The sequence below is a fragment of the Polyodon spathula genome, chromosome 14 (genome assembly GCF_017654505.1).
Source record: "Polyodon spathula isolate WHYD16114869_AA chromosome 14, ASM1765450v1, whole genome shotgun sequence".
Taxonomy (NCBI): domain Eukaryota; kingdom Metazoa; phylum Chordata; class Actinopteri; order Acipenseriformes; family Polyodontidae; genus Polyodon; species Polyodon spathula.
The window spans coordinates 9510914-9655092 of NC_054547.1; the positions used below are offsets into that span (position 1 = coordinate 9510914).

At 36.4% G+C, this 144179-nt stretch overlaps 2 protein-coding genes across 6 annotated transcripts; both read right to left on the reverse strand.

Annotated features, from left to right (window-relative positions):
* Positions 1 to 6777: 6777 nt before the first annotated feature.
* On the reverse strand, positions 6778 to 112966 carry LOC121326504 (netrin-G1-like). Of its 5 annotated transcripts, none has more exons than XM_041269813.1 (8): positions 112114 to 112966; positions 102767 to 103414; positions 65447 to 66090; positions 37387 to 37559; positions 24067 to 24093; positions 16667 to 16834; positions 12433 to 12567; positions 6778 to 7857 (listed from the first exon to the last, which is right to left on the reverse strand). In XM_041269813.1, the coding sequence occupies exons 2-8, from the start codon at positions 103010 to 103012 to the stop codon at positions 7610 to 7612; spliced, it is 1641 nt and encodes a 546-aa protein (XP_041125747.1). In that variant the 5' UTR covers positions 103013 to 103414; positions 112114 to 112966; the 3' UTR covers positions 6778 to 7609. The 5 variants fall into 5 exon arrangements, with proteins under 5 accessions (XP_041125747.1, XP_041125743.1, XP_041125744.1 ...); XM_041269809.1 differs by lacking the exons at positions 12433 to 12567; positions 16667 to 16834 and adding exons at positions 19051 to 19110; positions 21137 to 21184 and having other exon boundaries at positions 112114 to 112963; XM_041269810.1 differs by lacking the exons at positions 12433 to 12567; positions 16667 to 16834 and adding an exon at positions 21137 to 21184 and having other exon boundaries at positions 112114 to 112962.
* An 11486-nt stretch (positions 112967 to 124452) lies between these two features.
* On the reverse strand, positions 124453 to 125679 carry LOC121327296 (protein arginine N-methyltransferase 6-like). The gene has a single exon (XM_041271235.1). It carries the CDS (start codon positions 125535 to 125537, stop codon positions 124581 to 124583), a length of 957 nt encoding a protein of 318 aa, XP_041127169.1. The 5' UTR covers positions 125538 to 125679; the 3' UTR covers positions 124453 to 124580.
* Positions 125680 to 144179: the final 18500 nt, after the last annotated feature.

Consider the following 144179-nt stretch of genomic DNA (forward strand, 5'->3'; position numbering starts at 1 on the left):
ACAGGCTGGCGAGTGGATAGAGGCCCAGAGACAGACTGCAGTTCAAAAAAATAACTGTTTTATTATAAATAAACAAAAATAAAGTGCACAAGGGCAAAATAACAGATACTCAAACACAAATAAAGCAAAAATAATAAAACTCACAAAAATAAATTTCCAGGCTGGGCAATGCCTTCACTGGATTTAGAAAATTCAAAAACCACAAAACAAACACCAACCTGCTTCCTCAGCTCCCTTCTCCCAAATGAGAAGCTGAGGCCTCCTTTTATATCAGGTGGCTGGGCGCTGATTGATCGTTAATCAACCTAATCAACTAATCAACCCCAGCCACCTGAACATAATAAACCCAGGCAGGCAGGGGAAGTTAACCCCATCCCTGCCAATTTAAAAGGGCAGAGCTTTGCTCTGCCACAAGGACATATTCCCAATGCCCCCGCCCCACCACTCTCACACACTTCTAGAACTGATAATTTTTAAAAGTGTGTTGCTCATCAACTGTATAGGTATGCTAACATTATTTATACTGTGGATGACCCACTACTCCAAATATTGTACTTTGCATGATTATAGTGAGTCTTTAAGAAATCATTTATCGTAATTATTTGTAGCCTGTAACAGTATACTAACAAGCACTGTGTGAAACTTATTGCTGCATTCAACAATGTTTAAAAGGGCCAATTAAATTGTGCCAACATTGCAATTTTAGTCCCAATTAAAATATAAATTGCCAGGCACATAACAACTCTCTCAATCATGGGGAAGGAAGTATAATACATTCATGTCGCTATGGAAATTGCTACCAAGTGGTGATCACAGTTTTGAAACCATGTCTTAAATTTAGAGTTTAACAATTGTCTTGCAAATGAGCTTCCTGAATTAGAATAGTTGCATTTGTCAATTGTCTAGGAAGTTTAGTTGTTCTAGAATACAAAGTAAAGCTGGTATAAAACATGTGTTCTTTGGAGTTGTGAGTTCTGAAGAGAAATAGTGAGTAAATACCTTTTTAAAGGCTAGCAAGTATACAGTATCTAGAATTTAGTATACTGCTATATATCTGTGTTGCTAGGCAATGCAGTCTGGAATCCTTCTCTTGTAGGGTAGGTATCACAAGTACATGTAACCCATGTAACATTAGATCCACTTTTTTTGGAAAACAGCTTCTTACAATAACTTGAGGTCCTGCACCCGTGGCTTAAGGTGTTATCTATTGGTATTCAGGCAATAGATAGCTTTCAACACCTCAAAGACTATATACTTTAACCACATCTCTGCCTATAGATATAACTAGTCTCAGTTCATATCTGTGGTAATCATGCTAAATAGATTTAGTCGTATTCTCTTCTTCTTAAATACATAATTTAAATACATTTTTTGGTTTTGTTCTATTTTTAAATACTCCAATCCTCTGAGTTTTAAGAGTTCCTTTATTTCTTTGGTTACCAATGCAAGCATTTTTATTTCTACAGTACAAGGTTCCCCAGTAGTGTTTTTGGCTGTTTTTGGTTGTAAAATATTGCATTTTCAATAATGCCTAATGGTGAAAGGGAATTAATTTAAAAAAGGTCCACTAGTTTAATAAAAAGGAGATGTCACTGTGTTACAGGTACCACACATATGGGATAAATCCAATATAATTTGAAGACTAATTGCAAATAATGTTACAGTGTACGGTAGGGCCACCTTTCTTTAAGAGAATCTGCCCTTAATGATGGGTGGTAAAGTGAGGTTAGGGGTTAACTTGGCCACAGTATAAAGCCATTACTCATACACTGAGATTAGAAATTATTTTATCAAAGTGTTTTAAGACCATCAATACCAATCTGGGGACTGCTGCTGTAAATTATCCATTGACTAAATCGAGTGCAGAGTGCATCTGGTGTAAAGTTCACAAGGTAGCAGTGTTATTATTTTCTGCTTGTTATAGTGTCTGAATTGAGTTACAGACCCATTTTTTCCTTGCGGAAGTGGAGCAGAGGGAGACTGTTATAGGATTTATAAGGTAATTAAAAAATGAATACCTGAAAATCAATTCTGTCTGGCTAACGTCCATTATATTAATGTTTGTTTCTTGTAGAAATGTTTTTAAACTTACATTTTCATCAAATTAGTGACTGGTAAATAAATAATAGTTCACAGTTCAAGACTCAGCACTTAGAAAGTGTCCATTAATTATCAAGTGTATAGTTACAATTCCATAACATGGTCAATTAAAAAGAGGCAATTGTGCCTTTAGCATTGTGTATCTGTGTTGCTAAGCAATTAAAGGAATACATTATTTGAATGAATGGAAGAGTCTTTGTTTCACCACCTAAAATGTGTATGCTTATGCTGCAAAATATCCCGCTCTCATCTGACAAATAAGCTGATGGGCTTTTTCTAAATGAATGCAAACCAACAGAGGGTAGTATCCATAATATTCAGATCACACATATCAAAGAATGATCAGATTTACAAAATTGGCCAGCCAGATGATTCATTATGAATAGATGAATAGATTGTACCACCATTGTGTTCTTGTTATTGATCTTCTGCTGATTATATTATAAGCTACCTGTGATTTCAGAAACCACCAGCATTTGAAATGGCTGGATCGGAACAGCGTGCACAAATGCATGCTGTTAGCCAGAAGAAATGCAAAAGGTATTCGGTGAGTGTGTAATATATTAGCTTCATTCATAATAAAGCATGATTTGTATCATTTGTATTGTTTCCATTTTTAATACAAAAGAAATGCTAACCCAGCTGGGCCCATTGCACCTCATGGTCTGAGCTCAGGTTTGAGGCAGTGCCAATCTTGTATTATCATTTATACTTATTGCTTGCTACCCACACAGTGGAGCTGAAGAAATATTGATCTGTCTTAAATTGCATCTGTTGCTCTGACGAATGATCATTGCACACAATTTGCAATGGCAAAAACAAACAAAAAAAAAAGTGTTGGAAACGTCAAGCTCTAAATTTAGGCATGCAGTGCAATCTACACCTTAGGGTATGCTAGATTTACACCTGCATTCAGCAATTAAAATGTAGCTCATTTAGCCAATATGTCTATTTTTAGCTGGATGCCTTCCTGCTAACTGGCTTTTCCCACAGACGGTGCTAAAAAAAAAAAAAAGAGTATGTCTAAATTGCCTGTTTGTATGTTTTTCAATAACGAGAGAGCAATCAAAGCAATGCTCTAAATCTTCTTCTAATATGAAGAATGTTCTCATAGCTTTGATAGAATAGTCAATGTTATGGAAAGGCACAGTTTGCTGGGAAAGCACAAACCCTGGAAATGACAGGTGAGTGCGTTGGGAAGCATTTCAATGTGTGTTCAAACCATGAAGGACTCCAGAGCAGGCTAGCTGAGTTGGCCCTGTGGCAGAATTCACAACTGTCCAAGAAGAAAGCTATTGTGTTTTATATGCTGAACATGTGTTCTAATTCTGCTGCATTACTAAGAAGATTTCTGCCTGCTCCCTGGCAGTGCATCAAATTCTGCTTTACAAATGGGGATTTAAACAGATTAGAAGGCAAATGAGCCTGTTGATTTGAATTTTAATTTGTATTCATAATATTATGGTAAATAAGCTTTGAAATGCAGCTCATACAGTACACAGTACCATTCTGATTAGAGCATTACAATAATAATAATAATAATAATAATAATAATACAAATAAAAAAAACTGCATAGAAGCAGAGTCTGATTAAATCATATACAACTCTGCACTTTTGCTAAGGCAGGTGTGTGAAGGGCTTAGTAGAACAGGGAAAGCACATGGGTCATGTACTTTTTGATCAGATCCACTCATAGGTTTAGAATAGATACAAATACAAAGGCTATTTTGTGTCTTTTGTTTGAAAATATGTTTAAAACCTTGATAGAGTGCATGCAACATTGGTGATACAACTTTAAGACAAGTTACACTGCTCTTTAAACTGATATAGTCTTGTTAAATTAAAAAAAGAAAATTGACAAAGACATAAATGTGTTATGATTGTAATGTCTTCTAATCTTTCACTCCTGGCTCTGCCTTTGACTAAGCCAGTTTCTACCTAGACAAGTTAATATCTTCTCCAAGGTAATAAAGTAAAAGACAATATCTCTTTCCATTTTATTATTATAAAACAGCTTAATTGCAAGTAATATCTCCTACCATATGCCACCTGTATACTGGCTGTGTTTGTATTCCTGCTCCTCCTGCCTGGGATTTCAATATTATTTTCTACCTCAGTCACAGACGTGCTTTCCCAGCTAGAAAAATAATTCCATTTAGAGCTCACTGGCACAGAGCCAGACCTTAAATAGTAAACCTCATCAGATACCGATTCATTTAGCAGCTCTCATTTACAATAACCCAATTATATTTATATTATTTTATTTATTATAAATCATATATGAGAAACCCGTGAAAGATTTGTCAAACTTCTTGTACATCTTATGTATACATAGTCATCTTTTCAGAACATACAGTACGACATAATTCTACTGGTAAAAAAAAAAAAAAAAAAGAGCACAGCTTTTGTTGTTGTAATGTATATGTCGTGTATAGGGTGTCTTTCATTATCATATAATAACAGAAACCACTGCATATTCTGAGCAGCCAGTCCACAGAATAAGAGACATTCTACATAGGATGTATTAACTTAATAGTTGAATACATGTCCTTTGTTGACTTTTTAACGCTCAATAGAACAGGGCTTCTCAAACTCGGTCCTGGGGACCCCCTGTGGCGGCTGGTTTTCATTCAAACCGAGCTCTCAATTACTTAACTATACACTTAATTGAAGTAATAATTTGCTTCATTAGACTATTTTACTTGTTTTCAGCTCTTAAACGGTTGCAGTTCAAGTTACTTTTAAAATGTTATAGTTAACTTGAAACATGCAACTGTTCAAGAGCTGAAAACAAGTAAAAACATCTAATTAAGTAAATTATCAGTTCAATTAAAGGTCTAGTTAAGTAATTGAGAGCTCGGTTTGAATGAAAACCAGCCGCCACAGGGGGTCCCCAGGACCGAGTTTGAGAAGCCGTGCAATAGAAGATGTTAGCAGCATTGATGGGGGACTGACTCTAACACTGACATAGAGATGAACTTTGCAAGAACAGTGATTCCAAAGCTCATTAAGAGCAGGTTGTGTCTGCAATAATAAGTAATTCCATTCTTGATGAGACTGGAACAATCTAGATCAGAGGTGTCAAACTCCAGTACTTGAGGGCCGCAGGGTCTTCTGGTTTTCATTCCAACTTAAGCTCTCAATTAACTTATTTGATCTAATTATTCATTCAATTGGACATATTTAATATATAGGTCTTTTACAGTTGATGATTTCAAAACTGCACTTGATTCAAGGTACACTACCTGTGAAGCATTTTGAGGCCTGGAAAGAAGTGTTAAATGTGTCCAATTAATCCAATAATTAGACCAATTAAGTAACTCAGCTCTCGAGTGGAATGGAAGCCAGAAGACACAGCTGCTCTCCAGGAGTTCAATAGTGCCCCAGTCAATTTTTCCAGTGACATCAGGGACAGGTTTGAATTGCACAACAAGGATTTCACTTACTTGCCAATTAGATAAATTTTGGGTTCTTTAAGGACCAAGAGATGCATGTGATAGATGTCTCCAAGTAAGGTTATCCTAAACTATATATCTATACAGTACCAGTCAAAAGTTTGAGTACACTTGCTGGAAACTAGGTTTTTTTCAAAATTGACAATGTTTTATGTTGTATACGTTTCTGTAAATACTTGAAAATAAAAAACACGTCACAATATACAAAACAAAACATATCAAAGCAGTGTTCAAGAAAATTGAAAATTGTCTCTAAATCTTGAATTCCTCAAAATAGCCAACCTTTGCCTTTATAACAGCCTCACAAACACAAGGCATTCGGTTGACAAGTTTCAGCAGGAAATCACCCGACATGTCTTCCCAGCTTTTCTGCAGCAATTACCAGAGATGTATGGCACTTGTGGGTAGCTTTGCTTTGACTCTTCTGTCCCGTTCGTCCCATACAAGTTCTATGGGATTGAGGTCTGGAGACTGGGCAGGTCAGGTCACTAGATTGAGTTGTCCTTCACTTTCCTTCTTCGCCAGATAGTTCTTGCACAACTTTGAGGTGTGTTTCTGGTCATTATCTTGCTGAAGAATGAAGGACTGCCCAACTAGCCGTAATCCTGATGGAATGGCATGCCTCTGAAGTATGCTATGATAGCCATGCTGGTTGAGCTTGCCATGGACTTGGTAAAGATCACCAACTCTGTCACCAGCAATGCAACCCCAGACCATGACACTGCCTCCTCCATGCTTGACATTGGCAACCACACATGCAGAACTCATGCCCTCACCCTCTCTTCATCTTCCAAATACTCGACGGTTTGACCCAAATATTTCAAATTTTGACTCATCAGTCCATAAGACCGACTTCCACTCCTCAAACGCCCAGTTTCTGTGTTTAAGTACATGTATCATATAGTGAAATATTAAGTAGACAAGTTTATAGATTTTCAAAATATATTTTAAAAACAAATGACTGAAAACACTTTATGCAGAATTGTTTTTTATTCACTTAACTTTTCCAGTGTTAAAACAACGAGAAAACATTTAGAATGTCCTTTGGTGAAATCTTATTATATTTTATTTATATATATATATATATATATATATATATATATATATATATATATATATATATATATATATATATATATATTATAAAATTCATTATTTACCCAGTTTGATGCCAAGCACATTGGTCGTGTAACAGTTATGACTCTCCTTTCTGATCTGCACAATTAAATAATAATGAATAAAACATCTTTTCTCAGGAATAATTATATTAACATGTTGCCTTTAACACAAAATGGCAATAATACAAAAGAAAAATCTACATATTCATTTTTTTCATGAAAATAACTTCTAATAAATAATTTTATATAAAAGGATAAATATACTGATGTTTCTATAACCACTTTTCTTTTCAGGTGAACACTAAGATCATACTGATCTAATGCTTCTGTAAGATATACAAGGACATGATTGGCTTGACTTTTAGGGGGGCTATTACACATGTGCATCACTAACATCAGACAAAAAAAATCTTTCAACCAACAAGAGTTACAGAGCAACGTTCACAAAAGCAGAGATTATACAGAGTTTTGCGACTGTAGAGGATCCAACATGGCAGTCCAAATGGATTTCCTGATATCCACAATGCACTGACAGCAAAGAATGCCTGTCTGGTTGGTCCACACAAACACACACACTGGACAGTTATATATTGCGCTGCATCAGACTAGCCAATAGCAATCTGTCTCACAATTCTCTGAAGCAACCCAATGTAGCCTATGCAGCTTTGTGATTGCAATAACAAGTGCAGCTGCCATTACCTTGGTGAGGCTGAAGAAAAACAGTCTATGGACTCCAGACCCTCTCCAGGAGAATAGTTATGGCTTACTTCACTGGCCTTCATATTCTTGTCAGCTTTATGAAGCAATTGCTCAGTTTGTTATTTTTGTCACTTCTTGTTTTTTTATTATTTAAATTTTTGCTCTGGCACATTCCTTAACACAGCCTGATCATAAAGCCAGTGGATTGCTTATAAGCTTTTTTTTTTTAATGTTTTTTAAAGTGTCGGGTGACAACTAATCCCTTGTAGCAGGGCAGTCAGGAGCAGTAGCAGCAGCAATAGCACTGGGCAGTTGGAAGCAGATAGAGCTCCCTGGCCAGAGTTTGAGTCGTCACAGCCTCCGTTCTCACATTTCTGCTTCTCGCACAGAATGCCAGTGTATGAGGCAGGGCACTGGCAGCGCTGGTGGTTATGGCACACTCCCCCATTCTGACACCGCAGGAGCTCGTTGTCACACACACGGGCTGCAAAAAATCAAGGGAAAGGTTAGGGACAGAAAAAAGTAAGATGAACTTTTCAAAAGCCCAATACTAATTTGTTCCCAGCTAATTAAAAATAAATATACTGTTGTAAATGCCTCTGTAGTTCTTTTACAGGGCATGCTGTGCATATACTAACACGTTGGCCTTAATCTGGGCTATATTCAATTACTTTGGTTGTATTATATTGTATAGCATTTTCTTTTTTTGTATTTTGAAGTCATTCCTCTGATTTGTGCTGCTAAATCTATTTATATATTTTAATTTGTTAGGGCATGTGCCTGCTCTGTTAGAGGAAGAGGTGGAGGAGGACATATTAATTACATTGTAATTACATGGCAACTACACCTCATGTGTACAGTAATACAACTTAAATAGTTGCAAGAAAGCAAACCACAAAGAATCGTCCTTCTAATGAGTCACTGCTCTCAGGAGCAGTCTAGACATATGTCTCTCGTAGCAAAATAAGTGAACAGAACACAAACGTACTTAAAGATTTAAAGATACAACATGCTTGAAGTTAAGTTTATAATTATTTAAAATGCATATAAAACAGTATATAGGACAAATCCCACTATCAAGAGGATATCACCCTGTCAGAGACATTCGTCTCTTGTTCTATATGACAGTTATTCTCAACCTATTCACTTATGAGGGTGACAGCAGACCTCCTACAGCTTTACTGCACAAGCTAGTTACATAAATAACCCTTCATGACAGGATCAGCACAATAGTCTGTATAATAAAAGACAGAAATGTTCTGACATCTTAGAGCAGATGTATCAAGTTAATTTCATCAGAGCAATTTCCACCTCTTTTTAGGGTCATAAATACAAATATTAAAACCTTGCAACTGTCCAGAAGCGTGAGGTGACGGTGTACTATGTTAATAGGCTCTTACTGTGACCTCTGGTAAAGAATCATTGTTTCATGGTGTCATAGCAACATATGAGGATTTTACCATAGAGAATATCATACAGCTGTGGCAAATATAGCTTTAAAACTATACCATTTTAAATTGACTTAGGGGTGATAAAAAAAAAAAAAAAAAATCCCTGAATCCCTGAAAAAATATATAAATGAGTACTACTGTGTATTATATACTCTTATTATACTTTGTGTCACTGTGTGTTTGGTTGTGAGTCTGTAAGTATTATATTAATACATTGAGATCCTAGTACTGTGCAATACCTAAACTTGACAAAATGACTGTGGGACTTAACTGTCACAACCCTGAAATCTAATATCCTTGGCTATGTGTGCTAATGTCAATGTTTCTATTACAGCTGTATACCATGTATAACATTTATGAAACCATTCAGTTTTTTTGTATTAATTATTGATTATAAGGGCTTGCTGTGACAAAGATATGGACATCCAACCGTCCAGAATGTTGTTAAGGTGGAAGTTTTTTGTCACCCAGAACATTTGACTATAATGCATATCTTCCAGAAATCTAGCTCCAGATTTACACTGTGAAAAATGTGTGGCCTGGATTTGAACATGTACTGTTGTAACGTGGAGTGTTGCAAAAAAAAAATAAATAAAAAAAAGCCTAAAGATTAAGTACCACCATTTAGTGTCAATAATAGGGACACAAATTCCCTCAACTTGTCAGTTCTATGACAACAAATGTAAGTTTAAAAAAAACAAAACAAAATAAAAAACCTGAAAATTAAATTCTTCTTTTAGAAATGGGGGACAATTTCAAGTGTTCAAAGTTTGCAATCGGTTGAAATTTACTAAATTAAATTGTTACTACCTGTACCGTAAATTAAGTGCTTCAAATGCACTTAGAATCCCCCTCTAGTGCCAGCTCGAATTGTTGAAATTGCCCCCTTTATTCCATACATAACTATGAAAAAACTTTGTGTTTAGGGCACAGTTTATAAAAGCTTGTGGTTAATGTAGGAAGCATGTCCTCCAAATAAGCACCCCCTAAAGAAAGAGATATTCCATACCAAGGTATGCATAATGTTGTAAAGTGGTAGTCTATAAGCACAGCAGTCTTAGCAAGCCTGTCAAATTGTAATGGGTCAGTCCTAATCATTTAGGGACCAAGACTGATGCACTGACATGCATTAAGACTATAGTAGTAATACAAATAAGATGTCTGCTGTTATGTATTCACAGAACAGAATTTAGAAATCAGGAACAGAACGTTATTGTTACAACAAATCAGACCCACATGTCTCTCTAAATATCTTATAACTGCCGTCAAAACCCAGCTGCCTCAATTTACGGTAGCTACTGTGACAGTCCATAACGTAATAAAAGTGCTGTACTACTGCCTTTGCTTTTAAACTGAACATAACATCTGCTAGCCCCTGACACCCCCCCCCCCCCCCCCCCCGGAAATTTTTAAAACATTGATAGATCTAATAATATGCATGACAGCACCTGTTCTAAATAATTAAAATGAAATATAATGATCTTCAGGTGTATGCAATAATGTTTTCCCCAGAGCACCTTAAGGCAATTAAAACAGTCAAAACTAGACATCTTCATAGCATCTGCAGTATGTGTTGCGAAAGACGACAGACAAGCCAGACTTCCAGTTCAAGAACTTCCTCAAAAATGGCAAGGAACCAACATTTGTGAAAAAATGGTTCAAACCCTCATATGAGAAGAGGGTGGGCCTTTTTTTGATGGCTGACATGACCTACTTTTACCTCTGTAACTGTACAGCATTTGTACATGTGCTTTTACAGTATACACATATCATTGGTTTTCTATCTATAGTATAATGGTGTAAACAGGGGATGGCCTGGTATTTCATGACCTGGGGGTCAAAGGTCACACTTTTGCCATGACCAACTTAACTCATGAAATGATGGGGTGTGAAGGACACATGCACAGATGGTCGGAGCACATAGTGGGCCGATCCATAGTTTCGATGTTTTAAATACAGAAACGCTACAATAATATATGCATCGTAGGGATTGTGCAATCAAATACACATTGGGTGATGCAGTAGCAACACCAACTCCTCATCACACTGTTAGTTATTTGCAGTTTACAGTTTTCTTTGTTTGATTGATATCCCATGCATGCACAGCTTTGGCAGACTGGAAAGCATGATTTATTACTCAAGGGAAATTTCTTAAGGCCCTCTGTCCTCTATCCAAGACAACACTGTTTGCACAGCTTTTGATGTTTTACGGGCTTTTGTGGTTTGCTGCATCTGGGTTACTGAAGCACAGACCTTATACAAAGTGAGAGAGGCATAAGAAATGTTCTTATGCTGCTTCTCAGGCCCTTAGTTCCTTCTAAAGGAATGATTATAAGAGGCTTATTTCTACAGATACTAATCTTGCATTGAAGCAGAGTTCCTACACAGCAAAGCTCCCAGATCATATCTATCTTTTGTCTTGTTTTATACCACACTTACATGGCATTTTTTTGTTTGTCAGTTTTACAGTGTTATGGTTAAAGTCAAAATGTTTTGACTTGATGTTGTCGTCCCCCCACCCCCGGGAAGAAAAAATGGAGTAAAATAAATTGCTCTAGATTAACTTGCTTCAAGACTAGCACCTCTGTACTGTATTTTAGTGCTGTTTTGGGACAACTGATCCTATGATGCATTTCGAGTTGCCATAGTGCTCATTCATCAATGCCTTTCCATGAAGCATATAAACGAGTGACCAGTGCAAAAAAAAAGATGCATTATCCTTGCAGACAAAAGGGGTGGATAATACACTAGCATACAAGAAAAAAGAAAGATGGTTTAAAAATGCAAATGATCAGAATGGGACATGCAGACTTCAAGTTGCAATGCATACTTTTTAAAAGTTCACTTGCAACCATATTTTCAATAAAATGGACAGTACTTAAATGTATCATTGCACTGCAAATGAAACTGTATTTCAGTGATCCTGTAACTGCAGTAAAAACTGACAGTATGCATTTGGCTTACTCCTGATAATAAGAATTACTGATATGACAATTTTGCCAATCTCTAAAAGTTAATATTAATGAGTTGACTGCATATACACAATGCTCTGTGTGCTTGAAGTTAGAACAAGATTAGTGGTTATATTTTTAGAATATATTTGTAATCTTGAATATAAAATAAGCACACCAGAGAACTGTAAGAAAACATTTGTTTGTTAATCACCTCATTTCTAAAATGATGATGCTCTACGTGAAAACTCATTTTATTTTGGATACAAATGATTCTAAAGTAAATGTAGATTAGAAGAATGCACATTCTTACCAATTCTAAAAAGTCTTATGGAAAAGTGGTTAAAAACCCAGGCCATGCTTTAAGATGCATATCATTTTTTGCTTACCAAACAGAACCAGCATATAAGCGTATTGTTTTTCCGGCTTTACTTTTTAAGAAACTCAGTCATGCTGGCCATTAAAGCTTAAAAAAAGACTTGCAGTCGGGTTCCAGTGAACAAATCCAACATACGATACAGTAGCTTATCAAATCAGAACAAAAAAAAAATAATCATCTTATATCTGCTACTGCTACATATGTAGCTACTCATGCTAGCAATAGAAGCCATGACTGCAAGGTGCAAGAAAAAGGCTGCACTGGCATGTTCTACTTACGTTGGCAGCCATTGTGCCATAAATATCCCGGCAGACAATCATCACATTTAGGCCCTGTTGTTCCTTTCTTACATTCACAAAATCCTGTGCCATTACAGCGAACATTGTCTGAGCCAAAGGGATTACATTTACAGTCTGCAGAAACAAGACAACACACATACATACACACTGGAGACTCGTCCACCGGTTAGTTATTTAACAAGCCAAATAAATAAACTTGCTAAAACTATTATCATTTTTAAAAGGAAGGCCATTTTTTTCTTCTAAAGATCAATGTATCATTTGTTCTCATAACTGCTAACAACTGACACAATGGAATGTGCTATGAAGTGCAAAGAAAAACAGTATAATACTGTATATCACAACATCGATATACATTCCAAATTGCTAAAATTTAAATTGCCTAAAAGGGTTGACCGTTCTTTATTTAGCTATATTTCTATTCCAAATAACCTTCACTTTGTATCGTATTCAAGAATGTTCCACTTGCATAAAATCCTGACCCAGATATATATTTTAAGAAAACAATTGATCATTTACGAGCAGCATCAAAGTTGAGCTAAAAAAAAGAGTTTATGGGAAGATTTTTTTCTTGCTAAAGATTGTTAGCATTTCTGGAAACCAATTTTTCTTTTCTCTAGCTCATCAAAACACAGTCTTGTGTATATATATAATAACAAACTAGAACCCTGGTAAATGCATAGAACTACAAACGTTTGATAGCACGATGTACAATTTATAAAAAAGGGCTCTAAAAGATGTACTTGTTAGATGGCTGTTTTAATAATATTTTGTAGTGGTCTTATTTATTTCAATTATGGTTAGGTTTCTACTTTGCAAAATGTAATAATAAAAATAACAAAATGGGTTAAATAATGCATTTGGGTATCATTTTTTTTTTATCTCAACAAATACACAAAAAAAAGATGTTGGTGTTTTGAAGACCATGAAGAGAAAATTAATCTTAAAACATACTATACTTTGAAGCCATGAATCAGAATTCATGTTTTGTGTGACATTATATTATTAAGAATACTATTGCTTTGATCTGACACCAAATCATATTAGGGTGATAAATAAAATATTTTTCCATCTGCAAATCAACAGGGATTTGTCAAATTGTATTAGTCATTCTAATGGGAACAATTTTTTTTTTTTCTGCCACACAAAAAATGAAAGCCTTTCATTCATTTACACTATGTTGTAAAATGAAGGGGGAAAAAAATGAGCGACTGGTGTACAGTCAATCTCAAATTAACATTCTTTGAGCATTCCTTAAATTATTATTGTCAGAATACTGCTATATGATTTACCTTGAGACATTGTGCAAACATTACTAAGTAAATTAAATTACATTTACTCTGTTATTATTTTTGGCTCTTGGCAAATAATCACAACATCCCATTAGCGTAACAATTTTAAATATTAAAAACAACAGTGAAATACCAATATATTCCTAGGTATAATTGTAGTTTTGCATACAAAACCTGACATGGCAATGGCTTTGTAATAAACCTAGGAAAATGAGCATTGGCAATAGATTTCAGACCCTTTAGTCTACACTTGTAACTCACTGCAGACAATGGTGTGCTTGCAGACATGCAAAAAAAAAAAAACTTGAAAAGTTTCTGCCTTTAAAAAAAGGCAGCATTGTTAAAACCAGGGCCATAAAGCAAATGTATAGCCTACCAGCATTTCCTAATTTCATTTCTGTATCAAGTTGTTAATTAGACATACGTTTCTCAAACTTCTATTTTTTATTCAATAATGATGTATTTGATTGTTGAACTGAACTCACCTTAAAATCCATTATTTCAATCTTAATGCGTTCAGACAATATATTTGCCATACATTAAAATTAAAAATGAGATCAGCATGGATTTCTTATGTATAATGTTAATATTTCCATGCACACAGTATAATCAATATTCCCATAGATATACTTCAACGAGAAAAAAAGTAAAAAAAATGTTTAATGTATCCATTTTTTTTCCCAGAAAAAATAAATGTCAAGATATAGTTATGAATTTATGAGTGGGGCAACATCTATAAGGAAAAATGAAATGTGGAATATTTTCTTTTATAACCAATAAAAAAATAAATAATTTTACAAAAACAGACTGACCTCAATAGTGCCACTATTGTACTTAGTAATGTTAATAAGCAAGTCAAAAAATGACCAATGTACCAGGCTTGTGCCTTGGGATTGTCAGGCACATACTTGCATATGTTCTGGGAGTGCCCCAAAATTGTTACCTTTTGGAAGTTTGTTGCATCTACTATGGGCTCTCCAGTGGGGGTTGTTGTGCCCCTCACTCCTGAGATACTGATGACTCTCAGTTAGCATTGGCATTACAATCTAGGAGGCATTTCCTGGCAGGGATGACGGCAGCCAAGAAAACTATCCTGAAATGTTGGATGGAGTCGTCTATCTCCTTTTCTCCTGTCTGGTTAATCTATTTGCATGACGTCATTCTTTTGGAAAGCTCTATGGCTCGGGTAAACTTAGTCACCACTAATACAATGGCAGCATGGGATACTGCTGCCGATAAAGAGGCACAGTTGTTTGAATACGATCAAGTGCATATTATGGCACTTCCCCCAGGACAACTTTCATTTTAATTAATTAAGGTATATTATTTCCTTGATATTTTGGTTTTAATAGTTTACTATATCTTGTTGTAATATTGTCTTGATGTTAAGTTATATTTCTGTATTGCTTGATATTTTTTTGAGCTGTACTGTCTCCCCCATTTCCTTCTTCCCAAGGGCGGGAGAAAAGAAAATTCAATAAAAATAATTGTTCAGAAAAAAAGAACAATTTGCAGAGAACAGCAGGAGGAATAATATATGAAAAGAAAAAAGAATGACAGTAAGTCACCCTAGTGCAGTTCAGCACTGAAGATTACATTTGTTCTCATTAAACAAACCAGTTTCCTTTATATATATATATATATATATATATATATATATATATATATATATATACACACACACACACACACACACACACACACACACACACACACACATATATATATATATATATATATATATATATATATATATATATATAGAGAGAGAGAGAGAGAGAGAGAGAGAGAGAGAGAGAGAGAGAGAGAGAGAGAGAGAGAGAGAGAGAGAGCTTAAATAAACACTTTCTAAAATATGCCCAAATGTCTACTGTCCTTTAATTCTGATTAAAAAAGAGTTTACAAAGCACCCCTGCAAGATGCCAGTTGGCTGTATAACCACTCTGTATCTAATTAAAACTTGCTAATAGTATTTTAATGGTTTGTTATTTGCTGCATTCAATACAATGAGGACACAATGAGCTATTAAGGGAGGCACAGTATCAGTAAACAGATACAGTTCCTTTTTTAGTAACTGTATGTTTGGCTTCCATTGCATTTGACGCAGTTGCAAAAATACAAAGACAAAGTGAAATTGGGCAGAACTATACGTCAAGGACCACAGCTGGAAAACATTATTGGACCTAACAATTAATATTTAATGGTACAGGAACTACTGTTTCAGATATGATTATGCCTTTGTTTTGGTTTTAATGTTATTAAAAATTATTTTAATATTGACTATAAAGTTATATATACCAGTAATGCATGTCACAGGTATAATGTCAATGTATTCTTGGACAGTAATGTCTGTTATAGCCTGATTTATACTGCACCTGGTCATTAACTGAAATACACCAAGGAATACATTAACTAGATCTGCCTTGTACTCTGTCCATCCCAATACCAGTCATCCAGTGCTGTCACAGTATGCTTCTCTACGCAAAGTTAATCAAAAATGCTAGGCATAAGGTTTAAAACAAGAGTGCTATTTACTAGGATTCTGCTCCTGTGCAAAGTTTGCAAAAAGAAAGAGCAAACTGTAAATTATGACAAAAACTAAAAATTAGAACAAAACCATGAATGTGCTAAATTACCATTAACTTGTTTATTTCTAGTTACACGAAACAGTGCAAACTGTGCAAACTTTTTACTGGAGCAAAATCTGGCCCAAATTGGTAAATTTTCATTATGTCAATTTCCCATTGTCTTCAGTGAGGTGTGATTAACAGATGCCTGCAGAAAAAAGCTATCTGATCTGTTGAAAAAGCTCATTTAAAAAAAAAAAAAAAAAGGCAAATAACTTGTCACACAGATCTGAAAGAATAAGCATTGCTTATAATAAGAATTATTATTATTATTATAATGATGATAAAACTGACCTATGCAAACATTTTCATCGTCCAGCTCTGCTGAGGCATTTCTGTAGTAGCCGAGCCTGCATAACTGACAGTGCTGCCCTCTAGTGTTGTGTTTACAGCTGACGCAAATGACTGTGTTTAGCAGCTCGATGTAACTGCACCGGTTGGAGTGGCCGAAGCATTCGCAGTCTTGCAAGGAAGAATAGAAACGTATACAAAAGTGTATACAGCAGCAGATAGAGAGCAGGTCACATGCTTGAGTAAGATGGAGAATGGGCACAGAGTAATGGCTTTATAGCGGCACAGACACAGACAGCTGGTTTACATGTCTGTTCACCTTATAATGGGTTGCATGTTGTTAGATAGCATTAGCTTCAGGCACATAAAGCAATGGATGGGCAAACCAGAACACAATAACAACAACAACAATAACAACAACAACAGCAACAACACAGGAAGTTACATGAAACTGTAATAAATGGAGGAATTTAAACATATTCAGGGATGTCGGTTTAAATCTTGGCAGGCATGAATATACCATGCAATTTGGAACTATATTTGCAAGACTTTTTTTTTTTTTTTTTAATTCTTTTTTAAATCAAAAGTTTAGGGAAATGAAAAAGGAGCTGGAGCTTTCAGATAGCAGCTTTTCTTTATTTTATTCCGAGCCAGGAAGGCACTGTACTGTACAATGGTATTTGCCATGAACTGGTAATTAAAATGACACTCTGAGATGCACTAACACTGCACCAGAACTGTAAATATGTGTTTCATACACAAACACACACGCAAACATACACACAATATAATATATACACAATGTACATTGCATATCTAAAAGTATCTTTAGTTTTATTCAGAAGTTTGACATTATGGATAGAGGTAAGCACATATACTACAGTTGTTGATTTACAAAATCGAAACTCACTACTTGAGCGGCTGTACTTTAAATTGAATAACTATAACACTACAGATATTGCTTTACAGGTTGTATTATAATCCATTACAAAGCTCCTGAATTATGTTGTGCTTATTTGTTTGAGCCAAACCATCCTACACATTTCCAGTTGGTATTGTATGAAGTGTATCTATAAAATATACTGACATTCAGTTGTAACAGTGAAAGCACCCACTGAAGCAACATTTATAACTACAGTAGACTGTCTTCACAAGTTATTTTATGATAGCAACTGATTCATCACAAGCAATATTTTTCTACTCCTAGTTGTAACTCTTGTGCTTACCTGTCCATCAGCCCCCCCCCCCAACCCCCCAATGTAGTACTGTTCTATTAGAAATAGCCTTTATACACAGATGTTGAAATCTTAAGATATAAATCAAATACTGAAGGTGGCATGGGTTGAAATGTTTGTCTGTTTGTCTAATTCATTTTAAGCGTTTCGAAGTTGTAGAGGATTATTGTTGGCAAGCTATATAAAATTATATTTAAAGACAGTTTTGGTTTTTTTTTTTAAGTCCAATTTTGTGCATAAAATGACTTCCCCTTTAAGGCCTACCTATATTTAGAATGTGATTTTACTTAGTGCTGAATTAATATTGTATTCCACTGGTTTGCTTCAAAGGAATCCAAATTGCGTGCAACTCACTATTTACAACGTATTTTATTAATCACAGTTCTTTACAAAAGTAACCTACAGCACTCATGGACAAAAAAAGCTGAATAATATCACATTTAGGTGTGATTGCAGGATTACAATCTAAATTGTGCAGCAGCAAAAACAAAGTGACTAAAACTACTGCTTACTTTTCTCTCTCATTGGGTTCATAGTAATATCCAGATGACAAGGTGTTTTATTTTAAATTTGCACAATTATATATCTGATTTCCCAAATGTGTAAATAACCTTTATATTGGGTTCCTGTGTATGGACGTGTTATGGAGTATATATATATATATATATATATATTATATATATATATATATATATATATATTATATATATTATATAGGATGAAACAAATGACCCATATTATATCGTTATATATTTAAGTGTTGATTGATCGATAAAATATCGTTTTAGTCATTAAAAACCAATGTAACCACATACTGGGTATTCTATCTCATGCTGTTATTTTTTAGTACTGTTGTATAATACATTACTGTAATATATATATATTGATTCATCTGTATTGAAAGGGAAATATTACCCATCTCATACAGTAATTCACATTTAAAAAGAAATAATCAGTATGTTTGTAATGTGACTATAACGTTATACGCTGTACAAGCATACTATGTATTAGTCTAAAAAGGGGTTAGTCTGGTTGTTTGACGGGTAAGTACCACATACACTTCACGAGTATTCTAGATTCATACAGTGTGCAAGTTCTGACAACACAAACTAACACGGGGCAGGGGCACTGTATGAATCTCAGAATTCCTACCTCTCTTGCTGTTTGCAACTTGAACAGAGGGGGCAGTTGCCAAAGCAATTTGTGGAGCAACTAGATAAGTTTGAAAAAAAAAAAAAAAAAAGATAATGTGATACATTAAACAGAGACAAAAAAACAAAAATAACAAAAAAACAAAACAAAAGCATTACTATGGGTGAATACAAGCAGTAAGTACTGTATTAGATTATTTTTTCCAGTTAAAATCAACTACTGTCTTAAACTTTGAACATATGTCATACTGTATGCTACAGACTAAAATCAACTGAGTAACATTGGTCAAAATAAGATTTCCTGTGAACTACATTCTGAATAATATAACTTGTGCAGGAGTTTTCTCAAACTCAGTAGTGGTTGCTTCAACTGCACACTGTATTTTGAAAACAATGCTATTTATAAAATGTGATAATCAAGGTTACATTTACTGCCACATTTTTTGCTGTGAACTGATTTTTAGACACTGCGTTAATAAAACATCTCAAATACCTGTAGAAAAGTTAGAATAATTGCTTTTCAAATGGCAGGATTAATAATGTGTTATGCTAGGAAGTCCACATACACCTGTGATACTCTGTATGACTTTTTTGGGGACATGTTTCAGATCCCAGTATAAAAGTTAACAATTTCACCTGTAACAAATAGTTTCAAATATTTAAATATGTTCAACATTTGTGTCTGTTTTACCGGAGACAGCACATCAGCACTCTTCAAACAACCGCTATAAAAACACACATGCACTTTCGGACTCTTTATCTACAGGTCATTTTGAAGGGATGTGAACCCATTAAATGCTACCATAAAGGCCATTTAAGCAGAATCCTCTCTCTAAGAAATAGAAATGGGTGTCTGCAAAGTATATCTGTGTATGTTATGTTCGTAGAAATTAGCAGATTATTTACTGGTCAGTAATTTGGACCAGGTGTGGTTTGTAACTCTGGTTCCTGATGTGCAGGGTATTATTGACATTATATATAACTGACGGAACACATGTCATGTTTTTATAAATGTTTTTATTCATAAGATTTGGGGTTTTTATACACCTCGACAAATTCATTTTGCTTACTTTAATTTTTAATTGAAGGGCATGCTATATATCAATATGAAATGCTGATGTTTTATCACATTATTACTGTTCCTAATTAGTACTTTCAATAACAGTGTTTCCCCTCCAAAAGGTTCTAATTCTGTTTTCTACTATACTGTACTTGGTAAGCAGTAAGCCAATTGTGATGAAAAGAGCATCGCTCTTTTTTTTTCTCACAGGGTATTTTTTGTTAAACAGTATTAATAAAAAAATTACCAGGATTACCTGCAGAGATACAGTACAGCATTTTCACCAAAGCAGAAAGGTAATTAATGTGTAATTATAATATTTGTATATACAGCATGCTCATATATTAAAAACACTTGATGTGCCACTGCACTTTTAAGTAAGGTATTTTGTCTGTTCTCAGGTCAGGCACAGAACAGGCAGCCTGTTCTTTAAAGCTCCTCTGTTGCTAATGGACTTGTGGCTATATGACCTAGTAGAACCCCTTTCATCTAAACTAAAACCTGGGAAGAATTTCAGCCAGCATTTTAAAATTCTCAGTGCAAGCTCACTTTGCATGATGTTTGCAAAGTAAAACTACACCAGGGACTAGGCAGAGGTTGTCTTAAATCAACGTACATGAAATCCCTACAGCCTTTTCAGTTGAGGAAAAGAATAATTGCACACTCCGGTTCTAACTTAAAAGGAGCATAATCTAAAGCAACAGAAATTTGTGGAAAATGTTTGTCAAAGAGAGCTGGCTTCCATGGGGAAATTTCCTGACTGTGGAATTCTATTAGTCATTCTTGGGAAGTCACCATGTTTTATGTAGAGATGTGCAAAGCATGTAATATTATGGCTTATGTATGCCTTACATAAAAATTAAATATGAACTTACTGCAACACCTTTTTTTTTTTCCTGGTAATGTAAGTAACTGGAAAATATGTTTACGATTTACAATGCAAGTAAACTACATAACTGTGGTGTTGGGAGTTTCTAAAAAGCAACCTCATTTCAGCTGGAATATTTGTTTTTTGCAGAAATCCTACCTTGCTTTCTGTTGTTAGCAACCTCTAGAGACGAAACACTCGGCCATACTGCATGCATCAGGAGAAATCAGGAGTTGTTAATTGCACCTACTACATAACATTTTGTTACCTGTACAATGCTAAATGGATACAGACAACTATAGACATCGGTTTACTTAATTTGCCCATAAAGCACAACATATGACTGCCAAGGCTGACGAAGATGAGCAATTGATGCACCCCAAAAGAAATCGAACAGACTTGAATATTGTATGCAATTGTGCTGTTTAAAATTGTTTAAAATTAGCTGAATTTAAATAATATAGAATCTGTCATATGAGATTGGTACTAGTTGTGCAATTAGTTGTCTTTTAAATCTAGTTTTTTTTTTAAATTTAAATTTTTTTTTTTTGTAATTTTATCAAAAGACTTAGGGCCAGATTCTCAGTTTTTTTTTTTTTTTTTAATTCCAAATTGCTATTGGAATATTGCAGTTTTTGGTTTGATAACCTTATTCGGGATATTTTCCATTCTGATAAAAAAAAAACTAAAAAAACAAAACAAAACAAAACAAAACAAACTAATGAATATTTGGAGTAGCATTTTGAGAATCTAGTCCTATGTATAAAGTATACAAAAAAAAAAAAAAAAAAAAAAAAATTCAACTTGATTTAAAAAAAAAAAAAGCTTAATTATGATGGTCTTTTAATTTAGTGTATGTTTAAAATAGTCTATTGTGTATGCTCATATAATGTATAACCTCATAATTACATACAATTATTTATTTCTTTTTGTTGAAATAACAGTGCGTAGAGCTGGAAATGGAGAATTCTCAATGTTTTGTGAAGCAGAGACAGCAATAAAGCCTGCTAATGTGCATTATCTCCCAGAAACGGCTCACTTTATGTTGTATCCTCTTTAATTTCTCTTTAACACAATATTTGCTTCTGTCCCTGTGGTCACCTCACTCCAGGGTTATATTTATCTACCTGTCTGACTGTATATCTACAGTGTATGTTTATCTACAATATATATAAGGAGCCAGCTGCCCAGCTGACAGTTGACAGATGTTTATACAATATACAGATATATATATATATATATATATATATATAGTATTACTATCAATATCATTATATATATATATATATATATATATACCCACCTTTTGACCGAGACGGAACGATATTGGGTTATGGAGACAACCCAAATAAGCTCAAAAGGGTAATACACTAGGTACTGTTTGAATTCCTGTAACTATAGCTAAAGTTTAAATAATTTAACATGCCAGTATCTACATTACAGTTATCTGAAAGAACCCTCACCCTCGATTCTTTATCCCAACATTTAATAGCATGTACTAAAACTCAATCTATTTGTTTTATATTATTAACAATTAGTAATAATTTATTTTGGGAGTCATTAATTGCAAACACTTGACTAAGTGTGTGCTTCCTGGTCCTTCGTTCAAGCTCCAATAACAGCCTTTAAAAAAGGTACCTGCTTACTGCCAGCATCATTTAATATTAATATTAATAAGACAGTTGACAGCCTTAATCGGAATCTCAGGTTTTAGGGAGAAAATAAAATTGAGGTGAATAGAAAGGGCATGTTGTTTTTTATATCAGTACATCAAGATTTGTTTTGTAAATAAGCCTTTTACTTACATGGTGCCACACATTCACAATGGCTTTCTGAAATTGTATTGCATTTAATATAATCAAATTTCTTGTCAGGCATTTTCAGGCAGGACTTAAATGTTAAATGGGAAACAATATAACGCTGTTGCTGTTGTCAATAGTCTATCCTGTTGAGATGACGGACACCGTTTGGAACATATGCTGCATTAAAAATGGACAGCATTCCAGTGAGGTAATTCATAAAGTGGATTTGGCTGTTATTTGTTCTTTCCAACCCCTTTAGTTGAGGTTACTATAGAGGCTGGAGGAGATGGTGGATTCGAAAAGTCCTTGAAAACAAATATATTTAGGTCATAAATTCCAATGCTATCTGGCATCATCAACCGCTTTTCAACAATGTGTACTTTCCACTCACCTCGGATACTATACATTCCTTTGAATTTCCCGTTTAAGAATTCAAATGCAAACATCTGCTGACAGAAAGAAGTGCTGAATGTGGTGGATGATGTTTGAATGATGTGAAAAGCATGCAGCATAATTGCAATACAGTTTATGCATGTAACGAAAAAACAATGACAACAACCAGCATAGGCTTTTAAAGTTCCACTTAACCCCTTATCCATTTCTGTGGTAATTTGACTTGTTCCAACATAAATAATTTTTGCAATAAAAAAACAAAACACAAAATAAAACAATTGCTAAAACAAACCTCAGAAAACAAAAGCCTGTTGTTTCTTTAACTTTGCATTACAGACTGAGATTATGCAAGGCTTTAACTGCACTGTGACTTATGCCATGCGTGTGTGGCTCATCTTCTAATCAGTCATTCAGCTTTTATGACTGTACACATTGCCCTGCTCCAGGGAATATTGGCTGGAAAAGATAATGCCTTGCTTTACTGCACTATTTTATATTACTAAGACCTTTCTGGCATTATACTGCCAGACAATCCTAGCTTTGTTATTAAAAAATTGATATTGCTTTCAATGCAGTTTTAAAAATTCACCAAAACCCCAAACTAAATATTCAGCAAGTTTTCCACTGCCAGAGTACGCGTTCTTTCCAAATAGAATTATTAATATAAATTTTAATAAAAAGCCTCTGTCTGTGACACATTGCTGTTCCCAGCAATAGCAAGAAATAATGCTAATCAAATTATGTACAGTTATCATTAAATATGCTTGTAATTCAATTTAATATAACTGCTTAATGTACTATAATGTATCTATGGACGAAATTGGAACTAACACAGAAATGAAAATTGGGCTGCAAGGGTAAAGCAAAGCTTGTTACACATGGATTTTTACTTACTAACTGGACCAGGGTTATTGGGAATACCTAGAATAAAAGACAAATAACATACAGTTTAACAAAACAGTTATGCAGTATGATAAATATGATACCATGAACTGTGCAATGACATTGCAACCTTTTTTTTCTGCAAAGTCCCATTTACCCATACAATTTACCCTGTAAAAAAAAACAGAAACAGCAATAAGGTTCTAGGTTATTATGTAGTAGCGGAGTTATGCTCGCTCTCATTTCTTCATAGCATATTTAAAACCTAATTTTTGTAAGCCTGTCTAAAACTCTTGATTATTAATATCTTGTCAGGGTCTTTCTCTACTTTAGCACATTATTTCCTTTACAAAATGGCTACTGCAAAGTGACAGCTGCCAGCTGAGCCAAGAACAAAGTAAGGGATGTGCAAAACTAATTGATATGTAATATGTTTTTTTTTTTTTTTTCACCTGCCTAACCATGTTTTAAACTAAAACAAAAATATTATTTTTAAAGAGTGTTGACTTGTTCAACTTATTTAAAGTTTCAGCACCTGATAACTTTATTGAAATTGAGTTGAGTGTTTGTTACAAACTAAATGGCTAAAATGACTTACCTGTAACCTTTAAAGTGCTGTATTTGACCATGATTTAGAAATATGTTTTGCACTATTTTTGATCCCTGGACTTCCAATGATTATTGGAGATAGCTGTCGGTCTAACCCAACATACAATAATGAAATATGAGTTCAAAGTCACATTGATGGTACAATTTTTTCACAGATCAATCACAATTACATATTGTAGGTTACAATGTTTTTAAAACAGTATTGGTAGGCAGTTAGAAAACAGATTGCAGGGGTAACACGATGGCGTCTTTAGAAAAGACAAGTGTACTATATGTGCAATTTCAAAACAGAGTGCTTTAGCTGGAGCTCTACCAGCATCTGTGTGATGTCTGCATCAGACGAGCAACCAGGCAGCTGCGTTCTTGGCTTCAAGGATTTTTGATTATTTCCTTTCCTCCTGAAGGGCACTCACTAACATCATCAGAGAGGAAAGCACCCCCTGCTATGTGCAATCGATATCCCAAGAATCAGCCCATCTCTCTTTTTGATCAAGACCTGACAGGCACAGTTAAGATCCAAATTTATGACCTTCTGTAAAATAAAGCAGGTCAAAACACGAGTGTGCTGAGCCATGATGATGGTTACATAAAATAATACAAATATAATACAAAAACAGAAAAAAAAGTGTAGTCATCAAGAATGGAAAGTTACTCTAGTTTTAAATACTGTATATGTTTAAAAATTTGGATCATCTCAATGTCTTTGTTTCTTTTTATATCCATTCAGGTTTCAAATTCACCAAGCCAGATGAAGACGATAGTGGGAATATCAAGGCCAATTTTGCCAGGCCTTCGGTGCATAACTTTTCGATTTTTCAGCTGCAGCAATTCCTAGATTAAGGTCACTGAACATCAAACTGAATGATGAGTGATAGCTTTTGTTCAGTGTGTTGCTAAACAAAATTACCTGTAAGTGTATATTTAAAAATATTGCTACACCTCTAGTTACTCACTAACTTTTGTCTATTCATTTATTTTATCAAGGAAAATGTTTAATTGTTCAATTTATTTTACCTTCCCAGGATGATTTTAAATCACTTGTGTTATGCACAGTAATCAGATATAATATAATATGGAATACTAGCTTTGTACTGTTCATTCAGGTACAAATAAGTACAGGTCTAGCATATACTGTAGTTGCTTGCTATATAGTATTATATCCACATACTGTGGATACATAGTGCTGAATTTTGGTTCTGGCACAGAACAAGCCACAGAAAGCACATGATAAAATAAACATTGCTCTGAGCAAATACAAAGCTGTGTGTTTGAGGCCTCAGCTAATTATTTCTGTATCATATTGTTAACATTAAAAGTCAATTAACCATATGAAAGGTCACCCACATCGGACATTTTGTTTATTTTTTATTCACTGTGTTCCCCATGGTTTGTTCTGTGCCAAAATTCAGAACAACAGTACACCGGGTAGATAAACCACAGCAGGTGCCTATACCCCAAGCAACTTTATGCTAGCTTTCTATATTGAAAAATAATGATATTGCTAAATTTGGGGGGGGGGTTGTGAAAACAGTGAAAACATAAGATTGCAAGTTTCCAGAGAAGTAATCTCTTGTTAAAGAGATTCCTGGTTTATACACTTATTCTATATAAACTGATTAATGGTTTGGATAACTAATCACCATTGGGTTTAAAAAACAAAATTTACAGCAGATCTGTATCTATTCTTTATGTACCAGCAGCAAACCTCTTTTATATAATGGGTTGCATGCAGCTTGGGCCAGCTGTTGAAGATCATATGCCACTTTAATAGATTCATTTTCTATCACTATCCTTTTTATTTCACTGCACCTGACAGTTATCTTCATTACACTCGGTAATACAGATTTAATTGAACAGAATAATATAAGACTGCACTAGGTTGCTCATGTTGATCAGGCACCTCATTGATTTTTCTGCTCCTCAATGCAAAAGTAGTTTGAATCTGACTGGAATTATTATTTTTTTGTATTGTATGGAAGAGGCATATCCATCCACTACAAATAACTGCTTTACCCTTTTACAGGGTCACGGTGAGCTGGAGCCTAACCTGGCAGACACAGGGCGCAAGGCGGGACCACACCCTGGACGGGGCGCCAGTCCATCAAAGGGCACCACACTGAGGGCAATTTAGAGTGATCACGCAACCACAGGGAGAACATGCAAACTCAACACAGATAGACCCTCTAGGCTGGATATGAACCCAGGACCCTGGCGCTGTGAGGCAACAGTGCTAACAACTATGCCACTGCAATCATAGTTCACAAATATATTATATAGTTAACTAATAATTTGGTATTCTCTTAAATACCATCTTTATTTGAGAATGAATCCAGATAATTTAAAAGGAATTTATCTTCAACATTTAAAAATGATTTCCAGTTGTGAAACACAAACTGTATAGCAATTTTGCATCCTCTTATGCTCAGTAAATTCGATCTTTTTGATGGCAAATTATTAATTACCATCAAAAAATTAAAAAAAATAAAAAAGTATGGATAGTGTGCTGACACAGACGTCCAAATTAATAAATGCAAACAAGGTTACTAACAGTATCTACAAGTAGAAAATGTAACAGCTAATTTGCCTCTCATCTTCAAGCTCTGAGTGCCTCATTACTAAAACCACTTCCAGATCAAGATATTCTACAATGTAATACTTTGAGCTTGCACTTTCGTAATCCAGCAGGATCTGGAATTGGGATTTCAATCTGTCCATACTAAAAGCTACAATAACTGAAACCTGGCACCCCAGAAACAAATGAAAAAATCTAAATAAATATCACAGCTGGCTTATTTAGTTTTACATTTGCACTCAATTTTAGCTTTTTATTTTAATTGCGGAATAATGCAATTTTTAATTTTTTTTTTTTTTTTTTAAATCGGAGAAATTTGTAAAACTAGGATCCCTGTTTATCTATTTAATGATTAACTTATCAGACTGTACACACTTCAGTTATGCAAGGTGCACAATATAAAGATATATAAAGCACTCTGTAGAAATTATGTTAGTTTATTGTATTTCCAGACCTTTTCTGTAAATTAAAGTTTGGTACTTTTGTCTGATGTGCATTTATTAATGCCTGTGTAAACTGTAATTATGCAATGGGTTGAATTATGATGGATCAACTTCACTTCTACTGGTTGTGTGTTTATCCCACTCCACTGAATGTAAACAATAGCATTCATCCTAGCCCTGTTGAGTATTATTCAATTAACAGTACAATACAGTTTATCTATAGAAGACCTTTACAATTATGCTAACAAAAATAATCTGTACAAACCAATATACTACTTATGACTTCATCTCTTGATGGTAACATGACACTAAACACATCCACCTAATTGAATATCCACTAGTGACACAGTTATTTAATATAATTTACTATAATATAGATGATAGTACTTAATTATCTCTACCTACAAAGGAATAGAAGCACAGCAACTCAAATAAAACTACCTGGCTAAGTAATACCCTTACCTTTCAAGTCTTGTACTGTCTAAGGACCTGACAGTTGTATTATCTGAGGCAGAAACCAGCTTCCATGTATTGTAAAGTTGGGCTTTAATCATGTAACCATTTTCAATGGAATGGGAGTTCAATGCTGCACATACTAAAGCAGTTCCCCTTGTAATGCACTAGAGGGCACTCTTGCAGAGCTGCAAAGCTACCCGTTTTCCAGGGGGGTGTAAGAGTGGAGCTGTAAACTCAATACAGACCCCCAAGGCACAGGTGTAGCACTGACAAAGCACTGTGGGATTGAGTTGTAGCACTGCCATTCCCCTGGAGGGGGCTTCAGTTTCTAAAACCTGCAGATATTGGGAGGGGTGAGAATAATTGATTTGCAAGCAAAATAATTGATTTGCAAGAAAGAAGCCAGATGGCGACTCAGGCTGTTAAATTGCAGTCACATGTGGGATTTCAGGGATCGGTTTAAGGAAACAATAATATTGGGGGAGTCAATATTTAGAAACTGTAAAAAAAACAAAACAAAACAAAAAAAACAGTGAGGGATGGTTAATGGCAAACATACAAAGACGAGGCAAGCCCACGGGAAATAATAATAAAAAAAAATAACATAATGCAAGAAATGGAAGGTGCAAGCACAGTGTTGGGAAGGGAAGAAAGATGCAAATTAGTGCAGAAAATAGAAAAGCAGTAAAAACAAGCAGCAGGGGGACTTCAGTTGTGTGAAAACACTGCACAGAAAATAATTGTGAAAAAGGAGGAAGAAAAACATCTCTCGCTTCCAAGTTTTTCCTTGTGATTAACCACAAATGCCACCTGGCCCTTAGACAAGAGATATTATGCTCATCTGAACTCACTCCTGAATTTGATTATAAGTCTCAATCAAATAGCTGAGTTAATTGCTGCTGCTAAGGAGAGACATCGAGCCTGATTTTTCGTTGGTTTTTTTTTCCTCATGGGGAAACTTCCACAGGCACTGAAGGCGGGTACTGAAATGTATTACCTTTAGTCTCACATTGATGATTCATAAAGCCCTTGTGGGGAGCTAACTGGAAGATTATTTTAAGTAGAGAAAATATAGCTATGAACCAAAAATAAATCTGAAGGATGTAATGAAAAATGACAGGTTACAGATGTAGCCCCGGTTCCCTGAAAGAGAAGACGACCAACAACTGATTTACTGAGCATTTTATGTCAGAGCTGCCTATAGATCCCTCTGGGGAGTGGCGTCCTCGGTTCCAGCTACCGAGGGATTAAGGTTTTTTGGTTGTCTTCTCTTTCAGGAATACTGTTAGGTATACTTTCAGCACAGAGGGGGATGTCTGCCTCTAGCAGATCTTACAGAAACTGTTAAATAGTTGCTACAGGGCAATAGATGGGATCATAACCTCTGGTCATACACCACTTTTGAAAATACCTCCATTTGTAGGAATACAATGCCCTTGTGGAGGAGGCCCTAGCATTCTGCAGTGAATTGACAGCCTTAGGGTGCTCAGACGGTCCTGTTCAGGGGCCAGACCCACAGCTGTAGTCTGCCCAGTTCTGGGTGCCAGAGGGTGCCTCTCGTCTGACTGAGGAGATACATGTACAGAGGGTTAGGGTATACAGGGTCCTTGGATAAACCTCCTACCAGCGGGGCTCACACCAGGGCTGCTATGGTGCAATCCACCGGTGGGAATTGTGCTAGTCCCAGCGCACCCGCATCTTCCAAGGAGGCCAGCAGGGCTGTATGTTTAGAGGCACTCTGCACCGAGGCTGGATGGCACCAGGAAGATTGTACCTCCTCCAGAAAATCTGGGAACACCAGAAAAGGCTGGTTGGTCGAAGCTTCTGCCGGTCTGAAAATAGCAGCGTTGTTCAGGCGCTGCCTTCCAGCGAACCAGGAGGAAATTGGGAGCTTGCTTCATAAGCACTTGAACTGAGCTCGATGGAGGGGTAAACCTCAGAGCTGGGGCTCGTCTCCTGGGTTAGCCTGGATTGTGTCCTGTTCCTCCCTGTTCATCGCCTCATCTTGGTCTGAGACATCCATGACCGCTGGTGAGGGTGGGGTCAGTATCAGGGCAGGTGCCAGGTGAGGCAGACCACAGGGAAGACCCTGCTGCCTGACCAGGTACTTGAGGATCTGAGCAATATGGCTCTTTAGGTCCGAGATATCCTTGGCTTGCCTACTGTGCCTTGCCCTCTTACTGCTACTCGAAGGAGACAGTGAGTGGCTGCAAGCTTGGTGGGCTGAAGAGGGCTCAGTTGAGCTGGCTGAGGAAACAGCTCCGGTAAACTCTGCGAGCCTCCTGCGTAGGGCCCGAGGCTGGGACGATGCACAGATCAAGCAGAATATCTCATCTGCTAAGGTGTAGGAGGCGTGCTGCATTCCCAAGTACTTGACACACAGGAGGTGTTTGTCCTGTGGGGGAAGCATTCCTCCACAAGATGCACATGGGTGGAACTTTGACATTGCAATGCACGGAACTAGGGGCGCCTAAGCACCGGTTTCTCGAGGTTCGGGGGCACTGAGGGGCCAAAGCACCAAGTCTTTGGGGCACCAAAGCAGGGAGTGTTTGCGCACTGAGGGCGTCAAAGCACTGAAGCATTGAGGCTCTGAGAACCAAAAACTCACACGCACCGAGGCTCAAAGGCATTGAAGCACCAAGGACACCAAAGATATTGATGCAGGGAGCAGTTGAGCATGGAAGGCAACGAAGCACCATGGTGTTGAGTTTCTGGGGCAGGGAAGGTGCCAAAGCACTGAGCTACCAAGGCTCTCAGGCACCGAAGCACAGAGGGCACAGATGGTATTAATGCAGGGAGTGCCCTTGCACTGAAAGTGCCAAACCACAGAGGGGTCGAGGCTCTGGAGCACAGCGGGTGTTGAAGCACTGATGCACCGAGGCTCTGAGGCACCAAAGCTCTGACGGCACAGAGGGTATTGATGCAGGGAGCGCCTGTGCACCAATGTTGGTGAAACACCGAGGTGTTGAGGCTCTGGAGCACCAAGGGTGTCGAAGCACCAATGCACCGAGGGCACCGATACAGGAAGCGTCCAAGCACTGAGGGCATTGAAGCACCAAGGCGCCAAGGCTCTAAGGTACAGATGCACTGAGCACCAGGGGCATAAGCACCAAGGTTACTGAGCCAGGTGTCTAGTCTGGACCGCGTGCAGTCACACAACCGATGTAGCACGCAGCTTGCAGCGGTGCGGAGCACAGTCTGCAGACAGTATACAGAAAAAAGACAAATATATATATATATATATATATATATATATATATATATATATATATATTTTTTTTTTTTGGGACCTATGCACCGGGGTGGGTGGTCAGTGTAAGCAAGTCTACTCTACAGTGGGTTATTCAGACCCAGAGGAGGAAGCACACAACACACACACAATCACACACAGCGGTCAGACCAGAGGCATCGACTCGACTGCGGATGCGGCAGAGCTGGGCCCCGGTGGAGGAAGCATCTCTCTTTTCTCTCTCTGTTATTTTTATTTGTTTATTTTAGCTGCAAAAAGCAGAGGAAAAAACAGAAAGCAGACTACAGTCACCAAGCAATGTAGACTGTTGAAAGTATGAAGATTTTTTTTTTTTTTTTTTTAAGTGGCGCGCAGTTGGGCAGCGTATTAGCTCAGTCCTCAGAAGACGAGTGGAAGTGGCAAGCCGACTTAGCAGAAAAACTCAAAGTGAGAGGTCTTTTACAAAGAATCAATCACGCAACTGGAGAGGTTAGTTATACCTGCCTTACATACCTGATTGTGAGAGGCAAAAAAGAATGTCATCTCCACGGAATGACTACTTATTCCCTCGGTAGCCGGGACTGAGGACGTCACTCCCCGGAGGAGCCTATTGGCAGTTCTGACATAAAATTCTCAGTAAATACCTGACCTGTGGCAGGCATATCCCAGAAGTATTGTTGTTGGCCGTCTTCGAATTGAAAGAGAACAGAAAAACAAAGCAAGAATTGGAAACCAAATGACATGCATGAGGGTCTTTGGTTCTAGTTTTCTGCTATAGATATATGTAACTTATGCTAGATTAGTCAGCGTGTCTTTACAGAAGTAAGAGCTGGCACCATCTAGTTTCCTGATGCGTACTTTGGCTTATCTGACCTTCATTATATATATCTATGGTAGGCAACTGAACTTAACTTAAAAGCAGCATACTAACTTGACCTTATAAAAGCAAGCTCTTGGGAGCTATAGTCTTTATTGCAGTTCAATAATAATAATAATCTTTATTTTTATATAGCGCCTTTCATAGTGGACCACCATCACAAAGCACTTTACAAGATACGAGACCTGGGTGTGTGAACTATACATTAGCTAGACTTACAACAACGTCTCACCCCAAAGACGGAGCACAAGGAGGTTAAGTGACTTGATCAGGGTCACACAGTTAGTGACTGAACTGGGATTTGAATGTCAACTATAAAACACTGTGAAGTTCTTGAAAAAGGTTATGGGGAAAACACATATATAAAATAATTAAAAAAAAAAAAAAAAAAAAAAAGAAAAGTATGGCATGGTCAGGTGCCTGCTGCGTTTAAACAAAATAACTTATGGACAGCTTAGAAAAAGGTATATTAAGCAGTCAGTCAATGCCAGAGTATGTTTTTTTTTGTTTTTTTGTCAGTATGGCTCCACAGCTCCAGACCTGATGATGAATAACAATGTCAGTGCATGGTAGGGCACTTTGGCAGCATTTGTGGTGGTGAATACTAATTAAAAACTAAAACTGATGAGCTCTTGCCAGCAATAAAGGATGCAGTCTTGTTGTTCCTATCAACTACCTAGTTATGATAAATGTCACAACAACACGTTTTTAGGATTGTGCAGTAAATTCAGATTTGCCTCTCTATACTGACCTATATGTCAGGCATTGGTAAGGTTGTAAAATTATTATCAAAAGCAAATTGACAAATTGCCTAAAAAAGAGAAATACGTGTTTAATAATGCATTTCTTAATGAAGTATTATGTAACAAGATAAGATCTGCTGTAAAAGGGAAAAAAGATAAGAAAATAAAACCCTGTAAGCTAATAAATCAGTCAATATTAGTCACACAAAATCCATAGGCTTCTCCAAAGGTGTAGGAAAATGATTAAAAGAAAAATATTAAATCCTGGTGTTCACACCATTGGAAATTAATATAAGTTGTACAGCCCAACCAGCACATAGATATCTTTTTAACTTGTGCCAGACATATTGCATTTATTTCCCTACTGAAGAAATTATTTTAAAATAAAATACTATGCATAGCTGAAATAGAAAATACAAGCTAGAAAAGTTATATAAAAGCTGTGGTGGTGTTAAGATGAGTTTGATTGAACTTTTTACATTTTCCTGGCAGAATAACCTATTCAGATTCACATCTCAGGCATGCTGGAATACTTAACAGTAACAAAAGGCAGCACAAATACATAAAAATAAGATACACTAGAAGTAGTAAAACATATAACTTATGTTTAAAGTCATACAACACTGTGCAAAAGTTTTAGGCAGGTGTGAAATAATGCTGTAAAGTAAGAATGCTTTCAAAAATAGACATGTTAATAGTTTATATTTATCAATTAACAAAATGCAAAGTGAGTGAACAGAAGAAAAATCTACATCAAATCCATATTTGATGTGACCACCCTTTGCCTTCAAAACAGCATCAATTCTTCTAGGTACACTTGCACAAAGTCAGGGATTTTGTAGGCATATAGTCAGGTGTATGATTAAACAATTATATCAAACAGGTGCTAATGATCATCAATTCAATATGTAGGTTGAAACACAATCATGAACTGAAACAGAAACAGCTGTGTAGGAGGAATAAAACTGGGTGAAGAACAGCCAAACTCAGTTAACAAGGTGAGGTTGCTGAAGACAGTATACTGTCAAAAGCCATATACTATGGCAAGACTGAGCACAGCAACAAGACACAAGGTAGTTATACTGCATCAGCAAGGTCTCTCCCAGGCAGAAATTTCAAGGCAGACAGGGGTTTCCAGATGTGCTGTCCAAGCTCTTTTGAAGAAGCACAAAGAAACGAGCAACGTTGAGGAACGTAGACGCAGTGGTCGGCCAAGGAAGCTTACTGCAGCAGATGAAAGACACATCATGCTTACTTCTTTTTGCAATCGGAAGATGTCCAGAAATGCCATCAGCTCAGAATTGGCAGAAAACAGTGGGACCCTGGTACACCCATCTACTGTCCGGAGAAGTCTGGTCAGAAGTGGCCTTCATGGAAGACTTGCAGCCAAAAAGCCATACCTCCGACGTGGAAACAAGGCCAAGCGACTCAACTATGCACAAAAACACAGGAACTGGGGTGCAGAAAAATTGCAGCAGGTGCTCTGGACTGATGAGTCAAAATTTGAAATATTTGGCTGTAGCAGAAGGCAGTTTGTTTGGCGAAGGGCCGTAGAGCGGTACACGAATGAGTGTCTGCAGGCAACAGTGGAGCATGGTGGAGGTTCCTTGCAAGTTTGGGGCAGCATTTCTGCAAATGGAGTTGGGGATTTGGTCAGAATTAATGGTCTCCTCAATGCTGAGATGTACAGGCAGATACTTATCCATCATGCAATACCATCAGGGAGGCATCTGATTGGCCCCAAATTTATTCTGCAGCATGACAACGACCCCAAACATACAGCGAAAGTCATTAAGAACTATCTTCAGCATAAAGAAGAACAAGGAGTCCTGGAAGTGATGGTTTGGCCCCTACAGAGCCCTGATCTCAACATCATCGAGCCTGTCTGGGATTACATGAAGAGAGAGAAGCAACGGAGGCTGCCTAAATCCACAGAAGAACTGTGGTTAGTTCTCCAAGATGTTTGGGTCAGCCTACCTGCCGAGTTCCTTCAAAAACTGTGTGCAAGTGTACGAAGAAAAATTGGTGCTATTTTGAAGGCAAAGGGTGGTCACACCAAATATTGATTTGATGTAGATTTTTCTTCTGTTCACTCACTTTGAATGTGCTATACAAGAAACAGTAAGAGCCGTTGTTAGCGACAGAATATTGTACAATTACAGGTACAATCTACTGCAGCTAATCCCTCTTTTTCAAAAAAAGTTTATTCATTTCTATATAGTCATTTTCTGATGTTGTAATTGTATCCTGATGTATCTGCTTCTGTAACAAAACATAATACAATACATATCACAGCAGTTTACCATATTGTGCGGGGGTCAAGAAGAGCTACTTCCTTGTAGTGATCCTTAGGCAACGTCTCTGATGGCAAAAAGCTCTTCAAATCACACTTACCATGGAATGCTTAAGCAAAGCAATGTTGGGCTTGGTTAGTACTTGGATGGGAGATCACCTGGGAATACTGAGTGCTGTAGGCTGCATGTTAAGCTCATACGAATATATATACCATATTGTGCTTTCAAACAGACACAAACGAAATCATTCCAATGCATATTGTAAGGGTAGAATAACCTTGGGATGGACATTTTATGGAACTAATACATTTTAACATTTTAAACTGTTTGGAATATTTTATTTTTATTTTTATAAACTTGGACATACCATCGGGCAGCACAACAAAAAGCTTCACCAAAAAGCCTGCTGCTGGTCTTTAATATACAGTATGCTGTGAGATTAGTTAAAAAATACTTTATTTTATTTATAAAAAATAATAATTTATTATAGAGCCCATATTCTCAGTCTTGCCTACTAATTGAAACATTATGCATTCCTATACATAATATATAAACACAAATAATCCGTTTGATATGAAAACTGATATGAATGGACAATACAATAGTTGGACTGTAGCTGCCATTCTGACACTCTTCCTATTTAGAACTCACTCTTGGATAACAGATTTTCTAATGCAATATGCAACAGGTGTGCTCACAGTCTCTTCAATGGTGATGGATAACCTGCATAATTATATCAGATTACTAGATATATACAGTAAAAAAGTATTACATACTAATGAAATTTGTATTTGCAACTCATTTGTCTCCATACAGCTACCATATGTTTAATATCTTTTCACTGAAAATGACCCTAATTTGTTTTATAAATCACATTAGCTTTTGCTAAAATGATTTAATTTCACTTTCTTTCTGGGAGAGAACACGGTGCTTGTGTCAATATTTGTATGCAGTTATTAATCCATCTTTTTTTATTTTTCAACAAATTTTGAAATAATTTTGTTTGATTCAGCTTGATCGGCTGTGTACACCTGCAAATGTACTTGTAAATGTTCTGTTGCTAACACTGCTGTAAATTAAATCTCCTGACCTGCATCCAAGCACATTTCACAGTCTCTCACAACGCTGAGCAGAAAACAAGTAATCTCAGGGAATTGTTTACCAAAAGAAAAATGACAGTAGATGATAATGAAACACAATGAAGTCACTTTTTTGAGTATAGACCTTTTCGACACGTCTTTCTCATGTAACATGATTTTTGTAAATAAAATGCTGGGATTAGTTTTTAAGCATAATATACTGTTCAGTTTGCTTGCATTGCAACTGCAAATTGCCCTATAGTATACTACTGAAGAGAGAAACATAATGCATTCAAAAGGAAACAGCAATGGCTTACTTCAGCATGAACAATGTGTTTGGGGGGCAAAGTACCTGTTTTCAACCATCTGGTCTGTACTGTGCTGATTGTGAGAACTCCCTTGTAGCTGCCACTTACATCTGCACTCGATTTAGATTTAGTCTAAGGAGTAAACAGACTAAAACTAAGAATGAAGTGGATAGAGGTGAAGAAATACATCCAGTATTATACGCATTATGTTTACTTATTCACTAGTGTTATTTAACCATGATACACCCTTGAGAGTAATCCACCTTGTTTTCCAAGGTGACCCTGACTCTCGGCCTAGCAATTTAATACAGAACTCATTTTTTACCATCAATATTTAACTGCATTTTATCTACAACATTTTATCAACAGCTAGTATTAGGAATATTGCTGTATGGAAACCATCTTTCCTTTTTTTTATGCCACAGTGGCTAAATTATTTTCCTTCCTTTCAAATAAAACCATGACCCATCCTATAAAAGTGTGTTGACTGGACTATCAAGTAGGTTCACCGTTTTTGTACGCTACTGACTTTTAAGAATATACAGATACATACATACAGAAGATAATGGCGCTTTCTTGTTACGGTCAGACCCCAATGGAATACTTGTTCAACCCTTGGGTTGTTTTCTTGTTCCCCTGTTGTCACTGGAGGTGGATTTACAATGAATTACAAGACAGAGTACCCTGCACTTTAGGTGTCACTCTTTTAAAAAGCTACTCACAGATATTCGCAGTTCCCTTTGGAATTGGCAGGTAAGAGCCAACAGTCCAAGCACGGCCCTGGTAAGTTTTCTTACATCTCCCACAGTCTGGACCTGTGGTGTTGTGCTCACACTCGCAAGACAGTTTTCCGCCGTCAAAAACACAGGTGTTGGCATGAAGGTTACACTTGCACCTGTCAATAAAAAAAGACAGTGTCAACACTTGCAGCTTTTTAGCTGCAAAGTTCAATTAAAAGAAAAAAAAAAACTGAAACCCATTTTCCAGCCTAGTTTGCCCTTGACGCCTTTTTGTTTGTTTATTATGTTTGGCTGAAGGTCTGTATTTCTCTTTCTGATTAAAAGGACGAGTCGGTATCAGGTTCACAAGAGATAAACCACTGTCATAGCTGTGAATTCCAACCTGTTCTCTCATAATCAGCTTGGCTGAAAAGCAACATGTTAATATTTGTTTCTGTTGAGAAGAGCTTATCCTTCCCAGCTAAGTAAAAAAATAAACAAACAGTCATATAATGGCTAAAACACAGAGCTGGAAAAAACAGAAAGCTAAAAGCATTGTTTTGGCTGTCAACCCTCTCTCAAGAAGTAGCCTGTAAAATCAGCAGGGATTTATTGTGGAAAATGAAAGTAGTAAAAAAGCTGCAAGAGAGAGTTGACAGAAATGAGTGGATTGGTAAGAGTGTGGGTGACTGTGTGGGACCTGACAAAGCAACGTTCCCCAGGCTGGGGGATCAATTTGCTGTATTTACATGAACGCTGCTGCAGTTTGGGGTTATTTAGAATGCAACTCTTCCTGCCTTGATGTCAGCTCTATCGTACATTTATAATTTTCATTTTAAACATCTGTGCTAAATCTAAGTGAAGGTTGTGACTAGCCAAAAATGGGACAGGCTGTCCAAGGAAAAACAATGGTTTAGTAGCTCAGTTATAGGCACTTTTCCTTAAAGAGCAAAGATCAACCAGGGAACCAGGTCAACATGGAACAAATTTGATTATTGTGTCACATAATATCAGTGTATACTTTTATTTTGGTTAATCATTTTCTTCAATTTCAAAACCAGCCAAAAGCAGACTAACTATGGGAGCTAAACCAAGCTAACAGTACAATTTGGCAAGTTTGTCATTAATAACCCCATTCATAGTTTCTGTGGGAATAGCATGCATGGCCATTTATGTGTTGCTCTCCACTGCTAATCTGTGTGTATTCTTTCACCAAAGATACTATGTTTTCAGTACTGGAACTGTGTTGCTAATAATAAAACAATGACACTGATTTTGATATATGGCAGCAGAGGTTATATTTGTGCCTCATGATAGTGATCTGAGCCATACGTGAGAAACGGAGAAGAGCTGGCCAAGTATTGGGTGTATCAGTAATAATATGCCCCTCCTGGGAGTTATCTTATATCTGTCTGGGGTTATGAAGGATTTACTGGTCTAAAAGATTCTCATGGCAGAAAATCTCTCTCTGAACAATAGTGCTGCAGTACCTACATCTGCATACAAACCTTCGAAAAAAAAAAAAAAAACACACACACACACATTGTGAACTTGAATACCTAATTAATGTGCTCACAGTTAGGTTTGCAGAAATGTATGCCGACACAAGATATAAGTATGCCAATTTAATTTAAAAAAAAAAAAGAAAAAAAAGACATTTAACCGAATGTCAAGGAAATGTACTCAAATGGGCCAAATTTAAAAGTCAGAAGCCATCATTATAACGCAGCAAGATGTTATTGATGCATATGACTTCTTTCATGCATGTGAATTCACACAGCTAAGATACTTTCAGTTATGAAGATACATCATTATGTAAATCACAAACTTTCTAATAGAGACTAAAACTGCTGGGCTCAAATGCATTAAAACACTATTACAGTCCTGGCTGTGGTTAGGAGTTAATGGATCTCCTTTGTGTAACTTTAGCGGTGCCATTTTGATGTGCTCCCTGGTGTAATATTATCTACAAAAGCACAGGCTATCCTCTACTGGAACAGGTATTATTACGTGAAGGAAAGCTTGAAAATTACAGCCGAAACTGAAAGATATTATTTCATCTGCTGTTACATGGCTAGGAAGTGTGTTAGCTCCGTAAGGCAGTGTTTGTTTTCTTGTAAATAGAAAAGCAGTTCTATTCCATACTTCACTGTATCATCCAGTAATATTAAAACTCTCAGGAGTGCTGAATTGAGAAACTAAATGCCAATAACAAACGTTTCTACTAGTCTTTTTCAATTTCTTCAGACACTGAAACATACTACAGTGCAGTACAGTGGAATCAGACATGTAATGCCTTCAATTGGGAAAGTATAGGAACAGGAGAAAATAAAATAGTTTTATTCAAGCTATGGGATATCTGGTAAATGGTGGAGAAATTGTCTGAGACATAAATATGAATCTGGGAGAAATTATCTGAAACTAACCAAAAGGGAGAATGCATTCATGTTTAAAAATACACAATTTAGAAATAATTTAGAAATAATGCTTCCAATCAAAATGTAATGGAATGTTTTTCCAGTATAACTGTATCTAGAAACAGCTTGTATATTTTAATTATGATAAAGCGATTCATCTATGCAGAAAATTGTATCATGGGTGGACTTGCTCCAAACCCCACTGGCTTTGCCCTTGGCAGAGGATAAAAAAATAAATACAATAAAAATACAAGTCTATAGGCTCTTATTCTGCTCTTATCCTTGGAGGAGATGAAGATTAAATATAACTTCAGATAATTAGTCCACAAAAGTCTGTTTAACAAAGCTTTTATGTCATGTTCCTCTTCGGTTCTTTTGCAATAAAGACTCCTCATTAAATCACCTATTTTTCTGCTTCAACCAGGGATGTGTGCCACATTTAAATTATAATGTCTCTGCAAATTCATGTAGTTGTAAGTATAAATGTTTTGTTTTGTGTGATAATCTTGCTTAAGGCAGTATAGAAAGCGTCAGTAAGAGCCCTGCAGAGATCATTTATACATATTCATTGAGCTCACAGTGTAGCTCCTGTTTCATAGTAACTGGATGGGGAAGATGTTGTTATAAAATAACTTCTTCCACCCGCTTCTTCTGAAAATCAAGCATTTCTTTTAACCTGCTGGAAGGTTAAAAACTTCTGGAATGTACATTTTAAATTACATTTAAAAAAGAAAAGCTATTTCCTTACAGCGTAACTGGAACCACATATGGTAGTTACGGTAAGTCTGCTGTTGTTAGGCGGCCAGTGGCTGTTGTTTCCCATCTCTTTCCACTCACTATGCTGACTACTGTAGTTCATCCAATCTACTCATATCCTCAACCCTCCTGTCCTCTGGAATCCTATAGCACAAATTTTTTTTTAAAAAAATATGGGGGCAAGTTTTTGGAGTAAAGTTTGCAAACTTGTCCCTAACTAAATTTCCCTCCAAGGCGATCAGCTCAACTTCGTACAACTCCCTATTAACTTCGCAAAATTTACAGAGGGCAGGTGAAGTTTCAATACTGCACTGCAGGGAAATTAGTTTGATTGACTTGCCCCCTAAGTTTATACTGTAGGCACAAAATGCAAAGTAACTGTCTTTAGCAAAAAAACTTTCTCACCCACCCACCCACATAGATGACTTTGAACAAAAAAACAAAAAAAAAACACTGGATATAATTGTGTTGACTGTTTAATTATGGAACCTTTCTTTCTGACAATCCGTAAGTAAAGTTACTGTTCTCCTATTGAGAATGGGAAGATTTTATATAGCAAACATTTTTCATTTTTGTTTTTAAGCCTTCACAAATACATCTGCAAAGGTCAAAAGCACCTACCACCTACTGTATGTCATTTACAGATGATGCAAACTTTTAAATTATAAACATGTTTTTGCCTTTCTTAGCAATACACCCAAGAATCAATAGCCGACAACATGTCTCAAGACTTGACTTTATTCATTATAGGGCCTGTAAATTTTCTCACTAAGCAACATGTATAAAAATGTAACATATTACTTGGTTCAACTTATAAATACATATAAAGTTTGCAAACTGAAATAGAATTGCATGTTATGGTGACATCTTTTAAAGTAGCTTGCGTGCATTGCTAGAAACTATTGACCGTAAACTGTATCCCTACAGATGGTTTTTTAATAAGCTTAACGGATGGCAATTACATTGAATCATATGTACAGGTGCTGAAGTAATCAAACTAGTTACAACAAATTAGACCAAATTTCCAGTATCTAAATGCTGTTCATGTCACCATTAAGAGGCCTTCTACAGCTTGGTAATTGAAAATACACCAGCATCGGTGATTTAATTTCAGACTTCATCAAGTCAGGCAGCATTTAAACGTCAAATGTTAACAGAACAACAGTGTCCTGGAGGTGAGTGCGCATGAATAGTTACATTTGTATTTAGGTAAATACCATTACGTTTAAAGAGACTGTTTCAATAGTGAATACTCAACAGAGCTGCCACATCACATCTGCAATGGGGGTTACTTACAAGAGATGCCTATGAGTCAAACACATTGCAGAGGTCTACAAATCCATTGCCTTCCAGTTCAAACTGTCTCTAACCTGCCCTGTGTCAGTGGCAGCTCTGCTATTGAACTTCCCAGGGTGAAGTATAGTAGAGACAGGCCCTGGCATTTTAAGTCTGCAACGGCTGCAACTAGCTGTGATGCTTTTTTTTTATTGCAGTTGTTTTTTAGGGGGGGGGGGGGTGACAATTTCTATAAGATTAATGAAATGGTAACCGTACTAGTCCAGAGATGATAGACAAAGAGAAGAAGATGTGATACCTTTTTATTGGACTAACTAAATATAGTTATTCACAAGCTTTCAACACTTCAAAGGTCTCTTCTACTTTCCTACTTTCACCTTTGAGGTCTTGAGAGCTTGTGAATAATTATTATTTAGTTAGTCCAATAAAATGTATCAGATCACCTTCTCTTTGTCTATAAGATTAATGAAAGGTTCAAATTATAATAACAGCCTAGTGAGTACACATCTCACTGATGATAGTAAGAGGGCCTGCTCTCACTAGTAACCCTATCAGGATGGCAGACTGCCATAATTTAGTAACTGGATGAAGCTGCTTAACAGCTCAATATTGGATTTCAGATCCTGATTACTACCTTGGCATTTGACCATGAGTTTGTGTTTTATGTCTTTTACCAGACCATATAATGTGGATGTATAAGCCCAAAGCAGTTTAAGAGATGCCATGACTATAACTTATCTGTGGCGGATATCTGTTTTTAAAACATGTCTGTTACTTACAGCTCTACTTCCTATTCTGTGCAGTCTGCAAATTACGTTTTGGCCAGACTGTTTAGTGTTTGCACTCTGTTTTATCCAGCTGTTTTTAACTATGCATGATACTTTTGCTGAATTTTCTGATGTGGGGTTTAGGAGCAGTATGGAATCTGCCAATGCCTCTTTCAATAGTGACTCATCCAGTAAGGGCACACTGCGTGGAGTGCAGGATGCGCCCTATAGCCTGGAGATCACAGGTTTGAATCATTGCTGACTGTGACCGAGGGTTCTTTGGGAGCTGCGCACAATTGGCCGAGCGCTTCCCGAGTAAGGAGGGATTAGGTCGGCAGGGCAATCCACGGTTCATCACGCACCAGCGACCCCTGTGGCTGATAGGGGAGCCATTAAGATCTGTGTTGCCTCCAGCACTATAGGTCTGGTTGCTTCGCTGTGGAGCAGCAGTGCAAAAAATGACGGATTGACAGGAACACGTTTCAGAGGACGCGTGTTTCAGCCTCCAAGTCACCAGTGGTGAACTGTGATAAAAATAATAATTGGGCATTCCAAACTGGGGAGAAAACCAGGGTAAAAACCATTGGCAATGACTAAATAAAAAAAAAAAAGAAAAAACAAATTTCCTTGTTTTGCTTAGGACCCATGTAGCAATGAAAGAGATTATTTCAATAGGCTATCCAGAATAGTAAATTAATTAAAACATAAATACTGATAAGATTTCCTTCACTAAATGGACTGGTTCTCACAGTTTAAGTTAAAAGGATACTTTATAGCCCTATTTTTGTCATCTAATTATCATACCATGGTGTGTCCTTAATTAGCATTTATTACTTTCGGTATTTGGCATTGTAGTAGGGCAGTAGAAAAAGTTCTGCACATAATTAAAGGGGGGCAGGGCAAAGCTCTGTGTGTAAAAAGATAAATGTATTCTTTGGTGTTTATTGATGATGGGACAATGTATATTATGATTTATGTATTTATGAACAGGACAGTGAATAGCTGAGTGTTTTATTATTGTTGTGTTATTTAAAAATACAGTCTTTCTTTGTTATTGTTTGGTTTGAATGTGGTCTGGCAGATGCGATGGTAGCAGCTCATATCTGTCAGGCATCTTGTGAGAGTGTGGCTGGTGCCGTTTATTGAATTGTTGTTTAAGTGTTTGTAATTATTTTGTTAAATTCACCAATACATAAGCCTGCACTGCAGCTCTCTCTGTTCCATGTGGGTGTTCGAGAGGAGCGAACAAGAGCAAGGGAGCACAACGAAAGTAAAAAGTAAAAAAGGATCAGTGAAGTGCCCAGCCTGTGGTCTGTTTTGTGTTCGAGATCTGTTTTGTTTAATTATTTATTTTGCTCTGTGAGCAGTGTTTTTGTTGTGTTTAAATATTTTATTTATTTTTGTTTGAATAAAAGTGGCGCCGCAGTACGCGTTGCACCCGAGTTCCTGCCTGTGCATTTCAGTTCCTGTTTCTGTCCTGACATCACTGCCCTCAGCCGTCCTGTCACACGCATGTTTAACAAAGTCACTGGCATGTTTTTACCTGGACTGTCTCTGAACAAGCAAGATTAAATTATACCAGTATGAACATGACCACTAGGGATGTGCAGTAGTGAAAATTGTCCCCAGAAACTGTGTTTGTTAGAGCTTTTATGGAGCATTGTACAGTGGCCCAAGTCAGTGCGAAGACAAGACAAGACCTTACCAGGTCCCAGTGGCATTAGTAAAGAGGTATGGGCGATGCTCGAACTCGGGGTGAATGGGCCTTCCAGGAGCGAGTGGTGCAGTCCAGTTGTGATAGTGGCCAAAAAGGACGGCACTAACCGCTTTTGCGTTGATTTCCATAAGGTAAGCGCTATTGCCAAGTTGGATGCCTATCCCATGCCTCAGTTCGACGAGCTTTCAGATAGACTGGCAGCAACAGAGTTTATCTCCACTCTAGACCTGACAAAGGGATACTGGCAGATCCCCTTTACCCGCAGTTCTAGAGAAAAAAACGCATTTTAGAACCCTGAAGGGCGGTTTCATTTCAAAACCATGCCATTTGGGCTAAATTATGCACCCGCTGCCTTTCATAGACTGATGGACCAGGTCTCACGCTCACATCATGAATATGCAGCAGCATATATTGATGTGGTTATTTACAGCTACACCTGTCGGGAGCATTTGGCTAGGATTACAGCCGTCCTTCAGTCTCTGAGGGCAGCCCGACTGACAGCCAACTTGAGAAAATGTGCGTTTTCCAAAACACAGACACAACATTTGGTATTTTTAATGGGGAATGGAGTGTTGAAACCGTTGTCATCAAAATCCAGGCTTTGGTAGACGCGGCAATCCCCAAAACAAAGACTCAGGTGTGGTCACTATTGGGGTTAGCAGGTTATTACCACCACTTTATGAGTATTCCTCAGTGGTTAACCCCTTAGTCGACCTCACCAAAAAGAGTGCACCAAATTTGATTAAGTGGTCAGCAGAATGTCATGGGCACGTGTGATATTATTAAGCGAAGACTCTACCAGGCCCCCACTCTCATCACACCAGATTCTACCAAGAGATTCATCCTCCACGATGTGTCGGCTGTTGGTTTGGGTGTGGTCTTGTCCCAAAAGGTAGACGGTGTAGAACACCTGATACGGTACATCAGCAAAAAGATGCTCCCATCTACTCCATGGTCAAAAATGCATCTTAAAAGGGTGGCGAATACAGAAATGCATGATGGGAATTAAAACGTATGACGGAAGATGCTGCCCATTTTTATTTCCATCATACGTTTGTCTGTATTCGCCACCCTTCTCTGAAAATTCAACATACATCTTTGTAGATTCGCCTGCGCTTTTTAAGATGACACTGACTTTTGTGCCATCGTTGTATTGATATTGAACTGATGTTATCAATCACGTTGAGCCAGCAATGAATTCTAAAAAAAAAAAAACTGTACACTGCCCAACAATATTAATGTTATTAAATCTAAACTTTCAAAACAAAACACGCTGTAGACAGTGGACTAAGGGGAACAGCTGAAATATCCATGAATTAAATATTATACCTAAAAACTCATAAAACAAGTTTGTCGCTAAAGAGGATTGACTAAATTTGGCAGCCCTGAATACATTTCTGCACAGAATGGTTTTCATTACCAGTGGTTATTAACATAGTTTATGTGTGAGTATTCTAAAAAGGCTCAAATAGTACAACAGTGTTGAAGTTATCCTCCTGAAGAACGCACATAAAGTCAGTTTAAAAAAAAAAAAATCAGAAACAGGTACACTACATGTTTAAAAGCAGGAAATGTTTAATTTCAAGGTCAAAAAATGCTATATTTAAAATCAGGCAATCATGTTGTTAACCATAGGTAGAAATGATAAAGTATACATAATCAGGTATGTTCTAGCTAACTGGTTTGAAGATGGGGCAATTTAATATCCCCTCCAGTTGTGCGAGGGGTTATGCTGACAGCCAGCTGTGACTGATTACATGGTATGTGTTTGTGAAATGGGTTGTTGTCTCATCACAGAAGTCTGAACCAAGTACAAAACAGGATTAAAGTCTGTGTGAAGGTGAGGTCAGGAACATCATCCGTCATTTAAATCTGTCAACAAAAAGAGTCATCATGTAAATGGTCTAAACCAGGCAAAGCGAATGGAGATGGGGAGGTGTGAGGTGGGGGGGCATTTTGTATGATATGTACAAATACCGATTGTTACTTAAAATGGGCCAAGCAACTAAACCAGTGATCCATGATTAAAAATACAATACTGTTTCCAGCCACTGCATTCAACTGCATTGTATTTACTGTATAATGCGCACACTTGTAAAAAAGGAATGATAAAATCACTATCCAATCATAAGAAACACAGACAGGATGTACTCAAGGTATTGCTGTAATGTTGTTGATGGTTAAGGATGACACAGTGATGACTACTGTATATTGTATGGGCACCCATTGGTGTAAATGGCCATAAAAATAACCCAACATACAGTAAAATTGCAATGTTAAAAACGTATTTAAAAAGAAAAAAAAAGTTCTTATGCGTGGCTCTCCAGATTTGTGGCACTTTAAGGCAGAGATGTCTACAAGGACAGATTTTTTCCTTTTTTTTTTCCAAGATGATTTGAATTCTGCTACTGCTATGGAAGGAAACTTGTCAGTCAAAGCACACCAAATTCAACCTGAGATATAAAAATGCAGTGACAATGTTATGACAACAGTGCTGCTAATGTTAAATGGGAATAATAATAAGAAAAAGAAAATCAATGTCTACAATCAGAATCATTTCATCAACAGTGTCGCTTTCTTTTCTTGCTAGGAAGTATTATTCGTGGTGTAGTTGATTTAAGTCTATCTGGGGAAAGATATAATAAAGCAACCTGGTATTACATGCAAGATTGACCTGAATATGTATAAGGTTTTGTGGATGTACCTGTTTCTCATGACTGAAACATTGCTGTCAGGTTGTCATTGCAAGGTTCTCCAACCTGTCTCCTGAAACTGATCACATATCCCCTACAATACGTTTCTATATTAGGACACTTCCATTTCAGCTATCATTTCAGTAGCTTTCCATTCATAAAAAAATATATCTGAAATTGGGATTAATAAAAAAAAAAGTATGTGTACTTTACCCTATCTGAAATGCCAATTTTTTTTAAATCTCCAAAGGCATTTTTTTTTTAATATTGGTAACCTGACTCGCTTCAAGTAGTTTTTAGTTATAAGGGAATTACACATTTATTCTGCTTTGCACTGCTTAAGACAATATCCCATAATGCAGAAGGTTTCTGCACACTACCATTTTACTGTTATGATGGCTCATGTTTCAACGGTAAAATTGATCAAGCCCTTTGGCACAAAAAACAAACTTAGAAAGTCTTGATGAGTTTCAGAACACCATTAGAAATTAGTCAAATTAGCTTATGCCACAATGCAATTCCAGTACTCCAATTTTCAGATGAAATAAGTACTGAGGTGAAAAATCACAAGCACTTCCAACCATTTATCTCCATGAGATAGCTGACAGCTAAACCCCACATTGATCTGAGTTAATGGTATGGTAATGAGTTTGTCAATGTTTAGAAGCATGCAGCTTAAAACACAAACATATGATAAATGTCACTGCCTTTTAATTTTAGCCTTAAGGAATAACAAAGAGTTGATAAATATCAAGCAACGATGCAAGTGCTGATGGTCTACATAAAGATATAGTAAGCGAAGCATTAGGAGCTAATCATCTAGTAAAGGGTGGTGATTATAACTTTTTGGATTTATAAGAAGCAAAAACAGATTTGCCATTTGATATTGTAGCGTCGTCTCTCATAGTACTGCCGAATGGGACTTTTTGTGTCGGGCAGGGAGACCAGGACTATTACTTCTCTTGTAAATAGTGTATTTCTGTGTGTTGCTGCACAGGTGTGTGTGTGTTGTCCTGTCTTCCCCGGAGTTTGTGTGCATCATCCTGCGTGAGTCTGTCAGTGGAAGCACGTTTCCTATCTAGGCAGTGCTGGCGTGCTGCCCAGGGTGTCATGTGCACAGTGCAGCCGTATGAGAGGGGTCTGTGTTGGCTGCACTGTGATTTGTGTTTGGTTCCGCAAGTCAGCTGCTTGCACGGGACCAAGGGTCTGAGCGATTGGTCAGTGTGTGTATATATGTGCCTTTGTGTGTGTGTGAGCCAATAGGTCGGGGTGGGGGGGAATCTCTCTTTATAAGAACATAAGAAAGTTTACAAACGAGAGGAGGCTATTCGGCCCATCTTCCTTGTTTGGTTGTTAGCAGTTTACTGATCCCAGAATCTCATCAAGTAGCTTTTCAAAGGATCCCAGGGTGTCAGCTTCAACAACATTATGAGCTACCTGCATGTGTTGTGTGGTTGGCACTGCCTAGCTGAGCTACTTATCCTGTTGCTAAAAAGAGTGTCCTTTTGCCTGCCATTCCTGTTTAAATAAAAACAGCAGTTTTAACTGCTTTGAGCTGCATCCTGTGTTGCCTTTTCTTATTCCGCTGCGACGCAGATATGCCTCCGCTACAATACTTAAACAAGTCATGGTATTAAAAGCTCTGCTTACATCAGCCAAATTTAAGCCAGCCCATGCACAGTGAACTTCTGAAGACCATTCGGATCAGTTGTTAGAATATTAGAGTTTGCTCTTTAAAAAAAAAAAAAAAAAAACTATACTGTGTATTGTATTTGAGAAAACTGACTAGCTATAACATGACAAGGAGTGAAAATTCAATTATTTTTCAATTTTTTTTTAAAATTTAAGGAACGCATGAGGTTTGTGAAATAGGGCCACTGTATAAAAAAAAAAAAAAACACGTAGTTAGTAAAGTAAAATTTGGGGAAATGTCATATAGCAGATTTAACCAACCTTTAAATCTTCCTTTGGGACGAATAAATAATTAAAAAAGTGATTTTAAATCATTCCTTTCTATTTGCATCCACAGTAACAAACTGGCTTGAACTGGAACGCTGTCAGCCCCAATTAGGATTGCGGGCTAACAGAATTCATCTTGCTCTGACAGAGTAAATGAAAGATCGTCCAAAAGACTGGTGTCAAGCCACTACCTGCCACATAAATACTGTGCATGCAGGCACACTGGAAGAGGTTCCAATTAATAATCATATTATCAAAAATGTAATGCTTAAAAGGAAATCCTTGATCACTTTCTATATAATATTGGACAGTTGACTGCAGATGTTACTGGCAGCAGTCCCAGTTTTAAATTGGAACAAGATGATGTTTTACTGGATGGTTTAATGTTGCAGATGGAAATCTGACATTAGATGCGTGGGAGCCTTGTCTGTGATGTTACCAGAGACTATGAATTTTCACTTTCCAAAATGTGCATGAAAATTGAACTAAATAAAATTAACTGTTTCATCTATGGTAAGTAAGTTAAGCAATACATGACTTTGAGGAATACAAAAGCTTGTATTTGTAGCTTGCTTATACACTACAGCAGTAAGTTTAGCTTTTCTGTTTATTTGTCAGCAAAAACGTAACTTTATGTTTATAAATTATTACCAAATCTACTTGTTATTTACAATAAAACAATCCGCGCTTAGCTATGATTGGCAAGAAACATGTATGAATGTGACACACATCTGGTTGAATTATTAAAAAATAAATAAATAAATGAAAATAAATGCCCAGTTTGATTTAAGAGATAAATGTTAAAGTCTCTTGCACAATGTTGCCAAAAACCATATGTAAAGCATTGAAATGTGCCAGCTGTTACTCCTTGACACTGTGCTGTATATCCCACTGCTACGACAGTGCAAGGAAGCAGACAGGCATGGTGTATAAGAAGCAGACAGGCATCGTGTACAAAGATTTGTTCTATTTCAAAGACCACCAGAGTAGTACAGAAGGAAAACATTATTTTTATTTGATTGCCTTCATTTGCATATCTTCACCTGAGAATGATCCATTCTTCAGTTGTTATTATGCCTTATAGGACTAGATGGATTTGACCTCTCTGCTAGAATAACTGCTCTTTAAAGGGGAAGAGCTCTGAGGCTTTCCATTAATAATAACATTGTTAATCTTGGAGAAAAAATGAAGGAAAACCTTGAACAGAACAAAATCTGTCCACAGTCTGATCTTAGATAATGTACGTATACTTGCACCATGTGGTTTACTTTTCATTTCACATGGATTTTTGTGCTTGTTTTTTGTTTAGGCTAAACGACCTTTTTAAAAAATAAATAATAAATACCCATTGTGATGCAAATAAAATGTCTTTCTTCCAAAAAAGGTTAGAAAAAAGTACCTATTTCACTTTGCAGGGTATCTGACAAACCAATGTCAGCTTGAGAATATACAGAACAAAGAAAGAGAAAGTGAATGATACTTTCCACAACCTCAGGGTTCTTTCACCTTACAACGGTCTGGTTTCCAGTGAAGAATTAATTATGTTGTTAATGAAAGATGTTGACGCAAAACATTTCTTCTAAATTAAAAATACTGCTTGCGAATTGAGCTTTCAGATTGGCAGGTAGCTTACTGTATGATTCAATGTGGAGGTAGAGGCAAGCTTATTGAATCTGGATCAGTCAGTTCTGCCGAACAAGAAATCATGGGTCCATGAGAGCCGTATGGTGAAGAAATTAATTCTGGAAACATGTATGCAGAGATCAAAGACAGCTCTATGTACAGGAATGTCAAAGCAATCAGTGTGCTAAAGGCAAAAAAGAAGTCAAGGTCAGCTTTTCAAATCTGGATGCAGATGGAAGGTCTTCCAAAGATTTACAGTTTAAGAAAGAAAGTACAGCTATGGTCAGAAGTTTTGCATCACCTAGATTTTTATGGATGAAGGCTATATTTGCATCCTGAGCCATTCGGAAAAAAAGCACAATACCACAGTACTGACGTCAAAAAGTGATCATTCCTCTAGAGGAAAATATACTTGAACTTTGACCCATTCGACTCCTCAAGACCATCACTTACAATTCAAACACAAAATGTCTCGTTTTCAATCACTCGACAACACCCACAGAACAGAAATGTACATTAATGATCACCAAAATGAATATATGTTTAAAAAAAAAAAAAAGAATAAGATGTAAAGCTGGTACATTGGTATCTCAGAGAAACTGGAGAGGAATGGGAAATTAAAACAAGGTAAAGACAATCATCCAAATAGAGCTGAAGCACTAATGGATAACGACATAGAACGCCTGTACAGCACTGAAACACTACGTTTAAAAAAACCCAACTGTACTGCTGAACCTCTTCTTCTTTAATATTCACAAAGGTGTATTATAAAACAATACATGGTTCTCTTCATTGAGTTACAGGAAAACAATTCCACCTCGGGTTTCTGTGACAGTTTATAAATTACTTGACCTTCAGTCTCCTAATTTATGATGTTACAGAAAGCATATATGGAATTGTTTTCCTGTAACTCACAAAGCCCATCTATGTATATATATATAGATATATATATATATATATATATATATATATATATATATATATATATATATATATATATATATATATTATATATATATATAACATAATTTAGATATTTTATTTAACATCCTGTGATCAAAGAAACTATTAAATGATTTTGCAAAAGTCTGCTGGAAGCCATAATAGTAGTACAGTATTTCAGTTTTCGAATTCCAATTTTTCAATTGTTGTCAATTTTTGTAAATGCAATTTAATATGTCAATGTAACATTATTCAGCAGGTTTTATTCGACTTGATGAAGCAAAATGAGTTCATTTTATAGGGTGGTGGAAAACTTTTTAACATAGCCGCAGACTGACTGGATGTAAACTCGTAAACAACATGAACTTTATGTGACTGTAAACTAATCAATGCTTTTATTAAACTGCGTGATACATAACAATGGTATTTTCATTTAGGCAAACATTTCATTTAATAATGGTATTTTCATTTAGACAAACTTAAATAACCTATCCCTCAGCAGATTTAGATATATACAGCACAACACACTTAAATGAATACCAAAGTCAATAAACAAATTCAATATTGCCTTAGAGCAGGTGCGCAAAGTGGGATGCACGGAGAGTCAGTAAAGGATAGAACACTTTAAAAAAATACATAAATGACAGGTAATTAGTATAAGTTATTACCTTTCAAAGAAGTCATTGACAATTGCTCTAGGACTTTTAGAACTGGAGAAATGATGTTTGAAGTGGCAAGTGTTCAGTGAAACTGTAGTGAACAGAGCCGAAATGGTGGCTTCCATTTATGTATATTTTAACAGTGTTTTTCCCAGATTTAATGTAAATCGTGTATTTTTCCCTAACCAACAACAACAACAACAAAAAAATCTGATTGCGCTCAAAACATAAATGTTAAACACATTCTTAAAAGTTTTGAAATGTGTACATTGTTTTGACATTGTCGTATGCAGAGAAGGTGGGGAACAGGAGGAATTGGCTCTCATAGTCTAACAGCAGCTCTGCAGCATACAATGCCAAATCAAGCGCTTCAATGGGCTCATTTAGGTTCAGATTTAGCTGCCAAAATAAATATTTATTTTTGTGGAAACCCAAATGAATTTTTTTCAGATTTAATTGCTGAACGATAACATTTTTCAAATTTATCTGTTAGGTAAAAGTTGAAAATTTGAAAATTGAAAATTAGATTTAAATTACATGGATTTATTTGTTAGAAATGTTAGCTAAATGTTGACTCGCCTAATTAAAAAAAAAAAAAAATCACTGATTTATTTGTTGGAAACCTAGATTTAATGTGTCAGCTAATTTAACTGCCAAGTTTAAAAAAAAAAAAAAAAAGATGTATAGACTGGTTTAAAATGTTACATTTGCGATATGCGGTTTCAACATAAGAATGTGTTATTTTTTTTTTAATTATTATTTTACCACCCTATTTTCTCCCATTTTGGAAGGCTCAATCAATATTATTATTATTATTATTATTATTATTATTATTATTATTTCTCCTTCACTGCTGCGATTCACCACACAGCTCAGGAACCGAAGGCTCAGTGGGAGTCCTTCGATCCCACAGGCCAATCGGCGTCTTTTTACACTGAGCAATTCGAGAGCAGACGTCTGCAGGCTTCTGGCCTCTGGAGGACAAAGACCATCCCAACAAATCTCCGTTCCAAAGCTCACTAAAGGGGGCGGCATATAAAAAGTGTGAGCACCACTGGATATTACACAACACTGCCTGATACATATAGTTATTTAAAACATAAAGACTGCAGACTGCATTGTCCTACTAATGTTATAAATGCAATTGATAGCATCTGCACATTTTCAAGTAATTTGCAAGTAATTTGCATATTAGTTAGATTTTCCATAAAGAAAACAGAGTACTGTGTCACCAAACTATGCATAAGTAGAACAAGCCCTTTCTGAGCAGTTCTTCTGTATAACACATTCCTGTGTAAAACAAAAACTAGACATAAGGAACATGCAAGCAGAAAATTGAAGACAGAATGTACCACACATCCGTTTCTATATTTGGCAACACATTTTGTATTTTAATTTTGCTGATTATCCACTAGTCTCAGGGAAAATTGGTTGTACTTCTCAAATAGAGGCACATCCTTTCATATCAAGATGACCTTTGGCATTCTCAAACTTAGAAAGGATTCCTGGCAAGTGACTGCCAATAGCTTGTCGGTATATAAGATGTTCTCACAAGATCCTATCTTAAAGTGGGTCAAAAATACCTTTAAGAAAGTAAGAGACTGGGAAGTAACAAAGAGTAAAAAAAAGAGAAAGTAATAGTAATTCTCCTGGAGTACTCAGTAAATCTGTTTTCAGTGTTTCAGTCACGTTTCTCTGCTGCATCCAACACAATTGATGAAATTATTTATAGAAAAATCCTAGACAATTATATAAGGTTCAGACAAACAGGCAGAACTGAATGTATTTTCTCAGCTGGAACCTACCAATATTTTAATAAGTCCAGTTTGAAATCTTGGGCTGACTGCTGTGGCAGCATTAAGGAAATAACCTTCCAGTGCTTGAGACCCATCTTGACTTCATGTTGTCATGTCAGTATCTTCCAGAGTAAAGTCAATCTACCCTGTACAGTATGCAGTAATGCAGCTGAGCAAACAAAATGGACCAACAAATGAACAGGCATTCAAATCTTCTTGTTGCTACATATCAAAGTGGCAGAATACAGATTAATGCATCTTTAATGTAAACTTATGGTAGATGGATGTTGACATTCAAGAAACCACCGCCCTAATAAAAGTTATACTACATTTACATTTTTATTTGATTTACTATATGTTATATTCAGTACCTATGCTTTAACATGCTAACATGAAAGCAAAAACACACAACAAGGTGTTGAATTATAACCCAATATATGCATGTCCTGGAGTGTTGCTCACTCTACAACCCGGTTTCTCAGAGATGTTGTAATCAGTGGCCAAGAGTTGTGCCGCACAGTGAAGAACTTATCTGAAGCAGCAAAGAGGAGCAGCAACTGGCTATGGTTGAGATGGAAAGATTCTGGCTGGGGATCTCAAACACAATAGAAAGAAAGAAGCACTGATGAACGGGTAAGTAAGCTGGGTTGAGTTGAGTGGGGGATGGAGGAGGGTGATGCTGGGATTCCAAAATCACCATCGAGCCCTCAAGGTGTCGTGGGCTAGTCAACATAAAAAAACAAGGATGGAAGGTGCCCACTTGAAGACCCCAGAGATGTACCCTACTTAGCTCAATCCAGACGGTTGTCATGTTGATGGGCTGGGAAGACTGCACCGTGGTTGATCCCCGGAGCCAGCATCACAGCCGTTGTGTGTGCTGATGCGCAGGGCAGGCAAAATAAGCTGATCCCTGCAGCCAGCATTACACTTCAGCCATCAACACCAGGCAGAAGGATATCCACATCATCAGATGGAAGGAAATGCAAATGGATGGAGACGCAGATGGATCACATTAATTTACTGTAAAGCTATGTCTTAATTGGTGCTTATCTTGGCGAGAGCAGAGTTCCAATCAGCATGAAGTTTTAACATCTACTCACATGTAATGGAAATCATTCATAAAGCCTAGGAATATAGATTCATATTTAAACACCTTGTAGTGTGTTACTGATATATCTGGACAGATTAGAACACCTGCTAGCCAATGAGATTACTGTCTGTATGGCCATTATAAAAATGCTTTATTACACTTTTCTATGCTTTTACTATGGTAACTTTTTATACAGTGGTGCAGTCAATCTGGAACGTGGTGGAATGCTGTTCCGGTACTTTTTTCTATAAACAGAACCTTTATTTAAAAGAATTAACTTAAGAACATTTACAAATTTATTATGAGAATGCTTATATAGCACCCGGCCGCTCTAATTTCGATGCCTGGGCATCAATGAAGTGCTCTATTTTCACAAAGCACTAGGAACAAAAAATCTTGCTTTTAAGATTTGTTTGTTTGTTTTTCTAGTTATGTTAGACTAATAAAGAGATTTTTTTGAAGAAAATAAACAAGCAGGAGTTATACAATTGATCCTTTTGAAGCAAAATAACAAGAGTGCGACCATGAATGTCTTTACAGAAACTCTTTTGGTAAGCCAACTAAACTGAAAGTTTGGCTGAAAGAATTTATATATATATTACAAAACCTTAAATAAGTTCTACACGTTTATTTAAAATAAAAAAAATAAAAACACTGGTAAGTAATTAAGTAATGTAAACTATTTATTTACTTGTTTTTTCCTCACAACTTACAATACCTGAACTGCTGTTTTTTTACATTTAAAAAAAAAAAAAAAAAAAATGTATTTGTACTGATACAATAAAAAACATACAAACACAAAAAGAAAACTCAGCGTTTGTGTGATTTGTAACTTTATTGGATGCAGAGGTCCAGAAAAAAGATGGGCACAGGGAAGGATGCGATATGCTAATACTACAGGGCATCGCTGCCATCATCGAAAGGAATATGAAAAAAAAAAAAAAAAAACATTCAGAAAAATTAACCAAACCACCAGAGACAACATTAACCTTTGGCTGGAAAAACACCAATATGGCAGAATTGGGGGAGTAGCCTAAAAGTCACATGTGGAACGCTTGCATTACTTATTAAATGTTACCTCAAGTGCAATGCACAAATAAAATATGAGTCTGTATAATTTGTTTTAAAGAAATCTGTATTTTATTGGTGTTCTGGTACTTTAAGATTTAAGACTACATCAGTGGTTTTATAAGGGTGACACCAACACTAATAGCCTATGTCTTTTTTGTGAACATGTAGTAATTTTAGTTTTATTTTATTTTCATGTACAAACACTTCTTTATTGTTACCGGTCGGCTTTAATGACGCAGAACGGAGTCTCTGTGACTTGCTTGCGTTTAAATTACCAGCAGTTCGTTCAATTGTTCTTTTTCAATTGTTCGATTGAAATATACCCATTAGGTGAAAAATACCCAAGTTAGTATTCTTAATAATTATCAAGCCTTTTGGTTGAGTACATTTCAAAACCATGCATGTCGGTCAGTAAATAGATATTTTTTTATAGAACTTTGCGCATTGCGTGACTTTTAATAAAAAAACAACAACAACAACAACAAAAAAAAACCTGCCATTTTCTTTACTGACACTAGATGGTGCAATAGTACAAAATGCGGCTGAGATGAAAACACATCTAGAAATACTTATTTAAAAAAAAAAAAAAAAAAAAAAGTGGAATTAGCACCAATAGATTTTCCGTCCTGGATTCCCAAGCCCCATTTACAACACCAATAGAAATAAAAGAACACTCGGGTAGGAATCCTAATAGGACAATTAATCACCTCATAGCAGATCGATAAGTAAAACAGATGTCTTTAAAGTAAATGTAAATGAATTAAAAAAAAAAAAAAAGTATAAGCTGCTGATTGTGTTGTAAAGATCTATGATTTTCTATGAACATAGATTATTGTTATTAAAGCAAACAATGCTCTGATAATTCATAGGTGCTCTTAGCTGGAATCATAACGTAACAGGCACTCCCATTACCAATTCTAACACGACGATGTAGCAACGTTAAATGCTCCAACCACCATCCTGTTACACATACAGTCTTAATTCCACAGAATTGTCATCTTGATGTTAGTCCAAATCATATGCAAGTTTTTTTTAGCAATCTGAATGGAACACCATAAAGCTGACAAACACTTGGTGTACACTGATGAAGGCATTTGTGACAACACAAAAATGAGTTTAATCTAGTTTTTCTGCAACATTTTCAAAAGCTATATTGTGCTGTATATCCCACCCCCCCACACCCAACACACAATCATATAATCATAAGCTCCACAGCATATTTGAATGCAAAGGTCTTCCAGCATTGGCCATTTTAAAATGTGGTCTTTTTGAGATTGGACTGAATGATATAGGACTTGTGTTGGCTTATGGAAGTACACTGTAATATCTTACAAGTGTACCATAATATATTCTGCCATACAAGTGAATTACTGATACACCGGGAGCCTGAATTTTTTCACTGTTTATTTTTTGCTACAAAATTGAATTGGATTCCCATAGGCAGTATGAAAAATTGGGGAAATATCTTTTTTTACAAATCACCTTTTTGCCAGTGATTGATAATAGAAACTTATGATATCCAACAGGACATAACAAAACTGTCTTGGGTCATCTTCAGTTTAGATGTCACCAATCTCTGTTCGATAGATTAATCTCAATTTATTTAAAAACACAGTGAGGCAGAAACTCTCTTGCGTAAAGTTTCTGCCGTCTTTTTGAAAAAGAGAAAACAATATTTCTTTTTTTAACACACTGAGAAAATAGTAGCAGTGTAAACGCAGCATTGTAGCAAAAGCGTAGCAATTATGTCTAAAAAATACTTTTCTACTTGTAGTCAGTAAACCTTGAGTCTGGAATCAGGCAGTGCATTGTGTTAATGCATTACCATTTCATCTCTACAGGCCCTCCCTCTTTAATCTGGCTCAAGTGAAAGTCATTCTACTCAATTAACAGTCTCTCTTTACCTAGGAAATGCCTCAAAGACCTGCAGTGGTCCGGATTAAGACCCAATGGTCAAGCGTTATTGTTGAGCTTTAAGCTATTAAAGTGGTATTTAAATACTAGCCTAAATCCCACTCTATGTTTTTTTGTAAAACTTCTCAACAGCTAATAGATATAGGGTTAGGTGCCTCACTGTACATAACGCACAGTGTTTATGTGCTCGCAATTAAGGAATACTTGCCTGGCTTTTTTCTGCTTTAATTACATATTATTGATCAGATCTTTAAAGAATCATGATTCTATATAGATTCTTACAGAGTAATTAGGAAAGACACATACATTTTGTTGTCTCGAAATCTCTTAGCCTACTGATGCAGGAAGGCAATTGGCAAATGCTTATTAATCAATCAGATGTATAAATAATTATCATATTGTATAAATAAATCCTTCAATTGTATTTTAATGCTCCAGATCATTTTGGAGCTCTCTTTTATGTGGAGCCACTGCAATCTATAATCAGCATAAATCTTATTTATTTATTTTTTTGGTTTGTAGGGAAAACAGAAGCAAGATGCAGGAAAATAAATTTGTGTTATACAGTAGGTTTAGTCTTGAATTTCAAGTAATTTCAAGTAACCTAGTTTAGTGCCTGTAATATGATTGTAAGATGTCATGGCTTTTACACAATACTGTAAAGGCTACATAAATCTATCAAATTATGCAGGATTTTTCCAGCTGGAAATTGCTCCTGCAGCCTTTTAGAATTGTATTTCAGGTTAAGAAGCTTCGATTTCCCATGTAGAAAGGACTGTGTGGAGAAAAGTCATTCAGAGAAAACAGTAAACACTTTAACATAAAATACAAAATATCACAAGCCGTTTATTACCTTGGGATAAAGAGGGAATAACATTTTCCTATTTGGATAATTAACTGAATGTAGAATTTTGTAAATCCTCACGGCTATATGCCTATGCTACCTCTGCTAGCCCAATGTGTGCATGTTCTAAATAAATAGAAAGGGAGATTGGTGTTTGTAATTTAAGGTACAAATGTAAAGTAGTGGTGGGCAACTGTTGCCCTTCATATTGAGGTCTTTGATACCGCCATGTACTAACAGTAATTGTTAAATTGAACCAATTAACCCTTAATTCAGGTCCTAAGCAGTACATTATTTTGTTATACCTGTTAAACCTGGAGTAGAATGGCAGTCTTTTACAGGGGATTGTAACTGCCTACAGTTAAGCTAAAATCGAGTTTCTTCAGCCAAGCTTACAGACACTATTCATTACATTTCCTTGTAAAAATATTCTCTCTCTCTCTCTCTGTCTCGCTATATATATATATATATATATATATATATATATATATATATATATATATATATATATATATATATATATATATGTAAAACTGTGTTTAAAAATACACACTTTTTTTGTGTTGATCTGTGGCAAAAACTCCTAATTAAATCCATTTTGATTCCATGTTGTAACACAATAAAATGTGGAAAAGTCCAAGGGGGGTGAATACTTTTGACAGCCACTGTGTGTATATATATATATATATATATATATATATATATATATATAGGCATACACACACACTCACATTCTAGTGTTTTTTTTTTTTTTCTGTAAAGAAGAACTATGACTGATATTACAGTAAAGCAGCAGAAGTGAATGTGGAGCCAGACTTCACTAATGATAATAACTCTGTAGCTTGTAGATATGGTTCAGTACTGTACTACTGTGGGGTGACTTCAGTGCAAATTTGATATAAGAAATAGTAAAACCATAATGAAAAAGTTTCAAGGCTATGAGGATGGAAGGGTGTGGTGTCTTCTGTAACCTAACTTCGAACCATTCTACAGTTTGTGCAGTCTGTTTTGCAGCCCATGCTGACATGATAAGTGTACTGTCATTGAGATGTGAAAGACACGTTCTGGTAAGCCTAGTTTGCAGTCTATTATACACGATAAAGTAAACTGTAAATGCATGCATGCTTCATGCTGGTAGTTCACATGATTTAAAGTAGATACCATGATGTGCACAGAAGGAAGCCATTCATAAGTCATTGAACAGACGAATGGTGCATTAAATGTTGCAGACACATTATTTAGAATATATTACTGCATTCGGCCAGTGGCCTCTTCCTTACGAAACACTCAGTACAGCATCTTCATGCCGGCAGGAACTGGCTGCCAGTGAGGCAGAAAAGTAGTTCAGCAGCCAAAGGATCAGGCTAATACCAAAGCATCACCACTTTGCAGAAACAAGACGGCTTAATCAATCAACAAGGTGAACAGTTGGGGCAGTATCTGTAATAAACCTACGATTACCTCACTTATAGTATAGTGGGAAGATGTACACTCAGAAAAAGGTTTTTAACTTGAAGGTGACTTTCCAGTGCATTTGTTACTTGTACTATTATTATTATTATTATTATTATTATTATTATTATTATTATTATTATTATTATTATTATGATTATTATTATTTAAAATCATATATTAGAAAGGACTGTTTTCATGTGTGATATTGCTGTTGTAAAATATTCAAAATGAGCTGATTCAATATTGCCGCAGTGTTTGAGAGAATAATATCATGCTTTGATTGTCTTCAACTTTGTTGAATTCTAATTGAAGGGTTTTCTTCATTTGAGCTGGAGATACAGTAGGACAATACAAGCGGTGCACTGATACACCGTCACCGACAAAGGTGGAAATAACATTATCGGCTATCTGCTATTTATAGCCGTTAACGTTTACCGATATTTATTATGTGGTGACGTATAAACCCGTGAGACAAGAATATATTCACTGTAGTGTGTACGGTGTGCTCTCCGTCAATTGTAAGTATGTCTCAATTAAGGAGTACAGTTTGAAATTTTTTTAAAGTGCCCGTAACAAACTCCAAAACAGCTGATTGCAAGCTATGTGGTGAAAATATCTCACGTGGTGGCAACAGCAGTAAAGACTTCATCACAACAAGCTTACTCCATCACCTCAAAACGCGCCATGCCCCTGAATACAAGGACTACTTAAAGGCTACGGAAAATAAATAGGGGGTGGAAAGAGCTGCGTCAAAGCAACTATCGCGACATGAAGCACTTAAACAATCACAGAAATCTAAAAGTGTTGATGCCAGGGCTAAAGAAATGACAAACCGTTTAATGGAATGTATAGCTTTGGATGATCAGAAATTTTCCATTGTACAAGATACTGGATCTCTCCATTTCACTGAATGCCTGGAGCCTTGCTAAACACTGCCCAGTATACATTTTATGTCTGAGGTTGCACTTCCAGAGCTCTACAGTGTTGTTTTAAAACAAATACAGACACTGGCTGGCGTGTATCAGCACTGAGCTTTACAATGGATATTTGGAGCTCTGATGTGTCTCCAATGTCAATGCTGAGTTTAACTGCACAATGGATAGACGTGAACTTCAGTTTACGTGAGGCAGTACTGCAGGCACAGGAGTTCAGCACTTCCCATACAGCTGAGGCTACTTCAATAGCATTTGATAATATGTTTGCAGACTGGAAAATTCTGAAGGAAAAAGTTCATGCCGTTATCAGGGATAACGGCACAGTCCAGTTTTCCAAATTTACCTTGTGTAGCACATACACTCCAGCTTATTGTGAACGAAGAACTGTTATCACAGCGCAGCGTGTCCGACTTACTGGCAGTGTCCCGAAAAACTGATGGGCACTTCAAACACTCTCTGTTGGCGTATTCTCGCCTTCAAAGGGTGCAGACGTTGCTCGGAATGCCTTCGAAGAGGTTACAGCAGGCCATACAGACAAGATGGAACAGCACTTGCTACATGCTGCAAAGCCTTTTGGAGCAGAAGAGTGAGCTTGGAGCATATGCCACTAACCATGAAATCCCCGCAACTCTCACTATAAATCAGTGGGGAATGATGGAAAAAATACGGATAGTTTTAACACCATTTGAAGAACTAACTCCTGAGTTCATCCTTGGCCTTGCTTCTGATGTCACCCTTTCCATTGTAGCTTTAACAAGCTACACGAGCGAGCCCACACTTCAAAGAAGTAGAGATAAGCTAAAATACTGGGAAACCAATAAGGGTTTTTCTCCCATTCTAGCTAAATCTGCATGGACATTTCAGTCTGCCCCCTGCAGTAGCGCTGACAGTGAACGGTTGTTCAGTGCAGCTTTGCATATTGTGGACGAGAGGAGAAACAGGCGAATGTGCGAAAAAGCAGAAATGCTACTATTTGTTAAGAAAAACCTTCCACTCCATTTACTCTAAATATATGAGTAAGCTATTGTATGATGGAGGCAAGAATGTAAATCTCATATATAAGATTTATATTCTGATCTATCTATCAATCAATTATTGTTGTTATTGTTGTTGTTTTTGTGATAAAAATCATGGGGTTTCCATGCTAGTCAATTTACACGTGAAATGGCGAGGCGCGTGCACGTTTGGGAGAATTACTTGTGTAAATCAGGTTTGTGGCCGAAAAAAACGGCCAAAGAGATGGATAGGGTAAATCTCATTTACTCGTGTAAATGACGAAACACACGGGACAATTCACTCTCAGTTTCGCATGGAAACCCGCATTTCATGTGTAAATGTTAATGAGCGTGTTTATTCTTCACTATAAATATTGCAAGGGAGCAGGTCAGTTGTTACTGTTGATTCCAAGACGGCAGAAAGTAGTGGCTGTTAGCAGTGGTGTAGTTCACCTTAGTGATTATGCTGGTGGCTTTTTTATTACTGTTTTTTGCTGTGTCTGGCCTGTTTCTCTTGTGGGTTTACAGTTCTGTGTAAAACCACTTACCATGAACTGCATTATGCCCTTGTTATAGTATTAATGCAGCTGTTTGAGAATACCCTTGCTGCTTAAATGTCTAACTGAATTAATTTTCGTCCTTTTGTTTTGATCCCAGCAATGTCCAAAGACAACGCATGTCTGCCATCCACGTTAGTAAATATAGTTGGTGATCTGGATGTCACGAGCCAGCTCGATCGCCCAAAACAGTGCAACATCATCCAACAAGTTGTTGATGATCTCTCAGAACTGACCAAATAAAATTGCAAATGAACATACTGACTGTGCTTTATTTGTTTGCATCATTAACATTTAACACAGCAGTAAATCCAACACAACTTTACTAACCAACCAGACACAAGGTATTTTGCTTTATTACAGCAGGTTAGATTCACTCGTGTACCAGTTCTGTCCGCATGGAAACCACACTTTCACACAATTTCACTAGTAATCTTCAAAAAACAGCACAAGTACTTTACGTATAGCTAGTTTACATATCAACCCCCACCTTTCCCATTCATTTGCATGACGTTGGGTGAAAAGCCCGGTTTACTCAAGTAAAATAAACTGACAAAACGGAAACCTATTTTACACAAGACATTTTTCTCTTGTAAATGTCTAAAAAAGTTAAAAAAAGAAACTCACTTGGAAACCGAATGAATGTTTCTACTAGTATACACTGTTTTTATTTTGTAATTGTGACACCTTAATCTAGATTTAACGCCCGTTCATTTAGAAGGAAAAAGTGTTTTGATTTGGTTTTGTGTTTGTTTGAAAAGTAAAAGTTTAAAAGATCATATTTGTGTGGATTTTTGCTTCCAAATGTGTCTAGAAGCAGAAAGGCAAAAATGAAAGTGTGCACGTTTTATAAATGCAAACAAAAAACTTAGGTTCAGTATTCTGAAATGACTTGCACTATTACTTAATATTATAATTGGTATTGGATCGGTATCGGATGATATGGTTGGGTCATCATCAGTTATCGGTATCGACCCAGAAAATCCTTATCGTACACCCCTAGACAACCCATAATGGCATCATCGGCATGAAGGCAGTGCGTACAGTACACTTGCAAATTGTTAATAAGTAAAGAGGATAATTGTATTCTTTAAGAAGTTATCAACTCAGCTTATGAGACAGAAGGGAAAGCTTCAGAGAAGGGAAAGCTTCACAGTTTACATGCATTTTTGTTTTTTAATATTCTTCTGGTTCTATTTGTATTGCACTCTACTGTCACTCTCTAAACAAATATTGAAATTGAAAAACGCAATGCTCTGTTCACTGAAATTGCATGTGTTGTATTTGATTAGTGTCGGATTTGAACCAATTAATTATCCTTGGGGTCACTGCATTAATTTAGAAAGTATGTCAGATAGCAACAGAATTGTGTGCAAAACAGCTGACCTTTTGTCTCGTAGGCTCACAAGGGGAGGTAAAATTGAACGTGCTTCTAGGGTGATGACATGCAAACACACATTTTTGCAACCTTAGTCTGAAAAGCTATTACAAAACACATCAAGGAAGCTCATATTACATACCGTATCTGAAATTATAAGAGAATTCTGCTGGAGGATCAAAGCCAGAACTGGAGAGGTTGTTAACCATGTCAAGCAGCCATTAAACTATGTTCTCTCTGAATTGCATTAAGTGCCTAAGAAAGCTGATAAAACAATTAGTGTGAAACTGCTGTATATGGGGAAAAAAAGGTGCTCTATCTCCCAGCGCTACTAAAGAATGTACAATTATGAATTATTACAGCAGGTTGTTCAATTAGATAACTCTTCTCTGCAACTCCTGTATATATTTTTTTTCTTGTAAAGTACCGCTACTGTTGCAATGGGATTTACAGTTTGCCAATAAGCCTGTCATATATCAGTAGCTAAATAAAAAATAAGTGTCAGAATCAAATACATTTAATGTTACCTTAAACCCTTCAAGTGTTATGGGACACTGTGTAAAGTTTACAAGAAACACGTTACACTACCTTTGCTGTGTTCCATACTGTCCATATTGCTATATTTTTAATTTTTTTTTAACATTTTTAATCACACATCATGGGTCATAAAATGAACCCGTACATTTCTCAATATTTATTCAGGAGCATTCGGCAACAACAACAACATCAACAACAAAAAAATCTTCTAAAAATCTTAGTGGGTCCAGATCACACTTCCCCCTGCAACAATGCTGGTTTTCTGTTCCCACAGCAGGGGGGTTCTGTAATACTTTACTACTATATTGGAGATTGTGCTGCTTGCAAGTGATAGCTACTAAATTAAAATAAGATTGAAAAATGAAAAATATGTCCTTGATACAGTATAAACAAAATCATGAAAGAAAATGACTATGAAATCAGGCCATTAAAATGCAGAATTAGTAGTGTATTACAGTATCAAGAGCAACTTACCGTATTCGGAGGGCATCTAGTGCGCATACATACCAAAAGGCAGCAATATTTAGCTCTCATGTCTGAATTATATCCATACACTGTTTCCTGAAAACTCCTTTATGAGAGATACTATAAAGATCAGTTGAATTATTCAGAAAAATAGTAAGAAGACTGAAGTACAGTTCAAAATACCATAAATGTCTTACCTTCCTTGTATCTTTATGTCAGAGATAGCATAGAAGTATCTTGACAAGTTGTCCTCGTCCACAGTTGTTGCTCCTGTCGCTGGCCTCAGCAGTTTTATCCTGAGGTCTGTGATTGTGAAGAAGTCTCTCAAGTTCTTGGTTGTGTCAAGCTGTCCATAGAGGGAGGCCATATTGTGAAGCCGAGGTCCAGCGAAAAGCGCAAATCTATCTTTTATCTCAAAGCGAACTGTTTTATCATATTTCCAGACGTATCCTCTGGAGTATTCTTCCGTACAAATGATATCCAGCAGGGTGTGCTGAGTGAGATCGTGGACTGTTTTGGGCTCCATTGTAAAAGCGTCTAAGCAGTCTGTAGCGTAAAACTGGTATGGCTGCCAGGATCGGCCGAAGTCCAGGGACTTCTCAAGAACCATCTGCTCTGGACGTCCGGACTCGAATGTTATCAGTATATCATCTGTAAGTTCAATGGTCTTGTTCCAAGACAGAGTGATGTTGACCAACAGGGGCTTTGGGTATTTCTTCCAGGAGGATGACTGCCAAAAAGTTGTTGGGTTCCTGCCTTCAAAATCGAACATCAGCTCTGGCGGGTGTGCTAGCTCTGGTGTGTTAGCGTCACACTCGTTATTGCACATGTAGGGATTCTCCTAAAAACAAAACAAAGGGGGGAACAAACAACATGTTTAATATAGATTGTTTTCTTATTGTTATTTATAATTTAATACAGATATCCCCCCACAGGTACTGCAGTAAGAGTAAGTAGCCATTTCCTTAAAAATCCTAAATGCTTACTGATTGGAAAGTTGGGGTTACACTGTAATTACTCAGCCATTTGTACAATTATTATTATTATTATTATTATTATTATTATTATTATTAATATTATAATAATAATAATATTTATTTATTTATTTTTTTATATATTTCTTAACAGACTTACAATTGTTACAAAATATCACATTAATTACACTCAGAAGTTCAAATTTATGTTCAAATTATGTGAAAGTCACTAATCCATTTCTTCATGAGACAGGCTCATTAGGAAGTTAAAATAAATACATGTTTGTTCTAACAAAGACTAGCCAGTATAGTATGCAACAACCCGTCACACACGTTGCTGTTGCTATCCGAGTTACTGGATTAAAATGCAAAACAACTGTATACTTGTAAGCTAATAATTCTTCATTGAACTGCTATTGGGAATTGGCTTGTTTTTCAAATATATATATATATATATATATATATTATATATATATATAGATATATATAATATATATATATATATAGTAGTATGGGGAGGAGCCAGAGAAGCACATCTGGCATCAGTTGAGTTAATGAGGGCCCTGCATAAAAGGGTTGGAAACCCTGCAGTCAGGGCTGTGTGCCAGGCTGAGAAAGCTGCATGTGTTGGGTAGACCCACGCGGTCATACAAGGAGGTACTGTGTGTTCTTAAGTTTTCATGAAGTGTGTGTATACCTGTATGTTTTGGTGGCTGGTAAACAGCATATCCATCTAGCATGTTAGTTAGGGACTTCTAAAGAAAAAGTTTAATTAGCGCTCCATAAAGGAATTAGGTTTTTGTTTTGGTGTTTTAATTTTGATTTGTTGTAAATACAACCTTGCCACAGCATTGAATAATAAAAAAAAAGGTTACATTTTTTTTTTTTTTTTTTTTTTTTTTTTTTTAAGCAGTTTCGTGTGGAAATTGGCTTAACTGACCAAACCCTTTAGTTTAGAAAAGGGTTAGTCTAGGTCTCCGAGTGGAGATAAGCTTTTGTTTTGTTTTGTTGTTTGTTATTTTGTTTTGTATTTAATAAAAGTGGGCAACGGTGCTAAAAATTCAATTTCTCTGTCTGGGTCAGTATTTTAAGGGTGCAAACAAGCCCGAGCCGTGGATTTAGTCACAGTATATACATATGCAGAAATTAATAATTTTGCAGCATTTACCTTTTGACTCAAACTGATCAAGCCTAGCGTTTGCTTCTTAGAAATACCCCCTTTTAAAACATTTGTATTGTTTGCCACAAATCATTACACCACAGTGTACTACAATCTCTGGGGCTTGATCCAGACATCTGATGTCCTATTAGCTGCAGGCTAGGGAAGTACTTCTGTTAAGACTTTTCACAAGATACTAACTCCAATTTATCAGACAAGATAATCCGTCACTTGATTAGGTAGGAGATGTCAGCGATTTTGTCTGAAATGCAGCTGAGGTGATTGGAGTTCAGAAAGGTAGAGAAAAAAATGCTTCCAATAATAAGCTTTTACTTTTTTTTGTCCTCCAAGGCAAGGTGAAAATGAAGCGTAGCTCTGCAGGGCTTTGGGGCACCTACAGTACTTTTCCTGAGCTACTGTGTTCTTATTACTCTTCTCTCATCCTGGAGACTGCAGTTTTATGTAAGAGACAAGTGGCTTTCTTTAAATTAGCTGTTGCTTCTTTGTAATTGAATGGGGGTCATTTTTTTGGCTAATCTATTCATTTAGATAGCATATTGGCCTTACCCACTACCACTTTAGTCCACAGGAAAAGTATTTTTATACTAGTGATTTGCCTACCAATAAATATATTGCCTGGTGTCCCATAGATCAGGCATCATAGGCATAATTGTTATATTGGTTGTCCCTCTACTCAGATCAAATTCAGATCATTTTGATGAGTGGTGCTTATAGTCAATGGAGTGTGGCTGCCTGATTGAACAAAGAACATACTAAATAGGCATAATATATGATATTACCTATAATGCCTGACCTGTGGGGCACCATGTACTTCCTAATATGTGGCTCTATATACAGTAATATTTAATGGCTAACTATAATACTGGACAGTAACACATATTTCCCTCTTAAGATGCTACTGATTAAAAGGAATTTGACTCTACCCTGGCTGCTTAAGTAACTCCTATGATATCGGATGATTACCAGGGAAACACAGAGAAACCTTTCTTTATCAGACAAGGATATATTTCTATTGATTTCTTCAATCAGGTACAGAATTACGCAGCTCAATGCCGTGCTGCCATGGCAGATAGATACTAACACAAAGGGCAGAACCTTTCATTACAGCCTACCCTAGTACTGATTTAACAACAAAACACTGCTGTGTGAAGATCAATACGCTTGCTGGCCATTCTAATCTGGAGCCTTCAGAAAAGTACTGCAGATAGCCATTGAAAATCAATGGGAATGTTCCGTTTTATTTTACAGCACTGAGTGCTCTATTAGGAGATTAATGGTTTGTGGAACATTATAATAATTGGCAACGGTAGTGCTGTAGCCCAGACTGTAATTATAGAATCTGTTCCTATTAATCCTAATTTTATCCACGCAGACAAGGGATCAGATGAAGTCATGTATTTTACAGATGGTGAAGCTATTTAGTCATAAAGGTCATATTAAATTGCAACTAATGATGTCTTTTTCCAAAAACATTTCAGATTAATCCAATATTGTATGTCATTGATGAAGTGAGAAGGGGTCTAAGTTAAAATTTCTCAGGAAGCCAGTGAGCTGTGATAATCCTGCAGTTGTCGTTCCCAATAAAAACGTTCCACTTAATTTCACTGGCTAACCATAAAAGCCACATTACAAATGATAAAGCTCCCACCCTCACTCATGGATTTCATGAAGCCTTTGAGAAATTCTTAATGGTTTGTTTCCTCCTGCTTTTACTAATTATGGTATTGACAGGATTGGTACTTTCTTTTCAGAACGTGATGTGCACTTTTTCTGTAAAAATACTTTCATAACCCTAATTGGCAGTCACCGATTTGCATCAATTAGCAATTTTTCAAAACGTTTCCCAATGCCTCGAGAGGTTTTCTTTAATTTGTATTGAAATGCTTTTTGGTTTGAAAAAATACAGTTTGTAAATCAGCTTATTATTTCACGTATTTATGTTCTCACTTAAAATAGATAACTTCCTGTCACTCTACTGAGGTATCTATCATGAAAACAAGATGCTTTTGTTTTCATAACTGACATTTTATTCAATCCAGTTTTTAAAATAAAAAAGAGATGGTTCATAGGTTGACAGTTCTAGCTTCCAGATTACATGATCATAGATAGAAGATGCAACTGGGGAATATACATTTACTGTTCACTGACAGAAATGGTTGACATATTGATCTAAAAAATCAACATATCCAACTCACGTGACAGATATGTCTAATGAAAAAACACACCATGGATTTCTTAATATTGTAGTACTGTTCACTAAAAATACATTTTATGGACAGCAGAGATCTCAAGAAGTAATCCTAAGAATATTACTTATTGGCATAATATTACATTTTTAATGAATGCAAATATGCTTTTTATTTTTTGCAAACATAGACCCCAATTACAGTTAATATTGCCCTGGATTAAAAAAGGAGGCTCTCCCGTGTGGAATCAATAACTTATACAATGCAGTCTGAAGATAGCTTGTTATCTGATCTATTTCTATGTATAAGTCATTCTTTACATGAAAAAATACAACTGCTTCTTTTAAAAGTCAAATATTTGACAGTATGAGTTACAACATGGCTATTAGGAGTAAAGTTAGTTTAAGAAAGCCAATTTCATTCCACCCACCCCCTCCCAAGTCAGATGAGGGGTCATCTGATTGCTCTTACTCAAATGAGACCTCGCCTGCTCAGAAAGATTTCTCTCTGGCACAAGACTTGATTGAAGCTGTTGCTAGTTTTCAATCTCTCTTCCTGCACAAGCTAACACCTTGTGGACTTTTTTCACTCAACAACAAAGACAGAGGGCTTAACCTCGCTGCTGCATGAATATTGGAAGCTGTATCACAGATTACAGGCTGTAATAGACACCTAGAGAAACCCCAGAAGAGGATTACAGTTAGGATTTCAAACTGGTAAAGGCCGTGGAGGTCATCCTGGTCCGTATACTGAAAAAGTGTGAAACTAATTCTGATAGCAGCTTTTGAGACAGTGATACCTACACTGCAGCCATTACCTTACTTAACTTGGAGATATTGAACTTGATTATAGGAAAGATAAGTCTGAATTAGAGGTAAGTTCATAAAATATTGTATTAATAGTGCCCATATGCTATTTATGTATTGATTATTATTTATTATTTTTTTTTAATTTGGCAGTATTGCCTACTATAACGTTGGTAGTTATTATTCAGGTGGACCTGCTAAAGTTGAAAACTACTGTCCTAAAACTGATGATGCATGTTTTGTAGGAATAGTTGAATATGCAAATATGTTTTAGGATTAAAAAAGAAATTTAAAAAAAATCCCCATGTCCTTGTAAAATGAAATATTATGATATTATATAAGACCTCAAACACTCAACTCCACTGAGTAAAACATTAATAGGTCTTTGTTTTTAAATCTTTCAGCAGCTCCCATGGAACAGAAATGCCAGCTTCACATTTACATTTGCATGTGAAAAGCTAAACAGTCACAGAGGCAGCTGCCATTGACCATAGCCTTTGAGCCATGAGCCGAGGGTATGGGGTGGAGGCTAAAAGGGTGATAATCCAGAATGGAAAACAGGCTAACAATTACTGTTCTTAATTTATAGCCGTTTTCAAAAAAAAAAAAAAAAAAAAAAGCTAGTCACGCATTTGCTAAAAAATAATAATATTTCTAGATTTTCCATGCAGCATACATCTTACTTTGTTTCATTAACAGCCCATGTTTTTCTTCTGCAGCTGACTCTTCTGGTAGTATGTGGTAATTAGAATATCAGGCTACCAAACAACAACTAGACTGGTGCTGAAACTAATTTTGACATCCCTGCTTAAAACAAATGAAAGCAGTGGCAAGTGAAGGGTTCCTTTAAGTAAAAGAAACCAGCAAAGTTGGGGTAGCGCCTTACTTAAGCAACGTGTTACTGTAATAATATTACATTTTTTATCAATAACGAGGTAATAGAACATGTTACAATTTTTATGGGAGTAATAATATTAGTTACTTTCCACAAAAAAAATAAAAACAATAAACAGACTTGTCTTGTTACAGTTTCTCTGTTCTCTACCTACATCAGTTGTCTTTTCTTCTTTTAAAGCTAAGGTATGTTTCAGTTAAGTTGTAATTCCCATCGTAAACTGTACTTTAATGTATTTACAGGTCAGCACATCAAACCGGAAACACAAACAGCTAGGATGACGACAGCCCCTAAGACTTAACTTCTATTTTCCTTGAACACTTTGAAACCCTGAACACAGCTTTTATTGCATGTGTGCCCACAATCAGGATTAACTGGCTTGAGTACAGAGCTTAATAAAGGCATAACATAGATCCTGATAGGTACAAAAACAGCTTCTTCTTCAGTACCCTAAGCTCCCTTTGATGTGATACAACGAGGACTATTCAGATTTATGAACAACATGTTTAAAATAGTTTGACTGAATGTACGCTTTGAAGAACTCAAACTGCATGCATACGAAAAATACTACAGTATAATTGATGCATAAGTATGTATCTACAAAATACATGTGTATCTAATACGTTAAAATTTATCAAACCCAAGGTTTTATATACTTGTCAGTTTTTTTCTCAACTGACGCTTGCTATTCTCTTATAAAAAAGTCTTTATGTAACTTTTTTTTTCACGCCTTATGACTTTTGCAAAGTAATATGTATTGTAATAATTACAATTTGCTATATCCAGTCAATTATTAAGAGTTGTTTGTTTGCTAAACTACAGACATTTTAAAAACCATTGACACATTTAATAAATTAATTACCAGACATACAGTTACATAGTAAACGACAGTCACAACAATTGTTTCACAGGAGAAGAAAAATAAATATAACAAGTAACATAATGAGCAATATAACACACTACTTTTTTTATTAAGTAATAGGGACATTATATTCTGTTTTGTTTTTTTTTACTTAGAAACACTGGAAACCAGACACCATAAATTAGATATGTGTTATGGTACTGTACTACATATCATCAGAATTATTGGTGCCACTGCCTCTGAGATTGCTGTCTAAATATGCAGCTTAAATGAGTGCTGCTTACCCAGAGCTAAAAGGACGCTTACTTGGATTTTGACTAACAGCTCTCGTATTTATGAGATGGAGACCTTACTGAGCCAGCGCAGTCTTTTATTTATTTATTTATTTATTTTGAACTATACACATCAGGAAAACCTAATTTAGTTGGGAGCGCCAGCTTGTTTTCCAAGGAAGGACCCAAAAAGCAAAAGCAGACAAATACACATTAAACATCATCGATTCTAACACACACGTGTCTCATCAGTCAGTGATTACATACAATGAACAAGAAAGTAATTCGGAATGAGATATTCTAATTTACCCAGTGAAGCTGCATTTTGAATGTCAAGCTGTAGCTGATTCCAGAATTCAGGGGCTCTGTACATAAAAGATGTCTGGCCTATCTTTGTTCTCACCCGGGGAAATGGTAATTCAGTGTGCCTTAAAATATAGCACTCATTAACTTCCTTTGCTAATGGGATTGTAAGGATCTTGGACCATCACCGTGTCTACATTTGTAAAGCAGACAGGTAAAATGAGACTGTTTTCTAAACTGCAATGGTAATAGACCCATGAGCCACCACAGCCCAAAGCAAACCTGCAAAGTCTTTTCAACACCATGTCCAAGCAATATAGAGATTAATTTTTTTCCAAACATGTAAACGACATCTCCTAAGTCAATAATAGGCAACAGTAACTTACTGGGACGAAGGTCTCCGGGTAACAGTAAAGAGATCTTACTGAAGGACAAACTCTCTGCAATATCAAGTCCTCTGAGTGCAGTGCACGCAACTCACTTTGTGTAACATGTAACTGATTTGGAGGATGAACATACAGTACAACAGGAGACAAAATGGAGCCCTGCTTTATCTACATTATCTATACCATGTAAGTTTTGATGGACACATGATTTTTAATAATTGTGGTGGCTTCTTAAAAATAACTAAATAAAATAAAACAAAACACTAAATGTACTGTATATATTATATACATTGGAGAGTGCTAAAAGCCTACCATATTTCCCTTAATTTTGTCTCAAAGAACTATTTGGTGATTTACAGTACTGTAGTTTTACAGGTGCTTCCATCTTCTGCTGGTTTGAATAGTTTGCAAAAGCTGCTTTAAATTCTGATCTTGGCAGGTGGAAGCATAACCCTGCAGTATTCATTCCTCTGAGGATGTTACTGTTTGGAGCTGGAAATGAAACTGTATTGACACATGATGCTGGAGAATTACACTTTCACCCATTTTCAGACTTCTGTTTTTATCAAGCAAAGGATATGGAGACTGTTATAATTAATGAGGAGAAGCTGTATAGAATTGTTATAGTATAGGTTTAACACTATATGCATGGGTCCACATTGTATTGAGACAGCAATATCCAGCTACCCCTTACAGGTAAATTATAGAGCCAAGAATAGCTTATGTTTACAGCAAAAATAGAGGTTGCACATTATGATAGTAGCATTATTATTGTTGGGGAAAAAATCGATTTGACTGTCCTTTTATATTTTGATATGGGTTTACGTGCATTGGGTGTCATTTTATGGTAATTAAGGAGGGCTATACTAATATTTCATATGTCACACATGATTAAATCTATTCCATTAATGAAATGCATATTGCATTAAAAAGGGTGTTTACAATGACTCTGTAAGAATTTGGAATGACACTACAGAAATGTTCCAATTCTATTTATCCATCCGGGTTTACAGCAGATGCAACTAGAGCTTGTGGTCATCTCTGCTTTATTTCTCTCAGAGGATGGTTAAACATAATTAATTGTTAAATGTTTCCATTAAGATTTTCATTAAGATCATAGCACAAAAAAATATCTGTTAATGTGAAAATTGTGCCAATAGGCTATCGCATACCATTGAAGTTTTTTTTTTTAAACAGTCCATAGTTTGATACATTCTTTATTTTACCATTTATAACCCTTGTATTCTTTCTGGCAGTATCTGACCCAGTAGCTAACATTGTGACAAAACCACCAGGAGTTACCCTTTAATGAAGGTGAAATACAAAAAAAAAAAAAAACAGCTCTACATTCCTCCTCTTATACCTCGTCACATAAATCAGGTGATATTCAAATAGGTGCTAAAGACAGCAGTGTTAATTAATACCCAAAAGGCAGATGAAACCACATGATAAACAGATGTGTTTCTCAGTTAACACCTTGTGTGTAGAGGGTGTCTCTTATTGTACAAAGTGATGTCTTCTCACACAGTTTGGGCGAGAGAACTCAAACTGGGTAAAATGGTGTCTTAAAAGTCATTAAAGTAATAGTCCTACAAAAAGTTATAATTTTAAGAAAAATTAAGTCTTTTGTTGGCGTATTAAAGTTAATGATATAGCCATTTAAATGATGGCTGCAAGTCTATAAGAAATTATATTGATAGTTTGGCAATGATTATTTGAATACTTCAACAACACTATATGACTGGGAAATTCTGCCCTGTGACTGGTTAACCCTTTGTGGATCTATGTTAGACCAAGTCCGACATTACAATTTTCCCTTTCCAGCCGTCAAGCACAGGTCTGTAGTCGTTTTTTCTCCGGAAAAAGCTGAGAAAACCTTTTAATAGCCTAATGAGACCGATAGCAGCCGAGAAGCCAAAAAAAAAAGGTAGATCTGAGCAATACATAGACTCCCTGCATCGCAGAGATAACACAGACATAAGCAAACAAGATAGCTGCTTCCGCATCCAACGCTCAAAGAATATCCCAGATATTTAAAGAGCTTTTTGAGATGTTATAGTAATAAAATAATGACTTGGATTGCATTATAGAGAAGTTTGGTGATAAAACGAGTGATCAGGAGAAGATTTATCAGTATGCACGAATGAAAAGGTATGAAAAATATGAATGAAAAATACAGCAAACAAGGAGTGGGGCTTGGCTGGAGATGCAGTACTCAGTACCTTTTGATATGCAGTGCTTTTTAAACTTATTTTACAGTGAAAAAAATACTTTGGAGTCCATTTATTCAGCATTTGTCAAACACGTCAGGTCCAATTTATTTTACACACGCTGTTGAATTTTTTTTTTTTTCAGAGTAAAACAGGTTTAAAAAGGCATTGCATGGCAAAACAACATGAGAACATGAGAATCTTAAGAGGGACTGGGTGGGTAGAGTGTTTTATTCTTCTTTCTCAACCAGTGCAAGAGGAGTTGCTATACTCATACGCAAAGATATTCCATTTCAATCTGAGGAGGTTGTGTCTGAACCTAATGGTAGGTTTTTGTTGGTGAGAGGAACTTTAGACCAGGAGCAAGTGATACTCCTCAATTTTTACAGCCCTAATTACGACGATCCCAAGTTCTCTAATGACCTTCCACTGAGATTGGCAGAGTTTCGGGCACCCATTATCTGGAGGGAGATTTCAATTGTACTCTGGACCCTATACTGGACAGATCAATAGCTTGTAGCACCTACATATGCCTCAAGCCATAGTAAACAATACAAAAGAAATAGGCCTTCACGAAACCTAGAGACTTATTCACCCAATGGTAAGTGTTTAGTCATATTACTCCCAAGTTCCATATAACGTAGAACTGGGGGATAGAGCAGTTAAACTGCTGGCTTGGAGGATTAAGAAGGAGGTGGCAGATAGGGCCATTCCGCATATTAGAGAAGATAATGGTACTGAGATTACAGATTCATAAAGGAAAACAAATATTAGCGCAAAGTTATCTTAAATGCTTAAAATGCAGCAATGTGCATCCAAAAACTATTAATTATTAGGCCTATTACAAAAAAAAAAAAAAAAGGTAATTCAATGCTACTGTATTCTAAAATTTTCTGTAGCTTGATCTCAATGAAGTCTGATTCAAACAGAGAGTAAGTTTATAGTTTAAAGTTTCAAAATGATTCCCTCCAACTGTTTAACAGTGCTATCATTTGGAAAAAAAAATAGATGGAAACCTGGAAACCTGACTGACGGCATGTCTCTTCTGAAAGCATTGCAGATACCCAATTCTTGCTTTAAAATCGGGTGGACCTCCTAACTCCCTATTAAATTTCTCTGCCTGTACTCGCAATACTGTGCCACAGATCAGGACTCCCTGTTTACATTCCTACATGAACCAAGTGAATAAACCATTGTCTAATTTATTGTCTTTAGCACAGCGATTTATTTTTATTTTTTCCTTCAGTTGCCCTCTTTGGAGTCAGTTTGATCAAGAAAACCTCTTAGTTTTTTTTTTTCCTCTTTTAGCCATCCATGCAATATAGAGTCTGAAACATTTATATCTTTAGAAACTGCTGATTGAGTTTCACATTTTCTCACTCTGACCAACACATCGAGTTTCATTTTAACAGACAACGACTTTTGATTTTTATGGTTTGCCATGTTTCTTACAATTTAATTGGAACGTTCACCAGACGTTTGTCAGTCAAATTGCATTGTGAGGGAAATGGGGACCTTACTGTGTTGTAACCGATTCCGCATATAACGGAACGCGTGTTATCGGGTGTGCACTGTATGTAAATATATATATATATATATAAAAGAGACAGATGAAGGCAATATGTTTGAGACTTGAGAGTATCAGAATAACAATAAACCTAGTGTGGCATGAGGAGAAAACAGTTCAGATGATGCTGCGCTGCCAAACATTTGACATGGTCAGGGCACCAGAGTTTAGCTGCACCATGACTACACTGCTAAACTGACATGGGCGAGAGAGCAGAACATGTATTGTTATAAAGCACACTGACCCAACATTTTTTGTTCTTTATAAGATTAATGGTGTAACGATAGACAGTACAGTATTTGTTAAAACAATAATCAAAAACACTATTTAGTGCTGTTTGAAATATTAATCTCTACACATCGGATTAAAAAAGCACATTTAGAGAGAGAGAGAATAAAAGACAATACAGCTTGTACCATTCCATCCCAATTGATTATCACATACTTTCTTTGAAACTGTGCTATTGCATTTTCCCCTTAGTTCTCTTTATTGTCTGTGTGTTTCAAGATTACTCTCCCGTCTGTCAACAGAACCTTTTTTCAAGCCCTATTTATTTCAGTTTGTTCTCCCGGTTCTCAATTGCTTAGTTCATGTTGACAATTCTATGGCTGAGATCGATAAAACTGACAAGGATGACAGAGAGTAAGCGCAGAGTTTGTGTTATCAGATCAGATACCTTTGTAATGCAACCCACCTGCACTGACAGATCTTTTTCAAACTAAAAAATATTGGTTCAGTACCCCAAGCCCCTTTCTCATCAGTTTCTTCAGAAATGACTGTGTCAGTGTAAACTGCTAAGAATGATAGTACAAATATGCTGCTGACACTGAACATCACAATTCAGTTCAGTTGGAAAAATAGTACATTCCCAGTAGTGGTGTAATTTGACCCCAATCTCAACTGTAACCTTATAAAGGGGTTGGGTGCAGGTCATGATGCTAGTGTTATATTATTCTGACCATCAGGACACTATAAAAGGTGTTAAAATATTATACTACACTAGGTGTCCCCAAACTATGGCGGGCCAAATCCAGCCTGTGCAACTTTCATGACAGGCCCAGTAATGTTGTGGAAAATTTCTATAAAAAATTACTGAAAGCTATGTGATCTAAGCACTCTCACACTACCAAGAACACACACAAACAGGCAGGAACAGAGACAGAATGTTCAAAGACACGCCTCTTCTAACCTCCATTCCCATTGGCTCAGCAGGCAAACTCGCAGCACACTCCATTCAAGTTGCTAGGGAAGCCAACCAATTAAAAAACACGCTCACATATAGGCAGTAATTATTGCGCTGACACAACACACATTTATAGGCCTCGGCATTAAAAAAAAAATAATAATAAATAAATAAAAAATGTTATTTGAAAAAAAAAAGTTGATTTCCTATTCAATACTGAAGAGCGTGAACATTTTATTACCGCACTAGCTTCAGTCATGTCAAAGAAATGGAAGGTAGATGCAGAGTTTAATGAAAAGTGGAACAATGAATTCTTCTGTGTCCCGAGCAAAGACCAAATTATGCCAAGAAACCATTGCCGTTTTCATGGATTATAACATAAGGAGGCATTATGAAACAAAGCACCATGATAAGTACTTTGAATATACAAGTGAACGCAGGAAGGAAAAACTTGCAGCCCATCAAAATATCTTTAAGACGAGATTTGAGGAAAACATTGCCGCAGTAAGAGCCAGCTACTGAGTCTCACAGTTATTAGCAGCAGGGGTTAAACCTTTACATAAAGGGAGAGAACTATTCGATGCGGCAATTCTGTCAGCTAGCACAGTTACCAGAAGAGTGGAGGATCTGGGTGGCGAACTGTTAACGCAATTACAATGAAATACTTTGAATATTTTTCCATTGCTTTGGATGAGAGCAATGACATAGTCAGTACAGTTAAGTTACTTATGTTCATTCGAGGTATTTAATGTTATGGAAGAGTGTGTAGTATTTTGTGTTGTAGGTTGTGTGTTCGGTGAGTGGAGAACGGGATTGGAGATGGAGGTAATAATAAAATAATAACGTAAAGTAAATCATAAATTCACCTCACCCTGTTTGTCTGTGTAGTTCGTTTTTGTTTGTCTCTTTGTTTTGGCTGCCAGTGTCGTGTCCTGTTTTTATCCTGTTTTATTTTAAAATAATAAACCGCGCAGCAGCGCATCCATTTATCATTTCCTCTCGCAGTACTGTGTGTTTCTTCTGGTCTGACGTCCCCACTACAGCCGCCTTTGTCACAAAGAGCTAGCAGACCTGCACGGCATGAAGAACGCCATAATAGAGGCGGGCATTTTTTTGAATGTGTGCAATACTTTCGAACATTTGTATTTAAAGTAGGATAACCTGAAGTGTGTAACTGCTAATGGGGCTAGGAATATGACTGGGAAAAAAAGCGGGGCTGATGGGTCGAATTCATAGCCACGTAGAATCCATGAATATAGCAAAGCAAATAGGACTACACTGCATTATCCATCAAAAGTCACTCTGTAGAAAAGCACTAAATCTTGAGGAGGTCATGAAAGTTGTGGTTTCCACCATGAATTTCATTTGTTCCGATGGATTGAATCATAGGCAATTCCGAAGTTATTTGGAAGAAATTGATGCAGTGTACCACGATGTGCTGTACCACAGTGAAGTCAGGTGGCTCAGTCGCGGCAGAGTGCTCAAGAGGTTTTTGGAGCTTCGCTCTGACATTAACACCTTCATGACTGAAAAGGATTGACCTGTCAGGGAACTCTCTGACAGCCAGTGGATATGGAAACTAGCTTTCCTAACTGACATAACACAGCACATACATGATCTCAATACAAAGCTGCAGGGCAAAGGGAAGCTTGTATGCGAATTCTACAGTTATGTGAAAGCATTCGAAATGAAGCTATATTTAAACTATAGTGAATTATGTATTATTAGCTGTAGTTTTCAACATAGTAACTACAGTATGTTACTACTATAGTAAACTACTATAGTTGAAGGTGTAGTATAAGCTGTAATTACTATAGTGCACAGTATAGTAAATACTATAATGGTAAACTATAGTTTCAGCAAAAATACAGTGGTAAGTTACTGTGATAAAACTATAGTAAATGCACTACAGTTTAACTATAGTTAAACTGTAGTCGGCCCAGAAAGGTGAGTACACATTTGTATATGGCCCTTTGGTAAGAAAGTCTGGGGACCCCTGCACTACACCATTGTTAACCTATTGTCCAGATATATAGCAAAACTGGTCCTGTTCATTTAGCATTTCATTGCTGAATATATTTATACTGGAATGCAAGAATAAAAACATCTCCAGCATTTGCATTATTGCTTTTTTGTCTTATTATAAAATACAGTGACCTGAAAAAACCTCCAGGTTGCATGACAAAGAAGCTTCATTTTTTAAGATTTGCTCTGGGTTGCTAATAATATGAACTGGTAGGATTCTGAGTAGTTTCACTTTCTCTTCTAGTTGTGATGTTGCATCAAGGTCCCATGTGACCTTCACTCCAATTACACAAACTTGATACCTAAGGTTTGAGATAAGTATCAAAACACATTTTATCCATTACAGTGTATGGCATACTGCCAGGTCAAATCAAATTAATAATAAATGTTGATTGCTTATGTAACTGCTGTAATTCTGTAACTGTGGTTTAATCTTTTCTCGTATGTAAATGTGAGTTTAGATGTGTTTTTGAAAACAAAATTAAAAAGTAGATTTCAAGAATGTTGGTTATCAATTCAAACATTAGGTCTTTCAATTTGATCAATCTCCAGGCTTTTAGTTCAAACATTGGTTAAGCTATGATAGCACTCCCTTGATCAGTAAAATTATGCACAACTAAAATATCAGTTGTCGTTTCGTTAGTGAAGCATTTCTACTAAATATAGAATACTGCATGTAGTGTGTGATATGAGAATGTAATGCAGACTGAGGGGTGGGCATTCAATTCTCAATTTATCACACGCTAACCGGTGCAATATGTTTTATAACCTCTGGTGAGCAATTTTCTTCCTGCTAGAGTTGTAAAGTTTGGTCTGTACTAGGAGTTAGAATGCAACTGTAAGTGAACAGTTTAAACTTGTAACTTTAAAACAGGAAGTTTCCTGTGCTTTTCAGTGAATCTGGTGTGCGGAACTACATTTGTGCTTTGCCAGTTGTGTTGTTTTTTTTTTGCAGTGAGGTTTCCGTGTCAGTTATTCCATGTATTATTCCGTGTAGGAGGGTATGTTGCTGAGATTGTTTTAGATGTTGGAAAGCGTGTGTTTCTCTTGGATTTACCTGATTTTCACTGGATGTGGAGGGCTCTGGAGGGTTTTCCTTATCAAGTACACACCAGAGAATTGTGGAAATGTATTGCTGTCTGACAGTTTGACAGCTTGCACTGGGGTAGCGCTCTGTTGCTGGTATTAATGAGCACGTTTCCCATATCACACAGCCACATGATATGGGGAATATCACCTGGGCCAGCCCATTGAAGAAATTGCCAGTTAATATATGCTATTATTATACAGTGTAGCCACTTTATTAATAATATCCCCTGAAATAAAGTAGGCAAACCATGAGGCAACATTTATTGGGCGGTATTTCCTACAGTCGCATACTGTAATGCACAAGGGATCATCACAAAGGCATGCTGAGTTGGGGGCACATCATGTCGTATTGTAGCCCCACAACAAGGTAGTGATGGAAATGGAAATGGAATGCCAAGCATTCCTTGCACAGGGCAGTCAGAGAGGGCCAACAATATTATATTGTTCAAAGAACACTGAATTTACATGGTTAACTTTCCTCAACAAATGTCAAGGAGTGGTTAGCGTTTGCTGAGCTGATACAATCTTGGTGTAATGTACAGTCAACAGGAGGATCCCCGGTGTGGGAATGTTATCAGGTTACCCCTATTGGAGTTCAAACTGGCAAATTACTGGCAGATTAATAATGTATATGTTCTTCCATTATCAACACCAGCAGCATATCAGTATACTCTAAGCTAAACAATGACATAACGCTGCTTCAAATTCAATTAACATTTTACCTCTGGGAAAATACCATTGTAGGCAATTACATTCAATCAAATTAAATTTGATTGTGTTAACTTATTGTTTTTCCAAACCTTTTGTTCCCTCAGCTAAAACGTCAATTAAATTAGAACTTAGAGTATATTATAAGATTGTTTAAGAAAAGCACTTACTATATGGTGCTTAAATTACATTTGGGCTCCTTATTTGTGCCAAAGTCAGGACTGAGTGCCTTGTTAAGCTGCAACATGCTTTCTATATCAGCAGTGGTTAAACGCAAACTAGAAAAGCAAAGTGACGTTAACTAACTGACCTTCTAACAGCCTGCCCGGATAGGATGTCAATCCATGATTTGCGATATAGAGTAAAAATATATTCAATAACTATGTAATGTAACCTTTCCCTCATCCTTCGGCAGAAAGGTTCTGAGGGCTATCGTTCCACTGAGATGTTCAAGCAAAGCGGAAAGGCAGAAAGAAAAAGAAAAGACCACAGTGGCTGGCACTTGTGGCAGCATCAGCTGCTCTGTTTCTGAAAGGGTACAAGTTCCCAGTGCCCCCTGTCAGACCTTAAACGCATACCACAGCAGACGAGAAGCTCAGCTGAGGGGATGAAAAGTAATTCTGAGAAGGCAAAGCAAGTGACATCTGGCTAACAGGTGCAATTGGCAAACTATTACATACAGTATAAGTTAGGTTTGTATTCATACTGTATTAGAAAGCAGCCAAGCAGCAAAGGGCAGTATTGGCAGTATTATTCTCCATTTGGGGACTAAGTTGTCATTTGTGTGTTGTAGGATGTTTAAATGGAAAGAATGTGTAAGACCTTTGGTTTTGTGGGGGAAAGGTGGCTGTTGATTTAGGTACAATGTAACTGGCAGAGGCAGCTTGAACTCGCAAGATAATTCAGTAGCCATACAGTAAGGGTAAAATTCAGAGTTCAATAATGTTCCGAGTCCAAATCCTGTGATATGTTTATTGGAAGCTGTCGAGGCAGGAGGCACCATTTACTCATATTTATATTAAATAAAAAATAAATGTTTCCACACGATTTGTTTTGCCTCCTTCAGCAATTTGGTTTTCAGATGTGTGTTTATAACAGTTTGGTTTTCATTTCATGCTAATGTGTTGCTCTATTTTCCTTATTTTTTTAGTTTTTTTGACTGACTCGTGAGTAAGTACCTAGGTAGAAAATGATTTGTCTCTGCATGCTGCTTTATTGAAGTCTGGGATCTCTATCCTAAGATGCAATGTCAGTTATGCACATAGGCTGTCTAACATTCTTTGAATCTAATTACTTTTTTTTTTTCCTGGTACTGTAATGTGATTGGAAACTAAGCCACTGGAATGGATATAAACCTTGTTTATAAGACTCCTAAGATTTATAAGGCACACTAATGTGGAAAGGTGAGGATTGTAAAATACAGGATTTAGTACCCTGTCCGTTTTGTTCAATTGCATTTGTTATTTTTAATGTAAAAAAGAACTTGGAAAACATTTTAAAGATTTTTTCTGCAATTTTGCTTGTAATTCCTTGAAATATATTTCTGTTGACCTTTGTGTAAAGTCAAGAAAATCAATTTCCCTTACATTTTCATGTATGCATCTACATTACACTAGAACAATGGTTCCCAACCTTTTTCAATGTAGGGACCACCTTGGTGTTTGAATTTTTCCTATGGACCACTTGCCAGCATTTTGAAACTAATTTGTATGTGTATAAGTATATGTAGAAAGTAACATGTTTATATAACATACCTAACTTAATGAGATTACTAGGTTTGAATCTTCACTAAACAGTTCATCAAGGCATGTTGTCATTTTACATTTTGAAAGCTGCAGACAGCAAAGTTCCTACTTCTTTTGTTTAAAAAAAGGTATTCTTTTCACATTCTGAATGCTTTGTAGATAAATGGCGTCTCACTAGTGCAGGATTATTTTGTTTGACAAAACCTCCTGACAAATAATGCACCGGGGCTTGGGTCGTCCTCAGATCCAATAAATGTAAACATCAGTGCTGGTCCCCACAATCGTTACCTCATGTAGCAAATTAATATATAACATGGTTAACCCTTTCAGTACCAAGTGGTTTTCAGTGGGATGCTCCTCCAGGATCAAAAAATCTGTTTTTTTACAGTAGCATCTTGGAATTGGTGTCCTTTTTTTCAGAACACTGGGGAACATTATAAAGTACTTCAGAAATCATATAAACTTTTTGCTTTTTTTTTCCCCGACATGGTACTTTCGTGTTTTTTTTAATATATTTTTTAAACGTATTTTGAATTTTTTTCTTTTATTATTATTATCATATATTCTGCTCAGAGATACATGTATTAAAATATTTTATTCTATGACCCGAGGGACCTTGCAGTAAATACTGAAAGTTTTATTGAGACATATTGATGTTGGGGCAAATTACAAGAGAAATTTGATTTCACCTGCGTGATTGGAATGACATTATTCACGTCTATTCTCAGGGTCTTCATAAGCAATAATGGACACTACTCTCAATTAGTTTTTCAAGATCAATATTTATAAATAAAATAGCTAATTCATCCCATTATTATCAGTAATAAAGAAAAAAAAAACATACCTGCCAAATTCAATTCATGAAATAGTATCTGTTTATATCCACTCGTTTCTTGACATTTAGAAATGTTGTAAAAACATATATATTAAAATACGAGACATAATAATGTTCTAATATAACTATATGTCTTATACATCAGATTTACAGTGTTTTCATAGTTTTTTTTCTTAGCTGTAAAGAAGTTCTTGTGTTGTGTTTCGTTTCTCTGTGCTGTTGAAAATGTCTCTGCCCTTTAAACATTAAATGCTCGTCTTAGTGACGTCGCAGGAAAAAACAAACACGCAGGCAATGAAATTATATTTCTCCCCTATCCAGCTGTGCTGCAAATTATGGTGGCCCAGCAAGTCAAAGAAATAAAGTGTGTTTTTTTTATCTCATTTACCCGGTCACAGGCCCAGAATGACACTTCAGTATGATCGTGTTTACACAATCACAAGCTGTTTGTTGTGTTGCTTAGAACTGCGTAACCAAATTTTGGGAGTTGTTTGCGGACCACCTGCATTTTACTTATGGACCACAGGTTGGGAACCACTGCACTAGAAAAATAGGCCCCTAAAGCAGGGGTCAACAACCTATGGCTCGCGAGCTATACCTGGCTCTTCAAGTAACCAAATATGGCTCTCGAGTGTCTAAGTCATTCACAAATACACACACACAATAATAATACATACTATTAGCATCATCGCACATCTACAAATGACCAACTCAGGATGTGATATCTTGCTTTATTTATACATTCATTTATTTAATTTTACACACATTTATGTATTTATTTACATAATAATACAAACATAAATATATATAAAATCTTACAGACCCGCCCTTTAGTCAATTGCACCCCCCCCTCCTGACTTACCGCACCTCTGAGGTAGAACAACTTCTTCTGCTGTGTTGTGACACCCTTTGCAAGTAATCCATACAGAATTCCTTTTTAACAGGAAAAAGCCAAGCAGTTCAATCAGGCACTGTTCCTTGTTGTCTTGATATCAACTCATAGCATGAACGTTATTTGGGAAATTCCTACTTTAGGTAAGGCAGTCCCAGATTAGCGATAATTAGTGAAACCAGCAGTAAATGAGCATCACTTTGTGAAAACTAAGAAACGCATTTGCCAGACCATTCCAACTCTGCTTTAAGCAACATTCACTGTGATACTAGGAGCAGATATAACAAGATTCATGCATGAGTGAACTATTATATAGCAGCAAAGGTCAATGATACAGTAGACAGTACAGTTGGGGTTTAATGATTTATTTGATCCAGTAATGAACAAAAGGTTAAAGAAGAATATCTTCTATGAAAGAAGACATATTTAAACACATTGTAATCTTCTGTTTCACTTAGGTATCTGCATCATTGGTAACGGGTGTCGATGGACACTGATCCATTCCCCAAAGAGGAGAAATAAGACTATTCCGCTTTGTGAGTACAGGTATTCAGTGCATTGATCTTTATTAATTAAAACCACATTCACATCCTGACAGCTGTCACAATCAATGACAGAGTTATTATCAGGTGGATTTTTTAATTGTTATGCTTCAGGCTTGCAGACATCCGAACAGGGTTTATTGAAGATGTTTTGGAGCTGCCAGTCACCACAATATCTTGTGTATTTCACAGAGCCTTCAAGTACACTGTATTAAATATTCATTAGGTGGGCTTACAATACAATAGAAACCATGCCGAGGGCCAAAAAAATAAAAGTATTAGGGAGGGATCTGTTATCGACTAAGACATCAGTTGTAATACCTTTTTTCATTATTTTAATTGCTTTAGTATGCAGCCACAGACAGAGGTGACAGAATTTTCAATTTAAAAGGGCTTTAAAAACAAAAGTTGGTCTGAAATGTTAAGCATCAGACTATTCTAGAATATTTTAGTGGATTGTCTTCATATATATTTTATAGTAGTTGACCTGGAAAAAAAGTAGAGAACCACAAGACTAAAGATATTAATTTTTTATGTTTCTATGCGTTTGGCTTTGGCCTGTGTGAAATGTCCATCTAAATTTGTAATTAAACATGTAGTTGCACTGTAACTACACAGCCACCTGCAGCTGCTGTACACTGTCAAGAGAAAATCATCTGATTCTCAAAGCTCTTCTTTACTCCAATGCATAACAAGGATAATTAGGAAAAACACACATAAACCATAATTAAACAACTCATATATCTCACATACAGATTTGTAAGTAGTCTCAAGGTATTTCATATTATATTTAGAACTGCAACTAGAGTTTTTCCTTTACGAAGAAATTATTATAATAACTTTATGCTTTATGAATCCAGCCCTTAATGTCAAGTGTTATTAAACAGAAAACGGGACTAGATTTACACTCACTGCTATAAAAATGACATAAAACTAGCAAGCGTGTAATGCGTCTATCAGCCGCAACTACATGTAGTGTGCTGTTATAGTTTTATAGCATTGACATTGTTTTTTCTTGTAGCCTTTAGGTGTTATTCATCCTGCCTAGTTAATCAAGCCAATCTATCAATTAAGCTAATCTATCAATTAACCTCCCTATTTAAGCCGTGGGGTTTTCTTTTTTTTTTTTTTTTTTTTTTTTTTTTGCGTTTGCATATTGCCACACAGCGCTGCAGACCAAACTTGTTGTTTTAATTTCTGCCATCTGTGCTTCCCTATGTGTCGCCAGGTTTTTGCTTTCATTGTTACAGTGGTTGTGAAAAAATGTGATAGGAGCGATTCACTCTAACCTGTTTTAATTTAAATGCGTTTTGTTTGGTGTATGCATTTATTTGGGTACATTGTTTCATTTTTCTGTGCTTTGGTTGTAAAAGATTTGTATAGGAGTGGTTCCCCTAGTTTGTTTTAATGTATATGTGTTTGTTTGGTAGGCTCTGCCATACCTCTCTCAGCTTCACCGTGTCTGTGTACACTCCACCCTGCACTGTATTCTGTCAGCAGTGCTCTGTGTTGGTTCTGTCTGCATTAATTATGGCAGCACGTATTCACAGCACCTTCTCTTTCTGGCTTCCTATGCAATTTTGGTAATAAGCTGTCTTGCAAAATAAAAAAATTGTAGAAGTCAGTTTCTTCTGCTCTGTCCAATGCTGCGCTTACCTCCACTTCTGAGTGGGCTGCAATAATGCCGTCTGTAGTGATACGTGCATTGAGTCATAGGATAGCATGATTAAATCAGGGGATTGATTGTTCTGTCATGTTTGCTCTGTGTTTTGCTGTGTTTACTTGTTTGTACAATCCCGAGCCTGCCAACTCGGCCCCACTGACCCGCTCAGGCGCCAGAATTTGTAGCACCACATTAATTCATACTTCATTACCGCCATGCCTCTTATGCACATGACTATGTTCATTGTGTCTACATTAATAATGGAGTACCAAAACTTGTTACCCACACACCTGAGTGGGCTCCAATAATGGCACCTGTAGTGAATCGTGGACATGCGCACTGAATCACGGGTTCAAATGGTTCAGTTGTCTGGTTTGTCCTGTCCTTGATTTGGTCACGCTCTCCCAGCACTGCAGCTACCAATATTTCACGCTCATGTAATTTCTTATAATGCTCTCTATGCAATCTTCTACATCTTGGATGTGACAGAAATACAATGAATCTTGGTTGTAAATCTCCCTCCTGACAGCGAGGACAGAGTTCTTTGGACAGGCTGGCCTGACAGTTCTTTCCTCGGGTTGGGAAGTCGGTCAGTCTGGAAGAAGGCGAGACTCCATTGCAAGAACGTATTGACCCGGAAGAGAAAGCAGCCGCAGATTGTAAAGGCAGCTGAACTCGTTTACCAAGGGGTCATGCCTGACAGCACATAAGGGGGACAGAGAATCATAATCTGTTCTTTCGCTTTGGTTACGAAATATAACCCAGAAGGACCCGGGCAGTAATTGTGAGAATATTGTGTTTGTTTGTCTTGTCTATAATTGTTACTTGTGTGTTCATAGACGGCTAACACGTTCCGGAGCTGTCGCTAAGGGCCAGCATACAAACCTGGAACAGCACTATACTATTGTCACGCATTAAAATGTATCACCCACCACAAGCACTACAGTACACACACAGGTCTGGTGACAATGTTTGTATATTGTGGGAGAGAGACCTGTGTTTATTGTTTGGGACTGCAAACCCATTATTATTTACTGAGTGTATGGCGCATTGCTGTGTATTGCCAGGGAACATTGTTTTGGTTACCAGATCTGGATTATAAAATAAAGAAAGCACTTTTCCATACCAGATTATGATCTCTAGTTGAACTGCATCCCCTCTGCACCTGTACACAATAAACCACTTTTCCACAGGGGACCGTATATATTAAATAATTAATTATTCACTTCCTGATATTTATTAAGCCCAACAAAATATTGCCACCTCTCCATCGGGACCACCATAGGTTTCCTCCCAATTAAATTTTTTTTTTCCCCTCCACTGAATGGGTTAGATTAGTCCTTAATAATAATAATAATAATAAACAAAATACATTTAAAAAAAAAAAAAAAAAAAAAAAAAAAAAACTCCAGTATTGATTGTCACTTATTAACCTACGTTTCTTTACTAACCATTATTTTTTATTTTATTTTTTGCATCGGTGGGGCAGATACTGGGAGCAGGGGGTCCTCTTTTGGGGGCCGAGCTGGCCTCAACCTATGAGAGAAAGATTCTCAGAGAGTCAGAGGGCACCCCCGGGCAAGACTTAACAATAACTCTTTATCATTCCAGGCTCCCCTGGGGGCAGCATATATTCTCCCCAGCCTTGGAGGCCAATTAGTTCGGCTCTCACCTCTGTGAGGGCAGTATCTCTCTGAGCCAGGGGGAAACTCTCCATTCTTTACTAACAAAATTGCTTTCATCTAAGCTAGTGTTCTTCTCTGGCCCCTTTGAATGTTCATTTTCTTCTCTTTCAGGATTCCTGTCTCACCGCGTTGCTCTGTCTCAGAGGTTTGTCCATGCCGACCTCCCGAAGAATAGGTGTTCCTTGTTAGTCTGGGTCGACTTCTTCTAGTCTTCGCAGATGTATACTCTATCCTTCTCTTCATTTTCCCCTTAGGGGAATTAACACTGGATTTCAAGCCATGAAGCCCACTTTAATTCTAAGCTGTGGACACAGTAACTGCTTCAGAGAAGGGCAGGGAAAGACACCACACTGCAGAGAACTGAAACACCCCTGTGACTGCTGCTGTCTGACCTTGAGAGTACTCTTCCCTCTGTCATCGGCTGTTCAAAATATGAAGCTGAAAGTAGTACTGAATAATACAGAAGGACCATTTTAAAATAACATGAGATTTTTTTACTAAACAGAGTTTACTTACTCTGTCTCCTTCTCCCACATGCCATATTTATACACAATGGGCTCCAAAAACATTTGAAAATGTAATCTGTATGTCCACATTAACCATCTAGACTCCCCCCCCCCCCCAATACATAATCTGATTTGGTGCCTACTAACTTCTTCAAACATATTCAAGCCTCGGACAATTCTTCAGCAGAGTGTGTCAATAAAGTGTAAATTTCAGAGTAGCACATGGCATACTTATCTGCAAGATGTTCTGGTGTCAGATGATGTTCTGCCCATTTGGTCTGGCTTATATCCGCTCTTAGAAATCTGAGTTAAAAGGCAGTGCTATAATCCACTGCTAAACACAACTCAAGCAGCAGCATGAAACAAGGCGGCTTAGTTCCATGGTAGAATTAATATTGTGTAAATGCCCTGCACCTTATCATATATAAAAAAACAAACAAACAAAAAAAACCAACAATATATAATTGCTACATTTATAGAAAGTCAAAACGATACATGTGTCATGAAACCTGTGAGCATGCTAGGTAGGTAGTATCTTTAGGGTCGTTCTAGCCGCAAAACCACAAGGAAGTTCTAACGAGCAATCAATCGCTAGAACGGCATTCAGACTCTCCTGAACATGCTGTACAAACAGAATAATTAATCTAGATCCTCATCTCAGAAGCAATTAAAGCATTCAGCTGCTCTTTGAACATCTCTAGAGTTCTGAAATGCATTGCGCATATTAACAGGGAGATAGGATGACCAGCTAGATAAAGATCGTGGTTTACCCTTTCCCCCTTGTCGATGGCTATTGATGGAGCCAATCCATAATGGTTTGCTTTTGACAGCCTAAACATTAACCCCAATTATGACTTCTGAAGAAAAAAAAACCAAAAAAAAAAAAAAAAAAAAAAAAAAAACACACGCACACACCTTAGGAATGAAATAAGTAAAAATATAAAAATGACTGCAGTTCCATCTGTTGTTTGCATGTAATCATTGCATTTCTGGGATGCAAACTCCTCATCAGTTTTATTATTTAATGTGTGCTGTAGTTATTTGCAGCTGTGATTGCTTACTGATAAACATGCATGGACTACATAACTCTGTGAACATCCCTATGAAATCAGACCAAATCAAACCTCAGTCAAGATGCTCTGGATGATAGGTGCTCCTATCTGTGCCTGCATTTCTAATCCAAGTACAAGAAATGTTACATCAACTACTGCATGCCTGCAATTTATAATAAATCCTGGTATGGCCAGAAATGAATAATGACTGTCATTTGTTGTAGTCTGTGTGAGACCTCATCCCTCAAAGTTAGTCAATTAATACAGCTACACAGCAAGGTGAACAAAGAAAGAAAAACACAGTACCCATCTCAGGCCAGCAGAATAAACAATATCTTTAGCGATTTACAGTACTGCACTCACAATAATTTCCTTGAGGTCAACGTTTGAAATCTACACAGGGTTGAAAGCTTCACCTCTTCAGATTGACGCAAGAGTCATGAACTTACTAATGGTAATTATAAACTGACTAATTCAATTTTTTTCCCCCGCCTCTTATTTACTTTTTTAATATGAACTTTTGTTCTAAATGATGTGTGATAAAAATCTGTAATTTGTTTCTTTTTTCTATAGACCAATTCAATATACCAAGTTTTGTCTAAGTCCAAGACTGTGACTTAATATTGCAGCCTCAGCATGAAAAAAGAAAATCTATAAGATATTAAATTGGCAGTCTCTTATTAAACCAGCTACAAGGACAAGAATTGTAGGAAGCAAAAGGTTTCTGCAATAATTTATAATGAAAATAAGGCAAAAGGCATCCCTTGAAGGTTCCTTCAATATTTTCCTGCTGTGTGAGATAACCTTACAACTTAAATGACTGATAAATAAATAAATAAACATTTATATAACATAAATATTCAATATTCTCCCTTCCTTAATTTTTCTCCAGTACTTATTTTTCCGTTGTAATTGCCCCTCTAAGCATATTCATTCTGTAGTGCTGAACTAATGGGGGCTCTGGGGTTAACAGCTATTTAAGTATAACATAAGTAGTTTACATTAAGTTACTATGCAGTATATGTAGATGCACATGTTTTTTAAATGTCACATAAAGAGAATGCATGTAATATAAAAGTCAGATGGCTAACTGGGTAAATTGCTTAATTAAAAATTAAACAATTTACTCAGTAGTCTGCATAGTTGTTAGATTTTACCCTTACAGTAACGGGTTGATTTAATTACTTTTTCTCCAAAAAGCACTGCAAGCTATTTGGTTGCTACACACAGTTCCTAAAATGTTCACTGATGATTGCCTGGGCTAAGAGACCGTGACACAGCTGACAATTGAGGCTGCAGTTGATTTAAACCTTCTCTGAATTGCCTCTCTTTTAAGGCCTTTCTTTGGATTTGAAATTTTAAGCAACAGTTCTAAGGTCTGTAAAAGGTGTGGAAATGAGTTTTTCTAACTTCAGCGGTTTAATTTTTTCTCATGGGTGTAGTTTATAAAGATGATTCATCTGCTGGTGTTTCACTGTTTACTTACAAGAGTCATAGAGACTAATAATAAAACTGTATTTAATTTGTGGTGACAGAGGTAAAAATGTAACACTGTGAGCAAGTACGAAATATTCTTGCTACCGACATGCAAGGTTCTTCATCTTCACAGCTTGATATTTGGATGCCTTTTAATTAAACCACAGGACTGTGTTGCAATGTGCTTACCCTTGGTTTCTAAGCAATAAACAAGGTGCCTGTATGTTGCTTAGACCCAATGAAAAGAAGCAATACAATCTGCTTTCAGACCTTATCCCCTGTCCCTCTGCTCATACCGGTAGCAAGCACTGAGATGCATTCATCTCAAACTATACTTTAGGACATGTGATGCAAGGTATCAAAAAGCAGTAAATAAATTATGTTTCTCTTGGTTGTTCCATAGAAGCAAACAAACAAACAAACAAAAAAAAAAAAACACACTGTATTTATATATTGTAAAATGTATGACTTCATTATTTACAATAGTAAAATACTGACTGTTCAACACTACTATATTAGTTACAGTTCCTAATTATTCACGTAGTATACTGTAATACTATTGTTAATAAATACAAACGTGTCTCAAAGATATTATAATCAGACTTAAATATGCAGCTCTGAGTAGAGTGGTCAATTAAAATATAATTGGAAATGAGTCCACTACATCATTAGCAGACAGTGCAATAGGACTCTGTTCCATGCAGGAATCCTGTCTATTGCTTTATATGCCAGTCATGCAACTGCTCAGCCTTCAAAACAGAACGTGCAGACAATATATTCACAGCCTGTCATTACATTCTCTAGCAGTCTTGATTCATAGTTGATCCTGTGACTGTTATAAATTGTTAAACAGCCTAATCAGCAAGCACTAATTCTCTAACTACACCTTTGCAGTTTTGTAAGAATTATCCATTCTCTCCATGGGGATAATCAGCTAGACAAGTTAATTCAAGGGATGGTTTGTGCCTTTTATGTTGTGAAGATTCCACTTAAGAGTAGAAAATGTAAACAGAAACTATGGTAGGGTTCTGTGTCAGTTTCCACTGAGATTTAAAGGCCACAGTATTCTATTTAAGACTGCTGCCTTATTGATGTATTACTACTAAATGACTACGAGCCAAGGTTTTAAAATCCATTTTCTTACCACTTATTAGAAGTAGCAACAACATCCCCTATTCCTTGTAATAAGATCTTTTAGTTCTTTATTTGTGCCTAGTCGCAAAACCTAATTGGATTAATCACAAAGTGATTTAAAGCATTTTAACAAGGCACCACTTTGACAAACTATGCTTGAAACCAGTACTACTAAACACCAATACAAATGCTAACTAATCATCTATTTAACAATAAACGAAGAACTAGCATGTGGTACACCACTGTAATAAAAAAAAAAAAAAGCAGAGTTTATGCTCCAAACTTTTTAAAGATCGGTATGGCCCTAATATCACAATTCTGCTGATGTTGCTCAAAAATAGATACTGCTAACCTATCCTTTAAAATTATTATACTGTGACTAAAATTCAATGTAACAGTGAATTTCAATTGCCTACAAAGCAAAACAGAAAAAGCTGCCAATCCACCAAAATATGATTACATTGTACTTCTTGCATTGTAATCCCATTTAAATGCAGTCTTTATGGTCTTTGCTTGATGTTTTAAGATTAAACGTTTCACAACATGTCTTCAGCCTTGATACAGCTCTGATAGAAAGCCCCATCATCCCACTGTACTGCTCAAACTTGACCAATCTGTTGATAGTTTCTGGCCAAAAACACATTAGCAATTCATCAAAAAAGCAAATGTCATTATGCACAGGAAGACAGGGGAATTATTTTTGCATTTCATTTCCAGTTCTGTTAGCATTGCTATTGATTTAAAATGTTCACAGTACTGACAAAGACAGAGCATTGTATTTTTGACCTGCCAATCATTGCAATCTAGGGGCTGGCTGAAAGCTGACAGTATTAGCATGTCTTTCAGAAGGAAGCCTCAGGAGAAGAGGAATCTAGTCTGCCAAACAGAAAACTCAGAAGGGCAAAACTTCTCAAGACTATTACTTCAGCATCTTGATTTAATTGTCTTTATAACAGTTTACCATAGTATTTCTATGCTGTAATTTTGCAGTTTTCCCATGGTTGTAATATGAATTTACCATCATGGTTCGTCATGTTTTACCAGCCTACCTGGGCTTTACAATGCTTACACTATGCTTTATTACACTTTGCAATAATTTTACCATTAAAAAAAAAAAAAAAACTTTAAGGGTGATAATAAGAGTTAGTAGCATTATCTGTTCTACAGAAGACTGTGATGGTTATAAAATAAAAGTCTATATGCTGTATGCTGTTTCCAATCTATTGGTAAAATAACAAATGCAACAGATGCTTTTATGAGACATGTGCTTCACCTGGGGATGTGACAAACCTTTCCCTATCAGTGGTTGATGCCATTTGATCATTAATGTGTGTATCACTGACACTTAATGTGGGCATAACACCCAACTGACTGTCACAAAGTTATTTATTTTTGTTTCATTTCCCCACCATACAGAAGATGCATACAATTTTTATAATCAATCCAGCAAATTGTTCACAAGTTAAAACACAAGCTATCACTGAAACAAACAATCCTTACAAGACCGTGTATAAAGATAGAGTGGAACATGTAACAAAAAGAACTACAGTAACTAAAAATGTTTAGAGAGTTAAGGTGTTATTGAAATGTATACATTTTGAAGTCTTCATTATTATCTATGCCTGCTTTCCAAGATGTGGAGAGTCTATATTGTACGAAAGCACAGAGTCATACCTAAAGGAGATAACATATCTTAATATATAGGATTCTCTATTTTAAGATACGGTGCCATTTACAGCATACAATATCTGTACTTGTAAAATCTATCACACCATTTTTTATTTATTTATTTTTTACCTTTCTTCAGCAATGCCTGGTCAAAGCGTTTAGCACGTTGGTTACCTTCAAGTTTTGTGATCCATTATGTAAGTGTCGTGACATTTCAAATTGATATGTAAAGGTCACAAGATTTAATTTTAAATAAAAACGGTGATCTTAACATAATCAATTTAAAATATCTTGTGATATTGAAGTAGGATTTTTTTTTTTTTTTTTAAATAAGTATTTTTCACATCCTTAATGAACCACTGTAAAAGTAGTTGTGGTATTATCTAATTATTAAAACCATGACACCCAGATTCTGTTGTATAACTTGGCTCTTCTCCATATTATAATATTTAATACTTTGGTAGCACATTGAAAGAAGATTCCAAAGCATGTACTGTGAATTACAAATATTGCATGTACTCTGCTGTGTATGTATTTCATTAACTGTATCATTGTATCTGCCTCCAAGGTGTAGCATTGAAAAAAAACACACTTTATTCTATTAATAACAATCATCTGATTTTCATTAGCAAACTGCAATGCAAGTGACACTTGCCATTCCTTCATCTACAAGCAAAATTTAATCACAAAGCTGGCAGATTGGGAATTAATTCTAAAACAATTGTAGGAGAGAGAAGCACTATTGTTATGAATAAAATTGTTGTTATGAATAAAATCAGGTTTATTATTCAGGTTATTGACGTTTTCAGATAAACACGAGTTACAGCTTCGTGTAGAAGGCTCAAGTTCTCTTGCATGGTTCTTCTACCTACTGAGTAGCTGCAGCAGACAGTCAGTTAGCAAATGGTCAAATTGTTTAAAAAGGTAGTCAAATACCCTGTTACACAACACAACAAAGTTAAAAATGATGTTTTCTACTGTATGTTTCCTTAGTAGATATGCCTGGTTGGACACTCATGTCACATCAACGCTCAACCAGCTCCTATCATAATAACTTTATGGTTAATTGTTCCCAGAACTGCATCAGAGGTTTGTACAAGTGAAGCTGGTTCTGGTTCAAACATACACAGAGAAAAATGACTGCATTCCAACAACCAGTTTCGCTAGTACCACATGAACTATGTGAACCAGTTTCACTAGTACCACATGAACTATGTGAACCAGTTTCACTAGTACCACATGAACTATGTGAACCAGTTTCACTAGTACCACATGAACTATGTGAACCAGTTTCACTAGTTCTACATGAACTACGTGAACCAGTTTCACTAGTACCACATGAACCAGTTTCACTAGTATCACATGTACCGCATGCTGAGGGAGAATAATGAAGTGGAATACATATCATAGTAGCCGATTATACTGATGATCTTGCTACTCATAGCTAAAACATACAGCTAATATATTGGGGGACATTTTTTTTTTTTTTTTTTAAAGGTAGGCTGGGCAGCTAATGAAGATTCCCATTGTACACCAGAGACACCTTCACTTGTTAATTGCAGCACAGGTATGCTCTTTCTGTATTGCCTAAATAATGCTTGCATTTTTCTTGTACATCTATATCGTTAAGTCTGTTTTTAATTTAAAACAAAATAAATAAAAATCAACAAAAGGTATGTGAAATGCAGGAAAAAAAAGATTGCACGAGCAAGGGCTGAAAATAAGTGACAGGTAAAATCTATGTGCTAATAAAGCAATATAGATTAAAATGGAGGTTAATATAAGACACTCCAAGTTGGTTTACTACATAGATGTCACCTTTGTACATACAATACACCCAGCTTTTCAGGGTTTTATTTTGGATATGTGTAGGTTAGCGTATGATGATCCAATTTTTAAATAAAAGTTGCATATTTTGTTACTCTGAATCAATCCAATATCATGACTTCAAAGACTGAACAAATTAGTAGTTGGTAACTTGCTACAGAGAACTAGACTTCTGTCCCCTAGCTTCAAACCAAATTAAAATTAAATAAGCTTGTCAATTAAAAAAAGAAGTGCCGGTAAGACTTGTGAAGCCCACTGGGGAAAAACGGTGTTAGATATTAAATAATTAAAGGCTATGGTGGTAGTGGTGTAAAATGTCAGCACTAAGATATAGCAGCTAGCACTACTGGATTATCCAAAATGCCACTAAAGGATAAAGAGACGCAGAAAAAGAAAAAAAAAAAAAAACTTTTCATTTCTTACTTTTTTAAAGCAAGATTTATCATTTTTCTTAAGGGAAGAATTACCCTGCATTTGAAGATTAATTATCACAGTTAAAGTTAAGTGACAATTATTAACCACCGACTTCATTTTGAATACACATGTAGACAAGTATTTAGTGTGAATCTAACAGAGCCAGCTAAAACAACTCATTCTACCAGATTTGTCATGGCATTTTACTCAGCTGTGCTTTGCCAAAGTGAAAATCTGCGAGAGATTTCATTTTTATTTATTTTTTATTAGGCCCCTCACTTATTCAGCAATTTTCACAGTTCCTGATTAACTGTAGATTTACAGTACACTCAAGACTGGTCTTAATCGGGATGTACAAAACCAGCCAATGAAGTTATATCATTTACTATAGATCGTATATTAGGTCCAGATTTTGTAGCAATGTGCAAGTCTCATAAAATGAATCAGAAAACGTACTTCTGTGAACCAAAACAGTATCTACTGTACCCCTTCTATTGAGCATTCTGTTTCCTGTCAACTGGTGAAGTTACGGATTTTGAAACAGATGTCTTGTCCCCTGCCATGCAGCAATTCTACACTGCTCTGTTTTACTGTCAGACCTGTGCAAACAATATGTTATTAAAACAGGCATATTTGTGTCATATTGTGAAAACAGTTTTCAGCATAATACTGCTTTTAAACAAAGCCCCTCAACATCTGTGAAATATTAAAAACATGTTGATCAACCTTTTTACCAGTGAGAAAAATAATATAATTTACTGTTTACTGAAATGTACTGGGCTGCTATAACTTAATGTCAAATTGCATATGTTTAAGACAGGTGCAAAATACTACATTCAATCTAACTATTCATGGGTTTTTAATCTGTACCACTATACAATACCTGTTGGCAACCACTGTGTTTTTGTTATTACACCTAAACACTGCAGAGAAATGTGAAAAGTGAATGGAAATTTCCGGCATTCAATTACGTCAACCCATCAGATCAACCTGACAGAATCTATATTTGAAAGAAATCATACTGTTCAAAGTTTGTTTTGTAGTGTAAAAATGAAACCTATAATGTGGGCTGCCCTTTGCTGATAAAAGATCCACATAAGAATCAATCAAGTGTTCAACATTAAAAGGAATCTCTAACATAAAATACATTCATGTTGGCTGTATACCTTAAATGTAGTCTCCTGGATGCATGCTTTGGCAAAGTGAGAGAGGCAGAACTACATGCAAATCAGCACCCTTAACTAATGAATAATGCAAATGAGAAGTGCTTATTATAGATCGCATGTCTGCATGAATCGTCCCAGCTGCTCCACACATTTCTTTGAGAATTAAACACTGTGTCACTAGGAATTAGAAACAGGAACTGCTTCACGGTGACAAAGCCTTACAGCATCATGTCACTTCAAACTGTAAGGTGTGTTGTCATGCATGGTGAAGGCTGTTCCATTCAAATGAAAATGTTGCAATTTCCCTTCACCTTGTTAATGGGCTTCTTTGAAAATGCAATCGGCAGATGGCTATGTGGCAGTTGCCCTCGACGCATCCTCACAAGAACACCAACTATTTACTGGCACTCATGCAAACTCTACAGTTACATGTCCATTTCCAGCAAGAGGAGAAATCTTTTAAGTAAATGGGTCTAGGCATTTTTTATTTATTTTTTTGCCAATGACAGGTCTCTGCCGGTGTGTGCTTTTATACAGATCTTAGTTACTCGCTTTTACAATGGTTTGCATTTTGTGAGACTAGGTGTAGTTTTTGGAGGGTCAGCAATTGCCTAAGTGCAAGGCAAAATCCTTACATAATGTTTGTGCCTGCTTAGTATCCAGACCCCAACCAATTCCATGCTATTCTTCATTTGAATGCATTTCAATATAATTGTAATGGATTAATGATAGAAAAGTACAAATTTGATAGTGGGTGCCGAACGCCAGGTGAACATTGTTCTTTACATACACGGCCGGTGAAATCTGACGTTATATCAGCTAAACATGATTTAGGCCTAATCTGGGGGGGTTTGCACCTGCAAATCACTTTGAATGTATCTTTACATCTACCCCCAAATATTACTTCATTTTGACTAAACATATTAAAGTGGTATATAAACAAAAAAAATGAACAACTAACAACACTATCTATGTGCTATAGCCTACATGACATGTGTTTCTCATTCATGAAGGGTGCAAATATTTCTAGCTTTCAAAGTCATTTTTTTTAAGTCAGCAGTTTTGATTTCCTGCTTTTTTTTACCTAAAGCATATTATGCAGTTTTAAAATTGCCATGGATGCATGTGAATGGTCAGGATTTAATTGTCCAAGAAGAAAGCATTGCCACTGTAACAGTATCTTCCTTTTGACTTTGTCATTTAAATGCATATGTCAATTCTATATAAACTGTAATGTGACCCACAAGTATGTATCTTCAGATAAAAATAAATAAATAACTGAACAGAAACCTGATATCCATTAATGGAGGAAAGTTTGAAAAAAAACATATTCTGGTAAGTTTATAAACACCCATTTTAAACTTTGGTTTCTTATCAAAACCTTTGTTTTCAAAGTCATTCCAAATGCATTAATACTATTTGTCAAAAACCTTCTCCCAAACGCCAATGAATGGCCCTCAGGAGCATTGACAACAGCAGATCAGGTAAAAGATGTTGTATGGTAGTACGACTTATCATGCTGAACAAGACAGTTTATGATTGCGTTTGATACCCAACAAAAAAAAAAAAAACTAAAAAAATATGAAAGAAGTCATTGGAGCATAACTGTCCTAGGGGAAGACAGATCATACAGTTATTGGTTGGGAAAAAATACTCACCTTTGGGACCTAATTTTGCCAATTGCTCCATTAAATCATGCCTGAGATGAGACAAGCAATACTAAAAGTATAATCCCATAATAAATCAACATGCTAAATACTACTCCTACACTATCAACAAAAAGGAATTGTACAGACAGTGAAATAGATACCAATACTTGTAGAGTTTATATAAAAAATGTATAGTAAAAAACTGATTTTCAAAGCTCCAAAATGTAATTGTCCACTAAATACAAAACACCTAAAAACACTTAAATAATTCTCAGATTTCCAAACAATATGTCACTCATGTACTGGATGACATAATTTATTATTATTATTTTTTCAAATATAATGGTTTTTGGGTTTCCCATAAGGTTCTGATTATTACGAAATGCATTGTGCTGACTGACAAAACATATTCTAATATTATTTTAAGATTGCATTCCCTCTGCAATACCAAAGTCACTTGTGCATCTTTTCATTAATTTTATAACTAAAATCATATTATTTATAGGAGGAACTTCATGACTTTTTCTTTAACATACTTTACAGTTAAATGAACCTCAGCAATTAAGGGCATGTTGCACTACTGTTGGTCTCTCAGGAATATATTTAATGTCTATCTCATAATATTATGCTGGAATTGCATGCACAGAGGAGTTTTTAATAATCTCTTTGTTTCCTAATTTAGTTTTGATTGGCTATGAAATCCATAGAAGCACTCAAGGGCTCACATTTCTCCAGTCATCAGCATTTCTCTACCATAAATTGTAGAAATGCACAAGACTTCTTCCGTCTGGGAGCTTCTTTTCAAAGCCTCTGTTTAACCTATCCTGAAAATTAGCTGCAGTCTGGAGATAATTGCAGATAATTTTACAAAAGCAAGCAAGGCTCCTGCTGAGTGATGTGATAGGCAGGACTATCAGACTTGACAACAACCCAATAACTTAAACAGCTTTTCCCAAGGTGCTTTCATGAGCATGCCCAATAGGTTCATGCTTGGTATCACTAACATTTAAAAAAAGCTTAAAGGGTGAATACTTTTTAACAGGTTCAATGCATTCCGTTTAATGTAATTATAGCTGCTGGTGTGAATTTTATACAGTGTACAAGGAATACACCCAATTACATAAATGTATATATTACAATACGGTAAAACATTAAAAACAAAAAAAGAAATGAAATTGCCCTGTCTTACTTTCTTTCGCCACTATGTTATTAATTCCAAATGGGTTCATTAGCTCTGCAATCAGTATTGTAAATACATGACCAGCTTGGGTTTTGAGTTGGATGGCAGGGAATGTGGAGGCTGTTTCTGCTACTGCCTGGATCGATTTTTAAGTGTTCTTAAAAATTAGAAGGCCTAAGGTCACTTCAAGAACAACACTGATCTTACATATAAGTGGAAACCGCGCTTAGCTTGTTTCAAGACAGAGACAGCTCTCCCCTGGTCCTATTCAGCTGAGACACTGTGGGCATTACTTGCTAGACAGATAAGCATCCTGAGCTGAAGGCCATGAATAATTATTGCAAGTGGTAATTCTTAGCAATATAGACTGGTTGGTTAATGATAGCTTTCCTAAGAATCTGGTGTACATGCTTTTGAGAAGCTACATTCTTAACCATCACAATTACTGTACAACACAGTAGTTATTAACCTGCCCACAGGGATACAACACTTTAATTTCATGTCTAACCCATCAAAAAGGTATTACTGACCCAGCGGCTGGAAAATTAAGGTACTGAAATACGTATTCAGTCAGCAGTCGAAAATAATTGTGTTTTATTGGGCACCAGTTGACTGCAATGACTCTTTCCAATAAAGATATTGTTTTTTCATGAGAAGTTGAGTTCCACGTTGTCCATTGCCCATGGGAAGAAATTATATCCATTTGGCAGTGAAGATTAAAGCAAGAATGGAAAGCTAGCCCTTTTTATAACCGTCATATTTCCTTCTCAAATGTCAGCATTTTTTTAAATGTTTTTAAAATGCAAGTTTGAATAATGTATCCTATGAATAAAATGCATTAGCTGCAAACATTGAATAATTCACTTTCCTAAGTCTGTGTTCACAAGGTCCTCTGTTACTATCTCTGCTCATGGTGAGCATTACATTTTGTATTTCTGTGTTTTTGGGCCTTTTACACTTCAGATAAAATGCACAATAAAATGTAATGGCATATGACATTCTTTTTGATAAGCTTCGTCTTTACATAAATTTTGTATCACTACAGATTCAGTAGCTGAAACAGAAAAACTTTGTGGTTCGAACATTTTTTTTTTAACTTTATCGTTATGATTAAAGTGTACACTGGACAAAGGCACTTTTCAATGTGTTTCTGTTTCTATCACGCCTTTCACATGTTTTAAAAACTCAAGGTAAGAGCATTCGAACACCAAAGACGGTTATTGCTTGTGTTAATCAAGACCTGTTCTTTATCTGAACTACATAACAGTTTTTTTTCCTATTGTGTTGCAAAAGCTATGCAGTGCCACATTTTTTGTGAGGCAGTAGAACAAACATAGTAGCTAATCAGTCATTTTGTGTACAGGGTGCTCTTCAAGAAAACCAACCATTTTTAAATATTACATTTGAATATTAAAGACAAGAAGAATCGAAACTTACCAAAGCGCAGTACGTCTCGGGTGGGTCTCCACAAGTGATGCCAGTGGGGTCGAGCTTCACTTTGAGGTATTTGGTCATGTCAGTCGCCTCCGGTTGACAGGCCATGTAATCCCAGTTTATGCCTTCATCGGAATAAATCTGAGATTTGCAAACGTCATAATGTCCCCAAACAGAAGGGTAGTGCTGCATGGCATGCGACAGAGCCACCCAAAGGGCCTGCAGTGACAACAAACCAGGGAAATGCATTATCTTGTCCTTTGATGGTCTCTTGAAATTTTTTTTTTTTTGTTTGTTTTCTCTCTATTCTTTTTTCTTTTTAAATGTTATCCCAGGTGATTTTAAAAAATAATCCAACTTGTATTGAATCAAGGGCTTTGGCCCTGTCCCAGCATAATCTGTAATGCTTTTTGATAATTGCTTTGGGGGTGCTGGTTTTTTGTCTTACTGCGTTACGTCAGTCTGCAAGTTCTCTGATTTCTGCAAGCAGTAGAGGGTCTTAAACTGATAACCTAAAGGGATGAGGGGTGTTCAGGGCTCATGAGAGATTGCCTGACAGGTTGATAAATCAGAATTTCAGGCAAAGTGATGAGTGTCTGCTGTCTAAAGCCTGTTTGTCATCAATCATCATTTTCTTCTCACACCAAGACCCTGTAGGAAACAATAAGGGTGAAAATTATCACTTTGGCAGTTTGTGGGAGATTGACATTTTGTGGTTATTAAAAAATAAAATGATAAGTGAAGACTTTGAGGGTTATGCTAGGTGGGTGTTAGGTGTTACAGCTTGGGTTGGAATGACTGCATTACTGTGCTGCTGTTTCTCAGGTTCAGAGCAAGAAGTGTGTATTTATAGACAGGGCAAATTAACAAATGTCAGGATTTAAACACCGTTCTCCCCAGAAATTCTGTGCAGCTGGGTGGCAGAACATTATAGCCAGGAGCACTTTTAACAGAAAAATAAACTTGCCTTACCTTACATATATAATACGACAAAGAATTTGGATAATGTGTTTTTTTTCGTTGACTAGATCTGGTTGCTCTTATTTATGTTCTACATTTTCTTTTTCATTACAGTTTTTTATTGTAAATTACTGTGCTTGTTTAGGTACTCTACGATTTGACGCAGGTTTATTGGAGTTCACACAAAACAAAACAGAAAAAAGGGGTAACCTTTTCACTTGTTAGTGCATGCCTGTTTTTGTTTTTCGCTGTTCTACATTTTTTGAATGCAACTGTTAATTTAAGCCATTTTTCTATACAACAGTACTCACACATTTTTGGTCACCATCACAACTGTTGCATGATACTGGACTGTGATAACATAGCACCTCTGCACTTAAGCATTTGTAATTGGATATCAGCTGACAAGTGTTCCGCTGATATCCCATCATGTCTTTCTTCTTAAAGGCATACAGCCTCTATACATGAACCCCCAATATCTCTCAAGCACCTGGGTACATTTTTTACGATAAAACAACAAAAGGAATATGCTTTTTTTTTTTTTTTTTTTTTGGTGCATATGTATAGATATTTTGCACTATATATCACTTTACAGTACAATAATACATCAAAAAATTGACTGAATGATAATAACTGAAGAATGTTATATTTTTAATAAAGTAGCCGGCGCAAAAATAGTATTAGGTGGTGGAGTGTGTCAATCACCATCTTATTTTGAAAACCCTGCATTCATTGTCACTATTTCTGCTTTAAATTTTTTTTAAGCTGTCTAACATTTTAGCCTCTTGAAGTGCTTAACACATAAAACCCACCCCTTCAATTCTCTGATTGGTTAAATGTTGTGTCACGATGTAACACAGTTGTGTCATGTGGTTCCAAGATATTTCTTTTTCACCCAGCAATGTGCAACTGATCTAGTCTGCTAGAAGCGCAATCAATCCTTATTGTTAAAGGCACAGTAGCATCTGCAAGACCGGAGGATCAGTTTTTTCAGCCAGGCGGCAAAAGGATTGTCCTGCATTTGCCTTTCATTTACTTTTCTGCACATATTACTGCTTTGCATATATGACATAGAATACATGATTATAAACTCTAACAATAGTACGTACACACTCTTTCAAATAAACTTGTTAGGATTTTGAATGTGTGCTTCTTAAGAACGGTACTATTGTCATTGCTTGCGCCCCGGCACCTCTTTCTTTACAAATTAAGCACTGGTAATAAGTCTTGTTTAAAATTTAAAATTAAAAGTTTGAGTTGAAAATAAACCAAAATGTTATTATGTTTAATTAAAGTATAATTAGACTTCTTCTGTAGACAAGTCAAGGAATGTTATACATTTCCTGTATATTCTGCCCTTACACTATTTCCTCTTTTTTTCTTGATCTGCTAGAATTTGCAAATATAGCTGTCTGAAAGCCATGTTCACTCTTTAACTAGAAACAGAGATTGTCCTGGAATACTTCCTGTGAAATAATTAATAAGTAACCTGTAACCAGTCTTAAGTGATTTCCATGCAACATAGTGATTTGTGAGCAAATTAACTTTTGAATTTAGCTTGTGGTGGTGAACTTGCAGGATTATTCATGACACCTACCCCAAATTTGAGGTAAAAGCACTTGCGAGAGAACAACTAGAAAACCCATTTTTTCCAACGCAGCATTGGTTTTGATTCTCACTCAAATGAGATCTGTACAACTCCCCTTGTGACAGACGCAAGACGTTTGAATATTTGGCTCCATGGTTTTTGTGATTAATACTGGTGCTTATCAAATTAAATAAGGGACAGTGCATGCTATAGCAGCATAAGCTTCCCAATCTGACTATGCCTTGTAAGGATGCTTTGAGTTTGCCTTGGAGGAGCCATCTTTTTTGGGAATGTATGAGGCTTTCTGGCAACTGTGTTGAATTGTGTGGTGGTTTTGTAAAGTGAACTACTGTCCTCTGAAAGCTAAGACTACCATTTGTGTCCTTAGCTAGATCAAAAAGCAGGACTCCAGATCAAAGCCAGTTAACCACCTACAGTAATCACCTCATGTTTTCTCCAAATACAAGCATGGTATCCTATGGCAGGGCGATTGCACAGGTGGTAATTAGTGTTGGTATAACTTGTATGTGGGAGTGGGTTTATTGTGTGTCTTTTTGGAGTTGATTTGTGTGATTAAATTATTGTTTACAGACAGGCGTTCGATTGAGATTTGCTGCCTGCTAGGCTTGGTTGAGGGGGGGAAGGGCAGCAAGTGATTGGCTGTGCTGGACCTCAATCAGCAGGTGGGCGGGTCTTGACCGAGTGTCCTGGTGGAGATCGCTTGGGGTGACTGCAACACCATGCTACAGAGGGGAGCTGCGTATACTCTGAAGGAGAGAGTCCGCTCTGCAGGAACGACAGCTACGCAACCCTAAAACTGCAAGCAGTGCTTGTGAAGGCAATGCCCAGCCAAGACCATATGAAACAGCTGGAGTCGTTGTATGAATACCGGCTCATAAGTAGGCTATTTTAGGGGACAGTGATCCCAAGTAACGTATAGCGAGGGTTACTTAGTGTAGCCGGTTCCTAGAGTGGGACACCGCGTTTATAGGATAGCGCTCGCCCTGTGTGGCACCTTTTATTTGTTTTTTTGTACTGTGTTTTATTTTGCCTTTTGTACAGCTTGCTGTATGTGTCCTCTGTGCATTACCATCGCTGGTAATGTCACATGACCCCTTTGTTTATTTATTTTCTTTTGTATTAATAAATCCTGCACGCCTGTGCTGGAGTTTCAATGCCACCTCCCTTGTCTCTCTGTATTGCTTAAGCAGTGGTTACACACACGTGACACGAGCACCCTGTCACAAACCCATACTAACTCCTGCTCTCAATGGAAAGTATGACAAAGGTTTGCAGACTTGCTGTTTATTAAAAACCAAAGCACACAAACTGCTGATCTCATTCCATGCATTTAAATGATGATTTTTAAATGAAAGCATAATTGAAGGCAGTTTGCAGACAGATTTTGTGCGTTGACAAAATTCTGCTACGTTAAGCAGTGTTTCCATAGCAAAGCAATTTACTAATAATTGCTTTCCACTGGCAACGAACAAAGTGTTTGTTGTACCCCTTGCAAAGACCTTTTGAAGATTCATAAATGTGGACTTCATAACTAAAATTCCTGAAATGGATGCAAGTGGTGACTTTGAAATAGTGAAATAGAGGGGCAATAATAACTACAATATTTTGATAAAACTGCTTTTACAGGAATAGTTGGTCTAAGCAAGGTAACACAATAGTGCATGATACTGTATGATAACCTAAAACCTTTTTTTAATGTGCAATGTGATGAGCCACACAACCTCCTGAAATACAACTGAAAGACCATTGAACCAAACATGGGCCTTTACACCAAGGCACAATTGTAACCATCATTTTTTGGTTTTAGTTTTTTAGACTTGAGGTTTACAGAGAAGTACTTTTTGAATTATTATCTCCAAATAGAGAAGGAAACTGGCTAGTTTCAGAAATTGTCTAATCACCTAAATGCTTTGAGCTTTTTAATAGATACAACCAAAATAATATAGGTAGGTAAGTTCAAGAGGGTCTTTAGTAGACCAAGGATGCTTTCCTGCAATGATTTGCAACTTGGGGATGCTGTCCAAAATCTGTTAAAAGCAATATGAAGAAAGCAGTGCTGGGCCAAAGAGCAAGTGAACCTAAATCTTCACCTAATTTTTGTAAGTTATAAGAACAACAAAAAAAGTGAAAACCAGCAAGCAGTAACGTACAGTACTGTCTGATCAAGCTCTCCCCAGAGTGTATTTGGACACACTATATAAACTATTTAAAAAAGACATCTGCCAATGTAATAGCTTACTATGCATAAGCATCCAATATTTTTTAAGTAATAAAGATTGCAAAAGTTAAAAATAAATAATTAAATATATAAGAAGTAATACAAATACAACTATAAACACTTGTAAAGTATTACATGCAATTTGTATGTAATAAATAAAACTATAATAATACAATAAAGATTGGTTCCAGATGTTGAAAGTATTGTAAGGTGATACTGTATATTTCTATGTAATTCCTTTCCATTAAAATGACCATAATCTGACATTACAGATTAGCACCTTAATTGAATGTACTGCACTGACTAGGGAAAAAGTGTCATGGAATTTAAAATTTGATATATTGAATATTGGAAGGTCTGTGCAAGAAATTCCTGACAAGCAGCCAATTATAACAAAAATGCTGGCTCACAACTAGTGATTAACAGTCTCCCATTACTTTACAGGCATAATATTAATGTACTAAAAATGTCAGACCATTTCAAGAACTAATATGGATAGGCCCAGTTGGCCTGCAAAAGATTGGTCTAATGAGATACTACTGATACGTGGCTAAATAAGGACCAAAGAATATTAAATATCACATGCAGAGGTCATTACCACTTTTAAAATTCATATCTGAGACTTTCTCATTATTCCATACTTGCATTTCAGTGCCATGGTGGAAGGAACATGTCGTGCTCAGCATTATTAGCAAGATTTATATATGGTTTAGTAGCGGATAAATCCTCAGTCGTAGATTAAGCCTAATATATTCGAGGTGTTAAATATATGCAGAACGTAAGCCTCTGCATTTCAAACTACACTGAAAAAGGTTTCAAAGGAAATGTGATACTTATAATAAAGAGAATGTAATGCATTTTATAGTGTGTGGCTCAGTTTACTATAACATTTTAATCATTGTGAACAGTTAGGGTTTAAAAAGGCAATATATGCACTATAAATGAATAATGTTTTTATTTAAGCAATTGCACCCAATATTAAATAACTTCAGTATTGCTAAATAATAATGCAGTCATGTACTGGTAGCTAGTTTTCCCCTAAAATGTATAATGTAACCCTAACTGTTAAAAGTCAACCTGTTATAGTTGTTTTTGTACATCTTCTATCTACTGTAAGAATTCCAATTACTTTATCATTTAAAGGATTCTATTAAAATGCACCAAATTCCTTGGGTGGGGGGAATGCAAGCATTGTATTTTACTGCATATAAATACTCCAGTTCAGCGATACAATTTGCCAGGTTAAAAGCCATAAATATACATTAGTTTTACATGAACAGTATTGCATGTGATTTTAAGATTCTGAAATGCTACTGAGCGTCTGCTTTTATTTTGTACCCACAGGCAGTGGTGCATGGAGGCGTGGTTTAAAGCTCAGGACCCATACATGCCAGTAGCTGATTACGACTGTTGAGATACTTGTATGCATCTTTAGGTACCCTTTTTACTTGCCCCCAGCAGCAGTATGGGGTGGACTAACGTGCTGTTTAAATGTCTCTATGAGAGCACCTTACAATCAAAACGCCAAGCAGAGCCAAGCATGAGCCAAACAGGGTCTCGGCTGTAAGGCTGATGGGAATTGTTTGACATACCTCACATACATTCTCCAATCATCAACGTTTTAAGAATGAATACAGTAAATATAACATGAGGCAACTTCAAACATGTAACTTATTTGTCTTAATAAACAAACAAACCAAAAAAATATCCTGCCTCTATCTTTTACAAAACACCAAAAAAGATCAAGCAACGATTAACCTCGCTATGGACACGTAACATTTGACATTAAAAGCAATCACAAATGGGCACATTCAGCAAATGTTGATCAAGCTGATGCCATATTAAACATCCACTGACAAAATATCAAAACATTAATTCCAAGGTGATCTAAATATATTTATGAAAAAAAAAGAAAAAAAAAACAAAAACCCAGACAATTCACTAAAGCTCTCATCTCATCCCCTCTGGGTGTATTTTAGACTGTTCCAAAGCCACTTTGATTTTAAAGTGCCACATAAAGCCAAAGCATTTAAATAAAGACTTTACATTTCAGTAGCGGCAGTGACACGGTTGATTAATTTTATAGTCTGCTCATGCCTTGCTTCTTGAACAACTGCCATTTACAGTTTATTTGAAATGTAACAAAGCGTTATACATCAAGACCTTTCATGATATATAACTGCTACCTAATAAACAATGCTCCTTTAGCCTGCCTGGCATATTTGCTTCTCCTTTGAACAGAGATGATCGTGAATATTCCCTTCCCTGTATATTCAAAAGGACTGCTGATTCCTGGACCAAGTGTTCCTTACCACATTTATTCTGTACCTTTATATATTATTAAAAACACTTTTCTTAAAAGGGCCAGGGATAAAAACAACTTTCATAACAAAATGTGACACATACATAAATAAAGTCAGACTTGAGACGGAAGAGACTTATTTTTTCCATATTGATAAATCTATTAAGGAATGCATTAAGGGCTCACCAGTACTGCATTTAATGACATGACGAAGAATGGTCATAACCTATTTAACCCACCCGTGCTAAGAAGACAGTTATTACCTTTCTTTTTTTTTCTTTTTTTTTTGTACCAACTGGAGACATTAAGGAGAGTGGTGAATGCATGTCTACTCAGGGCTCTGAGCATATGCTGTAGTGCCGTGCTGTTTAAAATGGACGCACAACGACAGTGACATTATAAATAACAGTTTAGGAAGGTTTAAGAAGGTTGTTCTCAGGCTCTGGCAACAAACGCTAAAAAATGTCAAAACAAACTTGACCAATGAAACCTCAACTTCCAGGTACTGTAGGTGTCATGCAAACTCTATACAATATAAGGAATGTTGGCATTCTGTTGATTAACCTGTAGGATGCACCTTCAATTCCACCAAACTTGAGATTGCAAAAATGTATAATATGGTTTATAACTGTGTCTATAAGAATAGGACAGTGCTGTTTGGATGACAGAAGGTGTACTGCGTTTTTAACTGAACTCTCTAAGCATCTTATTTTGCAGAATCACTTTGCAGTAAGGATTTGTATTCCCGAAGCCAACTATTAACCAATAACCACTAATAATCATGAGATGGTAGCCTTGTAACAAATTCCAATAACACATTACTACCATCATTGTGATACTGTGTGTAGAAAAACGACATTCCTGTGAAAATACAGCTGATAAAACAAACAAACAAAAAAACCCTTATATTAATTTTGATAACATGTTACATGTACCTGAACAGTAGTTACTTGCTTCAATCGCTGTAACTGCCATGGATAACTGGAAGATTTCCTATACAGTCACATACAGCCAAGGTTATCTAGAGCTGAGAAGGTAGAAATTCCTTCTCCAGGTAGCAGAACAATTGTGTTGTGCACGACAGTTGTGACTGCTGACTGGAAACGAGTTGTTTTCGTGGTTAAGGGAAATATTTTAACTGTACGATGCTATGGGCGGTTTGTAGAACACATCTGTATAGCTAATATGTAATACGTATTTACATTTTTCAGAACATTTTAAGGATGTCGTGGTGTATAAAATGTATCTAACATAATAACACGCGGCAGTTGTCAGCAGAACTTGCGAATTGTTTGCATGTACCGCAGGCATTAATCTATCAAATTATAATGGTTAGCTCATTAAATGCAAATAAATACCTTTAAACAGTTATCCCAAAATGTTATATCATTTTACATTTGAAACTGAATTTAGTAATACTTGAAGAAATAATTTTGTTACACCGAAATGAAGGTGCCATTTAATTCTATCGATAAATTACTATGCGTGTAATTAAAACAACAGAGATGACGGAATGTGGCCAATGTCATTTATTCAATCTTTTACTATAATCTTTTACTTTAGTCAAACAAAAAACAAAAACTGCAGCACAATAATAATAATAATAATAATAATAATAATAATAATAATAATAATAACGTTATTTGGAAAAGCAAAATATATATTTCTCAGAATATGTTATGGTATATTTTACTCTATTTACATCAAATTTAATTATTTAAGATGTATCATGGCATTGTATTTATTTATTTTTTTCTATTTCATATAGACTCGGCTACAAAAACACGAACACCTGCACAATCAACAGCAAGAAGTTTTAGAAAATGTACATTGCGCCACCAGAGGGCGCTAACTCTATTCACAATTGAGATATGCCTGTCAAACAGACCTAATGTACAAGGGTGAATTGCTACTTTAAACACTTTAACATATAAAGGGCACATAAATAATACTGTGTTTGAACTATAACGCTGCAAATAACATATTAACCAGTGCAGGCAAGCAGTTGGGCCAGGTACAGAACCACAACTCGTGTTCACAAAATTGTTAAAATCCAATTTGAAAGTACGTCACATATTAAAAGGTAATATTTACAAAACGTACGTCAAACATGGTCTTGGTTGCTTAAAGTAACACCAGTTTGTGACCGAATTTAACTGAAATAGTACATTTATTAAGTTTAGCTCATGTCAAAATATAATAGAACGTGATCTATAAAGACAGTGAAATAAACTTACTGAAATAATAACAACAATACTTACTACTGTGGAGAGATCATACGTTTGGAAACACTCAACGGCGTTCAGGCAGCTTTTGTGATCCTCTGGGCTGCAACCTTTATCAATGTGCAACAAGTTCAATAATGACCAATCGGTCCTCTTTAAAATAGGTTGTGGTAAATCTAAATTTGATGAGCAGAAAAATAAAAGCGCATGAGGAAAAAAAAAAAAAAAAGTTGATGATGCAGGAGTTAAATTGCTGACTAAATGGAAGGGATTTTGAGGTTTCTTAACGCAAGTCAATCATCCTTTAAATGTAGTGCCACTTTTCCTTAGATTGTTAAATTGTTGGTCTAAGTGGTGGCTCTTGGCACTTCAAAATAAGTGAGTGATCACTGTCCTGGACCGCTGGGCCAGCACAATTAAACAGACTCACAGTATTCCCTTAAGATGATCAAGATTCCGTCACAATATTGAACAGTTTTTTCCATCAAAACGTTTCTTGATAAACTTTTAGACGTGCTTTTGGCAGACAACTTCCCCTTGTTTCACTCTCCAGCCCCAAATGCAACTCCTGTGCTAGAAAATTTCATTTTCTGTTATATGAACACGTAGCAGGCGCTCAAGGGTGACATAAATCACTCCAATTAGCTCTGGCGCCGAGGTTATCCTCTACAACATTGTGCGCAAGCTTCATCCACAGATTCCTTTACTCAGTGCAGAAATGTCACTGCTCATAGAAGAGATGGTTTGAAATATTAGACACTTGGTGAGTCCATTTGATGAAATACACATGGTACATAGATTCTTCTGGATTTGAATTCTCTAGTGTATCCTTTCTGCTTACACAAGTCTGCATTTAAATAGGACTGAAACTTAAAGGACAGGCAATAATTAAGGAAATGAAAGCTCCCGGAGCCACCGTCTAACAGTGCTGGGAGGTATGTTTCAGAGATAAGCAATCTTCTCCAAATGCGAGCTAATATAGGAATTGCAAGTCTTCTCCTGCCTCCAGACGGCATCTTTCTGCTGGGTCCTAAAGGTAGCACGATCTAACTGTTCAAAGCTTGACTAGCCTGCTGACTATTTCACAACCTGAAAGCCTGGCAGTCTGACACTGACATATTTCTGTGCTGTATCTAGAAGTCGCTATTGCTGTTGTTGGTAATTTCCAGGTGAAGGTAAACTCCGTTACACTTAAGGAATCCGTTTTTTAATCTCTCCTAAAACACGGTCACTGCAAATATGAGTAAAAATACAAAGGTATTTTGTTGAAAAATAAAATAAAAATAAAAAAAAAAATATTGGATTTTGAACACATACTGTACAATATAAATATACGAGGGAAAAATAAGTCTTAGAGGAAATTCCAAGTTAATGGTGTGACAACGCACCATATCCTGCAGAATATCTATCACTTGAAAATCTGCTTTTTCATTTTTTTTCAATTATATGTATAAGATTTTTTTTTCATTTCATATATCAACTATATCTTAAAATGGAAAGGATACATGACAAATGTATGTGTTTAAAATGTAATGATGGGGTTGTTCCATGTGTTTGCCTGGTGTTTTTCTTATGTTTTTATCAGTCAATAATATTGATTATAATATCAATGTGAAATGTGGCGTCAAAAGCCAATAGCCTAGGTGGTTTATTAAATTATGATTATTTACCTTGTAACTTTCTTGTAATTGCATTTGATTTTTTTTGATAAAAACCAAGTTAGCAATTAAAATGGTTGTAACGTTAATTTTTGCATTTAATAATATATTATATATTGTTTTATATATAATATATATCCTATAATCATAGTGGCGTATATTATGGTATATATTTAAGATGCTATTACGATATTATTTTCAAGGACAGTATATTATTTATAATAATAATAAACATTTTAAGCACACCTATGATTATATAAAACCGGTTTACACAGGGGGGGCTGGTTATTTAAGGCTATTGTTACATATTATGTTCAGCACACTATATTATATAAAAGGTTTACACCTACATGGTATAATAAAACCTGTTATATTCCTCTTTCCTCAAGGCACTTAGAAAGTCGGTTGCCATCCATTAAATGTGTGGTCTAATTTATACCAGTACCTATTAATAAATCCTCTGCCCATGCAACATCAATACCCAAACAATAAGATTAGAAACAACATTACACAAGTACATAAGGTCTCTTAGTCTCTTTATTATTTGTTTCCACCCAAGCTGTCACTTAGTACAAATACAGCGTGCTCCAGGCAACATAAAACAATGATTAGCATTCAAGTAATATAGGCTATAGTTTTTAGTTTATTTATTTATTTATTTTTGTTAAATTATTGTATTCTGCAATTTATCAATGAAACAGACCTGCAAGACAAAGCTGATGAAAGTTTAACTGAATAAGAGCCAAAGAGGAGGCCACCTATATAAGCTTCGATATAATTAATATATTATATAATATATCTTATACATATATATATATATATATATATATATATATATATATATATAAGTATAAGTCTCAGCATGAAACAGATGAGTAATGCTCTGTCCGACTGATTCGCAGAGATGTTCGATAAACATTAGGCCTACTCATAAATACATGAAGTGGTGCGGCTAGTTATTTTGGAGACGCTGTTCAAATGGAGAAAGCAGATAGGAAGCAAAAGTCAAAATGTTTAACTACTTGGCTGAGGGGTTGATTTGATCAACCTATACGAGATTCTTGGATTACGCTTTAAAACCTTACAAAATATGATTGAAACAAAGCACTGTAAAACGGAAAACAAAAAAACAAAACAAAAACAAAACACGAGAGTTTACGTGATTATAAAATCAAACATTTACTTTCTTTTACGTTTTGCTTTATATTTACACTGGTGTGTTTAGCCATGACATACCATAACACACGAATAAAGGGCAGCACCATCCTTTCAGTTATCTAAACAGTTAAGCTGCAGCTCACTGTCAGACGCCTATCACATTCCATTCTATAGGTTTCATACTGTACTACAGCCTTAAACAGAAAAAAACATCAGTTTCTAAATAAAAAATGAATATAGCCCCCCAACAGTACGTGAATATCCTCAAAGACGAAATTTTTTTGCAGCAATGATTTTCCACATAAAGCTAAATAATTAGTGTTTCCTAAGGGTATATTCTAAATTACCAACCACATAACATTGTTTAATGTTGTATTCATATGCAATTACACACTTGGAATGAGTGCTTTTAACTTACAGTACAGATACAAGTTAGATAATTGCATTTATTGTTCACTTTAGCACCCAACAAGACTACGCAATCTGTTTTTAGAAACCATAGTTAAATGTATTAAAGAAAAGCACAGTTGTTGCCAGTCACAACCTAAATATCAACACATTTGTATCTAGAAACATAAGGTGCATGTTTATAAACATTAGCAATTCGGAGGGTTTCAAAAAAACAAAAAAAACAAACAAACTTTTAGTTGCAGCCATCTTAACTTGTTTAAAACATGGCAATTACATTTGCAAATTTATTTAAAAGTTTTCGATTGGGTGTTTTAGTTATGCAACGCAAAAGTTACAACGTAGACTGATTATCAGTTTACAATGAAAATACTTTAATGATTCCTTGCATGCTTTACCTTTCTCTATAATCCATCTTGAAGCAACATCCTACTCCAGTGAAACGTAAATAGTCGTGTAGGGCTGCAGTAAAACAAACAAACAAACAAAAAAAAAAATCAGACCAATCAGTGTAGTACAGCTTAACATTTTAAGAAATTGCAAAACAGCAATTCTTTAAAAGAGGTCTATTCAGTCAGCGCTTTAATGGACAGCTGGACCAGTTGCTGGAGAGCAGCTTTGCTTAAATCCGGATTTAACCACACGCAGCAGCAAACACTAAACAAGGCATTCCCAAGTGTCCATCACATTTAAAAACAAATAAAAATGCCACTGGGTTTTCATAACAACACGACTTATTGGTCTAATACTGTTAATAATTAACACATACCAATACGTTATGACTTGCAACGCAAAGTAATTGCATTACGAACATGGTTCCAAGTGGGGTAAATACTATAACTTAAATGAGTGCATAATGGCTATAAATCATGCCCGTATCTTCACTTACTAATGCATTAACAAGATTAAACTATGTTGCCCCTACTTATCCAGCACCTGCATAGGCATCGATTCAGCTCTTCAACTCACCTTTTTGAAAGTCTAATCCAACTACACTTTCCAGAAGGATTCTGTTTATCAAGTATATTTAACAGTTCCTGATTTAAATCTTTACAGTCTGTGACCGCCCTTTCACAAGACAGATCTTTGGTATGACTACATCCCGCCACAGCTCCCCCAGACTGGAATAATCAAAGCCACAAACGACACTTCTTTGAATCAAACAACACGAGAAACAAATCAAGTGACATAATGGTACAGGCTAGCACTTTAGTTTCGTTTAAATGCTCGTTTTGGAAGGTTGCATGTTAGCCACACACACACACATATATATATATATATATAAAAAACTGGAATGTTGTAATGAGTGGTCAGGACTTTTGCTCCCTCGCTATGCAAATCATTGCCAGCTGATGCTCATTATAAACCCTTAATGGAACTGAGGCATAGGACGTTAGGGTTGTTACAGTCATGTTCCAAATATCAATTATCGTGTATGTAATATACATGCGCACAAGAACGATCGTTTTAAAGTTTGTAACTGTCTTAATTTGACATTAAATCTGTCATTCGTAACATTGACAGACTGCCAACTGTATGTTCCTTATGTTTAAATGAATTCAAGGTCTTATAATGTAAAGAGAATGCAAATCTAATATTTGCTCTCCAGACGTACTAGGTTAGAAAAAAAAAGATTGCTTTGGAAAGGCAGTTACGAAAGATGTTCGTTCCAGTATACTACAATAAAAATGGTCTTAATGCAGTTCCTGTTTCAGAACTTGGACAGTGCTCTGTCTGATGGCATGTCTCCTGTAACACGTCACACATAGCGTCATTAATATCTTGATCTCGCTCTCCACGGCAACATCATCTTATCACCCATAACTATAAAACACTGAAAAAATACTGAAAACAATGTACAAAAAATGAGAATAGCTTAGTTAAACTTTTGCCATTTAATTTTATACACAGTTGCAACCGATTTTTTTTTTTTTTTTTTATATTTAGGGAACTGTTTCACACTATCGAGCTGCACTTCAAATTCTGCTACACAGTGTCATCTTGATAGCCGATGAAAACTGTCTCATAACAACGAAATACTTATTGATAAATAACACAGTACTATCTCGCAGGGGTGAAATTCTCAACAAAAAACTATAAGTACTCATATGCACAGTCGGGTGTAAACATTTTAAAAATTGAAAAAACTGTAATATAACATTTAAGATAAACCTTAAATGACAAGAATTAAGAAATATTACGCTATGCAATAACTTCTGTAGAGAGGGAGTTTTGTTTCAATATATCCTAAAAAAAGGAATGTTATAAAAAAATTGTATAAAAAACTGTGCTCTGAAAAAATTATACAAAAAGTCAAACAATACACAATAGGGGCTAAAATACCCCTCAAATGTATTATGCAACAGGCACTACTACTACAAATGATGTACTTGGCCATTTTAATCTGTATAGTATTCTCTGAAATCACTCCCATACCCATAGATCCTGGGTACTCACCTACAACAGGACTTGACCATGCAGCAATAAAAGTATTGGATTAGAACATACTATTATAATTTTGTACTGATTACTTATCTTACAATAATATGTTATGTGTGCTTCTCTGTAGATTAATTACTATGATCTATTCCAGAAAAGGATTTTTCATGCAGAAACACTAAAAGCAGACTTTATTTTATTTTATCCCTGGTATTGTGGTTTCTGCACAAGAAAGAAAAAGTGGCAGAAAGACACATTTTCATAAAGTAATATCATTATTGTGGTATTCTTTTGCCCTTTTCTTGAGATGTGCATGCATTGTACAAAGACAAAACACCTCATCGTTTTGGTTTTTGTTTGTTACAGTCCTCATAACAGAAAATACAATCGTGATCAACAAAACAAAACGTTGATCACTATGCTTAACATGTACCTTGCAAGTTGGGCCAGTGTTTAAAAAGCGTGATGCACACCTACATCTGTATCTCGATTCTGACTAAGTCTGAAGCTGCATTCAATCCTGTTTTTTTTTGTTTATTATGCTGGCATGCAGGTTTCTGGATTTGTATCTTTTTCAAGCAGGCTTTTCTGACACTCACTGATTGTGATTTTACCAAGTCTTTAAAACAGTGCTCAGAAATTGAGCCTGCCCAGCACATGTTCTTAGGACGTAACTTGTTTTATGTGGAAAGTCACAAAAATCATCCTCCTTTAATCCATACCTGAGAAAAAGAAGAAAAATAGATGATGTCTAGTTGTGTTATGGAGAAACACATTTTATTTGAAAGATTTTGGAAAATTCTGGTGGAGGATGCACCTTCAACACATACCTCGTTCTCCCAATTCATTTGTAAATTAGAAATAAAATCCAATTGCCTACCTCTACTATGTTAATTAACAACACCACCCCCACCTCCATCCAAGCAACTGCTCCTTCGAACTAACCAATAATCAAAAACACAAGGAGCATTCCAATTGCCTAGTTTAATGGCTTGGCAGTAGTCCCATGGCTACAGTAAGAGGGACCACAGCTATGTTCTAAATGTAACATGTTCAATCAATTTAATTCATTTGCATTTACTCAAGTTGTTGGAATGTCCTGAACTATTGAACCATATAATTTGTTTACCACTATAATGTAATGTAATCATTCAATTATTGTTGAACTTCTTAATCTTGGTGCATATAGTCTATTTAGCTATATTATTTCTGCCACATGCTTGCATATTATATGGTCTACATGTTCCTATATTTTCATTTTGAAAATGTATTGTTTATTCTTAATCGTTCATATTGATGCTTCCTCTCAGATCTTCCACTTCAGGAATTCCACTTTTAGAAATGGTTGAAAGAGCAAATCTTTGGTAAATAGTAGCATAAGCCTGTCTTGCATGAGTCCAATTTTTACGACCCAATTCTGACCCAGACCCGCTACTACAGGACCCGACCCGAACCCGCAACATACTCCAACACAGTCTTCTTACCTGCAAGCCGACCCGACCGCTTTAATAAAACTTGCAACCTGACCCAAACCCGCAAGTGTTTGTCCTCAATCTACTATTCTCCAAAGAGTTTGTACAATTGCTATACACCGTGGCCGACCTAAGCTAGCACCCCCTCCCCCCCAGGTGGCGCTTGGCCAATTGTGCGGCGCCATCTGGGAGCTCCCGTCTACGGTCAGTAGTGGTATAGCCTGGACTTGAACCGGCGACATTCAGGCTGTACGCGGAATGCCTTTACCGGATGTGCCACTCGGAAGCCCATGGTCTGGATATATTTTAACATATTAACTATCTCTACTGACTTTACTATAAAATACCTGTCTTCCTTTCGTGCCACCAGTTGAAAGGGAGCTACACCTGTGCTTTCGCAGAGATGATGTGCCAGTTTTGTGGTTATCGTACACAAAAACATGACAGGCTTTACAAGCAACAAATCCAGTCACGTGTTAATTATTTTCATTCGCTATGGTTCCAAAAGAATTCCACACTTCTGATTTACCTCTCAAACCTCTTTTATACATTCAAGTTCATTTTTAATTAATGAGTCATAAGATCCATTAGTTGAAATAGGATTCACTACTAATGACTAGTTATCTGCGCACAGAAACCACATTTTCACAAAAGTTCGCTAGTAATCAACATAAACAGCACGAGTATTTACGCATAGATAATTTACATATCAACCCCCACCTTTCTCATTTCATTTGCATGGAAACCACATGATTTTCTGACCTACACCCGAACCGCAAACCGTGAAAAAGTTCACATTCCGACCCGAACCCGACCCGCTTTGCAGAGCACCCGTGTGTAACTGACCTGATGCAGGACTCTAGCATAACAGTACACACATCATAAACTATTAAACAGGTAATAAATATTGAGCAGTCATATAAGGTACAAAATATAACTTTTAAGTTTGTTTTGGTGTATGTTTGGAAACATGTGTAACAGGCTGAAATCATGTTTCTTTTAATGTCACATTATCATGCATGTCTATCAAATATTCTTAATTGTTGTGCATTTATATGACAGTGTAGGGAACAATAAAAACTGATAAACAATATTATGGAAGTCAACTATATTAATTTGTATAGCTTAGAAAGAATAATTTTAAATGGGGAGAACTGTGTGCTCTGGGCTCCAGCAAGACCAACTGAGAGTAATATATTCAACAGTTTTATAACTTTCAACAAACGTTTGTAGTGATGTCATTTATGACCCCTCCTTGCTGTGGCACTATGTATTCTGCCTGGTAACACAGTTAAACCAGCAAAGAATCATTATTGTGAATCTCTTATCAGATTTTACGCTTACTCCTGTCTCTCAATTGGGAATTTTATGTACTTAAAACACCAAACTGTAATATCTAGACTTTCTACATTCAAGGATGAAGCCTTGTTTGTCTTTGAGTCTTTCTATCCATCAAAAAAAACATCTGTCTAAACACACACAATTGAATTGCTTTTGGTATTGGAAGGTGAACTTTTTTGTCTCAAAACATTATGACTTGTGCTTGTGCTAAAAAGGATCACTGACAGCTTGTGCAAATGGAGGTCGAAATCAGTACTTGTCAATAACAATTTGTCAATATGTCTTTCCATCTGCTGAATTCAACATTAACAGTTACATCCAGTTACAATAATTCTGTTGGCTGCAAATGACCAGGCTTCTGGTTATTTAATATCGCCAATAAATAAAACAATATGCTAAAAAGAACTGTCGGTTGTTTCCGTAGGAACTGCAAGGATGTAGAAGCATTTTTAGCAAATGGTTGGAAGTGGTTAGAACATTAAACCAGTAAAGTGCTTTATGTGTAGTATAAGGAGCTGTAACAAGTTGATTAAGGCTGTTTGGTACACCTTTAAAGCAACATGCATTGTTATAGGGGCTAGCTAAAAACATAATGCTATAAATCTTACCTCCATTTGTGACCTTCCCTTTAAAAAAGCACGTTAGCAAACGTACATATCCCTTCAAAAATGCCATCTTGTAGCATACAAGGTTAAAGAAATCTACAATCCTTACTTTCAAATTGTGTATTTCTGTCCCATCAGTGTTAATGCACTTTTGAGATCCTTTAACTAGATGTCTACACACTGCAGCATGGATAAGAAGCTTTGCAAGCTATCGGTAGAATGAGAAACATCTGCTCAATGGTCTTGCAGCCATGCATACCTAGTAAATTCAGACTCACTTGATGTTAATTTCCTTTGTAATAGAAAGACATTTTCACAAAGCATCCAATAGATGAATTGCAATTCCACATGAAATTTAACTTCAGACTTTTCTACAGCAAACTAATTTTAATTGTGCAGTGTTAAATTAAATATTATTACTTTTTTTGGACTGCATGTCCTACATATTAACCATGTACAGTACACCACCACAAAAATGTAACTTTTTCATATTTGCAGGCTGCAGTTTATGTGAAACCCACAGGTTTTTTTTTTTTTTTGCTACCAAACATGTAGTCTTACACATGTTGACAGATTCATGACAGCATTGATTTTTCAGGAATTACTATGCAATGCCAAGCAAATAAACCCATTTCAGGGTTCTCATGGCATTTCCGTGCTTTTAGAAAGGATTAAATATAGACTCTGAAGGACAATTAGTTTACAATTTAAATGTGTGCTAAACAGTGGCAGCGGTTTTGCTTTAGGTGTTGCAATACAGTTATTACTTTTTAACCAAAGAAATGCTGTGCATCACATTTCAGGGCACAAAAGCATGGATGAAAACTGCATGCTTTTGTTTGTAAAAAACAATTCAATTTTAAGGGAGAATACTAGGCACTCATTTTAAAGGTCATGTTTAATAATTACCAATGCCTTTTCTATTTCTAAATGCAACTTCTTTTAACCTTGGAAAACTTTTTTTTTTGACAGGCCCTGCCCTGCTCCCGCTACCTTATATTTAATAATAATAAATGAAACTTGTAAACATTCTTGCTGACAAACATTTTGACTAAGTCTTTATAATTGTCTTTTAAAGGTGAAAGACAAAGACTTTTCAAAACACTATAGTCAAATAAATGTACTAGTTATTTTACTACTTATATTTAAGATATCACCTGCCACAGCTGTAAAAGCAAAATTAAACCAATCAGTATTGTGAAATATAATAATAATAATCATAATAATAATAATAATACAAAAACTACACATTTTGGATTTTCCTGGGTGACAGCTTAAATCTGTGTTCTCTCACAAGGCTTGAGAGAGCATGCATCAAAGGGCCGCACTGGCAAACATTTTATAAGTCCAGTTGGCATTGGTACAAAAAGACCTGGTGGAGAAAGACAGGCCAGTGTAAAACTGTACTACATTTTTTCAATTAGAGCTAGGTTTAATGTTTAGGGTTAAGCTGATTTAAATCTTAAGCTCTGTATCTGAATTCTCTCAAATGACCTGTCTTTCTACACCTATGCCACCCAGTTGTATCTTGATTCTTGCTTTGACAGTCCTAGGCAATGTCCCAGAAGCCACTGTTTATGGAAACCTGCAACACAGATTATCTGTATATAAGTTCAGTTTTGAAATGCACTGTATAACATCATGTTCTAAATAAACAGTATTTAATCTTCACTCTTGTACTACTTCTGTCATATTGGTACTGGCCATGGTTTGCTGGAAATAAACTAAAATTGCTGAAAATCACTATTTTATGTGAACTTCACAAATCATTGTGCCTTATAATGTCTTTTTTTTTTTGTATTGCACATTATTTCTGCAAACTAGCACCAGCACTGAGGTAAATGCCTTGTAAGTCTGGCACATAGTTCTAACAAGTTCTCCAAACATTTGAGCTGGATAATAAAGTGGGGCTTCCTAAGGAATTTTTACTACCTAAAATCCATAATATGTTAGTATTATTAAGGTCACATATCCCGTTGTATTATTGAACAAATAAATGCTTGCAATTAAGTCAGTTTTACAGTTCAATGGTAACCTCTCCCCTATCCCCACCACAAGCACTAAGCTACTGAGATTTTCAGTTTCCTTAGCTCTGATCACAGTATAGTTGTTTCATTTCCTGTCTCCTTCTGCCGCTTAAGTTTTTAATCTCCCACCTTGCTACCAGTCAGCTTAGCATGAGTCATTATTTCACCACTCATTTTGGTTCACCATTAAACACTGAAACAACTAATGCGGTCTCCCATCTGCCCATATCACTTGATTACAGTATAACAAACATTATTACAATGCCGACATCTTACAAATGGCACAATCTATTTTAAGGTGTACTGAGTAAGTTTTTCACCACTGTCTTGAATGTTGTTGAGTTAAATCTGCTGTTTTTATGTTTTTTTAAGTTCTACAACTTTATAAACAGTCAAAATCTGAATTGTATGTTGTATTGCTTACTTCAACACTCCAGCACCCTGTTCAGGAACCTCAAAAATAAACTGAAACTCAAAAATATTGTCTGTGGTAGCATCAAAAATATTCTTAACTGAAGGTAAGAATTTTTTTTTTAACATGTCAATAGAAATCATACAATCTATTTGTATGGGTGCTCTGTTATTGTACTGTCAAAGTGGATGCATGTATTGCATTAGGTTTTTCTCTGAGGGAGATAACGTTATTATCCCTGTCTTTTCTGCAAGCTGCACATGCCCAGTGCTTCTTTATCTGAGTTTACTGGGCTTTTTTTTAGAGCATCTGTATTTCTCATTCATTCGGGAAGACAAAAATACAATATTATGTTGATATTTCTGCTTTGATCATTATTTGTCATGGCTATAAACTATTTCAACAAAGACTGCTTCTGAAAATATTTTTTAGGGCTAACAGTGGGGAAAGCATATTAATGTTGCAGAGGTTTTATCGCAAAGTACTTCTGCACAACAGAAAGCTAATATTATTCACCACCTCTTCTCTGGAATCAGCCACGAGTCGATCAGAAGCATTTTGTTTCTTGAATACGTATTAAAGCAGGGAAAATAAATATCAAAGCAACAATAGAGAACCATACAGATCACACATAAGATGATATTAAGCAAGATTTTAAATATTAGGAAAATGTAGATATAAAATATCCATCCAAAAGTGTAATACCTATTCATATAATGTGCTAATTCCATTACAGTGAGTTCTGTGGCACACATTAAGACACCAATTTTGACTTTTTTGAAGTTTACTTTTCCACAACACTTGGTTACACACACCTCTCAAACCAATTCTGTATTTTATTATTATTATTTATTTTAGCTATAAAATTGCTTTTGTGATTGCATATTTTAATGATACACAAACTTGAGCACATTGGTCAGAAAAAAAGCAAAAAAACCCTAAAATCATTTGTGCAGATGTTTCTTTTTTTTTTTTTTTCTTTTTTACTCAGGGTCTGGGAACCCGTCTCCCATTGAAAATGTCTTTGCCTTATTTGTATGCTCTCCAATCGAATAGTCCAAGTGGACGCATAAATGCCTTGGGTTTTTCACCGAAGGAGACAAGGCGATTTCTCCTGCGACCTTGGTGTCCTGCCCAACTTCAACTGCTTCATCCAGATACAGAATGGATTGTTTCCAGTGGGTTTCCTGTTTAAATGGGGACGTGCACAGAACTAACGGTTTGTCTTCACCTGGGAAAGTCACCGAAAACCAAATGCATAAAGCGTTAACAGAGGAAGAGCCAAAGCACTCGCAGCTGAAACTGCCCTTCACGCTTTCAAGTTGTTCTGTGGTTACTGTATGCAAATTCAGCTCGGCAAATTTAGCAGGGTGGGAGAGCACATCTTCCATTGTGACGGAGTTCACAGCGATCTCACTGGTCATCATGATGCACTTCCTCGCAAAGTCATACATGCAGGTCATATCCACACCATACTGGTCTTTCACCGTGCTCCAGAAATTCAAGCGATCCTCGACCACGGGATCATTTATAGGAGCAATATAAAGTTCAGCCACGGATGGCAATATGAAACCACCTGGCTTTAGCCATTTATCTCTAGCAAACAGTACAGAATTCAACATGGATTCGTGCAACAACGCATATCCCATCCACTCGCTGACAATCACGTCTACTTTTTCTGGCAGCTCTGCTGTCTCCAGCATATCTTTTATGATGGTGATTTTATCTTCCATCTTATTTAACTTCACAATTTCCTTTGCTTGCTCGGCTATAGCACTCGCTTCCACTGCATATACTTTTTTAGCCCCAGCATGCACGCAAAAAATACTCAGCACGCACGTTCCTGCACCCACATCCAACACAACTTTACCTTTGATTGCCTTACAGTTTTTTAAAATGCCCAACCTGTAAGAATTGGTGCGGACCTTATCTGCAATCATCTCTTCGTGAATAGTAACATCAGAATAGCTTTCGAAATACACGTTATCATGTGCACTTCTGTCCAACTTTCTCCTTACTATTTAAGGACATTTCTACGTAATGAAATAAGCAGAATACTCTACTAGTTCTGTCCATTTACATCTCCGCCGCCTGCTTCTGCAAGACTGTAAGCTTGGAATGCTGGGAGTTGTAGTTCCTACTTAAGCTTGATTCTTGCAAAATAGTTATTCTACACCACTGTGTGAACTACAGCTCCCAGGTCATAATATGACAATACATTAAGCGACGCAAAAAGTTGCATGATAAATTATTATTATTATTATTATTATTATTATTATTATTATTATTATTATTATTATTATCATCGCTGGAAGTAGTTATATTTCAAATTCAATAACGCTTCAGTTTTCACGAAAGTACAACATCGCATCAGTGTTATCTTGTCTCTTCTGCATGCTACACACGTGTACAAAAATGTCAATGTTTATGTGTGTTCGTGTAAGTTAGTAAGTAAAATGTATTTGTTATTTCACAGGTATTTGTTTTCTTGATTGACTTAAAAGATGAATGTTCCGGGTTTAAGTTTTACTTGTGGTTTAAAAGACTGGTAATATGAAAACAGTACATTTAAATTATAGTTATTATTAAGATTTATTTAACTTAATCCAGTGTTGTTTTCCTGTAAACAGGCAAACATTTTCCAGCTGTTCCTGTTAAATACGACATACAGCTCCAAACTGAGATGCAGATTTCGATCAGTTATATCTTTGCAAAAGCCCCACTGAGAGCTTCAACATAATTGTTTTGGGAAGAAGTTTGCCTATACTTCTTCCATAATAATTACTAAATGTTTGCATTTTGATTCAGCGATTGTTGTATGCAGCATTCTATATGTTATAAATGTTAGAACAAATAATGTTTTTCTTTTTCTTTTTAATGTCAGTACATATATATGTGTGTGTGTGTGTGCCATCTGCCATATGGCCTAAGGGAAATTAGCTTTTGCTGTCATGGTACATGTTCCCCTACCAAAACCAGAACCACAATAGCACAATAATTGACATTTACAGCTGTAATATACCAATAGGAGCAGCACTGCAAGGCAAGATTGTAAAACAAAAAAACCAACAAACTGATTCTGCATGGTGCAGTCAGGGTTTAGGTGCATTGACAAGTAAGGGAGAAGGGGTTTGTGTTGTTTATATAACATGCACAGCTTAAGGAGTTTACAAATCACACTTGAGTGCTTCAAAGCTCTAAATGATACCCAATGTTTGTCAGTAGAGGTTCTTATTGAACCTTGGATCAATAGATAGGAACACATAAGATAAGAGCTCTTTCAAACTGTGGGCTAGGCTCAAATTACAGTCAAATCAAATGAAATTTTATTTATAAAGTGTCTTTCATGGCAAGCCATCCCAGGGCGCTTTTAACAAGAAAACGGACATTTGGAGTACATTTAGTGCAATAAGAACAATTTAAACAATAAAAACAGCAAGAGCAAATAACATTTTAAAATGGAACCAAATAAATAGGAATGCAAATAATAAAAAAGAAATATAAAGATATAAAAGCCTTATTATAAAAGTATGTTTTTAATTTATTTTTTAAAATTGCCAATGTCGATGCGTCTGTCTGTGAATGGTAGAGCATGTCTGAGTTCAGGTGCCCTATGACCGAATGCTCTACCACCTTTTCTTTGCTTCAACATCCTTGGGACAGATGTTGTATTGCTTTTATATCTTGTTGGTCCCAGTCACACCACAGCTCAACATTCTAATTCTGAAAAATAGTGCTGCGCCCTGTAGAAAGGAAAAATGTTTAGTCCCTTATTAAAACCTGCAAGTGAAAAAATAAAACAAAACAAACTCTCAACGTTCTGTCTGTAAAGCAGTAAGTGGGCAAAGTTAGATCTTCATAGTCAAACCTGCTGGGAGAGGCTTAGTTAGCTGTGAGCAGTGCCTATTACTGAGGGCACCCCTGCAACGTGTGCCTGCAGGTGGTCGTTCTTAATCAGCAGTAAAGCACATGAAAGCATCTCTGCAGTCATGGTGGTTTATCTTCTTTTGAAAGGAAACAGCCAATTCCATATCCCACTGCAATACAGTTCATCTTTGAAATTTCCACCCTGGGCATTCAGACAAGAAATGTGCATGTGGTTCTTTGCTGATGAATATAAAAACATAATGATACTATAGATTGATAAAAGAATAGTTTTGAACCCGATGGGCAATGAAACATAGCATTTCTTACCAGGACTTTAACACAGGTACTGTGGAGACTCCTTATTCTATGAGCACATAACAAACTAATCATATAATTTATCAATCAGTCATTCCCTTTTCTCTCTGTAGTGCTACTGTTTTCAAGTGTGAATCGTGTACAATTTCTATAGATATTTAACTAGTAGCCCAACAAATCATAAAAGCAAAATAAGACACAGAGGCCCTCATTCACTAAAGGGTGGTGGCGTGTTTAGCACGCGGTATATCTTCCATTTACCATAAGTACCTTAAGTATTTTTGCTGCTTCTCATTCATTATCTTGATTCACTAAGGGGTGGTAAATTTGCCACTGCATTTACTACGTGCTAAAATTACCACTAATGGAAAGCAGGCAGTAATGATTTTTGCTAGCTTCTCCTTCGTTTTCCATTTAAGCTGTGTCCAGTGCTTTTTGAGGATCTCCACAGTGCGCTCACAGACCTCCAAGCATTAATGAGTGTCAATATAGCCTTCCTGATGACCTGCTTGCTGGACAGAGCGGTTTTGGTGGAGAGGGAGCCAAACAAGGCATCATAGTTATCGACCAGCTTAATGACCAGTACCTCCAGTTCTTCTGTGGTGGGCTGCATTTGGCTCAGTTGTGCCTTCTGAGGACCAGCAGCATGGCCTGCTCAGCCCTTCTTTTTCATAGAGACTTTGGAGCTCCAGCACACATGGATTGCAGGGTTGTCCTGATGGGCCAAGGAATATGTTAACACGCAGGGAAAAAGGAAACATACCACCCTTTAGTGAATGAGGCCTACAGACTTCAGCCTTATCTGGCATTATTTGTTTTAAATTGTTAAAAGTTATGACTAGTCTTTTTCAGGGCTACTAAATATTGCTCCTTTTGATGCAAAGCCTTGTACAAATATTACATAAATTATTATCTAAACAAAGTAAAAAAAATAAAATAGAAAAATTAGAGTGTGGTTCCCACCACCCAGTGTGTATTTTGTCAAATAATTCCAGTCTTGGCGATAACATACCAGTCACAAGGTTTTCACTACTATTCACCAGAATCCAGTAGTATAGTGAGGAACTCTCCATGTCTGTTACACAGGTAATCTACAGTATATTAGAAGGGCATTGGTCATCTACTTCTGTAGATTTCACTATAGATATAAGTGTTTAAAATGCAAACGTCTCAACTATTAACATTGATTATAGACAGTACCATGTACATTGTGGGAACTAATCTATAATAGGCTGTAATTCTTGTCATTCATTCTAACCATATATTTAAAATGCATATCATTCAGCTGTAATGGGAATTCATTTTTATGATTGCTGGAGAATATTTTCACTTTTAATAAAGGTTTTTTTTTTTTTTTTTTTTTACCAGCAGCAAATACAAACCAATATGTATCATAATCTTTTCTCATTTGCATCTGTTGTTCACCCCCTCCCCCTAGTATTGATAGAATTGTACTCTTTTTTATTCCCTGACTGTTACATTAATTAGATTGTCAGGAGTAGATTACTTTTGTAAAGGTCCTCCTACTGCTTTCGATTATATCATATAATAACGATGTTGCTTTTAAGAGAGCATCATTTATCAAAGGTCAGGAACAATCTAAATCAAATATGCTGTATTGGAATGTTAATAGCATGCTCCTTTCTTCCAAAATAAAGGCCTAGAAGGTCTGCACTTAAGCATCAATTACCTGGAGTTCATCAATAACTTAAACACTCAAACACAAAAAAAACTGAGTACAACTAGAAACATTTCTAGTAGACAAACAAACACACAACGTCTTACCTAATAACAGACATACTTCGTGGAGTGCAGACTCAAATGCTGTTCCCCTGGAGTTGGCAGCCTATACTGGGGGCACTGCAATGATGTTTTGTGCTCTCGTGGGTTAGAGAGGAAGTTTATCCAGACTGGGCATCTCCTCTGGAGTTCAGTAGCTTAGCAACTTCCATTGGTTAAATTCACGTATGGGAAAAGATAATTGGCTGAACCGCTAGAATTAACGTTGCCCACTGATCGTCACTCTAAACTTTAAGTGGCTTGCATCAATGAGGCATTGTTTGATAAATGCATTTTTAATTGATAAGAAATTAGGTGGGGTTAACTGAAAAAATAATAAAATGAAAAATATGCTTAATTAAACCTTGAGGTAAGCAGGGGTGATTTAACACTACCTTGTTACCCAAATGTCCTTTTGGGTAACTTCAAGTTGGGCCCACATATTAAAAATCAATTGCTTAGATCCTCTGTTACTTACATCACTTTAGATCACAATACTACACATATTTATCTCAGTCTTTTTGTTAGCTTGATACATCTGTCTATCTATCTGTCCATCCATCTATGAGGCCTTGTTCTTTGTGGACCTTGCCTTGATGTTTCCCATTGTATGCACATTATACCTTGCCTGTGTTGTTTCCCTTGTCAGTAATGCAGTATCCTGTCCTACAAGGCTCATGCATGCTTTGTTTGATTTCCATCTTGGGGCTCTGTTGATAGCATCAAATTGTGGACCACCTGCTTTGTCTTTCATCATACATGACCTTTCCAGAGAAGAGTCTACCACTGTGCAACGCTGACCTGGAAATGACTTTAAAGAGAATAGAATAGATACATATTCCTTGTGAGGAAATGGCCATTCATTGTATCACTCCATATTATATAAGGATTAGGATGATATCCTTGTGTGTTTATAGAAACTATTCTGTTTATCCCATGTTTCCAAGTGCATTTCTAGTTACAGCCTTATATCCTCTGCAGTAATCTGTCAACTAATAAATACACAAATATACCAGCATTTACAGTATTTCCTGTGTTCCATAAAAAAATTGCAACAACAAACTGACCATCTGTTTAATATCTGTGCTTGAAATTTCAAGTATTATTTTTGGATTGAAAAGGTCTGTCTAACTCTAGAGGAGCAAGATTTGAGAAATAGGCCAGCATTTAATGTATATTTGAAAGCAAGTGGATGGAAATCAGAATCAGAAAAAACAAGCAATCATTTTGAAATATATTTTTATTGGAGACATGTGTTTGACAACAAAGATAGGTAGCTTCATACTGTCAATCAAGGCGGTAATGGGGTTTTAGTTACAGGAGAATTTTTTAAACATTTTTTATTAAACAATAGTGATTAACTAATTGGAAGTAAAAACATGTTCTGATCTTCATTACAAAGGCTGTTTGTTTTATTAGTTACTATATAAATTGTATACACATCTACCTGTATTAACTAAGAAAATTAGATATGCAAAATAACCACAATACAGGATATTATCTAGTTCCAACAGACTACAAAAAAATAATGGTCATTTTAGTTTGTACAGTATTTTGTTTCAATTCTGTATGTTTTTATAAGCTTATTAACAAGCATTGTTATGATTCATTTGTTCTTTATGTGAAACACTAAACATTCTAGAAATAGCATTTGAATCATAAAACCATGATAACACTTTGCTAATTCTGGTTGGAAGTTCTCCTCAGCTCACAAACTAAGTAGGTCAGAGAGTCCCAATGAGGATTTATTTTTTGACTATACCTAAATCATAGCTTCCGAAGCAGCATGCTATGGCTGGCCCAGCAGGCAGAAACCCTCCAATATGTAAATAGTTGCCACAAGAGACTTATCGCTGTTTGGTTGCTTACTGTAAATAGTTGGTGTGTTTCTTCTCCCTTGTTCTGTATGTGCTCCCAGTGTCTGTCTGCCTGTTGTGTGAGAGTCTGGAGTCTGTTTGTACAGTGTCTGTAGTCACAATGACTGTGTTTCTTGTCTGTGTATGGGGCTGAGCCCTCTCAGTCTACTGTGTGGAATCCTGCTCTCACTCCTTTGCGTTGCTGTCTTCCTGTTTAGCAACATTGCACTAAAGTGGCAAGGCCTCTGATTTTAAGGCTGAGGGCTTGATTTTCTTAGACCAACTGTTCCTTGGCTTTATTATTGACCCGGCAGGTGGCATCTTTTTAAAGATTAACTTTTTTACTTGAGTTCCTGCACCACATATGAGAAGAAATAACAGTAATTACAGTTGGCCACTCTCCAAGAGACAGAATGTTTCTAATATAAGGCTCACATAAGGATCAGTATTCTAATTATATAGTAGCACTTTAATAGGGCATGTTACTTACTGATCGATTAATGCTCAGTACAGACAAGACACCAGTACTGAAAACGCAAATTAATCTGAAACATAAGAGAAATGTCAGAATGTGTTCTTGAAAATAAACAACGGTGGAAGGTGATTCAGTGGAAGGTAGCCATACCTAATGTACAGTTGAATAAATATATCAGATTACCTTTACAAGTACTGTATATGGTAGAAAAAAGAAACATTACACTGAGCTGGAGATAACTCTTGCCTTATGGTGATTAAGTGTTCTTGTTCCTTTGCCTTGCTATCAAAAGATCAAGAGTTTATAGTCCCAATCTGCTTGTCAGTCAGGATGAGATTTGCACTCAAGGGCATTTATTTTCTAGATCTGTAATGCAGTAGTGTGTGTGTGTGTGTGTGTATGTGTGTGTGTGTGTGTGTGTGTGTGTGTGTGTGTGTTACTGAATTGCTGAGCTTCCCTTTCCTTACTTGTGGGTTCAGAGATTCATCTCCAGGGGAGGTTCAAGGGAACTTGACTGTTGATCAGACGTGGGTTCGGCAAAATCATATTAGCCACATGGAATGCCACACCACCATTCCCATAATGCACTGTTGTGGCACCAGTGTATTTGAGAGGACAGAAGAGCTCTAACTGATAATACAAAATCACTATATTTAAAGCCAAAAGGAAATGACACCTCAGCTTTTATATTTTCATATTTTCTTTTGGTTTTTCTTTTACTGCTATGTGTATTTACTGGGTCTTTATTGTGAAAGTCTCCCTCTTTATGTACTGTAATCAAAAGTACACAGTGTGATAAGCTTTGGTCTGTAACACTGCAGAGCAGAAACAGCTTTCTCACCAGGCATTTAAATTGTATTCAACAAGACAACCTGTTAATGCTGGGTATCTGTTTAACAAAGTAGGTGAGAAGCCTGACAGTTAAGCCCCATTTAGCATTGTAAAAAGGGTATTGGGCATTCAAAAGAAAACCATTTAAATGCCTTAAGGAGATGACCTTGGATAGAACCGATATGAATAAAAGAAGATGAACTAAGCATTATAATGGGAAGAATTAAATGAATGTCACCAAAGTAAATAATAAATGAAACTGCATAAAAGTGTGAGAGGAACTTTTTTTTTATCACAGGGAGATAATATTTTAGAAACTGTGGCTTAAATTTGCACTAGCCTTACAACAAATTTGTAATTTATTTCACTACAGTGAAACTAGGTTTTTGTTATCTACCCTTTTGTCTCTTTTGCATGCAAGATACTTGTAACACAATTGATACTCGTTGCATATAACATATACAGTGTACTTTCCCCAGGGTGGAAAACTAGTTACCCATACCCATTACCTATAATAAGAAGACAGAAAAGAGAGATGCTTCCTTCACCAGGGTCCTGCTCTGCCCCACCCGCTGTCGAGTCGATGTCGCGAGTGGGTCGAGTGGGCTGGACCTGCCTGCACACTCGGTGTGCACAGCCAAAAATGTATCGTATACCAGACCCTTCAGCATCTGCTGTGTGTGTTGTTTGAAAAAAACAAAACAATGTCTGCTTCCTCCATTGGGTCTAAATAGCCCCCTGTAGAGTTGATTTGCATACATTGACCACTCTTTCTGTCTCTTTTTTTTCTGTATACTGTCTGCAGGCTGTGCTTCACGCCTCTGTAAGCTACGCGCTGCTCTGGTTGTTTGGCTACTCGAGGGCCAGATCTATACTGTCTGCAGGCAGTGTAGTGCTCCACATCATTGCATGCTAGATGCTGCCTCTGTTGTGTGACTGCACGCGGTCGAGACTAGACACCCGGTCCAGCGACCTTGGTGTTTACGCCGCTGGTGCTCGTGCCTTCAGTGCCCTGGTGCTTCGGCTCCCCTGGTGTTTTGATGTCTTAGAGTCTCCGCGCTTCGCTGACCTCGGATGCTCCCTCGGTGCATTGGTGCTTCTACACCCTCGGTGCTCCAGAGCCTCGACGCCTCAGTGCTTCGGTGCCTTTGGTGCATAGGCGCTCCCTGCATCGATACCCTTGGTGCCTTCAGTGCTTCGGTGCATCAGAATCTCGGTACCTCAGTCGTTCGCCGCCTTCGGTGCCCCACAGCCTCGATGCCTTAGTGGTTTGGTGCCTTTGTTGCTCAGACGTTCCCTGCATCGATACCTTCGGTGCCCTCTGCTTCGACCCTTCAGAGGGCTCTCGACACCTTAGACGCGGTAATTAGTGCACTGCAGAATGCTAAGGCCTCCTCCACTGTATGCCTATAAGTGGAGATAGTTTCAGGATTGGTGTATGATCAGGTCATGATCCCTTCTATTGCCCTATAGCAACTATTTTACAGTTTCTGCAAGATCTGCTAGAGGCGGGCAGATCCCCCTCTACGCTGAAGGTGTACCTAGCAGCTATATCTGTATGCTCATATTCTGGTGACCCATTTTCTAAAGGGTGCTCAGCAGTTACGTCCTCCTAGAAAGGACGCCCTCCCCGAGTGGTGTCTGCATGTGGTATTGGAGGAGCTCACTAAGGCCCTGCTTGAGCCTATACACTCCATAGAGTTGAAATATCTCTCTGTGAAGCCATCACCTCTGCTAAGCGGGTCACTGAGCCACAGGCTCTGTAAGTGCACAGCTCCTGTATGCGTGTTTGGGATGATGGAAACAAGGTGTCATTATACACGAACCCCACTTTCCTCCCCAAGGTGGTTATGGCTTTCCACTTTAATCAATTAGTGGATCTAGAGGCTTTCCATTCCCCTCCTTTTTCTTCGGAGGAGGATCAGCGATTGAATTTCCTCTGCCCAGTTTGGGCATTGAGATTTTATGTGGATAGGATGAGAGTGCTGTGTCAGTCTGACCTGCTCTTTGTCTGTCATGCTGAAAGGACCCTGGGTCAAACCCTCTCAAACAGCAACTGTCCCACTGGATTGTGGACACAGTGTCGACTGCATATACTAATGCTGGCCTACCCTACCTGGGAGGGTGACCATGCACTCTACCAGAGGAGTGGCTACATCATGTAGCAAGACGTCCCTCATCTGCTGTCCACTCATGCTCCCTCGCAACGGCTCTGATCTACTTTCCCAAAAGTATTGTTGTTGGTTGTCGTCGAATTGAAAGGGAATGAAAGAAAAGATGACCAATAAACCTTGCCAGGTTGCATCACTCGCATTCGCGGATTCAATGCAAAAGAGAACGTGATCTCCACAGAGTGACTACTTGTTCCCTCGGTAGGCAGGACCGAGGACTTCACTCCCCAGAGAGGCCTATCGGCAGCTCTGACATAAAATACTTGACCTGCGGCAGGCATATCCCAAAAGTACTGTTGTTGGTCGTCTTCTCTTTCAGGGAACCGGGTTGTGTTGTGAATAGTTTAAGTTAAATTTGAGTTTTCACTTGTGTGTACATCTAAAAAAAGGTATAAGTAAACCACAGTAATTGTATTACCTGAAAATTCGTATTTTTTTTGCCACTATTTATCTTGCACAAACTTCAATGGCAGGGATTAAAAAAAACAAACAAATAAATGTCTACTTTTGCACTATTTCTGCCTGAAATACATAAAGAAAAACATGTATAACTTTAAGTATCAGTACTGTTTATAGTTACAGTAATTCACTGGGGCAAAGTAAAGACTTGCAACCAATTATTCCTGGATATTAGAGTTTTGCATATTATTTTATGATATAACAGCATTACAAATGCTTTTGTTAGATTTAGTTGGGAATTGGGCAGAAAGTGATTGGAACAGTAAAGTGAAATTAGTTTTTGCTTTTTTTTAACTTAAATACGTTAGTAATGTACTTTAGCTTAGGTATTGTATTCATTTCTATCAAGTTATATGATTGATTAACCTATTACAATTGAGCTATTGTTAGAGCAATAACGATAAAAAAAAATCTAGCACAAGACCTGATTTTTTATCTCCAGTCTATTATTAGAAGTAATAAGTAAATAAATAAATAAAATAAAGAGGGATATATGTTCTAATCCAAGTTATTTTTGTAGCATGGCCAGGTCCTGTTGTAAGTGAGAACCCAGGGTCTTGAAAGTATGGGGATGATTTCAGAGAATACTATGGAGATTAAAATGACCAGGTCAAGTGCATGCTGTTTTAAAGAGTAGTGCCTTTTACATTAAATATTAGAAGGGTATTTCAGCCCCTATTGTGAATTGTTTGACTTAGACCTTTCTGCACTTTTTTTCGTAGCAGTTATTTTTTTTATGCCTTTTTTTTTATAATGTCATGCCTTTAGGATATATTGAAACAAAAGTCACGCTCTACAGCACTTACTGCACATTGTAATACTTCTTAATATTCAAGGTTTAACTTAAGTGTTATATTACAGTACATGACTGAGTGATACATGCAGAGGGTACAAAAGTACAAAGCTTTCAGGTTTGTTTTTTGTTATTTTTGAAGGCTTATTTTTTTTTTTTTTTTTTTTAGTCATCTCGAAAAAGTTTTTTTACCATGGTTTCTCCCCAGTTTAGTGTGCCCAATTATTATCTTTATCCTTGGCTCACCGCTCGCAACCCCCCTGTCAACTCGGGAACGGAGGCTGGAGCACGCGTTCTCCAAAACGTGCTCCTGCCAATCCATCATTTTTCGCACTGGGGATCTACAGCGAGGCCACCAGACCTATAGTGCCAGAGGACAACACAAATCTGGCGACTCCACTGCAGAACCACAGGCGCCCTATCGGCCACAGGGGTCGCTAATACGCAGTGAACCGTGGATTCCCCTGCCGACCTAAGCCCTCCCTAACTGGGCAGCGCTCGGCCAATTGTGCGCCACCAACTAGGAAATCCCGATCACAGTCGGCTGTGACATATATATATATGGCACTCCTACCCGGACCTGGACCCAGGTCCTGGATAACTGGGTCACAATCCAACGTAGTGTGAAACCACATATCTTGATCCCATTGACCCACCTCAGGATGTGGGTTGACACACTTCGACCCGGGTTGAGCGAGACAAAATGCTTGACCGGCCGTTCGTGAGCTGATGCAATAACAAACAGCCACGCCCGCATGAAAGTTTCACTTCCGCAAGGAGCGTTTCTGTTTATTCTGTTTAGTCATATTTCTGTTGCTTAAGACACACCATGATCCAGATTGCAGCAGGGTTGAAGACACATTTTCTCTAATCAATATTTGGGCTGATGGTTCAATCCAGAGAAGCTTGGATGGATGCATCTGTAACAATCTGCTTCCGGGGCATTGATACGTGCATTATGTACTTGTGTCTGTCACCCAGGTAAACCCTTCTTTATCAAAAGCAGTGTGAAATTGTGTACCCAACCCTCATGACATCGGTTCCTCCGTATGGTAGGTTCTGACCCGGGTAGATCACGCTAGTGTGAAAGGGGATTTAGTAGAAGGACCTTAAAAAGAAACAAAAAAACAGCTCTTGCCAGTTGTCATGAGGACACTGAATTCCAATCCATTTCACAATAGGGAATCCCAATAAACAAATGATTATGTCTGCACTCTTAAAACCATAAGTCCCATAAGAAATCACAAAGTCTTAAAAAAACACACACACAAAAAAAAAAAAAAAAAAAAACATTTTTTAAAAGAATTGTTCGAAGTCATTGGAAAACCTGGCGAGGGAGATGTAAAATTCAATGTGTTCACTTTTTTGTTCTCTAGCTTCAAACTATATAACTTCTTAAATTCCTCTAGAGAGTAATACAAACCTAATGCAGCAGGAACAGCAGGGAATCTGGTTCAGTAACAAAGAAAAAAGTAATATGAGGCAACTGCATATCTAAAGATAGGGGCATATGGTATATCTACCTAAATAATTCCACTTCTGTAAATATTAAGTGTTACCTTAATTTATCCAATTCTCCTATTTAAAATACATAGAACATATTATGGTAAAAGTGTATTGAATGTTTTAATGCTATATTTTCAACACTATTAAAGAACAACATGTCCAGACTTCAGTGCTGTACTTTGAAAACATGTGAGTCATTGGAAGACCATTGATTTGTTAATGAGCCAAAGCATGAGGCTGAGTTTTTTTGTTTTAATTCTCAGACACAAATCAGCTTCTCGGTAACGAATTGCAGCCTTTCCAATGAGTTCCAATTATATTTTTATAAATTTATTTTCAAACTAAATGGCTGGGCATGCAGGTCTAGAAAAAAATTAATAAAAAAACATGAAAGCTGGTATAGTGTTTTAAATAGTATTTTATTTTTGCTTTAAAAATGCATAAATTAAATAAATCAGGGTTTTGATAAAAATGGACTTCACAGCAAGCAGGTTTTCTATATAGACAGTACATGTCTATTATTTACAATCCCTAGGGGCAGCTTTCACTGCAGTCAGCAGCATTGATATTTCTCCAGTGCATCTTGGTTAAGCTTTGTACAAAAAAAACCCAAGTCTTGGACGATGCTTCCAATTAGTGGTATTTTTCAATACAATTAATTCCTCTAATGGAACCTGAATTGTGATTGCTGTTTATCTGTGATTGTTTGGTAACAAATCCATCTTGACTTCTTTGCAGAACGAGGACATATACCGTTAAGCTGATCTGTCACATGCATGTTGTTATTACATGCTGTAACAGGGGGTTGTTACGTGTTTGGATTGTCACTGATTAATAATGAGGCAGACAGAGCATTGGGTGTTGACGTGCCGGCCAGATTTAATTCAACACAAGTGCTGACACTAGGGTACCAGCAATAGTAGCCCTATTGTCATATTTAATAAAAATAAGAAAACAAAACAAAGCTAAAAATAAAAGGTGAGAGCTAGTCTCACTAAAAGAGATGTCCTGCTCCAGGAACCTACTATCCTACGAAAACCCTCTATACACTGTTTGGGATCAACCTCCCCTAAACTAACCTACTTCTGAGCTTCCAGAGTCCCAGCCTTCTCAAGGCGACTCCTGCCTCTTCATAAGGCTTCAGCTGGGCTATGCCTTGTAAGAAATAATGAAACTGATAAACAATATTAGTTTTGTCACATATATATGTTTATTGGTATAGCGTAGAATAAATAATTGTATTGAACAGAGTCGCGTCACTCTGGGCTGCAGTGAGATTGATAGAACTGAGCAAATTACAGTGGATTCGTTTCAGTTTTGTAGATTCCAAAACACACCCTTATAATAATGTAATTTATGACTCCCTCCTCACTATATCTGGGTACGTGGCAATTTGCCAAGCCTCAGCCATTCTTTTGCATCTTGTTATCTCTGAGATGCAACCAAGAAGAACAGAATAGAAAACCACCTTCACAAATGCCCATAAATGGTCATATTTGCCCTCTCTTTAGTCAATCTGCAATTTATTGAGGCAGACCCTGCATTTCAAGATACCACACTATAACTCTGTGCTCAATATCTCTCAATTGAAAGTACCATACATTCCAAATATTCTAACAATATGAAACTATCACATTTCCTTACAGTCCTGAACTCGAAAACATAAAACAACACAACACGAAATAAACCACAGAAATCTTTTGCTCAGCCCAGTCTGTATGGCTATTGCTATGTAGTAGACTCGAGCTGTAGCATGGACTCTTTTTGAGCTCTGTGCAGCCTCCCGAGCATGTCCCCCACCAATCTGGACCTTCCGATCAGCTCAGCACCTGGTGAGCCTACCTGCTCAATTATTTCCTTAGCAACGGGTCTCCTGTTGCACATCCCAGCTGCTTCTATAAAGGCACACATGCACCCAAGAACCAAAAAACAATACTGTACATTACTGTAGATGAAGTGTGGGAAAGCTATTAATCAAAGCTATACACTGCAGTATTTATTTGGCCTTGTTATTATAGTATTATAGAGTAAATATAGATAAACGGATAAATAGTGGTAAAAAGGATTATAAAAACTAAACAATTTCATTCAGTTATTATTACTGACCAATGTGACAGAATGTTGGCTCATCATTTGTTATCCCATTAACCCATTTAGTAATTACAGCCCCTTCCCAGCAGGACTGCTTGCAATCTATCATAGGATCAATTACATTACAGTACAATTAGATTAAATATGACAGCCACAAAGGACGTAAAAAGAGCTGCTGAGCGCATCAAAAATCTTAAATAAAATAGAATATTTTCTTCTAAATAACTAACCTTGGTCATTAATGGGAATTAGATATGTTTCATTTTTGCATTACCAGACAGACTAATGAAGACAGTGAAATGTAATATTCAGGGAGCTTGTTTGCATGCCCTGGATGATAAAATGCCAGTTACTGCTCGTAGCTTTAAATAAAGAAAGCTTCTGCTCCATGTTGCTGTTCCTTTATTTTCCATATCCATTACTCAGCCTTCATTGCATCACTTAGATTAAAGATGGTTGTGCAAAGACTGTCTCAATCAACACTTTTTAAAAAACAAACAAGGTGTTTCTTGACAGCTCTTTTGTGATATATTTGGATAGGTGATAAAAAATCTTCCCAATTATTAGAGAAGTCTTTTTGCATAGGGTTGTATTAGGTTGGTATGGGTATACAGCTTACTTTCAGTTTTAGTTCCATTTGGCAGAAAATAAGGGCTGGTTGAAGCCCTGCTATTTGGGGAGATGAAGAACTAGCCAGGCAAGAAAGTATTGTGTATGTTATTGTAGAGTGTTTGACTGTCCAATACTGCGTGCGATTTCAGAAATAAGGACTACTTGTGTTAGTTGCACCAGGTCTTTTCAACAATAATTGCAGTAGCCATATACATATGCTGATGGTTGATACAGAAACGGGGGTAGTCATTGTAACTAATCTAATTTATTTTACCCAACCTTTGTAATTTATTCAGCTGTCTGCTCAACATCCATATATTGGCCGGGCAGTGCATCTTATTTTGAAATCATTAATGGCTTGTTACAGTATTATCTGACTATGCTACTTTGTATTTCTGTTTGCACGTTTTTTTGTTTTCAAATACTGGTTGTTTTTAAATGCTTTATGAAAATACAACTAATATGTTTAGTTCCAAATATCTCAGAAACTTCAGTCTGCATGTCACACTTCCATGTTTGCATTCACTGTATCTTGAGATACACTTAAGCAAATGTAGCAAAGGACATACTTTAGAACAGATTAATATAATTGATGGCATCAGAAAATGGCTGAAAATATTGTTTAGTCTTTAGTTTTATAAATTTGGGTATATGGAGGCATCCTGTATGTCTGTCCATACGTCACACTTGGGTTTGATATACATCTTGAGAAGCCTTTAATTTATTCTATTGGTTTGGATATTCTTTGACCCAAGTTATTGAGTATTATAATCTGGCATGTGTTTGTATTACTGTATGTCACTCTCATATTTTCATATATGTATTTAGTGTGATGTAGGTAATGATGGTTTACTTTTTTTTTTTTACTTGTTACCGGTAGCTCTTATTTTGTATTTACAGATGCTCATATGCTTGTTTACTGTGCTGTTCATGGTCTTTTAGCTTTAGGTAACGTTTGGAAATGTGCTGCCCAGTTACATTCATGCTGTATAGTGTGTTTACATTTCTATGACAAATGCAGGCTTAAAACGTGTTGGACAGGGACTTTGCCCTGTAGTGCTTTGGGTTTTGTTTGTGAAGCTCCTTGAGATTCTTGTACATGAAAGGTGCAATCAAAGATTTTTTTTTTAAATTGTTTTGTACTGTAGTTGTTTTTTTTTTTTTTCCTTCCCGTTGGATAATAGTTTAAATTATTGCCATGCATTTTCAGCAATGCAAAAAAAAAAACACATCCTGTTGTTTTATTCTAAAAATTGAATTTGGTTCTCTTCTTTATTTGAAATTTTTATTCAAATGAACCAACATGCAGTGAAGCATTAAATTCTGACATGAAATGTGCTTGTGTTTATTCAGCCTCTTAGTCAGCGCATTTGCAAACATAGCTGCTGACATATCCAGACCTGCAACTTTATTTACAATTTTTCATATAAAAAATACCAAGTTGTTTAAGTTTTTTTGTTATTTTTTTTTTTTATTTATCACCTCTAACTTTTATATGTAACAATGAAAGTATTTTGCACCAGCTGTTTTCTTAGACAAATATGACTAGTATGGGATGGTCAGTAGCTCTAATGAATCTGTTAAGTGTCTGCACTGACTGTGGCAAATGGAAAAAGCAAGATTAAATGTGTCAGCATGAGAAGATAAAGATTGTATAGTAAACAGCTAAAGTTGAACGTTTGTACAGAGATGGAAGGTTTATCACTAAAATTAGAACTGTAGTTCTGCAATCTCAGCAGGCCTACATTTGCATTTAAAAACCATCCAGATCAATAATAGGTTTAATTTTGTCCAAATGGTGAAAATTTTCACCTGGTATACCACTAGCTATACAGAATGATACACACACTTCCAGACACTTGTGGTATATGCTTAGACATTCAGTTATTCAAATAGCTCAGTAACTTGTTGGTCTAGCCTTGGCTTGAATTCTTTATTATTGACTCTGTAGATGCTATGACATGGTGCTAATAGAGTGGATTTCTGTATAAAGGTGCAGTTAAGTTTAGACAGGCTTTAAGTCAGTGATTCAATCATAAAAAAATAGACCTCAAACCTAGATTTTCCAGGTTATTCCCTTTTTATAAATCCCCAAAATTGTTAAATGTTGGTCTGGTCTGACCATTCAAAGTTTCATTTACTGCACAGCTGTTACTAAAAACAAACCTTTTATGAATCCTTAAAAATTTTATGAAACATATCTGCTAAAAGTGTTATGACATGAAGATACATTTTGCCATTTTGGAATTGGTCTGGACATTATTTCCCGCTATTTTACTTTGCAGTTGCTGTTGCAGTTTTAGAGCTGTTTTAATTAGAAACAACTAAATATTCACTGACTCCAATAAATAATCTCTGGTAGACCAATACCCATTTTTATAAACAAAACCATTTAATTATTATGACTGCAGGATGCCTCATAATACTCCTTGAAATACACTAATTAAACTGGGGACATTGTAATGAGCTAGATGTAAGTATTAAGATGGAGTTTCTACAGCATTAAAATCCTGTAGTTTTACTCACAGAGTCCAATTGAAGTACCAGTGGTAAAATTGAACTTAAGAGTGGAGGGGTGTAATTATCACTCCTCCAAACTTTACACCTCGCTAACGCTGTAATTCACAAACGGTCAAATGGCGGTTTTCCTGTGGGGTTTGATCAGCTCTCATTAATAATTAATTTACGTTAATACTGCTCTTTTTAATGTGACAGTGGGACTCTTACCTTATTATCTCCTTCAAATAAATTGATATAATACCTCCAGTACAGCTGGCTGTAGGCACATTGGGATAATATAGCTTGTATTTAAAACACCTTTGTTTTAACAAAAAATGGCTCAACAAGGGAGGACATTTTAACATTCATGTTCATCTTGTTACATGAGTTACTCCCTTCATTTTTTTGTCTTTTATGTTGTATTTCTATTACTTTCTAGCAACAGTAATGTGAATTGTATTATTATATGCTGTGTAGGATTTTCTGTGACCAATCATTTGTTTAGTGAGATATCAGTGTTCAAACAAACCTTGACTTAGGTAAAATGATTACAGTTTTACATTACAATTTTAGTCATACAGCCTGTATATTAAAACAGAGAGTGGGTAAAAACCAAACCAAGACAAAACTGCCTATGGGGCACTGTGGCAAAGTGCCCGCCTCTGTGTCTATTTTGTGTTGTATGTTGTATGTTAATGTTGGTGTATAGTCATTAGTACACAGGGTATAAACGGGTTTGTGTAACACAAGTGTTTAAAATGTATATTTGTATTTAGGCACGAGGATTGCACAGCACGTCACATGTAAGTAAAACATAATAATATGTGAGCACGGGGAATTGCACTTTATTAATTCACGTGCAGTTGTACCGTGACTCCAACTGAATGATTGATTAGCAATCGAGTCACGGTACAGCTGCATAAAAGCTGCATGTTTTCACTCACTCGGGGTTGTGTGTTCGGTGAGTGGAGAACGGGATTGGAGATGGAAGTAATATGAATAATAATAATAGTAGTCGTAGTAGTAAAATATCTGCTCACCGTGTTTTGTTTAGTCTGTTTTGTTTGTCTGTTTATTTTTGCATTGTTACAACCATTTATTTTCTGTTTGTCTGTTTATTAAATGCTGAGCACAAACAAGCGCTCAGCTCCACCAAACTCCACCTCTCTGTTGCTTATTTCTTGGCTCTAGTCTGACGTCACCCACTCCGGCTGTCTTTGTGACAGGCAGAAATGTGAATCTACTTGTTCCATCTCCTATAGTGTACATGTTAAAAAGAATTACATTACATGATTTTATTTTTAAGAAACTAAGATGCTAATGGACCA

Excerpts from the sequence above, each read along its gene's own strand:
- LOC121326504 (XM_041269813.1), bottom strand. The coding sequence starts at position 103,012 with ATGCATTTCCCTGGTTTGTTGTCACTGCAGGCCCTTTGGGTGGCTCTG. Across the intron at positions 24,094-37,386 it reads AAAGGGAACTGCGAATATCT|GTATTCCCAATAACCCTGGT; the intron begins GTGAGTAGCTTT and ends CTTTTATTCTAG. Across the intron at positions 7,858-12,432 it reads ATGGCACAATGGCTGCCAAC|CCCGTGTGTGTGACAACGAG; the intron begins GTAAGTAGAACA and ends GATTTTTTGCAG.
- LOC121327296 (XM_041271235.1), bottom strand. The coding sequence starts at position 125,537 with ATGATTGCAGATAAGGTCCGCACCAATTCTTACAGGTTGGGCATTTTA.